Below are 144,179 nucleotides of genomic sequence, written 5' to 3'. Positions count from 1 at the left end.
TTACTTACTAGATGAGTGAAAAACTGCACATATGACAGTGCAGACTAGGTTGGTGAGGAGGTTGAGGCTCCAGGGTTGGCATGACTTTTCAATGCATATTGTTATAAACTTCCCCTTACAGACTTGTGAAATGCCATACAATCATTCCTTTGTTCAGATCTTCTTATTCTCAGATGAACATCTGAGGAATGTTTTGGGCACTATCATATTTCCTCCATTTTTCATATGAGGTGGCAAAATTAAAAACCACATTTGTCTATAATAATCTACTAATTCTGATATAACTGTATTCTTGCTAACAGGATAAGTGAATGGAGACTCCTAATTTTAGAGACATAAAGGGCATTGTGGGCCTATATCATAGCACAGAACTTCTACCCATCAAAAACACAGGTATGTGACGATTGTTGCCCAAACCTTTACTGTCAATATGTTTTGGTTTAGTGGTGTAGGTCAAAATTGACAGTCTTTAGAAATTGTAGTGAACTAGGATTTAAATACTTTTGTGGCAGAAAATTTTGTGCCAATATCACAAAAAAGTGTCCCCAAAACACATCCTCTACTACAGGAATCCTGTATAGCTACAGAAACAAACAAAAGCTCTCCTACTCCAACTATGCTACCTATTCCAAGTTCTCCAAAGACAATAAATCCTAAGAAATTCTCCTTTCATCTCCCATCTCACTTCTGGTTTCCAGCATGAATTCCTTTACCCTCTGTCACAAAGGTAAGCCTTACTAAAACACCCTACAAAAGCCTTCATATCATCAAAATACAAATTGAATTTTTTCCCTAAGAAATAACAAAAATAAATAGAAAATAGTTCAAATATGTGTTCTTTCCTCTTTAACAGATATATCTCAATATAAAGAGGGATTGAAATGTTTCTCTAAAGAGAGCCCTGTAAAGTAGCATGGTTCAAGGCTAGCTCTGCCAAAAACTAAGAGACCTTGCCTCCCGAAATAAGGCAAGTTTGGTGACTATGAGCATAATCCCAGCTATTGGGAGGCATTTGAAAGAGTATTTAGGTATCAGGCTGGCCCAAGCAAGAAGAAAGACCATATGTGAAAAATAATGTCTGAAAGTAAAAAGAGTTGGAGACATACTTCAAGAGATAGAGTACTTGCCTAGGAAGTATCAGGCCTGGAGTACAAACCTCTGCTACCCCCATCCAAATATAATTATCCAAATACACCAAAAATTCAAAATTAATTCAAAACACTATACCTACAGCTTTGAATCTAACCTACATGTATGTATTTATCATATTTTTAGTTGACTATAATCTTGAAAACAAACACAAAATTTGAATAATGACTTATGCCTATGTTGATGAAATTCCTGTCAAGAGCCAAAACACCAACAAATACAAGGTTCCAAGTATTAACACCAATTAAACTTATTAAATTAAAAGTACTAATAATTTCAAATAAGCAAATTCAAGTTTCAAATATAGTATAAAACACAATTTCCTACAAAGGGTAATTTCCCTTAAGAAAAGATCCAAAATAAACTCTACAAAGGTATTTAACTGGCAACCTCCAAAATTTTACAAATGTATAAGGTAGCACAGTAAAATTTAATTGCACCAGAGGGGCACATAAATGAATTGATTATTCCTGCCATGAAATAAGACAATAAAAAATTTCCTTTCATCAGAGGCAGAAGTCTCTGCTTCTGAGATGGCAAAATGTAAGGATTGAAGGTTTCCAAGTGTTCCCTCCATTTGAGCCCCAAAAGTCAACTTTCAATATCTTATTAAAACAAAAACCCCAGGTATTTTTCAATATAATAAAAATATGATAAATTTCATTTAGTTATTGGAGCATATTATTCTGCCTAAACTAAGCTCTTTATTTACCTTTCTAAAAAGAACTGTGCCAAAAGTGTATTTTAAGAAAATCTTAAACATAATTTTTAACTTCCCACAAAAAAATGTTTTAACCAAAATGGCTATCTCCATTATCAAACAAAAATATTTTGACTAGTTTAAAGAGCAGAGTATCTGTAAATATTGGCCATGCTATGTCATTTATTAGACCCAAATAAGGAGCATAACATTCCCAAAAGATCGTATCAAAATAGATTCTTAAGTGTAAAACACGAAAACACCTAACAGAACAGTAACAACTCATCCTATTTTCATTCATTAAAAAACCTTCTCTCATTTCCTGTATGAAAAACAAAATCATAGAAGGTTAAAGCTAAATGGGTATTACAATTATAATTACTAAGTTTTAAAAATTTGTGTTATTGGTGCCATGGAAATCTCTACTTAACTAATCTAAAAATGGCCTATATTCACATGTAATTAATTTTTGGTCATTATATGTAGACCTTAAAATAAAAAATATATAAAATCCATTATTCTCTAACATCTATGTTTTGAAATCCATAAGAATTGAGTTTTTGAAAGCCATCTTAAAGCCTGGCCTAGTGGTGCTAAGCTGGAATCCCAATTACTCAAGAAGTATAGGTAACAGAATCATGAATTTGAGGAAAACCCCTGCAATGTTAGTGAGATTCAATCTCAAAAATAAAAAGAATACTGACATGTCCTCAGTGGTAGAATAGTTCCCTACCATGTACAAGGCCCTGAGTTCAATACCTGGCACAGCAATAAATAAATAAATAAACAAATAAAGACAAAACAATATGAACCATGAAAAGTCCTCCTCTACTATTTATATCACCTACAACTATGGCAAGAAACAAAACTAAACCCCTATCCACCAACTATTCCAACCACCTCCATAACTCTAACATCTCTGACCACTTCTTCAGTCCTGGCAATTAGACCTCTGCCTTCTAAGTTCTATACCATTCTCCTGTCTGACCTCCAGTTTATCAGTCTGAGTTCACTTATCTTTCTTTAATAAAGTTACTCCCGACTAAAATAACCCACACTATAGCTTCATACCATCCCAAATAAAATATGTCTCCTAAAAAAAGCACATATAAATAACAATACATTCCATTCTAAATATTACCATTGTTATTATTACAAGCTAGAAAATACTTAATTGCACACAGTACAGGGACAGTAACAACACCAAAGACAATGACGGGAAGACAGAAAAAACAGGGAAGCCAGTTTCCCCACAGCAAAAAATTAGTACAGGAACCAGAGGGGAATGAAGAAAACAGATACTCAGATCCAGACTCTAACAAAATGAAGATAAAGTATGCCAAAGGACCCAATGAAGCCCACAAGAATAATTTAAAAGAAGACATACTACAGGTACTCAATGAGAATTTTATAGAGATGATACTGGATAGAGTCAACCAAAATGTACAGGAGACACTCAAGAAATTGCAAGACAACAAAAATAGAGAATTTGAAAAAGCAAAAGAAGAAATAAAGGAAACTATAGAAGCACTGAATGAACACCAAAGTGGAACAGAGTACACGATGAATAAACAGATAAATGAGCTCAGGACAAAAATTGACAACATTAAAGAGGAAACCACCCAGGATATGGAAAACCTCAGAAAAAAGAACAAAACAGAACTGCAAAACAAAACGGAAAGCCAATCCAGCAGAATAGAACAGAAGACAGAATCTCAGAACTTGAAGATGAAATGGTAATTAAAGGAAAAACCGAAGAACTATTAGTTAAACAACTCAAGACCTGTGAAAAGAAAATGCAAGAACTCACCAACTCTATCAAAAGACAAAACTTGAGAATCATGGGCATCGAAGAAAGAGAAGAGGTGCAAGCGAAGGGAATGCGTAATATATTCAACAAAATAATAACGGAAAATTTCCCAAATCTAGAGAAAGATATTCCCATACAGATGCAAGAGGCTTCCAGGACAGCAAACAGACCAGATCAAAATAGAACTACCCAACGACATATCATCATTAAAACAACAAGTTCAGAAACTAAGGAGAGAATATTGAAGGCTGTAAGAGAGAAAAAAACAAATAACATAACAAAGGTAAACCCATCAAAACCACAGCAGACTTCTCAACAGAAACATTAAAAGCAAGAAGAGCATGGGGTGAGATCTTCCGGGTACTGAATGAAAATAACTTCAACCCCAGGATACTCTACCCAGCAAAACTATCATTCAAAATAGATGGAGCAATAAAAGTCTTCCGTGATAAGCAGAAACTAAAACAATATGTGACCACAAAGCCACTACTACAAAAGATTCTGCAAGGGTTTCTGCACACAGAAAGTGAAACCCAACTTAACCATGAAAAGACAGGCAGCACCAAACCACAGGAAAAGAAAAAGCAAGACAGTAGAGAGTAACCACAACTTAGGTACACACAATCAAACCTTCAAACAACTAAGACAACTAAATGACAGGAATCACCACATACCTATCAGTACTAATGCTTAATGTTAATGGACTTAATTCACCCATCAAAAGGCACCACTTGACCAAATGAATTAAAAAGAGGATCCAACAATTTGTTGCTTACAGGAGACCCATCTCACAGAAAGAAATAAGCATAAGCTTAGGATGAAAGGCTGGAAGAAGATTTACCAAGACAATGGCCCCCAAAAACAGGCAGGAGTAGCAATACTTATCTCTGACAAAGTAGACTTCAAACCTACATTGATCAAATGAGATAAAGAAGGACATTCCATACTAATAAAAGGGGAAATAGACCAAAAGGAAATAATAATCATCAACCTGTATGCACCCAATGTCAATGCACCCAATTTCATCAAACATACCCTGAAAGACCTAAAAGCATATATAAACACCAACACAGTGGTTGTGGGAGGCTTTAACACCCCATTATCATCAATAGATAGGTCATTCAAACAAAAACTCAATAAAGAAATCCAAGATCTAAAATATGCAATAGATCAAATGGACCTAGTTGATGTCTACAGAAGATTTCATCCAACTTCTACACAATATACATTCTTCTCAGCAACCCATGGAACCTTTTCCAAAATAGATCATATCCTAGGGCACAAAGCAAGTCTCAGAAAATATAAGAAAATAGAAATTATACCGTGCATACTATTTGATAACAATGCAGTAAAAGTAGAACTCAACAACAAAAGTAAAGACAAAAAACATGCAAACAGCTGGAAACTAAATAACTCATTACTAAATGAGTAATGGATCATTGATGAAATAAAAGAGAAAATTAAAAAGTTCCTGGAAGTCAATGAAAATGAAAACACAACATACCGGGACCTATGGGACACAGCTAAGGCAGTCCTGAGAGGAAAGTTTATAGCCATGAGTGCATATATTAAAAAGACTGAAAGATCCCAAATCAATGACCTAATGATACATCTCAAACTCCTAGAAAAACAAGAACAAGCAAATCCCAAAACAAATAGAAGGAGAGAAATAATAAAAATAACATCTGAAATCAATGAAATAGAAACCAAAAAAACCATACAAAGAATTAATGAAACAAAAAGTTGGTTCTTTGAAAAAATAAACAAGATTGATAGACCCCTGGCAAACCTGACTAAAATGAGGAGAGGAAAAACCCAAATTAGTAGAATCAGGAATGCAAAAGAGGAGATAACAACAAACACCATGGAAGTCCAGGAAATCATCAGAGACTACTTTGAGAACCTATATTCAAATAAATTTGAAAATCTTAAAGAAATGGACAAATATCTAGATAAATATGATCATCCAAAACTGAACCAAGAGGAAATTAATCACCTGAATAGACCAATAACACAAAATGAAATTGAAGCAGCAATTAAGAGTCTCCCCAAAAAGAAAAGTCCAGGACCTGATGGATTCTCTGCTGAATTCTGTCAGAACTTTAAAAAAGAACTAATACCAACCCTCCTTAAACTGTTCCACGAAATAGAAAGGGAAGGAAAACTGCCAAACACATTTTATGAAGCCAGTATTACACTTATCCCAAAACCAGGCAAGGACACCTCCAAAAAGGAGAACTATAGGCCAATCTCCTTAATGAACATTGACGCAAAAATCCTCAACAAAATAATGGCAAACCGAATTCAACAACACATCAAAAAGATTATTCACCACGACCCAGTAGGCTTCATCCCAGGGATGCAGGGGTGGTTCAACATATGAAAATCAATAAATGTAATAAACCACATTAACAGAAACAAAAACAAAAACCACTTGATCATCTCAATAGATGCAGAAAAAGCATTTGATAAGATCCAACATCATTTCATGATAAAAGCTCTAAGAAAACTAGAAATAGAAGGAAAGTACCTCAACATTTATAAAAGCTATATATGACAAACCTACAGCCAGCATTAGACTTAAGAGAGAAAAACTGAAACCATTCCCTCTAAAATCAGGAACCAGACAAGGATGCCCACTATCTCCACTCCTATTCAACATAGTACTGGAATTCCTAGCCAGAGCAATTAGGCAAGAAGAAGGAATAAAAGGAATACAAATAGGTAAAGAAATTGTCAAAATATCCCTATTTGCAGACGACATGATCCTTTACCTTAAAGACCCAAAAAACTCTACTCAGAAGCTTCTAGACATCATCAACAGCTATAGCAAGGTAGCAGGATATAAAATCAACATAGAGAAATCATTAGTATTTCTATACACTAACAATGAGTGAACTGAAAAAGAATGTATGAAAACAATTCCATTTACAATAGTCTCAAAAAAAATCAAATACCTAGGTGTAAACCTAACAAAAGATGTGAAAGACCTCTACAAGGAAAACTATACACTTCTGAAGAAAGAGATTGAGGAAGAGTATAGAAAGTGGAGAGTTCTCCCATGCTCATGGATTGGTAGAATCAACATAGTAAAAATGTCGATACTCCCATCAAAATTCCAATGACATTCATTAAAGAGATTGAAAAATCTACTGTTAAATTTATATGGAAACACAAGAGGCCACGAATAGCCAAGGCAATACTCAGTCAAAAGATCAATGCAGGAGGTATCACAATACCTGACTTCAAACTATATTACAAAGCAATAACAATAAAAACAGCATGGTACTGGCACAAAAACAGACATGAAGACCAGTGGAACAGAATAGAGGACCCAGATATGAAGCCACACAACTATAACCAACTTGTCTTTGACAAAGGTGCTGAAAATATATGATGGAGAAATAGCAGCCTCTTCAACAAAAACTGCTGGGAAAACTGGTTAGCACTCTGCAAAAAACTGAAACTAGATCCATGTATATCACCCTATACCAATATTAACTCAAAATGGATCAAGGATCTTAGTATCAGACCCCAAACTCTAAAGTTGATACAGGAAAGAGTAGGAAATACTCTGGAGTTAGTAGGTATAGGTAAGAACTTTCTCAATGAAACCCCAGCAGCACAGCAACTAAGAGATAGCATAGATAAATGGGACCTCATAAAGCTAAAAAGCTTCCGTTCATCAAACGAAATGGTCTCTAAACTGAAGAGAACACCAACAGAGTGGGAGAAAATATTTGCCAGCTCTACATCAGACAAAGGACTGATAACCAGAATATATAGGGAACTTAAAAAACTAAATTCTCCCAAAACTAATGAACCAATAAAGAAAGGGGCAAGTGAACTAAACAGAACTTTCTGAAAAGAAGAAATTCAAATGGCCAAAAAACGCATGAAAAAATGCTCACCATTTCTAGTAATAAAGGAAATGCAAATTAAAACCACACTAAGATTCTACCTCACCCCTGTTAGAATAGCCATCATTAGCAACACCACCAAAAACAGGTGTTGGCGAGGATGTGGAGAAAAAGGAACTCTCTTACACTCTTGGTGGGAATGTAAACTAGTACAACCACTCTGGGAAAAAATTTGGAGGCTACTTAAAATGCTAGACATTGATCTACCATTTGATCCAGCAATACCACTCTTGGGGATATACCCAAAAAAACTGTGAAACAGGTTACTCCAGAGGCACCTGCACACCCATGTTTATTGCAGCACTATTCACATTAGCCAAGTTATGGAAACAGCCAAGATGCCCCACCACTGATGAATGGATTAAGAAAATGTAGTATCTATACACAATGGAATTTTATGCAGCCATGAAGAAGAATGAAATGTTATCATTCTCTGGTAAATGGATGGAATTGGAAAACATCATTCTGAGTGAGGTTAGCCTAGCCAAAAAACCAAAATTCGTATGTTCTCCCTCATATGTGAACATTAGATCAAGGGCAAACACAACAATGGGATTGGATTTTGAGCACATGATAAAAGCGAGAGCACACAAGGGAGGGGTGAGAATAGGTAAGACACCTAAAAAACTAGCTAGCATTTGTTGCCCTTAACGCAGAGAAACTAAAGCAGATACCTTAAAAGCAACTGAGGCCAATAGGAAGAGGGGACCAGGAACTAGAGAAAAGGTGAGATCAAAAAGAATTAACCTAGAAGGTAACACACACGCACAAGAAATTAATGTGAGTCAACTTCCTGTATAGCTATCCTTATCTCAACCAGCAAAATCCCTTGTTCCTTCCTTTTATGGCTTATACTCTCTCTACAACAAAATTAGAAATAAGGTCAAAATAGTTTCTGCTGGGTATTAAGGGGGTGGGGGGTAGAGGGAGGGGGCAGAGTGCGTGGTAAGGGAGGAGTTGGGGGCAGGGGGGAGAAATGACCCAAGCCTTTTATGCACATATGAATAATAAATAAATAAATAATAACAATACAATTGCATACTTTATCTTGTATAGCACAGGTATGACAATATAAACTGGGCCAAATGATTCTCCAAAGACAGTAAAATTATGAATAGCTTAAAAGTTGTTATTACTACTTTTAATCTAACCTAGACAGATTGCAAATCACTTCTTAAGTTGTTTATATGCCTAAGAAACAAACTTTGAACTATGACTCAGGCCAATGTTGATGATATTCAGGCCAAAGAGCCAAACACATGAATAGAGTTATGGATCCAAAGACATTAAAACCATCAATTTAGTAGTACTAATTTTAACTTGAAATGTCACATAATCACCTGCTCAGTTAAAAACATAAAACAATAAATACATAGACTATTACTTACAAAAATATTTTTTTTAATTTGTAAACTAAAATCATAAAAATCTTACCCTGATTCTAAGCCAACTAACAAAGCAGTTTAAAAATATACTGAAGTAACCCTAACTCCACAAAATGACAAACACCTTTAAAAATATCCTTCAATAGTCACTTAGCACTAAATATTGATCACATTTTACAAAGAAGCAATGAGACCTCAAACTCCAGTTGAAAGCTAATAATTTGTCCCATTTGGATTTGAACCACCATAAAATAATTTTTTAAAAGTTTAAAACAGTAAAATTGACACAAAACCCCCAATAATTATAGATAATCTTAATAGAGATAAAAGATGAGATAAAAATATCTTCACATAAATCTGGTTATATACACTCATCATAATAAATTGTAATATATACTTTAAAAACCCCAATTGTTCTACTTCAATTCCTCTAACATCATCCGTGATGAGTAATGTGACCCCAGAAATGAGGTATGCTTGCTGCAGCAATCTTTTTGAGCAAAAATATGCTCATAAATGTTACAAAATATAGCAGCCCTATTATAAGACCATTTGATTAAGATCTCCCTAGACACAATGCCTTCATCCTTGGAAAGTAATGTCAAATTGTTACAACAACAAAATATTTAAAAATTATCAGGTGCCTAACACAAAACCACTCTCCCAAAATAGGTTTAGGCTAAACTTCCTAACCTACATTAGATCATGGAAAGAGCCTTGCTTGAAGAACTACTTGGGTCTGTAACATACTAAACTCACTCCATTGGAGTATGTTTTACTGTTTCCCTGTGCCTCACTGATTTGCATCCTTACCTAATGGAATCATTCCCACATTTTTTGCTCAGAAATACTCTTAAAATTCTTTTATCTAATACATTCAATAACAACAAAACCCATGGGCAAAAGGTTAAGACTTAACCCCTATTGAAAACCTTCTTAACCCCATTCCACTGACAATACTAAGCCCATCTGAGGTTCAATATCCAGGGAAGTGAGTGAGGTGCATAAATTGGTATTGCCAAGTTTTCATGCAAGTATTTTCTCACTGACTTGGCTAGTGTAGATGCCACATTCAGGCATTAGAAATCTTCATAATTTCAGATATATGTAATAAATCATTAAGAGGCACTTATTTTTCCCAACATTTATTATGCATACTTCTCCAACCATAGCAGTTACCTAATATTAGCAAGGATCAAATTTTATTGTTTGTTTGGTGACAGTATGACATTAAAGCTTGCCATGGTAAAGACACATGTAGAGATACATGTAAGTTTCTATTAATTTTACATTGACAATGGAATTTTCAGATGAACATTTGATGAATCCTTTGTACACTATTTGGCATATATGTGGAGAAAACATGAATATTTTCTTCATATATTTGTTTAGAGTTTGATTTTTTCTATGTCCATGCAGACAAATACTGTGTATTTATTCTCACAGCAATAGAGGCATAAACAAACATTCAGGCAATATTTGCTGTGATAGTAACTTGAAATTACTTTGACAGTAACTAGAAATTAATGAGGTATTCTCTCAAGATAGTATGAATTCAGTTACAAGGCTATGTATTTCTCAGACAGATCATGAACCAGAGTGATTCACAGACATGTTCAAGAGTAAAATTTCCCCAATGTGAGTAAGTACTGGAATTAGCCTACATCACAGTGTAGTGCATATTACCTTCATCTACATAGGTAAGTGATGTTGGTGTTCCTAATTTCTCCTTTCAACAAGCTGTTGTTGAAGGTGTTGAGGTGAGTAACATGGAATTGTTAGCATTTCTAATGCATATAAGTTTTCTGTGGCAAGATCATTTATGCTGAACCTGTGTACACTGAGTGATTTGTGGTGTACTAATTCATCATCATTGTTTTTGACCTATAAACACAGGAGGAAGATTACAAATTTTCCATGTGTCTAGTCTATAAAGGATGAATTCTACTGAAATTCTGTTAAGTCTGAAATAATTTATAAGTCAAGGTAGAGTTGTAAGGTCCCATAATAATAGTCCCAGACAATGAAGGAAGTGTGTGCCTTTGTACAGCAAGCTGTATTCTGAAATGCAGTTTGGTATATTTTCTCTTTTCAAATTCACTTCACAAGAACACAAGAATGCTTACAGGATTGTTGACAGACTCTTGATATTTACTTAAGAGGCAAACTACACATATCACAATGCTGACCATCTGATGTTAAATATCCAGGTATGTGAGGGAGTTGTGCTTCCTCAGGTGTTACCATGTTATTATTTTTTTTTGCATTGCTTCTAGTAAGTTCTCATGCAGTGTACAGGATTGAGAGGATGCAACCTTCAATCATTAAGACCTTCTTATTCTCAGCTGTGCATCTGAAGAATGTTTTTGGCACCATGAAAATTCCATCTTTTCCTCATGATATGATTATAAAATGCCTATATTCATGGCAACACTGCTAATGCTGATATTATTGTATCCTTGCTAAGAAGTAGTATGTATGAGACACCTAATTTTAGAGATATAATAACTGGTGTGTGACTAAGTTACAGCACATCACATCTCCCCATCAAAAACACTTCTGGCCCTGATCCATGTTTTGGTTGGAGTGGCTATGGAGAAACTGACAGTGTCCTTAAGAAATGTAGTCTTGAAGGATTTAGACTTTTCATTTTGTGACAAATTTTAGTTGACCCCATCAGTGCTGAGGGAGTTATTATATTATGCTTCCTTGTCATTGTTGTGGTTTTATCAGTACAGAGATACAAGCACAGGATTTTTGAAGGTGTTCATGCAAGAACAACAGCCTCTCCTGCTGATGCCATCAATATCAAATGAATTCAAGTATATAGCTAAAGCTCTAGTGTTTCTGAATCACAATTTTGTGCACTTCATTGTGCAGGTGTCCTTGAAGAGCAATTGTATTTTATGATATATTTGTACTTCTGTTTTTTTCTGGTTTTCTCCAAGAAAAATAGAAATTTAGAACACAGTCTTGACAGAAGCTAGCTAATAAACAGGTGAGTGATAAAACTCAAGGCATATGCCTAACTTGGTGTAGCCATGATTTTTCATGTTGCCTGTCTTGGCTAGTATATAGGTATGAAGTGATGTCACATTCACTCACAAGATACCCCCCTACTCAAATATATACAATAAACCATTAGTTGTCTCTTCCATTCCCCAATTTTTACTGTGCATGCTTTAATACACTAATTGCTCCCTAATATTTTTTAGGAAGCATCACATTTTATTGTATGGTTTCTGAGAGACAATGTGAATTGGATGCTTCTATTCATAGAGACAGAAGACAGGTTCTGTGTGACTTTCTTCATATCTATCACATTGATATTGGCAGTGAAATTTTACAGGTGTCCTCTCAAGAGAGTAAGAGTACTCCTACACAGTAGTGTAAATAAGTCCTGAAATGACATAATGACTTCTACTATTATAAAATGTACAGGTTAAATGTAAAATGTATCATTTTTATTTTGTGTGATGTGTTTCTCAAAGACAGGTGAAGTCCCAGATTGGTTACAAATATCTTCAAGAGTGATATTTCCCCAACATAGGTAAATGCTGATATGATCTTAAATCACAGCATAGGACATCTTACCTTTATGTACAAATTGAGGGATGAGAGTGTTCTAAAACCCTGTTTTCTTTTGTTGCATATGCTGAAATAAGAAATTTTGGTTTTCTTAGCAGTTACAGTGAATATGTCTTTATAGTATTTTTGTGGGAAGAAAATTAATGCTGAGCATGGGAATATTTAGTGATTTATGGTATACTGCTTCATTGTCTTGTTGACTTTCCAATACAGAAGGAAGACTAATAGTTTTCCATGCTTTTAGTCTAGAAAGGATGGATTTTCCTTAAATTATAGTAAGTGTGAAGTACTGTATGAATCTTGGTAGAGTTTACGTGTCAGAGTATAAGAGTTTACTCATCATAGACAACAGAAAGGGAAGTGTCCTGAAACATAGAGAACATATCTTGTAGGAGCCTACACGAAAGGATAGGCTTTCTGGACGATATAACTCACTTTGAATTAATCTAAGTATCTAGGTAAACTTGATGTGTTCCTCATCATGAATGACAGTGGTATATCACCATTTTTGTTGACATTAAGCCTTCTAGTAAACATAGAATATTTGGCAGGCACATAGCCAAGAGTGGATTGGAACTACAGCTACACAGTTCAACTTGAATTAATCCATGCATCCAAATAATGTAGAAAAGTATGTCAATAATGGTGGTATTCATGGTACTAGGCAGATAGCCTGGCAAATCAAATTGTATTATGAAACACACCTATGCATGTTCAGGTATTGTGAAAAAAAAAACAGAGTTGTCCCTAAAAGCTTGTTCAATGAAATTTGCTAATAATCAGATAGATGATAATGTGACCTAAGTGAAGTGCAAGCCATCTGATATTCAATATCCATGAGGTTAAGCCTTGTGGGAATGTCTGGGTATTGGTCTATTTCTTCATGAGGATCTTGTGTCAGTCTTCTCGTTTGTACAGGAATCAGAAGGTTCCACATTCACTAATATGAAACCTCTTCAATTTCAGATATACATTTGATAAATGTTTTGTGCCTTTTTATATTTCCCCAAATTTTGGCCCATATGTGGCAAAAAAATGAATATATGCCTCACATTCCTAATCAAGATTTATATTTTATTGTGTCCCCACAGACAGATACAGTACATAAGTACTCATAGTCATAGAAGCATAAGCAGAGATCTAGGTAATTTTTATAGCATGCAACCCTGCCATCTTAATCAAGGAATATCTGTAGGTATATTCTCTGGAGTGTAATAGGCCTCTTAAAATTATTCAGGTTGTATCACCAAATCCTAAAAAAATACAATGACCTAGGCTATTGCCGTGAACATAGGTAGCATCTAGAATGCACCAAATCAGTCTGCAATGATATCTCCATAAGACAGAGGCCAAAGCATGACAGTGAGTCAATAAAGTCCTCAAGTTGAACACAGCCAGCATTCAGGTACATTTGGCATGAAGCTACATCATAACACAGAACTTATGCCCATCAAAAACAAAGTTAATTAATGATTGTACTATAAGCTTCCTGTCACCAGCTTTTGGGTATAGTGGCTCAGACAAAAGCTGAGAATTTCCTTAGTAATTGTATTTCCAACAGTTGAATCATCTCATGTGGCAGAGGGTTTTATGTTGAACTCACAAATTTTGAGGGAATATTATATTGTGCCTTCCTGTCATTATGGTGGTCCTGTCAGCCCTAAAATAAGCACAGGTTTTCCTCAGGTATCTGGACAAACAATGTTGGCCTCTCCTATTAATACCATCAATGTCAAATTAATCCAAGTATCTACATAGAGCTCCACTGTCCTTAAACTGCACAGGTGTCCTTGAAGAGCAGTTGTATCCTACGACACATTTGTGCATGTATTTTTGCAGGTATACTACAAGAGAAATCAAAACCAAGAGAATATGCACTTTTTTTTTTGCTGTACTGTGGCTTGAACTCAGGGTCTACACTTTGAACCACTCCACCAGTCCTATTTTTTGTGAAGGGTTTTTCTAAATAGGGTTCCATGAGCTATTTGTCTGGGCTAGCTTCAAACTGCAATCCTCTGTTCTATGCCTCCTGAGTAGTTAGGATTACAGGCATGAGCCAGTTGTGCCTGGCAAAAAACCCAGAAAATATTCTTGACAGAAGTTAGCTAATAACCAGGTGAACAATAACCTGATCATAACAGAGTGCACACCACCTCATCTTCAATATGCAGGTAGGTGAGGAGTGTGTGCCTAACATGATATAACCATATTTCTTTGCAGACAGTTATTTCTTTATTAGTGTAAAGTTATGAGGTGATGCCACATTCATTCAATAAACACTTTTGTCTTTTTCACACATATATAATAAATCATTAGGAGACTTTTCTCTTTCCCCACTGTTTTCTCCTTTCATGTGTTTCATGCCCTAAAAGCTCCTGAATATTTCTGGAACTTATCACATGCTATTATGTGTAATATGAAATCAGTGCACTTGTAGATGTATATAAGCCATTCCATGAAATTTTCACTGTGGTTCTCGCAGTAAAATTTTTACAGATTTCTTCTTACTAGGCCATGTCTCTGATCCTCTGAAAGTACCCAGGTTGTGTAAATAGATCCTGAATTGATAAAATGACTTTGGGAACTCTGCAATATACAGGCAAATTGAGATATAGACCATATTGATTTTGCTTGATGTGCTTTCCAAATGCAGATTACATACTCATAGGAACTCACAGAGATCTTCAAGGATAATTTTTCCTATATACTTAAGCATTGTTATGAGCCTAAATTGCAGGACAGGATGTTGTACATTCATCTGCAATATAAAGGATGAGCATGTTGCTAATCCCTGAATGAACATACTTTTGTTGCATGTACTGATATGATATGAAACAGTGAACTCCTTTTGCAATTTTATTCAATACGCCTTTGTGAACCTGGGAACATCAGGGGTTTTATGGTATTCTGGCTCATTGTCATTGTTATTGATCTGCCAACACAGGAGGATGACTAAGAATTTTTCATGTTTCCAGTCTAGAAACCTGAATGGTCCTGCAGTTCTTTTACCTCTGAAGTAATCTGTAAATCTAGGTAGAGTTTAAGTGTCCCTTTACTAAGGCCATGGGCAAAAGAAGGGGGCAGGTGTCCTTGTATTCAAAACACATTTTTTGTATGTTTTTTTCACATTACCTTCCTGAGAGCACAGTGACCTTAAAGGATTATTCTTAAAACCTTGGTAATTACTAGATAAGTGGCAACCTGTATGTATTGAGAGTGCAGATGCTCTGAAGTTAAATATCCAACAAGGTGTGGATGTTGCACTTTATAATATACCGTCATATTCTGTTGTGTTTTGTTTTTGCATGTCTTTTATAAGGTCTCATGTAGTAAACAGTATCCAAAAATGCCACATTCAGTCATTAAGACCTTATTTTCAGATTGACATCTGCATTGTTATGCATTCTCTTATATTTCACATAATGTGATTAAAAAAGCAAATGTCTATAAAAACACAATTAAGCATAACATTATTGCCTCCTTGCTAACATGGAATGCCTGTTGAACCACCTAATCTGACAGGCATAATAATGATCCAGATCATTTTCAGGGAGTCCATCATGAGGACAGTATAGCAGAATATTTGCTAAGATTCTCTCCTGAGTGGACGGCACCTCTTACAAGGACATATTCTCAGGCTTCTGCAAATTTCTAAGTAATATAGCTAGACACTAAAATGAAACAATAGCCCTGGGAACAACATGTACCACATAAGATTACCCAGATATGTTTGCCTGACACAGGGCAGACATCCTGTTGATCCAAATGTGTTTTTAAGTGGAACATTGATGGTGTCCAAGTTAATGGTGTTGTGTGTCAAAATTCTAGCACAGGGATTCTCACTTCCACACATAGCTAAGTGATTATGGTACACTAAATCATACTTCTCAATAAGATTTTGTTACAGGAGCTCAGATAAGAAATGATGGGCCATTTAGCAGTCATAGTGTCCAAGAGCTTACACTTTTATATGATAGCAAAAAGTCATGTTGAACCTCTGCATGTTGGGGCATTGGCTGTGTTCTGGTCCTTTGTAATTTTTGTTCACCTTGACAGACTTATAAGCATAGGGTATTTTGTAAGTGTCTGGTCAAGAATGGATAGCATCTCCAAACAATAGAGTTCACATTGAATTAATCCATGTATCCAGGTAGAGTGGAAACATACTTCAACAATAATAGTGTTCATGATGATAAAAAGGTGTTCTGATGGAGCAAGTTATATCCTGAGAGACATTTGTGCACATTTCCCCATGTTCTGTAAGAGGACAGAATGGTACCTTACTACAATATAATATAATATGATATAATAAATATAATGTAATTACAATATATCTATCAGAATAGATTATTATTATTATTTACCACCCTTAATAGATTGTGAATGAGTATTGCTAAGAACCTGTAGGTGATAAAGTGTGGAGAGTGGAGTATGAGAAGCCTATGAGGATATAAGCACAGTTGTACTAAATATTCTGCAAGATAAGTTTGGCACAGCTCCAGCCACAGAAGAGGGTGAGAAGGCAAGATGCAGCTCAGTTGCTTTTCCTAAGTTGTTTATATTCAGAGATGCAGGAATGTAGGTTCCTCTTGTTGCAATGTCATGCCCCTCCCAGAGAACTGTTGCTCAACCTCCTTGTTTACCACTGGATATAAAAGACTCACTGAAGGAGGATGAAGGGGTTTTCTTGGCTGAAGGGAAATTCATGGAGGGAGGATTGCTGAAGGGTTTTTTTTTGCTAAAGGGAGAATTGCTAAAGGGAGAATTGCTAAAGAGGGTTTTATAAAATTGGTTGGCAGCTTGCAAGGGGACTGCCACTGAATGTTGCAGCCACTGTTGTTTGTCTACAAGTCTAAGGACCAAGACCTTAAGAAAGCTAAAGACAGAACATGGGGCAGTGCAAGTCTAAGGACCAAGACTTTAAGAGTTATGAATATGCAGTTTTTAGCTGCAAGTCTGAGGGCACAGACATTAAGAGAGATTATGCTGAAGAACAGCTAAGAGAAAATATGGGATAGATCAAGTCTAAGGAAAGAGACTTTAAGGAACAGAAAATTTATTAGAGAAAAAAAGCAATGAGGACGTTGTGTACCCAACACACCTGGCCCCAAGTTTCTGTATGTCTGTCTGTCTACCCTTTGTCCTTTCTGCCCACAGCTAGGTTCAGTAGGAACAGGAGAGACAAAAAGCTTGCTCCAATAAAGTTGCCCTGAAGTGCAGACCATCTGATTGTGAATACCCGGTTAGATGAAGATGGTGTACATATGTGGACAATACCATGTTTATTTACACATATCCTATGATGGTCTTGGGTCCTGTACAATACAAGAAAATGCCATATTCATTCAGATGAAATATATTTATTTTCAGGTTTACATTTGATGAACACTGTGCAATATTTTATTTCCCTGTTTTTGATATTAAAAGATGAACATACCCTTTGTATTTCAAAAAAAGTGTTAGATTTTATTGCCCCTCCAGATATCACCTACATTAACATTTGCAATAATGGAGGCTTAAAGAAGAATCTAGTTACTTTTCATAACATCAATCCCAGGCTACTTGACAAAGGAAGTTGTGCAGGTATCTCTCAAAAAAGTAATAGAGATCTTAACCAGTCTTTTTCTATGGATGTTTGCTGTTAATTGGTAGTGTAATTGGATCCTGGCATGGCAAAATGACCTAGGATATTACCACAGTTGGTTCAATAAGAACCAAATTGGTTTGTCATTTTGTATTTTTCAGACAGGCCAAAACATGCCAGTGAGTTAATGAAGTCATTATGTGGACATGACTCATATTCTGGTACATGCTGAGGTGGGTCTAAGCCATATCATAGAACATCTGACCTTCAAAAGCACAGGTAAAGTGATCACTGTGGCCTGAACCCTTCTGTCAACAATTTTTGATGGAGTGGTTCAGCTCAAAACTACCAATGTCCTTAGAAATCATAGTGACCAAGGTTTTAAACACTTTATGAAGTAGAAAATTTTAGGTTAAACTCGTGAATGATGAGGGAAGATTATATCATGGTACCACAGCATTGATATGGTCCTCTCATCAGAGTGATAGGCAGAGCATTTTTTGTAGGTGTGCAGACACAAAAACTTGGCTTTTCTGCTGATGACATTGATTTCTTACTAATTAAAGTATACAGGTAGAACTTCCACATCCCTTAACAACGACTTCGTAGACCACACTTTGCAGGTATTCTTAAAGAGCAGTTTCATCCTTTGTACAAGAGAAATTAAAACCCTTGAAATATTCTTAACAGAAGCTAGCTAAAAATAAGTGACTGATAAACTGATGGTACCATAGTGGAGAACATCCCATCTTTAATATCCAGAAAGGGGAGAAGAGTGTGCCTAACCTGTTGTCATCATGGTTTTTTTTTGCAGTTTCCTATTACCATTTTGGCTTCTGTACAAGTGTAAGGTGATGCCACATTCAGTCATTAGGTATCTTCTTATTAAAAACTTGTTAGAACACAATTATATTTCTTCCAACATATTGACTAGGCATGCTTCTCATACTCTTTATCTCCCTAGCATTTCTAGGAAGCATCACATTTTGTTGTATGCTTGCTGAGAGACTATGTGAATTTGATGCTTATAATCATAGAGGTGTAAGGGGGGTTCCATGTAATTTCACTGTGTCCATCACTTTGATATTGATAAGGAATTTTAACAAATTTCCTCTCAAAAAATAACAGTTCTCTTAAAAGGTTATGTCCGTGGACTTCTGCAAATATGGTGGTGTAGAAAGATCCTAAAAATTCATAAAATGATCTTGGGAATTTCAAACTGTAAAGAATAAATCAGACATGTTTCAAATTGATTTTGCATGATCCATTTTTCAGTGGCAGATCATGTCCCGACAGTGACTTGGAGATCTTTAAGAGTAAAATTTCTCCTATATATATAAATTCTGATATGATCCTAAATCACAGCACAAGACATATTTCATTTAATTACAAATTAAGGAATGAGAGTTTTCCTTACCCCTTTTTTTTCTTTTGTTGCATATGCTGAAGTAAGGAATCATGATGCTTTAGCAGTTTTAATAAATATGCCTTTATACTTTTTCTATGGCAAAAACATTTGTGTTGAACCTGAGAATACTGAAGAATTTATAGCATACTGGATTATGTCATTATTGTTCACCTGTAAATTTTGAAGGAAGATTAAGAATTTTCCAGTTTAGACATGATGGGCACTACTGAAATTCTGTTAACTCTGATGTTCTCCACGAGTCTAGGTAGAGTTTATTGGCCCATAATAATGGTTGTGGGCAATGAAAAAGTGTTAGCTGTCCTGGTAGAGAACGCTATTTCCTGAAATACAGATTCACATGTTTTCTTTTTCACATTCCCTTCACAAGTATGCTATGACCCTTAAAGGATTGTTGTTGCAGTGTTGGTAATTCCAACATAATTACAATCTGCCTGTGACAATGTAGATCACTGATCTTAAATGTCCAGTTAGTTAAGGAGGTTTTGCCTGAAAATGTCTTGCCATTATTTGCTTCCATATTTTTGTAAGGTCTGGGGTAGTGTACAGGTTTGATGGGTAGCATTCAATTGTTAAGATCCCCTTGGCCAGAATAGAGGCTCATGGCTATAATTTCAGCTACTTGGGTGGCAGAGATCTGCAGGTTTCCACTCCCCACTCAGCCTGGGCAAATGTCCTCAAGTTCTGATTTCAACAAACAGATGGGCATGGTGGCATGGACCTGTTACTCAGTGATGGGGAAATGTAAATAGGTTTATTGCTGCCCAGGCTGCCAGGTTATTAATTCCAAACTCAACTTATTCCAAAATAACTAAAGCACAAGGCCTGGGTACATGGCTCCAGTGGCCTAGCAACTACTAGCAAGTGAAGACCCTGAGTTCAACACCCTAATACCTAAAAAAGACCTTCTTATTCTTAGATGAGCACCTAAGGAATGTTTTAGGTCATAACATGTTTATGTTTTACCTGATGTGGTGAAAAAATGTCTAAAATAACATTATTTGGCCTAATATGATTATAGCCTTGCCACCAACTAATGTGTATTTGAAGTCACTAATTTTAGAGCCAAAAGAGTGATGCAGGTACTTATAATGTGGTGCATCATAATAATGTGGCCCATCATACATTTAGGGATGGGGAAAACTTAGAAGATATACTCTCAAGAGAAAAAGAGTTATCTTACAATGCTTATCCTCTGAAAACTGAAAGTCTCCAAGTAGAGTAGCTGGATCCTGTATGACACAATGACCTTGGGAAAATGTGTGCCACACAGCATTTTCCTGATGTCTTTGTTTGAGACAGGTTAAGACATATCAGTGATATGAAAAAGTTGTTAAGTAAGCATTGCTGATATCCAGGTCAGTGCTGGTGTGGGTCAAAATCCCACAATAGGACATCTGACCTCTTATACATAGCTAAGCATGAGAGTGCCTCCAATTCTTCTTGTCAGTAACTTTTTGTTACAGGTGCTCAGGTAAGAAATAATGGATGACAGAAGCTTGTTAATAACCAGGTGGGTGATAAATGATCATAACTGTGCAGAACATCTCATCTTCAATATCCTCAGAGACAGACACTGTGTATTTAATGCTTGCAGCAATAGAGGCAAAAATAGGGATTCAGGTAATGTTCATAGCATCTATCCCTTTCATCTTGGCCAAAATAATTCTGCAGGTATTCTTGCTGAACTGTATTAGGTGTCTTAAGTCTTTGTCCATGGACACTGGGATTATTCATGCAATGCAACTGGAAACTGAAACAATACAATGAGCTGGAATATTACCAAGAACCCAGGTAGCATCACATAGATATCATATCATGGTGCAATTATGGCTTTTTCAGAGCCAGGCCAAAACATGATAGTGAGCTAATAAATTATGTAGAATGTAGGTGATACTCAGGTACATACTGGTGAGGGCCTAAGTTACAGCATAGAACATCCACTCTTCAAACACTCAGATAAGTGATCATGGTGCCACTAACCCTTCCTGTTAACATGTTTTGGTGTAGTAGTTCAGATTAAAGTTGGAAAAATTTTAGTTACCAAGGGTTTAAGCATTTTATGTGGCAGAAAATGTTATGTTGAACCCATGAATGTTGAGGGAAGATTATACTCTCATGCCTTGAATTGTCCTGTCAGCTCAGCAAATAGCACAATATTTTTTCATATGTCCAGAAAAGAAATCATGTCCTCACCCACTGATGCAATCAACATCTAATTAATCCAGTCATCTAAGTAAGTCATCTAAGATGTCTCTTGACAATTATTTTCTGGACTTCATTATGAAGTGTCCTTGAAGAACAACTTTACACTGAGACATCTTTGACATGTGCATTTACATGTTTCCTATAAAAGGAATTAAACCCTGAAAAGTTTATTGTCAGATGCTATCAAGTGACAATGTGAGGATGAAATGAAAATTTCAAAATTCAGACTATCTCCAGATCAGTATGCAGGTATATAGAGATTGTGCCTAATTGGGTGTCACAGTGCATTTTGCAGTTTGTCTGGTACCAGTATATTAGTGTATTGGTATGAGGTTATGCTACATTCAGTCAACAGATATCCTCTTGTTTTCAAGTACGTTTAGTAAATCGTGAGGAGTTACTTCTTCCCCAACATATTTAATTTCATATTTTTACACCATAATAGTTCCCTATTATTTTTGGAAGTGTCATATTTTGTTGTATTCTTGCTGAGAGACAATGTGAATTTAATGCTCATAATTGTAAAAACATGTGAAGGATTCCTCTAAATTTCATTGTGCTTATTGCATTCATATTGACAGTGCAATTTTTCCAATCAAGAGAATAGGCAGAATAGTGTTCTGTATAGTGTATATATCCTATATTGATAAAGTAACTTTGGAAATTTTCTAATGTACAGGCAAAATGTACCATTTTCATTTTGTATGATGTGTTTTTCAGAGGCAGATCAGGGCTCCACAGTGTGCACATAAATATTCAAGATGAAAGTTTCTCCTATGTAGGTAAGTTCTGATGTGATCCTGAATCAGAGCATAGGCCCCCTTACCTTCATCTACAAAATAAGGGATGAGGGGTTTCCGAACCCCTCATTTCTTCTGTTGCACTATTGAGGTAAGAAACCCTGGAATGCTTAGCAATTTTGGTGAATATGCATTTTTAGTTTTTCTATGGCAAGAAAATTTAGGTTCAACTTGAGAATACTCCAGGTTTATGTTATATTTTTTCATTGTCATTGTCACTGACTTGCTAACATAGGGCAGAGATGAAGAATTCTCCACAAATCCAGTCTAGAATGTGTAGACACTCCTGAAATTCTATTAAGTCTAAAGTACTCCATGAATCTAGGTAGACTACAAGGCCCATGAAAATTGCCTTGGGCAAGAGAACAGGGTTATTTGTCCTGGTAGAGCAAGCTATTTCCTAAAAACAGATCTGTACACTGTTTTTCACATTGTCTTTATGAGAAAACAGAAACTAGTATTACTTCTAGTAACTACTAGAAGTGCAATAATATGGACACTCTGATCTTAAATGCCCAGGCATGTGAGGAGGTTGTGTCTCACGTTTTTTGCCATAGTTTATTTTCATGCTTTTTGTATTGTTGCAGACAGTTTGAAAAGATGACACATTCAACTATTAAGACTTTATTGTTCTCAAATGCACATCTGAGGAATGATTAGGCAGTAACACATTTCTTCCTCTATTACATGTGATACAGTGAAAATCACTGCATCCATAACCACACTACTAGGCCTAATTTGATTGTGTCTTTGCTAATAAGTAATGGGTATTTGGGACCCTACTTTCAGAACCATAAACCATGATCCAGGTTCTTTTCACATGGCCCATCCTACAGACTGGGATTGGGGAATGCTAGCAGATAAGAGAACTCTCTGGTTCTTTCATAAGTCATTTCCATTGACTTCTGAAAGTTTCCTAGTAGTGTCTAATGATAAAATGACCTTCTGAAACATGTGTGCCACAAAGCATTTCCCTGTTGTCTTTGTTTGAGACAGGTCAAGATATCCAAGCCAGAGCAAAATGCCATCAAGTGGAAGATTGCTGGTATCCAGGTTAGTGCTGCTGTGGGCCAGGATCCCAGGATAGGATATCATATAAACAGGTATATAGACACATATATATGTTGTTGTTGCTAATCTTTCTTGTCACTAAGCATCTGCTATAGTTACTCAAGTGAGAAATGATGGATCCCTTATTAACTGTAATGAACAAGAATATAGTTGTTATTTGGTGGAGAAAATTCAAATTGCCTCTGTACCTGCTGTTTCATTGTGTACTGGTTTACTGTCATTTTCATTGACCTTGAGGCTTTTGTAAGAATAGGATATTTTACAGGCACCTAGTAAACAATGGATGGAATTTGAAGAAATTAAACTTCAACTCTCAATAATCCATGTATCTTTGTACAGATCAAGGGTTCCTTAACAATTATTTTATGGAAATTAATTGCCAGTTGTAGTTGAAGAATAATTGTATCTAGTGATAAGGTAATGCATGTGTTTTCCATGTTCCCTGAAGTGAATTAAAAAGATCTAGAAAAGATTATTAAGAGAAGTTTTCTGATAGCTAGGTAAGTAATAAAAAGATCATATCACAAAGCAATCATTAGGTGAGGAGGGTTTGCCTAATTGAATTCAATTAGTGGAATTAAGCTAATTGAACTAAATTAATTGAAACATACAGTTAAAGCCACTTACTGGTTCTCTGACATAGCCCATATTATTTATGCATCTTTAAAATTATTAATGTCTGGTGCAGCAATCCTTTTGATCAAAAAAAGTCCATAATATTGCAAAACACTAGCACGCAATTCACAAGACTCTTTTATTGGTCTGATTAAACCAGACCCAATGTCTCCATGTTTGAATAATAAAGATACAGCATTAAAACTTCAACATGGTGAAAAGTTACAAGGTGTGAAGCACAAATAATTCACTTATCTAAAAACAGTTTTAAGCCTAGTTCCCTAACCTAGTTTACCTAATGTATAAGAGATTTGGTGAAAGAACTGATCTCTCTGAACCCTGCACTCCATTATGCCTGGGGTGCCTTTTACTATTCTTATTATTCCCTCCTTTGCCTTACTTGCTTAATGAGCTCATTACTAGTCTTGTACATCTTTTTAAAGGTGTTTTAAAGATCATTTTTATCACAAGATCTTTTCTTTCTGCTGTCCTTTTTATTATATTATTGTACTAGGGGTACATTGTGACATTTACAAAAGTTCTTACAATATATTATAGTTGAATTCACCCCTCCACTTTTTACCCCCTCTTCCTCCCATTCCTAGAGCAGATTGAAAATGTTTCTTTTTTCCATTTTCATATATGAGTACATAATATTTACACTAAATTTAACCTCCAACACACTTTCCTTATATCCTCCCCTTCTCCCAATTGTACCATCCCCAGAAAGGACCTGTTTTATCTTTCTGTCCTTTGTTTTTGCAAAAAAAGGCATTTTTGTTTAGGATAACTAGATAAGGAGTTTATTGTGACAGTTATATGTATATATGTATAATACCTAGAATTTGTTCATCTCCTTCATTTTTCTTCTTTCTACCTTAGTCCTCTTCTTATAGTGATTTCAACAATTTTAAAAATTCTGTATTTATTTGTGTATGGAAAGTACATCAAGCATATACACCTTTTAAACTTCATTCTTTTATGCTCCCACTCCCTTTAGTGACCTCCTCTTAGCATACTTCATCTTAAAATCCTTTTCTTCAACACATTCAAGAACTATGATAACTAATGATAATGAATTGAGTGGTTTCTTGTATCAAAAACTTCCTCAACATATCTCCAGTGACAGAAGTTGTGGTGAGATAGCAAGGAGGTCGCACTGCTCTGTGCCATCAGGGAAGACCACCAGATAGGAGGTAGAGTATTGCCTTGATTATTAACTTGTTTTTTGCTGTTTTCCTTGCCCCCATTTCCTTTCTCTCTATCTTCTACTCTTCTTTATGGGGTCTTTCAAGTATACTCTTGAACTCACCCAATTTTTATTTCCTTTTTGAGAATTTGTCTTTTTAGAATGTGAGAGCGTCACATGAGAGCTCCAAAGATAAATACCCATTAAATACTAAGGAGTTTGTCCCCGGTGAGATGGGAGAAGTCTACACAACTGGAACTTATAAAGCAGCTCATTTAGTTACCACAGCTGCTGGATTTTCCAAACTAAAAGATTTCTTTCTGAGAATGACTAGATGCCCTGCAGCACTTGGGGTAATGCCCGGGAGAATTCAGCCTTCAGGAACAGCATACTTTCTTTTTTTTTTTCATTTTTCTTTTATTATTCATATGTGTATACAAGGCTTGGGTCATTTCTCCCCCCTGCCCCTACCCCCTCCCTTACCACCCACTCCGCCCCCTCCCTCTCCCCCCTCCTCAATAACCAGCAGAAACTATTTTGCCCTTATTTCTAATTTTGTTGTAGAGAGAGTAAAAGCAATAATAGGAAGGAACAAGGGTTTTTGCTGGTTGAGATAAGGATAGCTATACAGGGCATTGACTCACATTGATTTCCTGTGCGTGGGTGTTACCTTCTAGGTTAATTCTTTTTGATCTAACCTTTTCTCTAGTACCTGTTCCCCTTTTCCTATTGGCCTCAGTTGCTTTAAGCTATCTGCTTTAGTTTCTCTGCGTTAAAGGCAACAAATGCTAGCTAGTTTTTTAGGTGTCTTACCTATCCTCACCCCTTCCTTGTGTGCTCTCGCTTTTATCATGTGCTCATAGTCCAATCCCATTGTTGTGTTTGCCCTTGATCTAATGTCCACATATGAGGGAGAACATACGATTTTTGGTCTTTTGGGCCAGGCTAACCTCACTCAGAATGATGTTCTCCAATTCCATCCATTTACCAGCGAATGATAACATTTTGTTTTTCTTCATGGCTGCATAGAATTCCATTGTGTATAGATACCACATTTTCTTAATCCATTCGTCAGTGGTGGGGCATCTTGGCTGTTTCCATAACTTGGCTGTTGTGAATAGTGCCGCAATAAACATGGATGTGCAGGTGCCTCTGGAGTAACAGTCTTTTGGGTATATCCCCAAGAGTGGTATTGCTGGATCAAATGGTAGATCGATGTCCAGTTTTTTAAGTAGCCTCCAAATTTTTTTCCAGAGTGGTTGTACTAGTCTACATTCCCACCAACAGTGTAAGAGGGTTCCTTTTTCCCCGCATCCTCGCCAACACCTGTTGTTGGTGGAGTTGCTGCTGATGGCTATTCTAACAGGGGTGAGGTGGAATCTTAGCGTGGTTTTAATTTGCATTTCCTTTATTGCTAGAGATGGTGAGCATTTCTTCATGTGTTTTCTGGCCATTTGAATTTCTTCTTTTGAGAAAGTTCTGTTTAGTTCACGTGCCCATTTCTTTATTGGTTCATTAGTTTTGGGAGAATTTAGTTTTTTAAGTTCCCTATATATTCTGGTTATCAGTCCTTTGTCTGACGTATAGTTGGCAAATATTTTCTCCCACTCTGTTGGTGTTCTCTTCAGTTTAGAGACCATTTCTTTTGATGAACAGAAGCTTTTTAGCTTTATGAGGTCCCATTTATCTAACAGCATACTTTCAATCTGAACCCCCTTGTAGGCACATGCCTTATTCCCAGGATCAAAAGAAAATTTCAAGCTTATTCAGAGGATGTAAATCAAGGGAGGGTTTCCTCATATTTGATCCACTCATCACCCCATAGCACTGAGGCAATATGATACACATAAAATGGGATATATGAACCATTTCTGGAAAAAGATCCTCAAACAACAGACTTTATAGAACCCAAACATCTGACTCCCATGGCAGAATCTCACCCTTAGTATCTACTATTGTAGCAAGAAGGAAAACATTAACAGCTTCTTTATCTACACTGACCTGCATATATGTGTATATATATATATACATATATAAATATGTATTTTTTCTTTTTGGCAGTACTTAGGCTTGAACTCAGGGTGTCACACTCTTTTTGTGTTGGATAATTTTGAGATAGGCTTCTCAAACTATTTCCTGGCTTGGAATTGTGATCCTCCTGATCTTTGCCTCCTAAGTAGCTAGGATTACAAGCATCAGGTACTGGTGCCCACCACTTATATTCCTATAGTCACTCCTCCTAATGCCAAGCCTCTTGATAATTCAAAATACCTGCCACTAGAGCCTTTATTCTTTTTATGTCATATTTTTGCCTTAGATTTATTCATTTAGGAAAAACATTTAAACACCCACCTTTTGTATCATATAATTACGGGGCTAACATGATAAGACTGTTGGCTTGTGGTATATTGTGTATTCCTTATGCTTTCTTGCTCGTGCTAAGATAATTCTGATGCTGAAGATTATTTTAAGATTTTGTTATCTTAGCCAGCCATAGCTGAAATGTAACATTCTATAGTTCTTAAATGCACATGAACCAGAAACATTATATAAAAAATCCTATGTTCCTTTCCAATGATTTTTTGTTCCTTTACTAACCATAAAAAGCTTTAAATTACCAACACTAAAATGAAATGTCTGATAAAGAAAAATAGGTTTAAGTATAAAATGAAATATTATAGATATGCTTACTTAAATGGTAGAATTGTAACTTCAGAATTTACTACATTAGTATAAAAACATGTAATTTTATTCATGTTTTTCCCATATATAGAGTACATATTGTACATTTTTGAACTGTGCAAAGAGCATTAAAAATAATTTAACTTTCATTCATTCAGTTTTGAGATGGATAAATTCATTATATCATATTATTTATTTATGTTTATAATGCATCCTGCAAAATATTTGGGAAATTACAAGTTTGTAAAATTCTTAAAAAGAGTGATAGATGTGAATTAATTTGGAAAATAATGATCTTTTCAAGGTGATTATGTAGCCATGTCTTCCAGAATGCTCCCAGTTTTTATGATTTGAGCAAGGGATGAGTTCTTTGAGAAGAGCAATCACAGAATATGTCTCACTCCCATCATACTATAATCTACAGCACCTCTATTCTAGTGCCAAACACTCACATACTCCAAAAATCTCACTCCAACAACTGAATGAGTGAATGAAAGAATCTTTAGTGAAGTGAATACAAACTGACTTGGATGGTAAATCTGTAGTCCCCTATCACTAGAAAGGCTGAAGTATGGATCATGAGTTTGAGCACTAGGAAGTCTACGTTATCAGAATTGTGATTTTGAGCCCAACCTCAGTCTGGGCTACAGACTGAGTTTGCAGGCAACTAAGTAACAAAAATTAAAAAAACAAAAAGTGATGAGAAGTTGTGGCATTCTGTCATGAAGGGGGAAGAATAGAACAAAATTTCAGGAGTAAAATGCATTTTATAAAAATAGAGGAAAATGCTTGAAAATACACTTAAGGCTTTAAAAACATTGCATAGCCACAAGCAGCACACCCCAAAGGGTAATGGGTACAGGAGTAATGTGGTAGGCCCTGATTGGCTGGATGTAGCTGCATTCTGGTAGCTGACTGGTTCTACAGATAGCACCAAGTTGGTTGTTACATCAGGTGCCCAGTTTTTCGGATGTAGCCACAGCAGTCTAAGGAGCTGTCTGTCAAGAGTCAAACTTCACCTCATCTTGTTTCCACTTCTGCCACTGCTATCCTTAAGGTGAGACAGAGTGGGTTTGAGAGTCATGACATTATCCCTGCTGACAATGGAGCTAGGGATGACCAACCATCTGAGAGAGGTACAATTACTGCTCCTAAGATGGTAAGTCTCACAATGGGAAAGCAGAAAATTATATCTTGTTGCATAAACCAGCTGCTCACTTCCATTCCTGCTGATAGTGTGTTCAGAATTAGGGAATTTGAACATTCCCACATCTCCATCATGGGGATAATCAGACAGGCAGTGATAGTTCCAAATTAGATTCCTTACAAAATTGACAATATGACCTTGGAACCCACTGATGACCAGCAAACTTTTGAGGAAAAAATACATACTCTGAAGAAACATGAACTATTTGGGGCAGAGACATGTAAGTCTGAGGAGCAGTTCACATAGTCAGAATCAAGGAAACAAAGTCAGGGAGCTTCCTCCAAAGTCTCTATGACAGAATCTTTTCTTGTCTCTTCCAGCTTGTGGCATTCTATGCCTCATGGCAATGTGACTCCAGTCTTTGTCTTCATGATTACATGGACTTCTTTATCTAAAAACTCCTCAAAAATTCCAAACAGCAAAAAAAAGGACATATATAACATGTTTTCACTCATATAGTAGATTTAGACCTAAAAATCAGTATAACATAACCATAAAAGGTGGAATGTTAAGGGTGGAATAGGCATAATGATACCCAAAATCTTTATAGATTGGAGTGGAACAGAATTAAGTAAGAGAAATGTAGACAAGGTGACTTTGATCAAATTGTGTTATATGCATGCATGTAACTATCACAGTGAATCCCCTTTATATAATTAACTGAAACAAATAAAAATAAATAATCAAAAAATAAAGTATTGGGTATCAAGACAATGCAGCTCATCTTCCATTAATCCATATATTCAGGTAGAATTGAAGGGTACATCAACAATGCATGTAGAGAGAGACATCTGATAGAGGAAATTGTATCAGGAAACCTATTTGGTTTCTCACAGGTTCTCTGAAAGAGAAGAGAGCTGGTCATAAAAGATCATTTATCAAAGATGGCTAAGAAAGTGGTAGGTGATAAAGTGATCATAGGGTAGTGCAGAGTAAATTCTATGCAATATCTGGGTAGATGAGGAGGGTGTGTATCTGAGTATTGCCATATAGTTTTGCAAGAGTCATGTGAAGGTCAAATGGTCTCACACTTACTCATTTGAACCTGTTTTTGGATGTACATTTGTTCAAATGCTTAACATATGCCTATATTCCCCCTTTTCCTTAAAAATGGTTAAAACACAACTATATCCATCACATTTCTATCAAGAGTTAGACAGATAATATGTACTTAATACTTACGGTGATAGTCTCATAAACGTGGATCTAGGTAAATTTCATGACATCCATACATGCTATCTTGACCAAGGGATTTCTGTAGGCATCCTTTCAGGAGGCTAAGAGGTCTCTTAAAAGTCTTTGTCTATAGAAATTTGTAATCATCCAGGCAGTGTAACTGGATTCTGAAATAATACAATGACATAGATAATTAATTACTACAAATACTGATATGACTTGTATTAAATTGTTTTGCAGCGATGTGTTTTTCAGTGACAGGAAAAACACTAGAGAGAGCCAAAAAATCTTCATATGGAATTTGGCGTCTTAAGGTATGTGCTTGGGTGGGCCTAAGTGACAGCATAGAACATTGCCCTTCACAAATACAGCAAAATAATGATTGTCTGCCTACCACTAAGTGTCACAATAGTTTGCTTATAATGGATCAGGTTAAAAAATGATTAAGTCCTTAGGATTGTAATGACTAAGAACTTAAACATTTTAAGTGGCAGAAAATTGTATGTTGGTCCCATGAATGTTAAGGTATGATTACATCATGGTTGCTTGTCATTGCTGTGGGTCTATCAGCAAAGTAATAATCCCAGGGCTTTTTGCAGGTGTCCAGTCAAAAAACAATATCCTGTTCTGCTGGTAACATCAATCCCAAAAAACTCCCAGTGTCAAGGTACAACACTGGGATAAGTTATTCTTATTTTGTGGATAAGAATGAGCAGGTTTCCTTGAAGAACAATTGTATTCTGAGAAACATTTCAGCTTACATTTTTTTCAGATTCCCTACAAGAGAATCCAAAATCCACCACAGATTCTTGACAAACAGTTTCTAATAACTGGGGTGTTAAATTGACCATAACACAGTGCAGAACACCTCATATTCAATATCCAGGTAAATGAGATGGGTTTGACTAACATAGTGTTGCCAGGTTTTCAGGCAGACTCCCTATTACCCTCTCGACAGATGTGCAGTTAATGTGTGACAGATGCCACATTCAGTAATTGGATACATTCCTATTTTTAGATATATTCAATAAATTAATAGCATACACTTCTATTTCTTTAATATTTTTGCCATGTAAACCACTCATGTGATAATGACTCCCTAATAATTCTAGGAAACATCAGATATTATTGTAAGCTTTCTGATAGACAATGTGTATTTAATGCCCATAAGAATGTTTTCAGTAATTCTCATTGTGTCCCTCTCTTTGATAATTATTGATAGTGGATTTTTTAAATGTTTTATTATAAAAGAAAAAGCATTTTCTTATAAGGCTGTGTGGGTGGATCTCTCAAAGTATCAATAGTGTTAATAGATGCAGGACCATTCCCCACAATAAGTCAGATCTTCAAGAGTGTAATTTCTGCTACTCATAAGTGCAACTATGAGCCTAAATCACTGCAGAGCATGTCCTGCTTTCATCTACAAATTAATGTACCAGGTATTCCTAACCACTCATTACAACAAGTTTTTGATGCTGGAAATGTGATAAGAAGCCATGCAACTGTTAGCATTTTTACTGTTTATGTATGTATGGTTTTCTTATGGAAGAAAATGTATATTGAACCTGTGAATACTGATGGATTTACTCACTCATTGTCATTGTTTATCTGAAAAGAAGGGGAACAGTCAGAATTTTCATGTTTTCCATCTAGAAATGTTGAATTCTCCCCAGATTCTCTTACCTCTGAAGTAATCCATGAATCTAGGTAGACTTTGTGTCCCTTAATAATGGTCACAGGCAACTGAAAGTTCAGGTATACTGGTAGGGCAAGATGTCTCCTGAAACAGTTTTGTTTGTTATCTTTTTTTCCCATTCCTTTCATGACAAAATAGTGACACTTGAAACATTGTTGAAGGAGCCTTGGTAATAATATCTAAGTCAGAAACTATTCATGTGACAGGCTGCACAAATGATTTTAAATATCTAGTAGGGTGAGGAGGTTGTGCCTCTCAGAATGTTGCCTATGTTTGCCAGCATGTTTCTAGTGACATCTTAGGTAGTGTACAGACTTGAGAGGGTGATGCTTTTTATTATTTATATCTCTTCTCAGGTGTACATGTGAGGAATGTTTTTGGCATGACCATATTTTCCCATCTTTTTCTTCATATTCATGATCCTGTTACCACCACTTCAGGAGTAGTTGGGATTACAGCTATGCATCACAAGGCGAGGCTTTAAAATGGCTTCAAAAACTCACCCATGTACTCCTTCTAGCAAACATCAGTCCCTTACTTGCAATATATAATAAAAAATAACACAAATTCTTTTGCAATTCCTCTGGCCTGTCCAAGAAGATTCCTGTGCCTCAGAAACTGCCTATTTTCTGGCAGGGATAGAGGCATAGGCAGGCATACAGGTAATATTCATTATGTCTAGCACATTGACATCAACTGTAGAAATCTACATGTATACTGTCATAAAAACTTCCTTAAAAGATTGTATACCTGGATGTTGCAAGCGTCCAGATGTTGTACACGAATCCTGAAGTGATACAATGATGTGAGGAAATATTTATGTGCCAGTAGAATGAGTCAAGTAGCAAGTATATTTTCTAAGATGTTTTCCTCCAACACAGGTCCTGACACACAATGACTCACAAAGATCTTCAAGAGTAAAATTTTTCCTACCTTGGTAAGTCCTCATATGCTCCTAAATCCCATCATAGGAAATCTTATCTTCATCTATATAGATAAATGATGATGGTATTCCTAATCCTTCTTTTCTACATGTTTGTTATTATAGATATTGAAGTAAAATAGCACAGTTTTAGCAACTGTAGTGGTAAGTTCAACTTATTTTTCTGTGTTGAACCTGTATGCACTGAGGAATTTATGATATACTGGTTCAATGTTATTGTTTAACCTGCCAACACAGGTGGAAGATTAAAAATTTCAATATGTCTAGTCCAGAAAGGGTGGACCATCCTGCAATTCTGTTAGCTATGAAGTAATTCATAAATTCAGGTAGAATTGAAATGTTTCATAACAATTGTCACAAGCAAAGGAAAGAGCAGGAGTCCTAGTAAAATAAGCTGAAACCTAAAGGATGCTTTTTGTATACTTTCCTTTTTTATCCACATTTCCTTCACAAGAGCACAACACCCATCAAGGAGGGAATGTTGATAGAGAATCACTAATTATTTGATTAGTGCCAAATTGAGGATACTACAGTGCAAACCATCTTATGGTAAGTATCCAGGTAGGTGGGGAAGTTATGCACGTCATGGCGTTACTATGTTATCATTATGTTTTAGTCTGGCAAGGTCTCATATAGGATGTACTCCCTTTAATAATTAAGACCTGCTAATTCCCAGATGCCCATCTGAAGAATGTTCACTTACAGAGATCATAAAGAGTAAAATTTCTCCTAGATAGTTAAGGGATGATATGAGCCTAAATCAACTTCAAAATGCCTGGCCTTCCTCAACAAAGCTAAGGAATGAGGTATTCCTAACACCTCCTTTAAAAGGATTTTCATGTAAGTGCTTTGATAGGAATCCTTGGTGCACCTAGCAATTCTAGTGAACACGTGTTTTCATTTTTTTCTCCAGCCAGCAATTTTATGTTGAACCTTACAATGCTAAGAGAATTACTGATTCCTGGCTCATTGTCAGTCTTATTGACATGCCCAGACAAGAGGAAGCTTAAGGTATTTCTAGGTCTCCAGTCTACAAATGATGGATGTTCCTGATTCTGTCAACCAGCAGTAATCCATGAATACTGGCAAATTTTAAGTGTCACTCATAATATTTGTGTGCAAGGGAAGGAGATGGTTTCCTGGTAGGACAGCCTCCACCCTGAAACACTGTTGTGTTTTATATTTTTTTGCTTTCCAGTAATGAGAACCCAGGAAACTTTAGATAACTGTTGACAAAAGTTTAGTGGCAAACTACACATATGACAGTAGACATTCTGATCTTCAGTATCCTGACAGGTGAATAGGTGGTGCCTCCAGTGGTGTTCCCATGCTTCTTCTGAATCCCAGTGAAGGCCATGTCTCTGCTGGGGTAATGCTTTTGAGAAGTCAGCCTTCATATACTGCACTCTTTTTATGCAAAACGCCCTTTAGGCATATGCCTCATTCCTAAGCTATAAGGAGCATTCTTAACCAGTACAGAGCTGTACATGAAGGTCTGGTCTCCCCACAGCTAGGTCACACAACTCCCCACTAGAGATTATCTCAGACAAATAACACAATAGCAAACATATTTCATTTTTTCACATTCTTAAATTCTTTTTATTAGTGTAATCTTTACAAAAAGTATTTGCTCACAAAACAAAATTAAAACACATTTACCAAATCTGTGAGATGTTAACTAATAACTAATAATAACTAATTTACCTGTTCTTTTAAAAACCCTTTTCCTTAGCTGGAAATTCAGTTTTATTTAGTGGTTATCAATATGGTGTGAGTAAGCTATGAGTTAATGGCAATGAATAAGTTTACATATTAGAAATAGAAATTTGAACTGACACATTAGTCCTATTGAGAAGTCAAAGTTGGGGCAAGGATGTAGTTTAGTGTTAGAGTACTTGCCTAAATTGTGTGAGGCCCTGGGTTCAAAGACCAACACCACAGTAAATTAAAAAGAAATTTCAATGAATAACTGAAGTTCAACTAAGGATGTCAATCCATTTTATTCTGTTTTTTTAATACTTCAATGTAGGTAATTCATAAGGAAATTACCCATAGTTCTAGAGCCTGAGAAGAACACAGATTAAGGTACTAACATGTTCATTGTCTGGTAAGAGCTGCTCTCTGCTTCTGAGATGGACCTTTGTTGTTGCATCCACTGGAAGGAGGGGAGGAACATTGTGTTCCCACTAGCAAAATGTGGAATGCTGTGAAGCCTCTTTTATAAGTCTTTAATCTCATTCTTAAGGGAGTTGCTGCCATGGCCTCTTCACCTCTTTTTCTTTTACTCTTTATTAGTGTAATTTAATGATACATAATTTCATTATGGAATTTTCCTACAAGTATATGAGGCATTTTTGAACATGTTTCTGAATAAAAAATCACCAAACAGCATATTTGCAGTCCCAAGAATGTAACACTCATGACGCAAACTTACCCTGAAGAGCACTTTCATATGTGCCATTATTAATAGCTTCTTTATCTCTACTCTCACTGCTTATATTATTGCCATCACTGCCCCTAACATCAGGCCTCTCAAATTATTAAACCTCAGTCTGCTGATGCCTTTCTTCTTTTCAATACACATGAAGATTTTCAGGTTTTTCTCATTTACTCTTTAGGACTTACACTAAAAAAAATGATAAATTGCCTAGCTATGCTCTCTTCTTAGGGACTTTAGATTTTGTTTTTTCCTTAGATTTACTAAACTTTGGCAAGGCTTTTTTATACTTTATTTTTGTTATTTTGTGCTGGGAATTCATTGTGACATTTACAAAATCTCTTGCAATATATCAAGTTTGAACTCATCCCCTCCAGCATTCTCCTTTATCCTCTTCCCATTCTTGGAATAGTTTCAACTGGTCTCATTTTTCCATTTACATACATGTGTACAGAATATTTCCACCATATTCATCCTCCAAACCCCTTTCCTTATATATTTTCCTCTCTCACTGATACCCAGTCCTCAGACAGGACCTGTTTTGTCACAAGACTTTTGTCTCCTATCCTATAGTTTCAGGGTTAATATATATAGATTGTTGTCTCTCGATATATTCTGTCTCCTTTCTGCTGAGAAAGTTCTGTTGTTCCAGGTCATTTAAAGTTTTTTATCTTAGCCAGTCAGAGATAAAATGTAACATTCTGTAGCTCTTAAACACATATAAAACAAAATATGCATATATATTAATTCTTTGCAAAATACAAACAATATTTACCACAGATTGTCTCATGGGGTGGAATCTCTCTCATTGTCTCTCCTCTTGTGATATGACTAAGATTGCCAACAAAGGAGGGTCATACCTGACAAACTTGCTTTATTCACATATCTCTTTTTAAAATTAAAATCATAAACAAATAACCAAGGGTATTTTCTCTCAAATTTTAATTCACAAATATGAAATATTCTTCAGAAATACCTTACCGATGAAAATTAACTTTTCAAAAGTTATATAATTATAAGTCCTCTCCACCATAACTAAGATAGTTTTCTACCTATTATCCTCCCCAAAGGAATACTTCCTTTCATCAAAAGCAGACACTCCAATGTCCTTTTCTTTGTCTTCAAAAGGAGGTGAGATGCTAACTCTGTATCCAAAGATAGGATCCCTAAATTCATAATAAAATGTTTACCTAATTAAAAAAATATTGCTATAACCCTAAGTAAAGAACCAACACCAACACACCAAACACCAGACCCATCTTAATTCCTAAACAATCTCTGTCTTAATATTCTTTTTTTTTTTTCATTTTTATTTTTTTTTTCATTTTTCTTTTATTATTCATATGTGCATACAAGGCTTGGTTCATTTCTCCCCCCTGCCCCCACCCCCTCCCTTACCACCCACTCCACCCCCTCCCGCTCCCCCCCTCAATACCCAGCAGAAACTATTTTGCCCTTATCTCTAATTTTGTTGTAGAGAGAGTATAAGCAATAATAGGAAGGAACAAGGGGTTTTGCTGGTTGAGATAAGGATAGCTATACAGGGCATTGACTCACATTGATTTCCTGTGCGTGGGTGTTACCTTCTAGGTTAATTCTTTTTTTTTTTTTATTTTTTTTTTCATTTTTCTTTTATTATTCATATGTGCATACAAGGCTTGGTTCATTTCTCCCCCCTGCCCCCACCCCCTCCCTTACCACCCACTCCACCCCCTCCCGCTCCCCCACTCAATACCCAGCAGAAACTATTTTGCCCTTATCTCTAATTTTGTTGTAGAGAGTATAAGCAATAATAGGAAGGAACAAGGGGTTTTGCTGGTTGAGATAAGGATAGCTATACAGGGCATTGACTCACATTGATTTCCTGTGTGTGGGTGTTACCTTCTAGGTTAATTCTTTTTGATCTAACCTTTTCTCTAGTTCCTGGTCCCCTTTTCCTATTGGCCTCAGTTGCTTTAAGGTATCTGCTTTAGTTTCTCTGCATTAAGGGCAACAAATGCTAGCTAGTTTTTTAGGTGTCTTACCTATCCTCACCCCTCCCTTGTGTGCTCTCGCTTTTATCATGTGCTCATAGTCCAATCCCCTTGTTGTGTTTGCCCTTGATCTAATGTCCACATATGAGGGAGAACATACGAGTTTTGGTCTTTTGAGCCAGGCTAACCTCAATCAGAATGATGTTCTCCAATTCCATCCATTTACCAGCGAATGATAACATTTCCTTCTTCTTCATGGCTGCATAAAATTCCATTGTGTATAGATACCACATTTTCTTAATCCATTCGTCAGTGCTGGGGCATCTTGGCTGTTTCCATAACTTGGCTATTGTGAATAGTGCCGCAATAAACATGGATGTGCAGGTGCCTCTGGAGTAACAGTCTTTTGGGTATATCCCCAAGAGTGGTATTGCTGGATCAAATGGTAGATCGATGTCCAGCTTTTTAAGTAGCCTCCAAATTTTTTTCCAGAGTGGTTGTACTAGTCTACATTCCCACCAACAGTGCAAGAGGGTTCCTTTTTCCCCGCATCCTCGCCAACACCTGTTGGTGGTGGTGTTGCTGATGATGGCTATTCTAACAGGGGTGAGGTGGAATCTTAGTGTGGTTTTAATTTGCATTTCCTTTATTGCTAGAGATGGTGAGCATTTTTTCATGTGTTTTCTGGCCATTTGAATTTCTTCTTTTGAGAAAGTTCTGTTTAGTTCACATGCCCATTTCTTTATTGGTTCATTAGTTTTGGGAGAATTTAGTTTTTTAAGTTCCCTGTATATTCTGGTTATCAGTCCTTTGTCTGATGTATAATTGGCAAATATTTTCTCCCACTCTGTGGGTGTTCTCTTCAGTTTAGAGACCATTTCTTTTGATGAACAGAAGCTTTTTAGTTTTATGAGGTCCCATTTATCTATGCTATCTCTTAGTTGCTGTGCTGCTGGGGTTTCATTGAGAAAGTTCTTACCTATACCTACTAACTCCAGAGTATTTCCTACTCTTTCTTGTATCAACTTAAGAGTTTGGGGTCTGATACTAAGATCCTTGATCCATTTTGAGTTAATCTTGGTATAGGGTGATATACATGGATCTAGTTTCAGTTTTTTGCAGACTGCTAACCAGTTTTCCCAGCAGTTTTTGTTGAAGAGGCTGCTATTTCTCCATCGTATATTTTTAGCTCCTTTGTCAAAGATAAGTTGCTCATAGTTGTGTGGCTTCATATCTGGATCCTCTATTCTGTTCCACTGGTCTTCATGTCTGTTTTTGTGCCAGTACCATGCTGTTTTTATTGTTATTGCTTTGTAATATAGTTTGAAGTCAGGTATTGTGATACCTCCTGCATTGTTCTTTTGACTGAGTATTGCCTTGGCTATTCGTGGCCTCTTGTGTTTCCATATAAATTTCACAGTAGATTTTTCAATCTCTTTAATGAATGTCATTGGAATTTTGATGGGAATTGCATTAAACATGTAGATTACTTTGGGGAGTATCGACATTTTTACTATGTTGATTCTACCAATCCATGAGCATGGGAGATCTCTCCACTTTCTATAGTCTTCCTCAATCTCTTTCTTCAGAAGTGTATAGTTTTCCTTGTAGAGGTCTTTCACATCTTTTGTTAGGTTTACACCTAGGTATTTGATTTTTTTTTGAGGCTATTGTAAATGGAATTGTTTTCATACATTCTTTTTCCGTTTACTCATTGTTAGTGCATAGAAATGCTAATGATTTTTCTATGTTGATTTTATATCCTGCTCCTTTGCTATAGCTATTGATGATGTCTAGAAGCTTCTGAGTAGAGTTTTTTGGGTCTTTAAGGTATAGGATCATGTCGTCTGCAAATAGGGATATTTTGACAATTTCTTTACCTATTTGTATTCCTTTTATTCCTTCTTCTTGCCTAATTGCTCTGGCTAGGAATTCCAGTACTATGTTGAATAGGAGTGGAGATAGTGGGCATCCTTGTCTGGTTCCTGATTTTAGAGGGAATGGTTTTAATTTTTCTCCGTTTAGTATAATGCTGGCTGTAGGTTTGTCATATATAGCTTTTATAATGTTGAGGAACTTTCCTTCTATTCCTAGTTTTCTTAGAGCTTTTATCATGAAATGATGTTGGATCTTATCAAAGGCTTTTTCTGCATCTATTGAGATGATCAAGTGGTTTTTGTCTTTGCTTCTGTTAATGTGGTTTATTACGTTTATTGATTTTCGTATGTTGAACCACCCCTGCATCCCTGGGATGAAGCCTACCTGGTCGTGGTGAATAATCTTTTTGATGTGTTGCTGAATTCGATTTGCCATTATTTTCTTGAGGATTTTTGCATCAATGTTCATTAAGGAGATTGGCCTATAGTTCTCCTTTTTGGAGGTGTCTTTGCCTGGTTTTGGGATAAGTGTAATACTGGCTTCATAAAATGTGTTTGGCAGTTTTCCTTCCCTTTCTATTTCATGGAACAGTTTAAGGAGGGTTGGTATCAGTTCTTCTTTAAAGGTCTGATAGAATTCAGCAGAGAATCCATCAGGTCCTGGACTTTTCTTTTTGGGGAGACTCTTGATTGCTGCTTCAATTTCATTTTGTGTTATAGGTCTATTCAGGTGATTAATTTCCTCTTGGTTCAGTTTTGGATGATCATATGTATCTAGAAATCTGTCCATTTCTTTTAGATTTTCAAATTTATTTGAATATAGGTTCTCAAAGTAGTCTCTGATGATTTCCTGGACTTCCATGGTGTTTGTTGTTATCTCCCCTTTTGCATTCCTGATTCTACTAATTTGGGTTTTTTCTCTCCTCATTTTAGTCAGGTTTGCCAGGGGTCTATCGATCTTGTTTATTTTTTCAAAGAACCAATTTTTTGTTTCATTAATTCTTTGTATGGTTTTTTTGGTTTCTATTTCGTTGATTTCAGCTCTTATTTTTATTATTTCTCTCCTTCTATTTGTTTTGGGATTTGCTTGTTCTTGTTTTTCTAGGAGTTTGAGATGTATCATTAGGTCATTGATTTGGGATCTTTCAGTCTTTTTAAAATATGCACTCATGGCTATAAACTTTCCTCTCAAGACTGCCTTAGCTGTGTCCCATAGGTTCCGGTAGGTTGTGTTTTCATTTTCATTGACTTCTAGGAACTTTTTAAATTCCTCTTTTATTGCATCGATGATCCATTCTTCATTAAGTAATGAGTTATTTAGTTTCCAGCTGTTTGCATGTTTTTTGTCTTTACTTTTGTTGTTGAGTTCTACTTTTACTGCATTGTGGTCAGATAGTATGCATGGTATTATTTCTATTTTCTTATATTTGCTGAGGCTTGCTTTGTGCCCTAGGATATGATCTATTTTGGAGAAGGTTCCATGGGCTGCTGAGAAGAATGTATATTGTGTAGACGTTGGATGAAATGTTCTGTAGACATCTACTAGGTCCACTTGATCTATTGCATATTTTAGATCTTGGATTTCTTTATTGAGTTTTTGTTTGGATGACCTATCTATTGATGATAATGGGGTGTTAAAGTCTCCCACAACCACTGTGTTGGCATTTATATATGCTTTTAGGTCTTTCAGGGTATGTTTGATGAAATTGGGTGCGTTGACATTGGGTGCGTACAGATTGATGATTATTATTTCCTTTTGGTCTATTTCCCCTTTTATTAGTATGGAATGTCCTTCTTTATCTCGTTTGATCAATGTAGGTTTGAAGTCTACTTTGTCAGAGATAAGTATTGCTACTCCTGCTTGTTTTCGGGGGCCATTGGCTTGGTAAATCTTCTTCCAGCCTTTCATCCTAAGCATATGCTTATTTCTGTCGCTGAGATGAGTCTCTTGTAAGCAACAAATTGTTGGATCTTCTTTTTTAATCCATTTTGTCAAACGGTGTCTTTTGATGGGTGAATTAAGTCCATTAACATTAAGTGTTAGTACTGTTAGGTATGTGGTGATTCCTGCCATTTAGTTATCTTAGTTGTTTGAAGGTTTGATTGTGTGTACCTAGCTTGATGTTACTCTCTACTGTCTTGCTTTTTCTTATCCTGTGGTTTGGTGCTGCCTGCCTTTTCATGGTTATGTTGGGTGTCACTTTCTGTGTGCAGGATCCCTTGCAGAATCTTTTGTAATGGTGGCTTTGTGGTCACATATTGTTTTAGTTTCTGCTTATCATGGAAGACTTTTATTGGTCCATCTATTTTGAATGATAGCTTTGCTGGGTAGAGTATCCTGGGGTTGAAGTTATTTTCATTCAGTGCCCGGAAGATCTCACCCCACGCTCTTCTTGCTTTTAATGTTTCTGTTGAGAAGTCTGCTGTGATTTTGATGGGTTTACCTTTGTATGTTATTTGTTTTTTCTCTCTTGCAGCCTTCAATATTCTTTCCTTAGTTTCTGAACTTGTTGTTTTAATGATGATATGTCGTGGAGTAGTTCTATTTTGATCTGGTCTGTTTGGTGTCCTGGAGGCCTCTTGCATTTGTATGGGAATATCTTTCTCTAGATTTGGGAAATTTTCCGTTATTATTTTGTTGAATATATTATGCATTCCCTTCGCTTGCACCTCTTCTCCTTCTTCGATGCCCATGATTCTCAAGTTTGGTCTTTTGATGGAGTCAGTGAGTTCTTGCATTTTCTTTTCACAGGTCTTGTGTTGTTTAATTAATAGTTCTTCAGTTTTTCCTTTAATTACCATTTCATCTTCAAGTTCTGAGATTCTGTCTTCTGTTTGTTCTATTCTGCTGGATTGGCCTTCCGTTTTGTTTTGCAGTTCTGTTTCGTTCTTTTTTCTGAGGTTTTCCATATCCTGGCTGTTTTCTTCTTTATTGTTGTCTATTTTTGTCCTGAGTTCACTTATCCATTTATTCATTGTGTTCTCTCTTTCACTTTGGTGTTTATACAGTGCTTCTATGGTTTCCTTTATTTCTTCTTTTGCTTTTTCAAATTCTCTATTTTTATTGTCTTGGAATTTCTTGAGTGTCTCCTGTACATTTTGGTTGACCCTATCCAGTATCATCTCTATAAAATTCTCATTGAGTACTTGTAGTATGTCTTCTTTTAAATTATTCTTGTAGGCTTCATTGGGTCCTTTGGCATAGTTTATCTTCATTTTGTTGGAGTCTGGCTCTGAGTTTCTGTTCTCTTCATTCCCCTCTGGTTCCTGTACTAATTTTTTGCTGTGGGGAAACTGGTTTCCTTGTTTTTTCTGTCTTCCTGTCATTGTCCTTGGTGTTGTTACTGTCCCTGTACTGTGTGTAATTAAGTATTTTCTAGCTTGTAATAATAACAATGGTAATATTGAGAATGGAAGAGTGAGCTGAGATGGAAAGAAGAATTTAAAGAAAAGGGGAAAACAAATATACAGACAAGAGGGAGAAAGCAGAACAAGGTATCAGACAAGAGAGTTTCAAAGGTATATACAGGGAGTGTTAGTGTACTAATCGACAGTAAGCTGAACAGACAATAGAGAGACAGAGAGAGGATTGAAAATCAAAGATAAAAAAAATAAAAAATAAGTATATGAAAGTAATATCTATTTATAAAAATGAATTAAAATAAAATGGAAAATAGAAAATTAAAAAAAAAAAACCAAAAAACTTCCAAGTTTATATGCAATGCAATTTCAGTCTTAATAATTTGGATGTCCGTCTCAATCTCCAGTCCTGGAGTTGGTGCCTCAGATGTTGTTCTGTAGTTGTCTCATCAAAGGGGATGCATAAAGTAGAACAAAACTACACTCACACACACACAAAAGAAAAAAAAAAAAGCCCCACCAAGTGTCCCCAGTTCAAATGCAATACAGTTTCAGTAAGTTTTTCGGCTTGCAGGTGTAATTTGGTTGTTCTCTCATCAAAGGTAGGGAGAAAAAGAAAAAAAAGCGTCTGGAGGCAGTTCTGAGGGTGGTATCTGCAACTGTGGCTTCCCTGCCCGCTGCTCTCAGCCTGTAGCTGGCGGCGTTATTTATGCAGATCTCTGGGGTGAGCTAGCGCTCACCTGGTCCCACAGGCTTTGTTTGCTCAGAGTTCTCCTGTGCGGGGGGGAGGGGGGGGGCCTCTGCTACAGGCTTTCCCCTTTCCAAGCACTGGGAAAGGTGACACTGCCCCGCGTTGTCAGGCCTGCGTGTTTATTTACAGTTCATGTGGGAAGTGGGTCTTCCCTCCTCTCACAAGCTTTCCCGCTCCTGGTTGCTGGGCGCGTGCCCTGCTCCCGCCAGAGCCTCTCGGGCCCGCCCGGCTCGTTTATTTACAGTCCCGGGAAGGATTCCCTTCCCCCAATCTTCAGCGCTCAGGGTGCCCCACCCTCTTTCCAGCGTGTCTTAACTGTTCTTACTGCTTATTACTCAGTTTCTCTTTTTTCCCCGGGTGGAGGTCAGTCTGTCCAGGGGGCTATGCTGCTCTGGCCCAGGCTTGTCTGTGGGGCTACCGCGGTACCGCGAAGCTCACCTGGTCCGTGTCTTCCCAAGCCGTATGGGCGCTGGCCACTGGCGGCCCCGGGGGGCCTCCTCGGTTCTCCATTTAACGTGAAGTGGAGATTCTCTGCGCCGGCTGGAGGTGTGGAGGGGTCAAAGTTATGCCTTTTCTCGGTGATTATGCCTGCAAAGTGTGTCTCCAGCGTCTCTCCAAGATTTCACTATAGGAGGCTTGCTTTCTGCTTCCTCTGTCTAGCCGCCATCTTGGAATTCCCTTTCTGTCTTAATATTCTTAAAAAGCCTTTTATTATAAATTTGAAATTCTGCACCTGTTGACCATTTCAGCCCTCACTGTTTGTCTCATTATTCTTTTTTGCTAGACTCCTGATTTAAAAAGAGTTCCATTTGGCCACAAATATAGGCTAGTATTATCACACTTTTGGGAAGAAGTGACTCTCCATCACCATCTCTGATAAATTTTCTAACTCTAAAATGTTCAAGTCATCCTTTTGTCAGATAACATGGTCTTGGGCTCCTGATTAAAATAAAATTCCAATAAAATCTTCTTCACTTTTCTTCCTTCCTCCTTTACCTCCAAAAACAAACAAGAAAATTAAACCTGATAAATAATACTGACACTCATAATAATTCTCTTTTAAGTTATACATTAAAAATTTTAAATTAAAGGAAAATGTAAAAGAGTTCAGCTTCTACTACAATAAAAATGACTCCAATATAAATAGAATAAAGTAATCTTAAACTGACAGTGGCTACTATGGGAAGGTAACCCAGAAGTAGTGAAGAGGTCTGGTAGAGATGAACCAATTTGGGTTATAATACACAAGTGCATGGGAGCAATGCTAGGAATCTTTCTGTATGGCTATTTTTGTATTAAGCTACCAAAAATGCTATGTCTGTCTTATTATCTCTTATAGTATCTCATCAACAAAATTGAAGAAGAGGACAGATCAGGTTCTGCCTAGAAGTGAAGGGGTTGCAGGGAGAGTTAGGGCATGGAGACAGGGGAGAGAGATGGCCCAAACAGTGTATGCACATATGAATAAGTGAATAAACAATAAAAACAAAAAATCAAACAAAGTATGATTTATAAAATAAGAAAAGGTTAAAACAAGAAAATTACAATAAAAATAAATTGCTATATTTATAAATACATATCCCAACTTTATAAGCACTTAAGAAAATAACTTCCTGTAAAACTAGTTATACACATAGAAGAATGAAACTAGCCACTTAAATCTCACCCTCTAATGAATTAATTCAAAATGGATTAAAGATCTGAATTTCATTCTGAATCTTTAAAATTTTTGATTTTCTGCTTATTTTTATTGTGTTAGATGGGTGTACATTGTGGCATTAACAAAAATTCTTATAATATGTGAAATATATCATACTTTAATTCACCCCCTCTACCATTCAGGGTTCTTTTTTTCTTTTTCTTTTTCTTTGGCAATACTGGTTATAGAACTCAGGTCCTCAGGCTTGGTAGGCAGGTACTGTAACACTTGAGCCATTCCACCATCCCTGAAAGTACAATAGGAGAATAGCTAAAACACTGGAAGATGTATGTAGAGGCAATTATAGTCTGAACATAACTCTAATTGCACAAATAATAAGAACAAGAACATAAAAAGGTGACTGTATGAAATGAAAAAGATTCTGCAAATCAAAGAAAACAATTACCAGAGTCAAGAACTAGCCCACAGAATTTGAGGACATATTTGTGAGTTATTGAAAGGATCAAGGCTTAATATCCAGAATATACAAAGTGCTCAAAACATTAAGCATCAAAAGAACAAACAATCCAGTTAATAAATGGGCAAATAAAGTGAAGAGACAGTTCTCAGAAGAAGTACTAACGGCTAATAATGTATGCAAAAGTTTCAGTATTTCTATACATAAAAGAAGTGTATATCATGACTATACTGACATTCCATCTCATCCATGATGGAATGGCAATCATCAAGAAAACAAACAACAAGAATTCCTTGTGAAAATGTGATGAAAAGGAACTCATATACACTGTGAGAATGTAAATAAGTGCCACTGCTATGAAAATCTGTATGGAAGCTCATCAAAAAACAAACAGCAACAAAAACATTCTAAAAGTAGCCTTAGAAAAGAACTCTGCTATACCACTCTTGAGCACAGATTCAAAGGAGTGTACATCAACATATTAGAATAACGTAACACCTGCACACGCACAAGGATGGCATTACTATAAATAAAATCAGCTATGGGATCAGTCTAGTTGCCCTAGAATCAATGAGTGGAGGAAGAAAATGTGGTATATTCACACAATGGAGTATTATTCTCCCATAAAGAAGAATTCAATTATGTTATTTGCAGGGAAGTGGATGGAATTGAGGCTCATGAAGTTGAGTGAGATAAGCCAAGATCAAAAAGCCAAATATTGCATGTTTTTGCTCACATGTGCAATGTACACTTACCATGAGTATTATGATTGTAATACTGGCACATGAGTATAAAGGGAGATAATCTGGATGACATAAGAGGGAGGGTAGAGGTGGAAAGGAGAGAGTAATGACAAGTGAAGAGCCACAAGGTCCATTACACGCCCATGAAGGCAGCATAATAAGTCCTACAAAATAATATTTGAGAAGAGGGAAGACAAGAGAGAGAGGGAGATATAAAGTTCTATAATAGAGCTGATGAACTTGTTCTAAATATACTTTATGGAACAAAGGAATTGTCAGAATGAAAACCACTTATACTATTAATGTGGGCCATTAAAAAATCATCAAGTTTTAATTTACCTTATTATCAAAATAAAAATCAAAAAACCTCCCTACAGAGGTTAAGCCCCCTCCACAAATGACTCCCATCACCTCCAAAAAAGTTGATTGATACCCTAAAATATTATTAATATAAAAAACTAGGATACTAAAAGTAGTTGTACCAAAGTAATCACATAAACTGAGGGGATACACACTCTCCTATGAAAAAATCAGCCCAAAACTGTCTGTCTGTGGATGTGGTGGTTCATTTACCTCAGAGATGGCAGGTCTTAAAGGCTAAACATATCCAAGGCTTCCCATTCTCAACTCCAAATAGTAATCTTTCAGTATCTCATTAAAATGTCAGGTATTTCTTAATACAACAAAAATCATGATAAACTTCATTTCAGTATTAGGGCCTCATAGTCTGTCTTACTTAAATTCCTAGAGGACATTCTGTAAAAGTTCTGTGTCAATAAAACCTCAAAGGTCAAAAGATTCCTCCTTTCTTAATATGTAGGTACAGAAATTTTAATTTCTCACAAAAAATCACCAAGTCCATTATTAGACTAAAATATTTTGACTACTTTAATGTTCACTGTGCATCTAAGTATTGACCATCCTATCATTCTGAAGGGTTAATGAGCACCCAACATAAGAAAATATAATGTTCCTTAAATAATTTTTTCAAAAATAAAATCCTCAACACTAAAACCAAAAAATAAGTAAATCGAAAAAAAATCCTCCACCCTACAGAACAAAAATAACTCTGTCTATTGTCACTCACTCATAACTCCTATATTTCTCTCTTGAAAACCAATATCCTATTAAGCCCAAAAGTATATCAAAACCACAAGTTTCACTAACTAAGTTTAAGAACTTTACATTATTCATGACTTGTAAATCCCCCTTGTGACTTATCTATTCTTTTAAATAACAAGTACAGACTTACAGAAATTAAAAAAAAACTTTAGTGATTTTTCACCCCATACTCCTAAATTCCTATGATATTTTAGTTTAAATACTTGCATATGATTCTTGGTTTAGTGTTTTTATTTGAAAAAATATATTTTTGACACTCATCTAAATACAAGGTACCAATATTTGCTTACTTTCAATAGAGATACATTAAAAACAACATAGTATACTTACACTATTTTGCTGCAAAATAGTGTAATACAATCATACTCCACATAAACTCATATATGCCATGGATAAACACTAAAAATGCAACTCTTAGCAAAAGGCCAATAAAATAATATTTACCCCATGTAAATCAATATAATTAATTAATAATCAAACATACACAATTAATTAAAATAACATTAAAAGCCTTTACAAAACAGCCAATTAACAACACTATCCAACATCCTAAACTTAAAAAATATTCAGAATCACAACCACCATTACTGAGAGTTCATAACATATAATCTCAAACAGGAAAAATGTTGAATCTCCACAATCACCTAAGATAATGAATAACAAATGTTTAAAAGTATTAGTAAGTTCAAAGGACTATTATATCAATTTAATTCAAAATACAGTCCAACTAATTCAGAAGATTGCTCTATCGTAAATAAAACCACACATAAATAATTTTAAAATCCCACTAATTGTATTAAATCTCAACCACTAATGATAAAACTTTTAATACTCAAAGCTACTAATTCATATGCCACTAACTAAATACACAAAATATTTCAGAGACCTCACTGAAATGCTCCTAACAAATGTGATGTTTATGTGACAACAACCTTGTGCCTGCCTAAGCATTGTTTGGATAGGAAAATTTACTGTAAGAATTGTCTAGATGTAAAAACAATAGACAATACCTTATAAAACCTCTTATCTTATCCAGTATTTCTAATAAGTATATGAGATCTACTTACAACAGGTATGACCAACATGCAAAATACATTACTAACTTTACTCTTTCTATGAAACAGGTCAAGACATGTCTCTCCAAATTCAAAACCAAAAATTTAATGAAACATTTTTCAAAATAAAATGTTCCTTATCCTTCTTATTACTACCCAGGTAGGGACTAATGCCCTCACAGCTTACATGCTGTGCTTAAATTCCAAATATCTCAATTTCTCCCTGATACTGAGACATCTCTAGAACCAGATCAATGTTAGGTCAATTTGTACACCAAGCATTACAGATTTGCTAAACTCATGGTTTGATGGAGACTCCAGGTTAAAAAAATTGTAATATTTTTGATGTTTATAAACATACTCCTCTGCTATTATACCATGTATTGTCTTCTCTAAAACATCACATAACTATTTTTCCAATACAAAACCACACCATAATCCTGTTATCATCTTATCTTTACAGTCAAAGGTCTAAGTTTTCCATATCACCTCTCCATCAAATAGAGTGCAATTATCAGTTATACAATGTTAAGCAAGACTGATGTCCCTTTTTATTTGACAAGAGCCATCAAAGACAGACTCTCAACTCTCCACAACTCTGTAAAATTAAGAGGCCAAAGTGATTTAAGGGTGGAAATAAGGCAGGCTAAAAGAGGGATAGATGACACTGATCTAATGCAAGCCAGAATACAGATTTGGGATTTTATTTTAAAAATTTTTACTATAGAAGCTTTAAAGAAAGCATTGGTTGTATTCTTTCCAACACATTTCCCATTAAGTTACAATATATACAAAACAAAAACAAAACCCAGTTCTTCTAAAATTCCTCTGACCTGTACTATTGAGTAAAGTGCCCTAAGAAAGAATGCCTAGTGAACAAACCTTTTGGAGAAAAATATGACAATAGAGTTATAACAGGTAGGCAACTATGTCACAAGACCATTTGATTTGTAAGATCTCCCCAGATGCAATACCTTCACAGATGGATAATAACATTAAAGTGTCAAAACAATAAAAGAACTAAAGTTTACCAAGTATCTAATACAAAAACACAACCCTCATATTGATTGAAGTTAAACTCCTTAATCTATGTCATGGTGTGTAAATTACCTACATGAAATTACTAATTCTGTACTTTAATGCCCCCAGTCCACTCTACTGCTGCATTTACCAATTTTCCTACATCTCACTGCTTTGCTTCCTTACATAATATAATCACTAGCACACTGTTACATAAAAAATACTCCTAAAATTCTTTTTTCTGATCCAGTCAAGAATAACAACACACATGAGCAACAAGTAAAGGTTTTATCTCTTTGAAAGCCTCCTTAACTCTACTCTGACAATATTACCCTATGGTTTATCTGATACTCAGTATCTAGTAGGTGGATGTGTTTCCTCAACTGATATTGCCAAGTTTTCACTCAACTATTCATATATGTGGTGAAAAAATGAATATCTTCCTTACATTTCTTTTAAGAGTGTGGTTTTCTGTGTGGCCATGCAGATGAATAATATGCGATTACTTCTGGCATGGTTAGCACACATACTGGTAACACTCCTTGTGCCCATCCTTGTGATATTGATGGTGGAATGTTTTCAAATAACTCCTTAAGGATATAAGATTTCCTTTGCAATGCTATGTACATGGACCTCTATAAGTATTCAGGTAGAATAGATGATTCATGAACTGATGTAGGAATTTTCATAAGCACAGATAAGATGAGACAAGTAGCAAATGCATTATTCAGGATGTGTTTCTTAGAGACAGGTCAACATGCAAAATGACTATCAGAGTCCTTCAAGAATGAAATTTCTCCTACATAGTTAAGTGCTCATATGATCCTAAATCGTAGCATAGGGCATCTTTCATTCATCTACAGATTAAGGGATGAAGGTATGTATTCCTAACTTCTCTTTTCTTTTGGTGCATATGCTGTGATAAGAAATCCTGGAGCCCTTAGGAACTAGAGAAAAGGTTAGATCAAAAAGAATTAACCTAGAAGGTAACACCCACGCACAGGAAATCAATGTGAGCCAATGCCCTGTATAGCTATCCTTATCTCAACCAGCAAAAACCCTTGTTCCTTCCTATTATTGTTTATACTCTCTCTACAAAATTAGAAATAAGGGCAAAATAGTTTCTGCTGGGTATTAGGGGGGGAAGAGGGAGGGGGCGGAGTGGGTGGTAAGGGAGGGGGTGGGGCAGGGGGGAGAAATGAACCAAGCCTTGTATGCACATATGAATAATAAAAGAAAAATGAAAAAAAAAAAGAAATCCTGCAGCCCTTAACAATTTTAAAGAATGTGGCTTTGTAGTTTTTCTCCAGTAGGAAAATTTATGTTTAACTTTGGAATTCAGAAGGACTTATCAATATTAGGGTTTATTGTCATTTTTTGACATGACAACACATGAGGAAGATTAAGAATTTTTCATGGTTCCAGCCTAGATTTGATGGGTGATCCTGAACTATTAAATTCTGAAGCAATCCTCTAGGTATACCTTCTATGGCCTATAAAAATGCTTGAAGGCCAGGGATGGAGGGATTGTGCTCTGATAGAGCAGGTGTTTCCTGAAACAAAGATTTATGTTTTCTTTGTCACATTCCTTTCTCAAGGACACTGTGACTCTTAAAGGATTGTTATCAAATCATTGGTACTTGCTAAGAAGTGACAATTTGCTCTCATAACAGTTCAGACACTTGGATCATAAATATCCAAGTAAGTGACGAGGCTGTGCCTCACTTCTTATTACAATATTTTTTCATGATTTAAGTGAGGTATCTGTTAGTATAGAAGCTTTAGAAGATGGCCATTCAATCTTTGAAAACTTTTATTTTCAAATACATATCTGAGGACTGTTTTGGACAATTACATGTTTCTCCTTTATTATACAGTGTGGTTAAAAAAATCTTCATATGTGCATAACAACACTACTGGCCCCATATGGTTGTATCCTTGGTAACAAGCTATACATACTTGACACCATCTACTTTTAGAAGAATAAATAGACATTCAGATCCTTTTAAGAGGAGCAGTCACAGAGATAGAGAAGAAGGGTTGTCTTATAAGTATTGTCCATTCATAACTGAAAGCTTCCATGTAGTGTTGTGGGATCCTGTAATAACATCATGGCAGTCACATGTGTCACAAAATTTTTCCCTAGTATCTTTGTCTGAGACAGGTCAAGATATCTCAGGGAGATGAAAAAGTTGTCAAGTGGAGAATTGCTGGTTCTGGTTATTGGTGCTCTTTGTAAAAATCTTACCATAGGATATCTAACCTTCTAATATATTGTTTAATATGGGGTTGCTCCTGATCCTTCCTGTCAATAACATTTGTTACAGGTGCTCAGGTAAGAAATGACCACTCCCTTACCATTTTAAAGACCATGAGTTTATAGCTTTTTTATGGTGTACAAAATTTGCATTGATCCTATAGGTATTGGGACATGGTTGGACCCTGGATCATTGTCATTTTTATTAAAATTGAGAGTCTGTTTTAGAATCAAATATCCTTCTGGCACCATACTAGAACTGATGTGACATAAAGACCATACCATTCAACTGAAATTAATCCATGCATCCAGCTAGAGTTGACGGTTATGTCAAGGTAATAATACATAGGTGACCTGCTAGAACAACTTGTATTCTGAAACACATCTGTGCATGTTTTCTCACAGTTTCAATGAAAGAGAATAGAGCCTTGACAGTGCATTGATAATAACCAGGTAGGTGATAAAGTGGTGCATGTGTACAACAAATAATATATTCAATATCTTCAAGGTTGAGCAGGGTGTGTATGTCCAGTTATTGTCATGTTTTCTGTAGGAATCCTGTGTAGGTCTTCCCTAATATACAGGTATCAGAAGCCACATTCACTCATGAAAAACCTCTTTATTTTCAGATATATATTTGAAGAATGTTTTTACATAACTACATTTTCCCCTATTTGGGGTATACATATGGTGAAAGCATGAATATATGCCTCACATTATTAATCAAGAGAAAGATTTTCTTGTATCTTTGTAGATGCTAACTGTGTGTTTATGCTCCAAGGGATAGAGGCATAAGCAGACATCTTGACCAGGAATAGGTTTAGGATTTTTTTCTGGAAAGTAATAGGACTCTGACAGTCTCTGTTTATAGTTTTGAAACTATCCAAATGTAACTGAATCCTAACATTAAACTATGTCCTGGGATATTACCAAGAACACAGATCAACAGATGTTTATCAAATCAGTTTGCAGTATCTTACAGAAAGGCCAAGCATGACATGAGCCAATAAAGTCTCCTGGAACATGACTGGTATTCAGGTACATGCTGCTGTTGGCCTACGTGACATCATAAACTTTCTGCTCATCAAAAACACAAGTAAGTGAGGACTGTGGCCCTACACCTCCCTGATATGCATCTTGGTTGTTCTTGCTAGGCTCAAAACAGAGAGTAATTATATATTAAACATTTTAAGTACAATTAAATTTTATTTTGCATCTATGTGGTTTGAAGGAATGATTTTATTGTGCTTCCTTACAATTGCAACGATCCTGTCAGCTCAGAAAGAATCACAGATTTGTGTGTGTGTGTGTTTGTGTGTGTGGGGGGGGGGGGTCTGTGTGTGATTGCTGTTCTGTTTTTCTTTTTTTGCAGATGTCCAGAAAGGATATGATGGTCCCTTGTGCTGATTCATCAATGTAAAATTAATCCAAATATACAGGTAGAGCTCAAGTTTGGCTTAACAATGATTTTGCAGACATAACAATGCAAGAATTTTTCCAGAATCTTACTAATAACCAGGGAAGTGAAAAACTGATGACAGCACAGTGCAGATCATCTGACATTCCATATGCAAATAGGTGAAGTGCCTCTGCCTACTTGGTGTCACATGTTGATGTTTTTTCCTTTTTATTTTTTTTTTAGATTTTGTAATTTCTTTTTTTTATTTGTATGTGCATACATTATTTGCTCCATTTCTCCCTCCTGCCCCCCACTCCTTCCTCTGCCCCTACCCTCACCCCCTTCTTTTTCAGGCAGAATGTGTTCTGCCCTCTTCTCCAATTTTGTTGAAGAGAAGACATAAGCAATAATAAGAAAGACATAGCGTTTTTGCTAGTTTGAGATAAGGATAGCTATACAGACAGATTCCTAGCATTGCTTCCATGCACAAGTATATTACAATTCAAATTGATTCATCTCTACCAGACCTCTTCACTACTTCCCAGTCACCTTCCCATAGTGATGACTGTTGTTTTAAGGTTACTGTATTAGCTCCTCTACAGTGGACACATCAAACACTTTCAAATTTTGTGTTTCCTACCTTTTCCTATTCCTCCTGTAAGTGTCATCCCCTTATGGTGTGATCCACGTCCAATAGTATTACTGCATTTGTTTTAGGTCTAAAATCCACATATGAGGGAGAACATATGATTTTTGGCCTTCTGAGTCTGGCTAACTTCACTTAAGATGATGTTCTACAGTCCCATCCATTTACTTGCAAATGACATTTCATTCTTCTTCATGGCTGCATGAAATTCCATTGTGTATAAATACCACATTTTGTTAATCCATTCATCAGTAGTGGGGCACCTTGGTTGTTTCTGTAACTTGGCTATTGTGAATAGTGCTGCAATAAACATGGGTTTACAGGTGCCTTTGGAATAACCTGACTTGCATTCCTTTGGGTATATCCCTAGGTGTGGTATTGCTGGATCAAATGGCAGATCTATGTTTAGTTTTTTAAGAAGCATCCATACTGTTTTACAGAGTAGTTGTACTAGCTTGCATTTCCACCAGCAGTGTATGAGGGTTCCTTTTTCCCTATATCCTTGCCAACATTTGTTGTTGGCAATGTTTTTGATGATAGCTATTCTAACATGGGTGAGGTGGAATCATAATGTGGTTTTGATTTGCATTTCCTTTATTGCTAAGGATGGTGAGAAATTTTTGGCCATTTGGATTTTTTCTTTTGAAAAAGTTCTGTTTAGTTCAGTTGCCCACTTCTTTATTGGTTCAATGATTTGGGGGGAGTTTAGTTTTTTGAGTTCCCTGTATATTCTGGTTATCATTCCTTTGATCTATAGCTAGCAAATATTTTCTCCCACTCTGTGGGTGGTCTCTTCAGTTTAATGACCATTTCTTTTGTTGTGCAGAAGCTATTTAATTTCACGTACTTCCATTTGTCCATCCTTTCTCTTAGTTTCTGTGCTGCTGGGGTTCTACTGAGGTCCTTGCCAAACCTATTGCTTTTCTTTTTTCTTTTGCCTGCTCCAGTTTTGCCTATTGTACAGGTATGAGGGGAAGCCACATTCAGTCATTAGATACAGTGCTATTTTTAGATACATTTATGAAAACACACTTTTATCATACATATCTCCACTCCTAGTGCCTCCCTAGCATTTATAGGAAACATCACAAATTATTGTATGTTCCTTGAGAGAAAATGTGAATATAATAATCATATAGGTAGAGGCATAAGAAGGTTGCCATTTAATTTTGATTGTCCATCTCTAGCATGTGTTGGGTGAGATTTTAAAGGATTCCTCTCAGGAATTTAAGAGTACTTTTACAAGGGTGTAGGGGTGGACCTCTGTAAGTATTCAATAGGTGTAGATGGAGCATGAATTGATATAACACTTTGGGAATATCTGAATGTGTGTGTCAAGTGACACATATAATAATTTTGTTGGGCATGTTGTCTTTTTCAAAGGCAAATAAAGACTCCAAATTTACTCACAGAAATTATCAAGAATAAAATGTCTCCTAAATCATTAAGTACTAATATGAAGTTAAATCAAAGTGCAGGACATCCGTACTTCACATACAAAGCTCAGGAATGAGGGTGTTCAAAAACCCTCCCTGAGCATGCTTTTGTTGCTTGTGCCTTGTAAGAATCCTTCAATTCCTAGCTTTTCTAATGAATATGCATTTTTAACTTTTCTCTGGCCAGCAAATTTCTGTTGAAACTGTCAATTCTGAGAGGTTAAGATATCTTGGTTCATTGTCATTGTTGACCTACCTATAAAGGAGAAAGCTTAAGAAATTTTCCATGTTTTCACTCTGGAAAAGATGGGCATCTATGAAACTCCTTTTATCTCTGAGGTAACTCATGAGTATAAATTTAACTTAAGTGACAGTCAATTTTGGTCCTGTGCAAGGGAGGAGGAAAATGTCCTACTATATAAAACTGTACCTTGAAACACAGTCTTTCTCTTTTTTTTCCATTACAGTCAAAAGAACAGAACTGTAGAATATCATAGGTAAAACCTTGTTTATAAGTAAGTAGCAAGCTGCACATTTGACAGTGGAGACAATCTGATATTAAATATCTTGATAGGTGAGAAGGTGGTGCTCATGTGTTATTAAGTGTTCCTTCTCATTGCCATTGGGGGCCATGTGTCTCATGTTGTAGTGCCCATGAAAAGTGTGTCTTCATGTCCTTCATGCTTTTCATCCAAAACCACTTTTGGGCATCTGTCTCATTTCTAGATTGCCAGCAACATTCTTAGTGCAGTCCAAACTTGGGACTCTCCAAGGTTGGAGAAAATTTGAGATGAATGGCACAATATCTAACATATTCTGAAAACAAAATTCTCAGAAAAAAAAAATTTATAGGTCCCACAGTCTTAAGAAATGAGAGAAACCAACGGAGCACTATTCCCAGTAGCCAAGTTATAAAAACAGCCAAGATGCCCCTCTACTGACGAATGGATTAAGAAAATGTGGAATTTATAAACAATGGAACTTCATGCAGCCATGAAGAAGAATGAAATCTTATCATTCCCAAGTAAATGGATGGAACTGGAGAACATCACCCTGATCGAGGTTAGCCAGGCCCAGAAGACCAAAAATTGTATGTTCTCCCTCATATGTGGACTTTAGATCAAGGGTAAACACAAGAAGGGGATTGGACTTTGATCACATGATAAGGTGAGAGCACACAAGGGAGGTATGAGAATAGGTAAGAAACCCAAAAAACTAGATAGCATCTGATGTCCTTAATGCAAAGGAACCAATGCAGAAACTTTAAAATGACAGAGGCCAATAGAAGAAGGGGACCAGGTACTATAGAAAAGGTCAGTTTGAGAAGAATCAATTTAGAATGGAACATGTATGCACAGGAAAGCAATGTGAGGGATATCACTGTATAGCTATCCTTATCTCAACTAGAAAAATCCCTTGGTCCTCTTTATTAATGTTTATACTCTCCCTTCAACAAAATTAGAGATAAGGGCTTAACAGTTCTTGCTCAGGAGCAAGGGTGTGGGGGGAAGGAGGGGGCAGAGTGAAGGAGGGGGTAGAAGGGTGGAGAAATGACCCAAACATTGTATCACAAATGAATAAATGGAAAATTAATTAATTAATTTTTTAAAAGAAGCTAAAATATTAATATTATTAATCTTTACTTTCTTTCCTTTCACCCTTGCCATCATTATACCTAACACCAAGCCTGTAGTCTGTCAATCCTTAGGACACAAATGACTTTCATAATTTTAATATACATGATGATTCTCCAGTTTCCTTGATTTACTTTATAGAGCTTACTTTGAAAACAAAATTATAAATTGTCTACCTAGTTACCTTTATAAGGTATTTTTTTCCTTAGAATTGCTTAACTTAGGAAAATCTATAAGCACAAGACTTTTGTGTCATAAACTAGTTACACGGTTAATATATAAAAATTGTGCTCTCTTGGTATATTCTCTCTCACTTTTCCTTTCTTGCTTATACTGAAGTAGTTCCACTGTTCAAGGTAATTTTAAAGTTCTGTTACCTTAGTTAGCCTTAGTTAAAATGTAACATTCTGTTTCTCTTAATTCATATGAAACCAAAACTAATTATATAAAAATCCTTTGTAAAATCCAAGCAATATTTAGAACACAAAGAGCATTTCATGGGGTGGTATTCTCTCCCATGGCTCACCTCTAATGAGCTGACCAATGTAGCCTGCAAAGGAGGGCCATATGTCACAACCATTGCTTTTTTCACAAAGCTGTTTTTCAAATTAAGATAGTAAGAAGATCACCAAGCCGGTACCAGTGGCTGATGCCTATAATCCTAGCTACTTAGGAGGAAGAGATCAGGAGGATCATGGTTCGAAGCCAGCCTGGGCAAATAGTTTGCAAGACCCTATCTTAAAAAACCCTTCCCAAAAGTATGGCTGGTGGAGTGGTTCAAGGTGAAGGCCCTGAGTTTAAGCCCCAGTACTCCCCCCAAAAATGATCACCGAAGCTATGTCTTTAAACTTCACTTAAAAATATTAAATGTTTGGAAAAAATCACACCTTAATGGTTACATTTCTTAAGTTACACATGTATTCAGTCCTTTACACCTTAGCCAAGACAGCTTCCTAATCATTATTTCAACACAAAAGAATATTTATCATCATGAAAAACAGATTCTCCCAAGAGCTTTTCTTAATTGCAAGAGATGAGATCCCAACTCTATACTCAAAGTTTAGGTACCCTAAATTCATTTTAAAAAGGTTTATCTATTTAAAACATACTGCTATAATCCAAAGTAGACTATTACAGATGAAATACCCTACAAATTTAATTCCTAAAAATCTCTGCTTTAAAAAAGTCTTCTTGTTATAAATTTTAAATCTCAAAAATATAAAACAAAATCTCACTCTGTATTGACCACCTCAGCCCTCACTGTTTGACTCATACTGCTTTTTTGTAGACTCATGATTAAAAAGGAGTTCCAAATAGCCTCAAAATTAGGCCTGTATTGTCTCAAATGAGGAACACCTTCTCACCATACTCCAACACATTTACTAACTATTCACTAAAATCTTAAAGTCATCCCTTTGTGAAATGCCATGGTCTTGGACTCCTGATTAAAATAAAATTCTAATTAACAGTCATCTTTTCTTTTCTTTTGTTGTGTTTGGTTCTCATTTCATTTTTTTCTTTTTTTTTTTCTTTTCTTTGCTGTCTTCTTCTTTTTCTTCCAGACACAGACAAGAAAACCAAACAACATGAGTAATGTTGCTGACATTCCTAACAACGTTCCTTTAAAACTATACTAAAGCATTAGAATTAAATAGTGATTTTACAGAGTTAATATTTTACGTGCAATGAAAATTCTCTCACTATAAGTTAAAAAATAAAAGCAACTGGTATTTATAGTAAAGCCTAATATTTATTATTTTTAAAATTATATTTATTTCATCAAAATCTAAAATTAATGCAGTAAGATACATTATGTAGACCTTTCACATAGTATGGAAACTTTTGTTGTTGTTGTATGAAAACTGTATTTTTTTCTTTTAATATAAAACTATTGTCACTGCCACAAAATAGACAAGTTTCTGATTATTTCACATTGGAGGTTGGGAGAAGGGGAGGGAGCAGGAGGTGAGAGGAAGGGCTTGTGATGGAGTAAGTGTCCAGACCACATCATTGAACATCACAGAGCTTTTTTCATTTCATCTATTGCCACCATATTGATAGATTTTGATTCAAGGAGACTTCTGCAGGCCTATGAAGCAGATATACTCAATGAGTATGAAATTGTATGAGAAGGTATGAGAAAAAGCCAGGAAATTACTACCTGAAGATACAAATATTAAACTCAGACAGAAAAAGACACATACAAAAAAGACAGACAGACAGGGACACACGTACACACAAACACAACACACACCCTGGAACACTGCCTGTATTCAAGGCATATCAAAACTTACCTGGAATATCTGAAATCCCAGCGTTAAGCTAATGAGGGGACACTTTCAGCTCTTAAGAAAGGATCAAACTTAGAAAAACATGTAAAGTGACATCAGTTCCACCAAAATTCTTGGAAGGAAGACATACTACCACCTTCACACCAATGAACAACTAAAGCCTAATCTAGAGTCAAGGCCTGAATCCATCATTTGAGTTCAAATCAATTTTGGCAGGCTGATGATGCACGGACATACATGCATCATGATAGTCTCATATACACAGGCCATATTCAATGAACGCTGACTATTTCATCAGACAATTGATTACAGTTGATCTACAGAATAGCAATGTGGAGAACAACCCAAAATTACTGACTTCCATGAAGAATGCCTGACTGGCATTATATAAAACAGAGTAACTAAAGGACACTGATTCAGGAAATATGTTAAACCACACATGTGCCCCCACACATAAATACACCCACAGAGTGGCTGTGATCAATGAATATTAACTATTTTGGGGTAAGTGAATTTCTGGGCTTTCATCCGTGAAAAGCACCTTTAAGCAGAACCCATCATAGGAATCTCTGGAAACACTGGTGAATGAAGTTAATTTCTTCAAACCTTCACTGCCTGTGGTTTAGTGGGCCTTGCAGAAAAGAGAAGAAATGATGTCAGATCAACAGGTATCTGTGCCATGCCTCCATGTAACCTTTTCCTCCCTAGCCAGTCCACTAGAACCACACCCTGAGATCACATGGTCAGGATTAGAAGCAGAAACCAAGGGGGCCTGTGTACCACAGTGAGGTCCAGGCAGCCTATTCTGCTTGGTGAGATACATGCCCAAATGACACAGAAGACTGAGGACTCTAAAAGCTCTGTGCCATGGGAGCTTAGGTTAGCTGTGAAGCATGGAACCACACAATCCTGATGTGCTGAAGTGACCCATGTGCTCCAGCCATCCGTGCCACGATTCCCTAGCATCCAATTAAAAGAGAAGTCTTCCACCCAAGACAGAGCCACCTACATCCAGTTTCTTCCTACTTGGCTGGCCACGCTGCCATAACAAAAGGCAAGGGAGGTGCTGCCTCAGTACTTTCCATGTTCCAGGGGTTTTGATCCCACTGTGACCTCACAGCCAAGTCTTTCATGATTGGTCAGACCATGTAAGCACTGCCTCTATGGCCCCTCCCCCTCCAGTCTCCAGTCACTTCTGTACCAGTTTCTCGGCAAGAGTTTCTGAATTGGGGATTGATTTTCTGCTCCATTTCGCTCCTCAGCTCATTCAAGGTTGAACTGGCATGACATTTCTCTCATGTTGCAAACTACTCCCAATCTGGAACCCACAGTGTGGAGGATAGGAAGGCTTTCACGTGGTGAGTACAAAAACACATCAAGCCTATACACTTAAATCAGCCAGGAAAACTCCCTGCACCTTGGATGGGACAACTTCCTTCTCAGAACTACATCTCCCTTAATGTCGGAGAGGACACCAAATGTCACACAGTGAGACCCAGGGGCTCTTTTCCAGGCTTCTGTTTTCCCAACTTCAACAAAACATGCAAATGCACACACTGACTGCCAGGAGCACCTCAAGGTGACCACATGAATTCACTTCCTCTCTACACAGAAATTCCTTCCCTTTCGTCTGAGGAATACACGGGCACACACACGCTACAGCCAAGGACTGCTTAGGATTCTCTAGACAGTGAAATTGTTTCCACCTCTCGGGAGAATGGCAGGTTTCAGGAACACAAAGACCCATGGTATAGCATGAAACACTCAGGAAGGACATTCAATTCTGAAAAAGGTTCTCTGAGGGACATCACAGCACACCTTTCATTCAAGGAAATGAAGACAACAAGTCAAAGCCACACAAGGCTGTTCCTCAAAAGACTTGGGGAATGAGATTCATATTCTGTTAACACAAGGCACTCGCTCTTTCAGAGTCTCTTAATTCTGCTCTGTCTCCTCTTGTAACGATTTCAACAACTTTATCAGAATCCCACACATACACATATTGAAACACACACTTGTGTACACTAAAAAATATATACATATATACGCACAATACACATAAACTCACATTCACACGCACACCTCACACCCACTAACATACACAGTAACTCACGTTAACTCACACATACACTTACACACATACTGTCACATAATCAGTCACACCACTCAACCACATAAACACACTCATACATATGTACTCACACAGACATATAAACACTCAAACACATAGAAACCCACACACATACACACACAAAACCACATATACACACCCTCCGCCCACACACACACACACACACTTGCACATACACACACCCAAACAAACAGCTTCTCACACAGGGTTTTCTTGGTTGGCCAAGTGTCTTATGCCACCCAGAATATGATCAACTCTGATGACTGTCGTCTTAGCTGATCCTTGTATGGAAACAATTCACTACATAAATATTACATATTAGAGTATGCTGATTTAAATGTGTGATACTCAAATTAATTTTAAAACATCAAATAATTTAGTACGAGGAAATAATATGAAATTAAAGTTTGTCTAACCAATAACTTAAGCATCAACAGTAACTAAAGACATATGGCTACATTTTGAACATAAAAAAATTTGACTATAGATGAAATAACAGTACAAAAGGAGAAAAATCTAAGATCATAACATCTAACAACTTGAAATTTCTTAAGGTTGTTCCTAACATAGCTATATTTGCCTTTCATAAACCTGGAAGGTAGAAGAAATGTGGATAACACTGCTAAGAAACAGGTAAAAGCTAAGAAGCACTCAGGTAGGTAAGAAGTGACATAGAGATGATTGACTAAAACATGGAACTTTCAGAGTAAGATTGGAAATTCAATTCACTAGGGAAAAATAGATGCCAAATATACTTGCTCACTAGAAATCCACGTGGTGAAAAAGCATAACATATTTGCATAGTGACAAAGAAGTGAAGAGTTGATATTTCCTGTATAACATGAAACTCAAACATATAAAAACTTTCAATAAATTATAAAATACCTTTGGGAAAAGAAAGGAAAAAAAGCACCACTGCAAATTACAAAGAGCCAAGAGTGAGGAAGCACTGCAGAGAGTTCACATCTCCCTGGAATTGAAAAAGCATTTGATGCTCCTGAAAGCTTGGAAATCTTTCAATTTTCAAATAAAACAACTGAAGACATAAAGTCAAAGCCATACAAGGCTGTTCCTCAAGAGACTTCTGGAATGACCCTAATTTCTACAAATAAATGATGGCAAATTGCACAACAAATATCCACACACTGAAATTAGTGACATGCTAATTGTTATCTTGTATGTGACTTTCTTCCATTCTCTGGAGCTAATTACAACGGTGAACAAGAGAAGAAGTCACTGAACATCACACAGCTTTCTTCATTCCATCTATTGCCACCATATTAAGGATAGATTTTGATTCAAGGAGACTTCTGCAGGCCTATGCAGCGGATATACTCAATGAGTGTGAAACAGGTGGGAGTATGAGAAGGTATAAGAAAAAGCCAAGAAATTAATACATGAAGATATTACAAATATTAAACGCAGATAGAAAAAGAGACACACACACAAAGACAGGTGGACAAGCACCCACGCAAACACACAGACACACACATCCAGGAACACTGCCTGTATCAAGGCATGTCGAATCTTACCTGCAATAGCTGAAATCCCGGAGTTAAGGTAATGAGGGAACACTTTCAGCTCTTAAGAAAGGATCAAACTTAGAAAAACATGCAAAGTGACACCAGTTCCACCAAAGTTCTTGGAATGAAGATATACTACTACTACTTCATGTCAATGGATAACTAAAGCCTAATATAGAGTTGAGGCCTGAATCCATCATTTGAATTCAAATCAATTTAAAAGGGCCGATGATGCATGGACATACTTGCATCACAATAGCCTCATATACATTGGCCATACTGAATGAACACTGACTATTTCCTCCTCAGACGATTGATTACAGTTGATCTACAGAACACCAGTGTGGAGAACAACCCAAAATTAATGACTTCCATGAAGAATTTCTGACTGGCATTAGTTGGAACAGAGTAACTAATGGACACTGATGCAGGAAATATGTAAAACCCCACATGCGCCCCCACACATAAACACACGGACAGAGTGGCTGTGATAAATGAATATTAACGGTTTTGGGGTAAGTGAATTTCTGAGCTTTCATCCATGAAAAGGACCTTTCAACAGAACCCATCATAGGAATCTCTGGAAACACTTGTGAATGAAGTTAATTTCTTCAAACCTTCACTGCTCATGGTTTACTGGGCCCTGCAGAAAAGAGAAGAAATCATGTCAGTTCAACAGGTGCCTGTGCCATGCCTCTATGTAAACTTTTCCTCCCTAGCCAGTCCACTAGAACCACACCCTGATATCACATAGTCAGGATTAGAAGGAGAAACCAAGGGGGCCTGAGTACCACAGCGAGGTCCAGGCAGCCTGTTCTGTGTGGTGAGTTCCATGCCCAAATGACACAGAGGCCTGTGGACACTAAAAGCTCTGTGCAATGGGAGCTTAGGCTAGCTGTGAAGAATGAAAACACCCAATCTTGATGGGCTCAAGGCAACCATGGGAAACTGTCATCCATGCCCTGGATCCCTAGCATCCAATTAAAAGAGAAGTCTTCCACCCAATACAGGCCACGTGCCTCCAGTTTCTTTTTGCTTGGCTGGCCGGGCTGCCATAGCAACAGGCCAGGCAGGAACTGCCTCACCACTCTCCATGTTCCAGGGGCTATGATCCCACTGTGACCTCACAGCCAAGTCTTTCATGATTGGTCAGACCACTTAAGCACTGCCTCAATGGCACCTCCCTCTCCAATCTCCAGTTAATTGGGTGGCAGTATACTGGCAAGACCTTCTGAATTGGGTATTGCTTTTCTGCTCCATTTTCCCTCCACAGCTCATTCAAGGTTGAACTGCCATGAAATTTCTCTCATGTTCCAAAGTACTCCCAATCAGGAACCCACAGTTTGGAGGATATGAAGGCTTTCATGTGGTGGGTACAAAAACACCTCAATGACTTAAAGTTAAATCAGCCAGGAAAACTCCCCACACCTTGGATGGGACAACTTCCTTCTAAGAACTACATCTCCCTTCAGGTCAGAAGGACGCCAAATGTCACACAGTGAGAACCAGGGCTCTTTTCCAGGCTTCTGTTTTCCCAACTTCAACAAAACATGCAAACACACACACTGACTGCCAGGAGCCTCAAGGTGACCACATGATTTCACTTCCTCTCAACACAGAAATTCCTTTCCTTTCATCTGAGGAATACACGGGCACACACACGATCCAGCCAGGACTGCTTAGGATTCTCTAGACAGTGAAATTGTTACCACCTCTCGGGAGAAGGGCAGGTTTCAGGAACACAACAACCCATGGAATAGCAAGAAACGCTGAGCAAGGACATTCAATTCTGAAAAGGTTCTCTGAGGGACATCACAGTACACCTTTCATTCATGAAATGAAGACATCAAAGCCACACAAGGCTGTTCTTCAAGAGACTTGGGGAATGAGCTTCATATTCTGTTCCCTCCAGGAACTCTCACCTTTCAGATTCTGTTAATTCTGCTCTGTCTCCACCTGTAACTCTTTCAACAACTCTATCAGATTCCCAGTCATACACACATTGAAACAGACACTTGTGTACACTAAAAAATATGTACATATATACGCACAGTACACTCACACTCACATACACTTCCACATCCCACACACAATCACACACTCACATAAACTCACACATACACACACTCACACACATATTGTCACACAACCAGTCACACCCACTCAACCACATAAAGACACTCATACATATGTACTCACATAGACATACAAACACTCAAACACATAGAAACCCACACACATACACACACAAAACCACATATACACCCCCCCGCACCCCCACACACACTCTTGCACACACACACCCCCACACACAGCTTCTCACACAGGGTTTTCTTGGTTGGCCAAGTGTCTTATGCCACCCAGAATATGATCAACTCTGATGACTGCAGTCTTAGCTGATCCTTGTATGGAAACAATTCACTACATAAATATTACATATTAGAGTGTGCTGATTTAAATGTGTGATACTCAAATTAATTTTAAAACATCAAATAATTTAGTAGCTGGAAATAATATGAAATTAAAATTTCTCTAACCAATAACTTAAGCGTCAACAGTAACTAAAGACATATGGCTACATTTGTGAACATAAAAACAATTTGACTATAGATGAAATAACAGTACAAAAGGAGAAAAAAACTAAGATCATAATGTCTAACAACTTGAAATTTCTTAAGGTTGTTCCTAACGTACCTATATTTGCCTTTCATAAACCTGGAAAGATAGAAGAAATGCGGACAACACTGCTAAGAAACAGGTAAAAGCTAAGAAGCACTCAGGTAGGTAAGAAGTGACATAGAGATGACTGACTAAAACATGGAACTTTCAGAGTAAGACTGGAAATTCAGTTCACTCGGGAAAAATAGATGCCAAATATACTTGCTCACTAGAAATCCACGTGGTGAAAAAGCATAACATCTTTGTACAATGACAAAGAAGTGAAGAGATGATATTTCCTGTATAACATGAAACACAAATATATAAAAATTTTCAATAAATTATAAAATACATTTGGGAAAAGAAAGGAAAAAAAGCACCACTGCAAATTACAAAGAGCCAAGAGTGATGAAGCATTGCAGAGAGTTCACATCTCCCAGGAGTTTAAGAAGCATTTGATGCTTCTGAAAGCTTGGAAGCCTCTCACTTTTTCAAGTAAAACAACTGAAGACATAAAGTCAAAGCCACACAAGGCTGTTCCTCAAGAGACTTTGGGAATGAGCCTAATTTCTACAAATCAATGATGGCAAATTGAACAACAAATATCTCACACACTGAATTTAGTGATATACTAATTGTTATCTTGTATGTGAATTTCTTCCATTCTATGCAGCTAATTACAATGATGAAGAAGAGAAGTCATTGAACATCACACAGCTTTCTTCATTCCATCTATTGCCACCGTATTAAGGATAGATTTTGATTCACGGAGATTTCTGCAGCCCTACGGAGTGGATATACTCAATGAGTGTGAAACAGGTGGAAGTATGAGAAGGTATGAGAAAAAGCCAAGAAATTAATACGTGAAGATACTACAAATATTAAACGCAGACAGAAAAAGAGACACATACACACAAAGACAGACAGACAGGCACAAACGCACACACACAGACACACACATCCAGGAACACTGCCTGTATCAAGGCATGTCGAATCTTACCTGCAATAGCTGAAATCCCAGAGGTAAGGAAATGAGGAGACATTTTCAGCTCTTAAGAAAGGACCACAGTTAGAAAAACATGCAAAGCGACACCAGTTCCACCGAAGTTCTTGGAAGGAAGACATACTACCACTTTCATGTCAATGGACAACTAAAGCCTAATCTAGAGTCAAGGCCTGAATCCATCACTTGAATTGAAATCAATTTTAAAGGGCTGATGATGCACGGACATACATGGATCACGATAGCCTCATATACATGGGCCATATTCAATGAACGCTGACTACTTCCACCACAGACGATTGATTACAGTTAATCTACAGAATTGCAACATGAAAAACAACCCAAAATTACTGACTTCCATGAAGATTGCCTGACTGGAATTATTTAGAACAGAGTAACTAAAGGACAATGATTCAGGAAATATGTTAAACCACACATGCGCCCCCACACATAAACACACCCACACAGTGGCTGTGATCAATGAGTATTAACTATTTTGGGGTAAGTGAATTTCTGAGCTTTCATTTGTGAAAAGTACCTTTCAGCAGAACCTGTAATAGGAATCTCTGGAAACACTAGTGAATGAAGTTAATTTCTTCAAACCTTCACTGCCCGTGGTTTAGGGGCCCAGCAGAAAAGAGAAGAAATCATGTCAGTTCAACAGGTGCCTGTACCGTGCCTCTATGTAACCTTTTCCTCCCTAGCCAGTCCACTAGAACCACACCCTGATATCACGTAGTCAGGACTAGAAGGAGAAACCAAGGCTGCCTGTGCACCACAGCGAGGTCCAGGCAGCCTGTTCTATGTAGTGAGTTCCATGCCCAAATGACACAAAGACCTGTGGACACTAAAAGCTCTGTGGCATGGGAGCTTAGACTAGCTGTGAAGAATGAAAGCACCCAATCCTGATGGGCTCAAGTCGAACGTGGGCCCCTGCCATCCATGCCCCGGATCCCTAGGACCCAATTAAAAGACAAGTCTTCCACCTAAGAGTGGCCACCTGCCTCCAGTTTCTTCTTGCTTGGCCGCCGCGCTGGCATAGCAACAGGCCAGGCAGGAACTGCCTCACCACTCTCCATTTTCCAGGGGCTATGATCCCACTGTGACCTCACAGCCAAGTCTTTCATGATTGGTCAGACCACTTAAGCACTGCCTCAATGGCACCTCCTCCTCCAATCTCCAGTTAATTGGGTGGCAGTATACTGGCAAGACCTTCTGAATTGGGTATTGCTTTTCTGCTCCATTTTCCCTCCACAGCTCATTCAAGGTTGAACTGCCACGAAATTTCTCTCATGTTCCAAAGTACTCCCAATCAGGAACCCACAGTTTGGAGGATAGGAAGGCTTTCATGTGGTGGGTACAAAAACACCTCAATGCCTTAAAATTAAATCAGCTAGGAAACCTCCCTACACCTTGGATGAGACAACTTCCTTCTAAGAACTACATCTCCCTTCAGGTCAGAAGGATGCCAAATGTCACACAGTGAGAACCAGGGGCTCTATTCCAGGCTTCTGTTTTCCCAACTTCAACAAAACATGCAAACACACACTGACTGCCAGGAGCCTCAAGGTGACCACATGAATTCACTTCCTCTCGACACACAAATTCCTTCCCTTTTGTCTGAGGAATACACGGGCACAAACACGCTACAGCCAAGGACTGCTTAGGATTCTCTAGACAGTGAAATTGTTACCACCTCTCGGGAGAAGGGCAGGTTTCAGGAACACAACAACCCATGGAATAGCATGAAATGCTGAGCAAGGACATTCAATTCTGAAAAGGTTCTCTGAGGGACATCACAGTACACCTTTCATTCATGGAAATGAAGGCATCAATCAAAGCCACACAAGGCTGTTCTTCAAGAGACTTGGGGAATGAGATTCATATTCTGTTAACACCAGGCACTCTCACCTTTCAGATTCTGTTAATTCTGCTCTGTCCACCTGTAACTGTTTCAACAACTCTATCAGATTCCCAGTCATACACACATTGAAACAGACACTTGTGTACACTAAAAAATATGTACATATATACGCACTATACACTCACACTCACATACACTCGCACACCCCACACACAATCACACACTCACATAAACTAGCACACACTCACAATACATATGTACTCACACAGACATTTAAACACTCACACACACATACACACACAAAACCTGATATACACCCCCCCGCACCCCCACACACACTTCCACACACACACTTCCACACACACAGCTTCTCACACAGGGTTTTCTTGGTTGGCCAAGTGTCTTATGCCACCCAGAATATGATCAACTCTGATGACTGTCGTCTTAGCTGATCCTTGCATGGAAACAATTCACTACATAAATATTACATATTAGAGTGTGCTGATTTAAATGTGTGATACTCAAATTAATTTTAAAACTTCAAATAATTTAGTAGCTGGAAATAATATGAAATAAAAGTTTGTCTAACCAATAACTTAAGGGTCAACAGTAACTAAAGACATATGCCTACATTTGTGAACATAAAAAAAAATTGACTATAGATGAAATAACAATACAAAAGGAGAAAATATCTAAGATCATAACATCTAACAACTTGAAATTTCTTAAGGTTGTTCCTAATATAGCTATATTTGCCTTTTATAAACCTGGAAAGATAGAAGAAATGTGGACAACACTGCTAAGAAACAGGTAAAAGCTAAGAAGCACTCAGGTAGGTAAGAAGTGACAGAGATGATTGACTAAAACATAGAACTTTCAGAGTAAGATTGGAAATTCAATTCACTCGGGAAAAATAGATGCCAAATATACTTGCTCACTAGAAATCCACGTGGTAAAAAGCATAACATCTTTGTACAATGACAAAGAAGTGAAGAGATGATATTTCCTGTATAACATGAAACTCAAAGATATAAAAATTTTTAATAAATTATAAAATACCTTTGGGAAAAGAAAGGAAAAGAAGCACCACTGCAAATTACAAAGAGCCAAGATTGATGAAGCACTGCAGAGAGTTCACATCTCCCAGGACTTTAAAAAGCATTTGATGGTTCTGAAAGCTTGGAAGCCTTTCACTTTTTCAAGTAAAACAACTGAAGACATAAAGTCAAAGCCACACAAGGCTGTTCCTCAAGAGACTTTGGGAATGAGCCTAATTTCTACAAATCAATGATGGCAAATTGAACAACAAATATCCCACACAAACTCACACACACTGAAATTAGTGATATACTAATTGTTATCTTGAATGTGAATTTATTCCATTCTATGGAGCTAATTACAACAATGAAGAAGAGAGAAGTCATTGAACATCACACAGCTTTCTTCATTCCATCTATTGCCACTGTATTAATGATAGATTTTGATTCAAGGAGACTTCTGCAGGCCTACGCAGTGGATATACTCAATGAGTGTGAAACAGGTGGGAGTATGAGAAGGTATGAGGAAAAGCCAAGAAATTAATACATGAAGATACTACAAATATTAAACGCAGACAGAAAAAGAGACACATACACACAAAGACAGACAGACAGGCACACACACACACACACACAGACACACACATCCAGGATCCCTGCCTGTATCAAGGCATGTTGAATCTTACCTGCAATAGATGAAATCCCTGCGTTAAGGTAATGAGGAGACAGTTTCAGCTCTTAAGAAAGGATCAAACTTAGAAAAACATGCAAAGCGACACCAGTTCCACCAAAGTTCTTGGAAGGAATACATACAACCACTTTCATGTCAATGGACAACTAAAGCCTAATCTAGAGTCAAGGCCTGAATCCATCACTTGAATTGAAATCAATTTGGCGGGCTGATGATGCACGGACATACATGGATCACGATAACCTCATATACATGGGCCATATTCAATGAACGCTGACTATTTCCTCCTCACACAATTGATTACAGTTGATCTACGGAACACCAGTGCAAAGAACAACTCAAAATTACTGACTTCCATGAAGAATGCCTGACTGGCATTATTTGGAACACAGTAACTAATGGACACTGATCCAGGAAATATGTTAAACCACACATGCGCCCCCACACATAAACACACGCACAAAATGACTGTGATAAATGAATACTAACAGTTTGGGGGTAAGTGAATTTCTGGGTTTTCATATGTTCAACGTACCTTTCAGCAGAATCCGTACATAGGAATCCCTGGAGACACTGGTGAAGTTAATGTCTTCAAACGTTCACTGCCCGTGGTTTAGTGGACCCTGCAGACAAGAGAAGAAATGATGTCAGATCAACAGGTGCCTGTGCCGTGCCTCCATGTAACCTTTTCCTCCCTAGCCAGTCCACTAGAACCACACTCTGAGATCACGTGGTCAGGATTAGAAGCAGAAACCAAGGCTGCCTGTGCACCACAGCGAGGTCCAGGCAGCCTGTTCTGAATGCTCAGTTCCATGCCAAAATGACACAGAGGCCTGTGGACACTAAAAGCTCTGTGCCATGGGAGCTTAGGCTAGCTGTGAAGGACGTATCGACCCAACCCTGATGTGCTCAGGTCACCCGTGGGCCCCTGCCATACGTGCCCTGCGTCCCTAGGACCCAATTAAAAGACACATCTTCCAACCAAGACAGGGCCACCTCCCTCCAGTTTCTTCCTGCTTGGCTGGCCGCGCTGCCATAGCAACAGGCCAGGCAGGAGCTGCCACAGCACTGTCCATGTTCCAGGGGCTAGGATCCCACTGTGACCTCATAGCCAAGTCTTTCATGATTGGTCAGACCACTTAAGCACTGCCTCTACGGCCTCTCCCCCTCCAGTCTCCAGTCACTTGTGTGGCAGACTCCTGGCTAGAGCTTCTGAATTGGGGATTGCTTTTCTGCTCCATGTTCCCTCCTCAGCTCACTCAAAGTCGAAGTGACATGACATTCCTCTCATGTTCCAAAGGACTCCCAATCTGGAACCCACAATTTGGAGGAGAGGAAGGCTTTCATGTGGTGAGTACAAAAACACCTCAAGCCCTTTACGGTTAAATCAGCCAGGAACACTCCCTACACCTTGGATGGGACAACTTCCTTCTCCGAACTACATCTCCCATCAGGTGGGAGAGGACGCCAAGTGTCACAGCGTGAGAACCAGGGCCTGTTTTCCAGGCTTCTGTGTTCCTAACCTCAACAAAACACGCAAATGCACACACTGACTGCCAGGAGCCTCAAGGGGACCACATGAATTCACTTCCTCTCGACACACAAATTCCTTCACTTTCATCTGAGGAATATACGTGCACACACACTCTACAGCCTAGGACTGCTTAGGATTCTCTAGACAGTGAAATTGATACCACCTCTCGGGAGAAGGGCAGGTTTGAGGAACACAACAAACCATGGAATAGCATGAAACTCTGAGGAAGTCATTCAATTCTGAAAAGGTTCTCTGAGGGACATCACAGTACACCTTTCATTCGTGGAACTGAAGACATAAGGTCAACGCCACACAAGGCTGCTCCTCAAGAGACTTCGGGAATGAGCCCAATTTCTAAAAAGCAGTGAAAGCAAATGGAACAGCAGATATCCCACACACACTCACAAAACGCTGAAATTAGGGATCTACTAATTGTTATCTTGAGTGTGAATTGCTTCCATTCTATCGAGTTAATTACAATGGTGAGCAAGACAAGAAGTCATTGAACATCACATAGCTTTTTTCATTGTATCTATTGCCTCTGTATTAATGATAGATTTTGATTCGAGGAGACTTCTGCTGGCCTACCCAGCAGATATACTCAATGAGTGTGAATAATTTGGGAGTATGAAAAGGTATGAGAAAAAGCCAAGAAATTAATACATGAAGATACAAAAAATATTAAACGCAAAGACAAATGCAGACACACACACACATAGACAGACAGACAGGAACACAAGCACACACACGAATACACGCAAACACACACACACACACACACACACACACACACACACACACACACACACAAGCATAGACAAGCACGCACACAAAAACCCAGGAACCCTGCCTGTATTCAAGGCATGACGAATCTAACCTGCCATAGGTGAAATCCCGGCCTTAAGCTAATGAGGGGACACTTTCAGCTCTCAAGAAAGGATCAAGCTTAGAAAAACATGTGAAGTGACACCAAAGTTCATGGACAGAAGACATACTACCACCTTCAGACCAATGAAAAACTAAAGCCTAATCTAGACTCAAGGTCTCAGTCCATCACTTGAATGGTAATCAATTTTGGAGGGCCGATGATGCACGGGAACACATGCATCACGATAGAATGATATACACAGGCCATATTCAATGAACGCTGACTATTTCCTCCTCAGACAATTGATTACAGTTGATCTAGGAATAGCATTGTGGAGAACAACCCAAAGTTACTGACTTTCATGAAAAATGCCTGACTGGCATTATTTGGAGCAGAGTATCTAAAGGACACTGATCCAAGAAATATGTTAAAACACATGCGCCCCCACACATAAACACACTGATAGAGTGGCTATGATAAATGAATATTAACTATTTTTGGGTAAGTGAATTTCTGGGCTTTCATTTGTGAAAAGTACCTTTCAGCAGAACCCATACTTAGGAATCCCCGGAAACACTGGTAAATGAAGTTAATTTCTTCAAACCTTCACTGCCCGTGGTTTAGTGGGCCCTGCAGACAAGAGAAGAAATTACGTCAGATCAACAGGTACCTGTGCCGAGCCTCCAGGAAACGTTTTCCTCTCTAGCCAGGCCACTGTAACCACACCCTGGCATCACATGGTCAGGATTAGAGGCAGAAACCAAGGCTACCTACCCACCACAGCGAGGTCCAGGCAGCCTGTTCTGAATGCTCAGTTCCATGCCAAAATGACACAGAGGCCTGTTGGATGCTAAAAGCTCTGTGCCATGGGAGCTTAGGCTAGCTGTGAAGGACGGATCCACGCAACCCTGATGTGCTCAGGTCACCCGTGGGCCCCTGCCATACGTGCCCTGCGTCCCTAGGACCCAATTAAAAGACACATCTTCCAACCAAGACAGGGCCACCTCCCTCCAGTTTCTTCCTGCTTGGCTGGCCGCACTGCCATAGCAACAGGCCAGGCAGGAGCTGCCTCAGCACTCTCCACGTTCCAGGAGCTAGGATCCCACTGTGACCTCACAGCCAAGTCTGTCATGATTGGTCAGACCACTTAAGCACTGCCTCTACGGTCCCTTCCTCTAGAATCTCCAGTCACTTGTTGGCAGTATCCTGGCAAGAGTTTCCGAATTGGATATTGCTTTTCTGCTCCATTTTCTCTCTGCAGCTCATTCAAGGTTGAACTGCCATGACATGTCTCTCTTGTTCCAAAGTACTCCCAATCTTGAACCCCCAGTTTGGAGGATAGGAAGGCTTTCATGTGGTGAGTACAAAAACACCTCAAGCCCTTAATAGTTAAATCAGCCAGGAAAACTCCCTGCACGTTGGATGGGACAACTTCCTTCTAAGAACTACATCTCCCTTCATGTTGGAGAGGACGCCAAATGTCACACAGTGAGAACCAGGGGCTCTTTTCCAGGCTTCTGTGTTCCCAACTTCAACAAAACATGCAAACACACACACTGACTGCCAGGAGCCTCAAGGTGACCACATGAATTCACTTCCTCTCGACACACAAATTCCTTCCCTTTCGTCTGAGGAATACACGGGCACACACACACTACAGCCAAGGACTGCTTAGGATTCTCTAGACAGTGAAACTGTTACCACCTCTTGGGAGAAGGGCAGGTTTCAGGAACACAACAACCCATGGAATAGCAAGAAACGCTGAGCAAGGACATTGAATTCTGAAAAGGTTCTCTAAGGCACATCACAGTACACCTTTCATTCGTGGAAATGAAGACATCAATCAAAGCCACACAAGGCTGTTCTTCAAGAGACTTGGGGAATGAGCTTCATATTCTGTTCCCTCCAGGAACTCTCACCTTTCAGATTCTGTTAATTCTGCTCTGTCTCCACCTGTAACTGTTTCAACCACTCTATCAGATTCCCAGTCATACTCACATTGAAACTGACACTTGTGAACACTAAAAAATATATACATATATACACACAATACACTCACACTCACATACACTTTCACACCCCACGCAAAATCATACACTCACTCACATAAACTAGCACATACTCACACATTGTCACACAAGCAGTCACACCCACTCAACCACATAAACACACTCATACATAAGTACTCACACAGACATAAAAACACTCAAACACATAGAAACCCACACATACACACACAAAACCAGATATACACCCCCTCGCCCCCAAAACACACACACTTGCACCTACACCCCCACACACACACAGCTTCTCACACAGGGTTTTCGTGGTTGGCCAAGTGTCTTATGCCACCCAGAATATGATCAACTCTGATGACTGTCATCTTAGCTGATCCTTGTATGGAAACAATTCACTACATAAATATTACATATTAGAGTGTGCTGATTTAAATGTGTGATACTCAAATTAATTTTAAAACTTCAAAGAATTCAGTAGCTGGAAATAATATGAAATTAAAGTTTGTCTAACCAATAACTTAAGCGTCAACAGTAACTAAAGACATATGGCTACATTTGTGAACATAAAAACAATTTGACTATAGATGAAATAACAGTACAAAAGGAGAAACGATGTAAGATAATAACATCTAACAACTTGAAATTTTTTAGGGTTGTTCTTAACATAGCTATATTTCCCTTTCATAAACCTGGAAAGATAGAAGAAATGTGGACAACAGCCTGTTCTGAATGCTGAGTTCCATGCCCAAATGACACAGAGGCCTGTGGACACTAAAAGCTCTGTGGCATGGGAGCTTAGGCTAGTGGAAAAGAATGAAATCACCCAATCCTAATGTGCTCAGGTCACCCGTGGGCCCCTACCATAAATGCCCCGGATCTCTAGGACTCAATTAAAAGAGAAGTCTTCCACCCAAGACAGGGCCACCTACCTCCAGTTTCTTCTTGCTTGGCTGGACGGGCTGCGATACCAACAGGCCAGGCAGGAACTGCCTCACCACTCTCCATGTTCCAGGGGCTATGATCCCACTGTGACCTCACATCCAAGTCTGTCATGATTGGTCAGACCACTTAAGCACTGCCTCAATGGTCCCTCCCCCTCCAATCTCCAGTCACTTGTGTGGCAGTATCCTGGCAAGAGCTTCTGAATAGGGTATTGCTTTTCTGCTCCATGTTCCCTCCTCATCTCATTCAAGGTTGAAGTGGCATGACATTTCTCTCATGTCCCAAAGTACTCCCAATCTGGAACACAAAATTTGGAGGAGAGGAAGGCTTTCACGTGGCGAGTACAAAAACACCTCAAGCCCTTTCCTATTAAATCAGCCAGGAACACTCCCTACACCTTGGATGGGACAACTTCCTTCTCAGAACTACATCTCCCATCAGGTGGGAGAGGACGCCAAATGTCACACAGTGAGTGAGAACCTGGGGCTGTTTTCTGGGCTTCGGTGTTCCTAACCTCAAGAAAACACGCAAAAGCACACACTGACTGCCAGGAGCCTCAAGGGGACCACACGAACTCACTTCCTCTAGACACAGAAATTCCTTCACTTTCATCTGAGGAACATACAGACACATACATGCTACAGCCAAGGACTGCTTAGGATTCGCTAGACAGTGAAATTGTTACCACCTGTTGGGAGAATGGCATGTTTGATGCTCATGAAAGCTTGGAAGCCTTTCAATTTTTCAGGTAAAAGACACTCAGTAGTGTTTTCCCTTTTAATGAATTGCTTATATTGCATATTAGAAACAGTGATAAATCTATGTGTATTTATACAGTAGTTTCTTGGTTTTTGGCTGGGGGAGGGGTTGGCAGTACTGGGCCTTGAATTCTGGGTTTTTGCACTGCTAGGCAGGTGCTGTGTCACTTGAGCCATACCTCCAACACGTTTTTCTTTGGCTATTTTTGAAATAACTTCTTGCTTTTTTTGCCCAGGCAGGCCTTGACACGATCTATTTTTATGCTTCTCATTCTTGCTGGAATGGCAGGCACACACTGCCATGCCAATTTTAACTTTTATTTGGAAAAATAGTTAAATTTCTGAAGATATAACTGCTTGGTATTACTATCAACCAAATTGTTAATAACACATTTCCCCACAAAGATCCATGGCAAAGGTTCCTGAACTACCAGGATGGTATTATGTTAACATTTAATATTAACAAAATAGCTCTCAGAGAATTTACATGTACTTTTTAAAATAAACACCTTCACAAATGATTAAAACTATTATCTGTAGTAAACTTACATCTCTCTGGAGCTTGGTCAACGTCTTCTGGACAAAGACGGACAATGAGGATGAAATCCTGTAATGTGCCAGCTCCTGCAGCACAGGGATAATGGTACAGTCTGGTAACGTTTCTCTTCACAGCATTTGATGGTGGTTCCAAAGTGCTTAGAAAGTGCACATCGCTAGATGGGAATAAAGGAGAGAAGTTTCTTTGTGAAATCTTGAAAAAGAACATTCAAATGTAGGGTTTGGAAGGGTGAGACAAATACCTTAGTAGTAAAACAATTTGAATCTTCAAATAAAGAGCCAGGTAAAACTACTGAAAACCTATAGGACTAACCTCAGTGCTTCCTGTATCACTAACTCAGACTAGCAAGTCAGCATTTCATGTTATTATGCCTACCTTGTCAAAAACATTCAATTGATGAGTTTTTAAAAAACATATCATAATATATCTATTTTTTAAGTTGAAAATTATTTTCAGTTTTAAATCCTATCAAAAGAGATAATAGGAGTATATTATTTGTAAGAATTATAAATATCTTAACAAAGAACAACACAAATTCACAAACATGCACACTCACACAGATTCACACACAAAAAACACACATACTCACATTCACACAGTATACTCACACACTCCACACAATAACACATACACTCACACACAAAAACACTCACACACATACACTTTCACACACACTACTCCACATAACACACTTTCACATATTCACACACACATATACAGAAAAAAGGTCAGATACGGTCTCATACATACACACCAACACCTGACATTTATGGCTCATCACTGTGAGCATACAGTAGGAGATTTCAAGAAGGACATGTCTCACATTAATGGACTAATTTTAATAGCATTTTGTATTGATCAGTTGGCTTGCCTCTATAGGGATACACAAATGCTTGGGCCAATGAATAGGGACCTCCAAACTAACATTATTGCTGGAATGTGGAATAGAGGTGTCCACTCCATTGTGGACCTGGAATGGCAGCACCTCCAGGAACAATGCACCAATTCAGGGGAATAAAACAAACAAAACTAATACACTTTTGTGTTACACTAAGCCAAAGAATTCGGAAAAGTCACCCCAAATCTCTATTTTTTAAAAGAAGTTTCACTCAGAACACAGTGACACCATAATTACAGCTCTATGATCCAGAATGTACACATTCCCAAAGTGAATTTATCATATCATTTTTGTTGGAGCAAGGAGCAGTGGGAGCAGTGGGAGCAGTGGGGTCATCAAATTGGCTCTGAACATGCTTTAAGATCCACTCAGCAAAATTGATTCCAGAGCAACTTAGCGAGGGTTCCAAGCCTGGCAATGTGGGTTAGTGCCCTAGGGAGAGTGCAAGCCTTACCTAAAACTCCTTCTTTATGTTGGCTATTTCCTTGCTGAGCTACAGGATGGTGAGAACAAAGTACTACCTGGACAAGGACAGGTACACAGGGCTTGTCTGTCCCTTGCAGACATTAGTCATCCAGTGGGAGTTGTGCCACTGCTCCTCAGTGCAGTCACTGCACTTGCAGAAATAGTCATGAGGCTGCTGTATCCTGATGCCCTTCAGTAGCAGCATACTTCTGGCAGTGAGCTGCCAGGATGATGGGCCAGAATCAATCAAAGTCTTCCTAATAGGTGTGGAAGTCCTTCTCCTGAAGCTCCTGTACAGGGATTCAAGGTCAGGGACTTGATGGCCATCAAGGCAAGGTGGTTGAGGATGGCCACCATGCCCACACAGGCCTTGCTAATGGCAAACAGTGTGGCATCCTATTGTGTGCCAGGTTCTGTTCTTGAACTGCAGCTCTCTCACCTCCAGGTGCTCATTGCCCACCAACAGCTGCAGTGCTTTCAGTGGGGCAGGAGGATAACAGAGGATAAGGAGGTGAATATGATCAAAATACATTATATGCATGTATGGAAATATCAAAACAAAGCCTTTCTGTACAATTAATATATGCAATAAAGAAGAAAAAATAAAATACCTGGAAGAAATGCCAGGGATGTATTTCAGAACTAAAGCACTTGTCTGGCACATGTGAGTCCCTGTATTAAATTTCCAGAACACAAAAAAATTCAGCATTGAAAATTAAAATGAGCAAAATTAGCCAGGTGCAATGGCTCAAACTTGTAATCCCAGCTACTCGGGAGGTGACTATCATGAGGCTCACAGTTGGAAGTCAGCCCAGGCAAAAAGTAGGTGAGATCCCACTTCAACCAACAAAAGTTGGGAGTGGTGGCACACATTATGAGAATCTTGGTCCAGGCTGACTTGGGCAGAAAAGTGAGACCCTGTTGGAAAAATAATTAAAGCAAAAAGGGCTGGAGGCATGGCTTAAGTGGCAGAGTGCCTGGTAAGTGCAAAGCAATGAGTTCATGCCCCAGTACTACAAAAAAAAAAAAAAAAGAGAGAGGGAGAAGGAGGAGAGGGAGAAAAGGGAGAGAAGGAGGTAGGGGAGAGAGAGAGAGAAGCCAGGGAAAGAAGGAAAGAAGGGAAAGAGGGAGAAAGGGATGAACTCCTCATGACTGATTTACCTGCTGAATGCCTGTGAACTGTGAAGCTGAGTTTATGAATTTCTGACCCAACCCACTCCTATTGTGGTGTACAAGATGGATGTTGTTACCTGCAAGAGTTATGAATAAAAGGGTGAGGTTTGCATAATGAGGATTATTCAGATTTACTGATTACTGAAATCAAGGTAGCTGTTCAACTTTTAATTAGTACAAATGGAAAAGCTAATAACCAGGAGTACATTATTCTCACTAGATAGTGCCAACATAATTTTGTTTTATGGCAATAAAGTGTCAAGGATATGGTTAAATAAATGTGATACTTAATATTTTGTGAGATGTGGGGGAAGAATTCTTAATTTATAAACTTCTGTTAGGTTTCATTAAATGTAATTAAATAGAATGTCCTGTCAAGCAGGCAGAACACACAATTAACACAGATATCAACCTATAACTTCACTTGTTTCTTAAATATATATCATCATGTAAAAAAGCACCTGCTTTGAAAAAAGTCACTCCCTGGGTTTGGGGTAGAGCCCAGTGCTAAAATGCTTGCCTACCTTGCTTGGAGCTGTGGATTTGAGCCCCAGCAGCACATACACAGAAATCCCTCCAAAACACTGATTTAATAAGCTGTTTATAACAATAGCCCAAAAGAGGTTCCATAATAAGGCATTAGTACGATCAGATACAATACATACAGATGCCCACAATTTTTAAATCAGCTCAAATAATTCATTACTACAGTCTGGATGCTGCTTACTTAGGTTGTTGGACTAAAGACCAGAATTTTCACTTAAACTGTTAGATTCAGTGGAATATTTTCTGCATTGTGCTCATCTGCCATCTCTAGTAATCCTTAGGTTTATTATACTAAATTGGCTCATTATCAGCAAGGCAAAAGGTAATACTGGGTTATCCATGTTGTAGATCTGTGTTTAAAATCATACTTACTGGGTAGCATCAGGTGATCTTTTTGTCATATATATAGTGATCTCTTCTCTCTTACTCCATTGAAGGTGTGGTCAAGAGATTAAGAGATATGGATAGGAAGGACTCAAAAGTCCTCAAAAGTCTCAGGATGGAAATTCCTCATTCAAAAGTATGGCTCTGGGGCTGGAGTAGTGGCTAAGGAGGAAGACTCCATGCCTAACACAAAAGGCCATGAGCTCAAACCTATACTGCCAAAAAATAAAAAAAGTGTATGGCTCTGAGTGCTGAGTGTGTATGTCAGTGATACAGCATCTGAATAAAATGTGAACAAGACCCAGGACTGAACCCTGGGTTCAACCCCTAACATTTCAAAAAAAAAAAAAACAAAGCTAAGCAGAAAAATACATCCCAGGGCCAGGGATGTATCTCAGAGCTAAAACACTTGCTTAGCATGTGTGAGGCCCTAGTTCAACCCCAAGAAAACCAATCAACAAACAAAACCTCAAGTAGTTCAATGGCATTTGGGGCAATTTTATAGGAGTTTAGTTTTCGGTGCTGGGGATTGAACCCAGGAAGCATATGTTCTGCCATTGAGTTATAACCCCAGTTCCAAATGGCTTCTTTTTAAACTAATCTAATTGCTATAAATTCATGAGAGATAGGGAAAGGAAGACTGTAGCTGCAATAAAGCCAAAAAGTCATAATACTCAGTCAAAATCCTCCAAAAGCCTTCCTTTAAAAATCTGGATTTGGGTTCATGTAGTAGTGAGCTTGTCTGCCAATTACAAGGCCCTGAATTCAAACCCCAGTCCATGAAAAAACAAACAAACAAAAAACAAAAGGAAGAAAAAAGCATAGTGATTTAGGCTTTTTCGCAATTCCTTATGTGGTGTTTCCTCCTTACTACAATACTTGAACATGGTAGAGATTCAACTCTCCACACTGAGCAGACTGGAGCCACATGACCTCAGGTGGCCCAAACTGATAATAAAGCCATGAAAAGTATGTGGCCTATGGCAGGTTTTTTTTTGTGTGTGTGTGGAACTGCAGTGTGAACTCACAGCCTTGCGCTTTGCATTGGCTAGGCAAGTGCTTGAGCACTTGAGCCACTCCACCAGCACATTTTTATTGCTTATTTTTGAGAACAGGTCTCACTTTATGACAAAGCTGACATAGACCATAATGTTTCTATTTGTGGTTCCCTGCATACCTAGGATGACAGGTACACATCTCCACTCCAAGTTGTTGTTAAGATGGGGTCTTATGGGATTTTTTGACCAGCCTGGCCTAGAACCTTGATCCTCCTGATCAGTAGCCACTCAGGTGGCCTAAGCCTCTGTGCCTGGCTGGGAAATTCTTACTGATTTAGCCATCCCTGGGATGGTCTTCCTTTCTGCAACTATGCAAGTCTCATCATTTTCTTAGGCTTAAGTAAAATAAATAGAGAAGGTTCTTTCATTGACAAAAAGAAAGTGCTAATGATTATCCTCTATTCAAAAATGTTTACCTCCACTGAGATATTTATGTATGTATTTTATTTGTGGTGCTCACTATTGAACCCAGGGCTTCACAATGCTAAGCCTGTTCTCTCCCACTGAGCTGGGCCTCAGCCTCCAATGAGCTTTTTAAAAACTAACAGTCATACACAAATCACTAACAGCTGACATTCGGTATTCCAAACCCTCACACTTATTCAGATATAGATGATGGGCAGATTCATCAAATGCACAGACATTAAAAGAAACAGAAGCCTATGAAGACAGAAGACACCCCTACAAAACCACTGCATCCTATTAGAGTAAGCTGCCCATTTTCACATGGTGCCAACTGATGGAGAAAACAGCTGGCCTCTGGAATTAAAAAAGACACCTGAAGTTAACAGCAGGACCTGGGCCTTGAGCTCACCTGGACCAAAAAATGATGGCTTCACCTTGCTGAGCCTGGTCTCATTGGAAATCAAAAAACTTCCAAGCTTGCCACAGGCTCCAGAGGCTTCCTGAGAGCAGATTCACTTTATGTGAGGCTGTGCTCTGAAATAGTGAGAATTGACTTCAGATGAACTCATTTTATATACATTAGATATTGAGATTACATTACTTTGGTAGTTCAAACCCCAGACACACCAAAACAAAAAACGTGGTATATCCACACGATGGGATATTATTCAGCCAAAAAAAGTATTGACACATGCTACAACATGGATGAAACTTGAAAACATGCTAAATGAAAGAAGTAAGAAACAGAGATCGCATTTTATGTTGTTCCATTTATGTAACATTTCCAAAATGAAATAAACAGAGAAAAAATAGATTAGTGGTTGGTTAGGGCTCTGTGAAAAGAGGAGGAACTACAGGTGACAGTTCTGAGCAGAGGAAAGTGTCTTAACATTTACTGTGGTGGAGGCTGCCAAGCTCTCACAATATGCTGAAAGCAGCTAAATTTACTTTAAAGGATTATTTATCTCAATAGAAAGGTTTCTAAGGTGGAAGGGTGGGGGAAGGAAAGAGGAAGTAAAAGTTCTGGATGTGTATCGTATCTCTAATTTGAGTGTGTGTGAGTCCATGTTAGATCTTGGCTTCTTACCCATTGAAATAGGCAGATCACCCTGTTAACTGGAAGTCTGGGATTTATTGTGGTGTCCTTCCGTCTGCCTGTACTTCGTACATTCTGTTCAGTCCCTGGAAAGCTGACTTCTACATACTGTTTCTCTATTTCAATCCTGCCTGTGGTACTAACAGGTCACTACTCCCCTTATAGCACCCTAACCTCAAAGCCCTTGCATGAGTATCAACTCCACCTTTTCTATCACAGCCCAATTAAATTAAGCCTACAGTTCTCATTCTTCTCCACAACTTGAGAATTCAAGAATAAGATCTTTAAGAAATAGGGTTCTATTACCTTGGCAAAATTTACATACTCTCCATGAAGCACCCTGAATTGAGATTTCAGTGTTTTCACTCAAATGTCAAAATGAGAAGATTATCTTTGGAGTCGGTAATAGACTGCATTCACTTCATTTAAAAAGGCCCTATTTTGGGGTCATGCACAATGACTTATGCCTGTAATCCAAGCTACCTGAGAGGTAGAGATGGGAAGATCATAGTTCTCAGACAACCTGAGCAAAAAGTTATGAAGGCTCCATCTCAAAGAACAACTTGGGCATGATGGTCAACACCTGTAATTGCAACATATAAGAGCCAAGGTAGGAGGATCATGGTCAGCAGCTGTCCAGGGAAAGCATAAGAACCCTATCTGAAAAATAACTAAAGCAACATGGGCTGGGGGCATGGCACAAGTGGTAAAGTGCTTACTTAGGAAGCAAGATGCCCTGAGTTCAAATCCTCAGTACCTGGGACAAAACAGACATGCAGATTAAGTGAATCAGACTAGCATACATAGGTATAAATCAACACAGCAATGCCCACCTGATTTTTGACAAAGGCACACAACCCATATGATGGAGAAGAGACAGGCTCTTCAACAAATGTTGCTTGAGAAACTGGATGTCTGCATGCACAAACTGAAACTAGATTCATGTCTTTCACCCTGTACAAATATCAACTTAAAATGGATTAAGGACCATAATAATACCTGAAACTCTGAATCTAGTGCAAGATATAATGGAACTAATAGGAATAGACAATGACTTTCTAAATAGAATTCAAATGGCTCAGCAACTAAGAGAAAGGATTGACAAAAGGGACTACATGTAACTAAAATGCTTCTGAACAACAAAAGAAATAGTCACAAGAATGAAGAGGCCACCCACAGAATGGAGAAATCTTTGCCAGCTATACATCTGACAGGAATTAATACCGAGAATATACTCAAAAACTAAATACCCATAAAATCAATGACCCAATGAAGAAATACACAAATTAACTGCACAGAGCTTTTTCAAAGGCAGAAGTGCAAGTGACCAACAACTAAATAAAGAAATGCTCACCATCCCTGGCCATAAAGGAAGTGCAAATCAAAACCATGTCACGATTCCACCTCAGTCCCGTTAGAATGGCTATCATCAAGAATAGAAAAAACTAATGTTTTCAAGGTTGTCTAAAAAAAGGAACCCACATATGCAGTTGGTGGGAATGGAAATTAGTACGACCAGTATGTAAAACAGTATGGAGGCTCCTCAAAACTAAAAGTAGAATTGCCGTATGATTCAGCATTATCATTCATAGGGATATACACAAAGGAATGTAAGTCAGGTTACAATAAAGCCTCCTGCATATCCTTGTTTACTGCAGCATTATTCACAACAGCTAAGATATGGAAACAGCCAAGATACCTCACTACTGATACATGCTAGCAAGTAAAAGTTCTTAAATTCGAACCCAAGAACCACCACCAAAAAAATTAAATAAAAAAATTAAACAGAAACAGGGCTTTCAAATGGCTTAAGTGTGAAGACACTGTGGGGATCTATCTACAGCACATACCCAGAATGAACTTGGTCAGCAACACCACAGCCATGGGCTTCTCTAGACATAACTGCCCTGCTCAACCCCCAGTACCCCTAGGTTCACAATGAGCCACATTTCCTGTAGGTAATTGCATGGCTTTACTGCACCCCTCACCACTCCCTCTACATGCTCATGCCACTTGCTGCCCATCATCTGTGCCCCATATGCACACTGATAGGTCGTCTTCTGCCTTCCCATTAGCTGCAGAACAGATCCAGCCAGGGCAAGCAGGAAACTCCTGAGTCTCCACTGCTCTAATGAAGAAGGAAGTCAGATTTGGGGAAGGGACATTTCCAAGTCTGTCTTCCTTGGGAATTCACCCTCAGCCAGCATTTCCTTGTACTTTCTGGTAACACTTTTAATGAAAGGTTAGAACTTCATTACACGAAAATTTCGCTGTTTAACCTACAGTGCAATTTCATTTTCATTAGTGGACCCAAATAATAGGAATGTCCTCAGATCCTATGATCAAGGAAATGTGAATGTGTACTATTAACATTTTTATCCTGTTATTATAAATAAGAGATATGCTTTCAATGTATCAATGGCTGAAAGTAACCTAAAAGCCCACATTCATTTGTGTGTGTATGAGGGGGGTACATGAGTTTGAACTCAGGACTTTAAACTTGCAAAGCAGGCATTCTACACTTAAGCCATACCTCTGGTTGTTTTCTGGTTATTTCTCTGGTTATTTTCATCACAAGGTCACATGAACTATTTGCCCATGCTGGCAACTTCCAGTTCAATGGAATCACTGTGATATCACCTGGTAGAAGAATTCCCTCTTTTGCATCTAAGACTCAAGGCTGGGCATGGTGGCTCACACCTGGAATCCTAACTATTAGTGATGTGGAGATCATGAGGATTGCAGTTCAAGGCGAGCCTGGACATAAGGTTAGCAAGGTCCAATTTCAACCAATGGCATGCATCTGTCTTCTCATGCTACATGGGGAGACACCAATAGGAGGACAGAGTCTCAGGTTGGCCTGGGCAAAAAGGGAGACCCTATCTCAAAAACTAAAGCAGGTCAGAGGCTTGGCTCAAGTGGTAGAGCATCTGCCTAGCAGCTGTCAAAGTCCTCATCAGATTCATCCTTGGTACCATAAAAAAAAATGCAAACAAAAACCTAACCAACGTAAAAATAATTGGCATGTGGCTCAAGTGGTAGAACATCTGCCTAGCCATGCAAGGCCCTGACTACACCTCCAGGACAACAACAAAAAAAAACCCCAAAAAGAAACTAAGACCTGTAGGGCAACTACCAAGGCAGTGGAAATAGACGGATAGCAGTTTGAGGCCAACCTGGGCAAAGGGTATTGAGACCCTGTCTCAAAAACAAGCTGGAAGCCAGGTGCTAGTGACTTACACCTGTAATTCTACCTACTTGAGAGTCTGAGATTAGGAGAATTGTGGTTGCAGGACAGCCAGGGCAAGAAAGTTTGTGAGACCCTATCTTAAGAAAAAAGCTGGGTATGGTAGCTTACATCTGTCATCCCAGTGATACCAGGAACCTTAAAAAAGTAATATCATTGTCCAGGCTGGCCTGGGCAAAAAAACTTATCTCAAAAATAACCACAGCAAATAGCACTGGAGACATGGATCAACTGGTAGACTGCCTGCCTAGCAAGGGTAAAGTTCTGAGTTCAAACCCCTGGTAAGAAAAAACAAAACAAAAAAACAAGCAAAATCAAGCTGGGTGATGTGGCACATGCCTGTGGTCCCGGTTACTCAGGAGGAAGAGGATCAGAGGTGGTCTGAGAAAACGAGACCTTTTCTGAAAACAAACAAAATATAAGGACCATGAGCCTGGCTTTAGTTGCAGAAGCCTTGAGTTCAATCCTTAGTATAGCCAAATAGAAAGACAAAAAACAAAACAACAAAAACCTAAGACCTCTAAACCAGCAGAGCACAAGATCAAGGGAACAAGAAGCAAAAATTTTGACAGCAGATCACAAGGGGTAATAGGGAGAGGTAGAATTTCCATTTCCATCCCTTAAGTCTTGGCTATGGGAGACACTCTACCACGTACTGGATACAGACGGCCTCCTGGAGAACTTTTTCCCGATACAGGAAAGTTCTGTCTCTGATTTTTGTTTTTGGGTTTTTTTGGTAGTACTCATGCTTACTAGGCTGGCACCCTACCACTTGAGCCACTTTGACAGCCCTTTTTTTGTGTTGCCTATTTTTGAGATAGAGTCTGCCAAAGTATTGGCCTGGCAATGCTTTGAACCTCAGTCTTCCTGAGTTCTGCCTGCTGAGTAGCTGGGATTACAGGTATGAGTACTGGCACTCACCTGTTTGAGTTTTCAAAAGGACAATTCCTGTATTCAAGATGGTAAGGAATATGGTAAGATGGCAAATTCCATGAGCACAAGCTGCTGCCACAAGTCATTTGCAGGTAAGGGAGATCCTTGACAAGTAACTATGCTGTGCAGAATACCATGAAGATAGGTAAGTCACTGTGTAATAGTGATAGCTGGTAGCAGAAGTAGTATCTGTAGGGAAGGCAATTTTTTTTCTTTATTCATATATTTATATGTACATACATTGTTTGGGTCATTTCTCCCCCCTGCCCACACCCACCCTCCTCTCACTCCCTTGCTTCCAGGCAGAACCTCTTCTGCCCTTTTCTCCAATTTTGTTGAAGAGAAGACCTAAAATAAGAAAGACAACGCATTTTTGCTAGTTGAGATAAGGAGAGCTATATGGAAAGATTCCTAGCATTGCTTCCATGCACAAGTATATTACAACCCTAATTGATTCATGTCTACCTGACCTCTTAAACTACTTTCCAGTCACCTTCCCATATTGACTTCTGTCACTTTACGGTTACTGTATTAGCTCCTCTGCAGTGGGGACATCAAACACTTTCATGCTCAGGGTGCAAATGCCACCAATGGGATACCTTCTTTCTTGGAGCACGTGGGGAGGACTAGATTTCCCCAGGAATTATCCAGAGAGCACAGTGTGGGTGCTGGGGAAGGAAGAAGGACAGGGCCAGGGGGCTCCCACTACCAAGCCTGGCCTGGTACATGCAGGATTCATTCCCATGGAGCAGCAGGGCTTTGGCCACCACCAGAGTGGGTAGCTTTGGTGTCAGGCATGCCCTAAACCCTGGGGAATGAACACTGGAGGAGGGAGGGCAAGCAGATTGTTAGCTCAAAGGCACATGAGGGAAAAGGGAGCATACATGCACAAGTCAGGAAAATGTGCAGGGCAGAACTGTACTTGTGATGCCTCAATTTAGAAAGATGACCCTGGGGCCCACCATCAGGAAGAAGGCGGTGCACAAAAAATAAAGTCATAGCTCTCTAGCAAAGACAGCTAGAAACTCTAGGAGGGGGAGGAGGGTGCTCCAGGGATCCTGGATATAGGAAAGGGCTGTGGTAGCTCCAGGTACTGCAGGGGTGACAGGTTTACAAGTGATGTCCACTTACAGGTCATCCTGGTGCACCAGGTGGTTCAAACCCCAAACCCACACAATAAAAAATGTTGTATATCCACACTATGGGATATATTCAGCCAAAAAAAGTACTGACACATGCTGCAACATTGATGAACCTTGAAAACATGCTAAATGAAAGAAGTAAGACACAGAGATCACATCTTATATTGTTGAATTTATGTAACATTTCCAAAATGAAATAAACAGAGAAAAAATAGATTAGTGGTTGGTTAGGGTTCTGTGAAAAGAGGAGGAACTGCAGGTGATAGTTTTGAGGAGAGGAAAGTGTCTTAAAACTTACTGTGGTGGTGGCTGCCAAGCTCTTACAATATGCTAAAAGCAACTGAATTTACTTTAAAGAATTATTTATCTCAATAGAGAGGTTTTCAAAGTGGAAGGGTGGGGGAAGGAAAGAGGAAGTACAAGCCCTGGAAGTGTATCTTATATCTAGTTTTAGTTAGTGTGAGTCCATGTTAGATACTGGCTTCTTACCCATTGAGATAGACAGGTCACCCTGCTAACCCGAAGTCTGGGATTTAGTGTGTTGTCCTTCCCTCTGCCTGTAGGTTGTACATTCTGTTCAGTTCCTAGGAAGCTGACTTCTAGATACTGTTTCTCTATCTCAATCCTGGCTATGGTACTAAAGGTCACTACTCCCCTTATAGCATCCTGACCTCAAAGCCCTTGCATGAGTATCAGCTCCTCCTTTTCTATCACAGTCCACTTAAATTAAGCCTACAGTACTCATTCTTCTCCACAACTTAAGAATTCAGGACAAAGATCTTTAAGAAATAGGGTCGCATTTCCATGGCAAAATTTATATACCCTTCATGAAGCACCATGAATTGAGATTTCAGCGTTTTCATTCAAATGTCATAACTAGAAGATTATCTTTGGAGTCTTTATTAGACTCTCTCTTCATTAACAAAGGTCTTATTTTGGGGTCATGCACAATGACTCATGCTCATAATCCCAGCTTCTTGAGAGGTAGAGATGGGAAGATCACAGTTCTAAGTCAGCCCGGGCCAAAAGTTAGGAAGGCCCTATCTCAAAGTTGGGCATGATAGTCAACATTTGTAATTGCAACATGTGAGAGTCAAGGTAGGAGAATCATGATCGGAAACTGTCCAGGGAAAGCATAAGAACCCTATCTGAAAAATAACTAAAGCAGTGGGTTGGGGGCATGGCCCAAGTGGTAAAGTGCTTACTTAAGCAGGAGCCCCTGAATACCAGGCACAAAACAGACATGCAGATTAAAGCTAAGAATCAGAATAGAAGATGTATCTCAATCAACACAGCTATGCCCACCTGATTTATGACAAAAGCACCCAACCCATATGATGGAGAAGAGAAAGCCTCTTCAACAAATGTTGCTTTAGAAACTGGATATCTGCATGCACAAATTGAAATTAGATCCATGTCTTTCACTCTGTACAAGTATCAACTTAAAATGGATTAAGGACCATAATAAGACCTGGAACACTGAATCTAGTGCAAGAAAGATCAGAAACTACAATGGAACTAATAGGCATAGAAAATGACTTTCTAAAAACAATTCTAATGGCTCAGCAACTAGAGAAAGGATTCAAAAATGGGGCTACGTGAAACTAAAATGCTTCTGAACAACAAAAGAAATAGTCACAAGAATGAAGAGGCTACCCACAGAATGGAGAAATCTTTGCCAGCTATACATCTGACAGGAATTAATACCGAGAATATACTCAAAAACTAAATACCCATAAAATCAATGACCCAATGAAGAAATACACAAATTAACTGCACAGAGCTTTTTCAAAGGCAGAAGTCCAAGTGACCAACAACTACATAAAGAAATGCTCTCCATCCCTGGCCATAAAGGAAGTGCAAATCAAAACCATGTCAAGATTCCACCTCAGTCCCGTTAGAATGGCTATCATCAAGAATACACGCAACTAATGTTTTCAAGGATGTCTAAAAAAAGGAACCCTCACATGCAGTTAGTGGGAATGTAAATTAGTACAACCAGTATGGATAACAACCAGTATGGATAACAGTATGGAGGCTCCTCAAAACTAAAAGTAGAAGTGCTGTGTGATCCAGCATTATCATTCATAGGGATATCCCTGAAGGAATGCAAGTCAGGTTACAATACAGACACCTGCACATCCATGTTTACTGCAGCATTATTCACAACAGCTAAGATATGGAAACAGCCAAGATGCCTTACTACTGATACATGGATCAAAAACTGTGGCATTTATACACGATGGAATTTTATTCAGCCTTAATTAAGAATGAAATTTTGTTGTTTGCGGGTAAATGGATGGAACTGGAGAACATCAACTTAAGTGAAATTAGTCAGGTTAAGGAAACCAAATGCCACATGTTTTCTCTCACACATGGACTAGAGACCTGATACACATACAAAAAGTATTATGAAGAACAGGTCTCACTAAGGGGAGCTCATTTATGAGAGAGAGAGAGTAAAAGGAGGAGGTTAAGCAGGTCAATATGGTTGTTGTACTTCTGTAGAAGAATGCCGAATTTTTAAACCTTTTGAAACTACCATAAGAAGTGGAATAAAGTAGAAAAGCAAAAAATAGAGGGAATGACCCAATTTGTGTTATAACACATATATATATACATATGCATATATCCATATCTACATATGAAAATGTCACAATGAAACATCCTGTATAGCTATCTTAATGAAACAAAAATGTGCTGGGCACCAGTGGCTCACACCTACAACCCTTGTGACTCAGGAGGAAGAGATAAGGAAGATCATGGTTCAAAGACAGCTTGGGCAAATAGTTTGCAAGACCCTACCTCGAAAACACCTATCACAAAAAAAGGGCTAGTGGACTGGCTCAAGGCAGAGTCCCTGAGTTCAAGCCCCAGTCCTGCCCCCAATGCCAAAAAAAACAAACACAAAAATGGATTTTTGTTTTTAAAAATGGAGAACAGAAATGGAAAATAGGTCCTGTATAGGGAGTTGATACTTGTGGGAGGGGTGAGGATATAAAGAAAGGGTGTAGGATATGGTATAAATACTATATAGTCATGTATGCAAATGGAAAAATGAGACCTGATGAAAGTATTCCAGGAATGGAGGGAGAGAGGATAAAGGAGAAGGATGGAGGGATGAATTCAACTATGGTATATTATAAGAACTTTTGCAAATGTCACAATGTTCCCCCACTACAATAATTTTTTTTAACACTCAGTAATGTAAAAAAGGTTTTTTAATCATTGTGTTCATTTCACTGAGCTTCAGAGAGAGAAGTTACACAACCACACTTAATCGGCCAGTTTTCCTACAGACTAACACCCATGCAACTTACTATGCATGTTAGTTCTGATGACCTCATACCTCCTCACAAACATTATAGCACTGACATCACCCAACAGCAGATGTGAGGAACAGAGCCCTATGCTCCAAACACCTCTGGCAATAGCTGCACCAGCACAAGTAATCATTCAAACTCTCTGCATAGATTTCCCTATAAAATAAGAAGGTTGGTCTAAATGACATATAAGGTTAGTTTGGGTTCTAACATTCTATTAACATTTTGGGTCACTTTTGCTCAACTGGGCAGTTCTCAAATTCCTGACCCACAGAAAATGAGTGAATTATTTTTTTCTTGTTTACTATGCTAAAAGTTGGGGAAATCTGTTACACAGATATAGGTAACTAACAGATGGAAGATGACAGGCCAATCTGCTAACTACTGGTGGCATCCAAGACTGCTCCACAACCTCAGGGGCTTGCACTGAGACCCCAGGGGCATCTTGATATCTGTCCTGCAATAAAGCATCTATGGCCTCTGCAAAAATCCCACAAGTGCATTTGGTGGGGTGTTGACAAAAAATTCTTAAATGATACGTACATGCTAAGGGAGCCAGGGCTCATGAACTCGTCCTCAAATCAGTCACTGCTAGAGGCTGGGGTATGGGAATTGTTTGTCTCATAGAAGAAAGATCTCTTATCACAACACACTCCTTAACTCACCTGAATTTGTAGAATCTGAAATTCAAGTTGAAAAGTAACCGTGTGGTCATTTCCTGATAATCTGTGTCACTGTACAACTTTCTTTACATCTGTAAATTAGAAAAACAAGAATTTTCAATGGAATTTTATTCAGCCACAAAAAAGAATGAGATTTTATCCTTTGCAGGGAAATGGATGGAAATGGAGATTATCTTAAGTGAAATTAGCCAGGTTCTGAAAGCCAAACACTGCATGTTTTCTCTCAGATATAGAATATAGGCCCAATAAAAACACAAAGAATATTATGAAAAACAACTCAGTCTAAGGGGAAGTCACTAATGGGGGGGAGAACATTTAAAGAATGACGTTAAGAATGTGAATACAGTTGATGTATTTTCTATACAATAATGAATATGAAAGGGTAATAAAGTACAAAGGACAAAAGGAAGGGATGAAACAATTAGGATTATAATACATATGTCCATGGAAATGTCACAGTGAAACTCCCTATAGAGCTATCTTAAACAAAAAGTATCTTTTTTTTTTCAAAAAAAGAGAACAGACGCAGTGCCACCAAAAACAAAGAAATAAACTAATAAGGAACACAACACAAGAAAGTAAAACTGGTCCTGTCTGGGGGTTACTTACATTGGGAGCAGGGAGGATTGTAAGAAAAGGGTTGTGAGAGTGAATATGATGGAAATATTATGTACTCATGTATGGAAATGGAAAAATGAGACCTGTTAAACTAATCCAGGAATAGGAAGAGAGGAAATAAAGGAAAATGATGGAAGAAATGAATTTAACTATGATATATTGTAAAAGACTTTTGTAAATGTAACAAAATATACCCAGTACAACAGTACTCAGTAAAAAATATTTAAAAAAAGAAAAACCATAGCACTCCACCAGACCCTTTGTGCGTTGAGTATTTTCAACATAGGGTTGTGGAAACTATTTGCCAGAGCTGGCTTTGAACTGCGATCCTCCTGTTTCTACCTGCTGAGTAGAGAGAAATGCAGGTATACGTCACAGGAAAACAGCCCAAATTTCGATATATTACTATTGGTTTTTTATCACGTATGTATCTATTCCTAAACAATACAGTGATTGGTTTTAGATGGTTTGGCTCTGTTTATTCTTTTAGGGGCTCACTGTACTTCTGTAACCTAAAGATTTATAGACTTGGATTGGAGGTGTTGTTAAAGGGGTAGAGCAACTGCTTTGCAAGTGAAAAGCCCTGAGTTCCAACCCCAGTACTACCAGTCCCAACAGACCCACCAAAAACAAAAAGTCTATGAAGATCTGTAGTCTTCAGGAAATTTAGAAAAAGAATTTAAGCATTGAGTATATTTTTAACAAAATTAGCAAAAACCACTAATTTTCTTCAAAATAATCAAATATGAAGCCCACACATTCATGCTTCACAATATAATTTTACAGCTCATAAAATGCTTAAGAACAATCCTCACAAGGACAGTGCTGAGAAATCATGAAAAAAATAGTTAAGCACAGAGGCTGGGCAGAGTGATTCATGCTTGTAACAATACCAGCTACTTGGTAGGCAGAAATCAGGAGGATTGCAGTTCTAATCCAGGGAAGGCAAAAAGTTAGTGAGACCTGGGTTGGTGATATGGCTCAAATGGTAGACTGCCTGCCTAGCAATCACAAGGCTCTGAGATCAAATCCCAATACTACAAAATAAAATCCCAAAAGTTAGAAAGACCCCATCTCAACCAGTAAGCTGAGCATGATATTGTGTACCTGTATTCTTATCTGTGTCCCAAGTCCCACCACCCCCAAAATAATCCCATCTGTGTGATGTGGCATAGGGAGGAGGATCAAGGTCTGAGGGCCCACCCTGGGTAAAAACTCAAAAGACCATATCTGAAAAATAACTAAAAGAAAAAAGGGCTAGGGGTGTGGCTCAAGTGGTAGAACACCTACCAAGCATGTAAGAGACCCTGACTTCAAACACCATTATTATCAACAAGTTTTAAAAAGGTAAGAACAAAATCTGAGAATGCATTACTTGCCTAGCAGAGTCAAGGAACTGGGATCAATCCCCAGCACTGGAAAAAAAACAGAAAAATTAAATGAAAAACTATTCTTACATTGTTAATACTTGCAGGCACACTTAATTTTGAATTTCAAACTCATTATTTTGTAAACCAACTCATTAGGAAACAAAACTGAGGATATTCAAAACAATGAGCATGTGCAGTAAAAGAAATTCCAAAAGAATTCTAACAATGTTTGGAGAAATGAAAACATAACTGCCTCAAAGGATACATTCTTCAGATACTACTATCTGATTGACTGGCTTCTAATGTATTCATTAATAATCCAGAGGAACTGTAACAGCACAATTATGTCAATTGAAAGAGATGACTTCAAATTATTGTCTTTCCAACAGCACATGACCCAGTGACTCAGGCAGACATAGTATGAATTTGTTGATTAAGTAAACATGTGATGACCTCAAATCCAGATCAAGCTTTTTGGCTGTCAATTTGCTCAGTATATCAAAAAGCTGTCAAAAAATAGAATTATAAATACCATTTTGAACAATGCTGTATCACTTCGCCTCAGGAACAGTCACTTTTACCTGCCAATCTTTTTTTCTGTTTTGTAGCAAAGCATAACCCAGGTGAATATAATCTTCAGTGTCAGGGCTCTCAGGCATTTTTATGCTGTGAAGCTCATCGGATGTTCTGCTTTTTGTGATATCATCTAAGTATTTTTAAAGTGCAGGCTCTTTTTTTGTGAAAAAAGAAAAGAAAATCTGAAAAACAGTGATACAAAGCACTGTATAATCACATTGTTTATTCACATCTAGATTCCACTTGCATACTTGCATCAGACTGCATTCTTTTACCATTCAAAACTCTTCTCTTCTAGTACCATTCCTCTTGCCAAATTATATCACTAATCACTCCCATAACTATTTTGATTGATGGCTTTAAAATATTACTTCTTGGGTCAGAGATGTAGCTCAGTTGTAGAACACTTGCCCAGTATGTGCAAATGTCCTGGGTTTAATCCTCAGCCCAGAAGGGGAAAAATATATGAGTGTGTATATATATTCTTTATTATAATTTTTATTCTTTTCCAAGTTTGCTAAAATACTTACATATTACTCATAGAAAAGAAAAGTATTTCATCTTTTGAAATATCTTTGTCTGAAATCTCTTTCTAGCTACAGGAGTTTTTTTACATCTGGCTAGCCTGACTCTATTTCTTTTTGTAATGGTAGTGAAATTTGAACTCAAGGCCTCATGCATGGTAGTCAGGCACTCTAACTGCTTGAGCCACTCCACCAGCCTATACTCTCTGTACTTTCAGTACCCATCTCTTCCTTTCAAGTAATTAAGGTCTCTAAATTCCATCACTCCATTTCTAGAAATAATTCAAAATACCCCTGCAGTGAGATGCCTAAGACCCTCTGAGCTGTCTCTCCCTCTCCTAAGAGTTATTTCAGTACAAAAATCAGAAACCACTTTCAAAAATGATTTCTGCTCAAAGATTGTAATTCTTGTCCAACCAAAGTTCCTAATATCTAGTTATCCAGTTGCAAGGTTAAATTAGCTTCCTCTTATCTGTCAGAGCACCATAGACATTTGGCAATAAAGCTTACTCTTTAAGACCAGATATCTTCCTTTTGGAAAAAGCTTCAGTGGCTGAACATTTATTGACTATACGCAATGATAGTGCATTACAGTTAGGCAGCTTTCACGTGAGTGAGCAACAAATTGTAAGATTTATTAATTAAAATCTGGGTTTAATGGCACATACCTATAATGTCAGCAATTGGGCAGCTGAGGTAGGAGACCAGCCTGGGCTACATAGCAAGATCATGTCTCAAAAACCAAAAACAAGCTGGCGGCCTGGTTCAAGTGGTAGAGCACTTGCTTAGCATGCATGAAGCCCTAGATTCAATTCCCAATACTTAAAAGAATAAATAAGGTTGTGTTAAAACACAAAAATCCCGTACCACTTGACTAGGAAAGTTCTTAAGGACACTGTGTTAATATTTACCTCAGGCAACTTTTCAGAGTGTGGAAGCTGGAATGTGGCTTCAGAGTTAGAGAGCCTCCCTAGCAGACACAAAGTCTGAATTTGCACCCTAGTGCCACAAAAAAAGTATTGAGCAAATGTGATGTGCAAAAGATGCCTTCGTTTACAAGTACACCATGACAGTGAACTTGCAGAATCCTAAATCAACATTTGACAACCAAGTTCCTGTGTATAATACAGTGAGCTTCAAAACTTCTTCTGGACTGAAACAATGCTCACCCTTTCTGTCCTCTCAGAGCTTGGTAGTCCTTGTCTTCCTGGAGGAATTTCTCACATTGAAAGCAGTCAGCATACTCAGAAATGACAGTGCTGGTTTTAAATGTCCATGCTGACTTTTCAAGTCTTCAAAAGAATCTATCCCACAGAATATGATCTGCAGATTTTCTGATATGATTCCATAAAAAAGCAAATATTAGAAACATATTCCAACTACTAACAATTATTTCAGATAATACACAATTTTCCTAAAAACATTCTCATTTTGCTCCTCACAAATCTCTTCACATTCAACCTCAAAATTTTCTGAAAACCAATGTGTTCTACTTTCAGCCAAAACCCCCCAAATCATAGTACTGTATTTGTAGCCCTGGGAAACACAGTGACAAACCTGGTCTCTAAACAGCATCTACAGGCGCCCACAGTGGCCCTGGTCGCAGAGCTGCTCTCCAGGACAGCAGTGCAGCAGGAGCCTAGCCAGAGCACAATGAGCCTCAGACCAGCTCTGGGGGCACAGGCAGTGGCTTCAGGGCAGGAGGAGAAGATGTGACTCAATGTCCCCATGTCACCAGCCAAGGGCACCAAGGCGGGCAGGCGGGGGGGGGGGGCGGCAACACACCACACGCCTGTCCAGTCCCCCTTTGCCCACAATTCGATGCACTGCAGGCTGACTCCCAAAACTCCACACACCGCAGGCCTGATCCCTCTGCCCGCATCCCAATGCACCTGCAGCCCGATCACCTCCCGCCTAACCCCCACGGAACAACGCACCTCATGCCTGACCCCCGCCACCCGATGCACCGCTCGCCTGACCCCGCTGCCCACAACCCGACGCACCGCATGCCTGACCCCCACCACACATCCCGACGCACCTCCTGCCTGACCTCGGCTGCCAGATGCACCGCTAGCCTGACTCCCACTGCCTGCATGCTGAAACACCTCCCACCAGAACCCCGCTATGCGCATCCTGAAGAACGTCCCGCCTGACCCACACCGCCTGCAGCTCACCTCCCGCCTCCCGATGCACCGCAAGCCTGACCTAGCAGCTCAAAGTACCTCCAGTCTGAATCCCTCAGGCAGCTACACCTCCCGCTTCAACCATGCCACATGCATCCTGAGGCACCTCCCACATTACCCCCCATTCCGCCCCCCCACCCCCCCGCAGGCATCCAGACCCATCTCTAGCCTGACCCCTGCCGCAGGCATCCCGAAGCACCTCCCACCAGAACCCCGCTGCCCGGATCTTGAAGAACCACCCGCCTGACCCAGGTCACCAGCAGCCCAACTCCCGCCTCACCCCCGCCGCCCAATGCACCGCAAGCCTGACCCGCACTGCCCAATGAACCACTCGCCTAACACCGCTGCCCACAAGTCGATGCACCTCCCGCCTGAACTCCACCCAGGACATATCAAAGCACCTCCCGCACGACTCCCGCTGCGCGCAGCCCAAAGCACCGCCTGCCCTCAGGTGGCCACAGACCTGTGCACCTCCTGCCTGACGACCGCCACCCAACACACCGCACGCCCGACCCCGCCAACCCTAACCCAACACACTGCACGCCTAACTCCGCCGCCAGCCTCCTCATGCACCTCCCGCCTGACCCCCACCGCATGACGCACCTGCAGCCTGACCCCCGCCCGCCTGATGCATTGTTCACCAGACTCCAACTACCTGCATCCTGAAGCACCTCCCGCATGACTCCCGCCAGGCGCATCGTGAAGCACCTCCCACCTAACTCCCTCCACTTATGTCCATAAGCACCTCCCACCAGACCCCCAACGCGCAAATCGCGATGCACATCTAGCCAGACCCCCACCAACCATAACCCGACACACTGCACGCCTGACCCCGCCGCCAGCCTCCTCATGCACCTCCCGCCTGCCCCCCGCCGCCCGCACCCCACCTTCCACCTGCCCCCCGCCACATGTTGCACCTGCAGCCTGATCCCTGCCGCCCTGATGCACTGCTCGCCTGACTCCCACTGCCTGCATCCAGAAGCACCTCCCGCCTGACTCCCGCCACACATGCTGAAGCACCTCCCACCAGACCCAGGCCGCTTGCATACTGAGGCACCCCCCGCCTAACTCCTGCCTCTTGCATCCGGAAGCACCTCCCACCAGACGCCTGCCTTGCAAATCCCGATTCACCTCCCGCCAGACCCCCACCGCCCAACGCACCCCTTGCCTGACCCCGCCCCCACAAGCCGATGCACTTCCCGCCTGACCTCCACCGCGGGCATTCCAAAGCACCTCCCTCCTGACTCCCGCCAATTGCAGCCAGGGCACCACCTGACCCCCGATACCCGCACCCAACGAACCTCCAGCCTGACCCAAGCTGCCTGCAGCCCGACCACCTCGCGCCTGACCCATACCGCATGACCCACCTGCAGCAGGACCCCCGCCGCCCTGATGCACTGCTCGCCTCACTTCTGCTGCCTGCATCCGGAAGCACCTCCCGCATGACTCCCGCCAGGCGCATCCTGAAGCACCTCCCACCTAACTCCCACCACTTGCATCCAGAAGCACCTCCCACCAGATCCCCTCCTCGCAAGTCCGGATGCTCCTCCCGCCAGACCCCCACCGCCCAATGCACCCCTTGCCTGACCCCCCTCCCCCCGCCCACAAGCCGATGCACTTCCCTGGTCACCACCTGACCCCTGATACCCTCACACGATGCACCTCCAGCCTGACCCACTCTGCCTGCAGCCCGACCACCTCCCGCCTGACCCCCACCACATGACGCACCTGCAGCCTGACCACCGCCGCCTGATGCACTGCTCGCCTCACTCCCACTGCCTGCATCCTGAAGCACCTCCCACCAGACCCCCGCCTCGCAAGTCCGGATGCTCCTCCCGCCAGACCCCCACCGCCAAATGCACCCCTTGCCTGACCCCGCTGCCCACAAGCCGATGCACCTCCCACCTGACCTCCACTGTGGGAGATGCCACAGGATGCAAGCGGCCTGGGTCAGGTGGGAGGTGCTTCAGGATGCGCGGCAGGAGTCAGGCGGGAGGTGCATCCTGCTGCGGGGGTCAGGTGGGAGGTGGGCTGCGGGCGGCGGAGGGCAGGCGGGAGGTGCGTGAGGAGGCTGGCGGTAGGGTCAGGCGTGCAGTGTGTCGGGTTATGGTAGGCGGGGTCAGGCGTGCGGTTTGTTGGGTGGCGGTGGTCAGGCAGGAGGTGCACAGGGCTGTGGGCACCTGGGGTCAGGCGGTGCGTTGGGCTGCGTGTGCGGCAGGGGTCAGGCAGGAGGTGATTTGAGATCCCGGCGGTGGAGGTCAGGTGGGAGGTGCATCGGGTTGTGGGCGGCGGGGTCAGGCAAGGGGTGCATTGGGCGGTGGGGGTCTGGCGAGAGGTGAATCGGGATTTGCGAGCAGGGGTCTGGTGGGAGGTGCTTCCGGATGCAAGAGGCTTCCGGATGCAAGAGGCGCCTGACCCCGCCACACGCAGCCCAACGCACCGCCTGACCCCAGGTGCCCACAGCCCTGTGCACCTCCTGCCTGACCCCTGCCACCAGACACACCGCACGCCTGACCCCGCCAACCATAACCCAACACACTGTATGCCTGACCCCCACCGCCAGCCTCCTAATGCACCTCCCGCCTGCCCCCCGCAGCCCACCTCCCACCTGACCCCCGCCGCCTGACGCACCACACGCCTGATCCCCGCCACCCGATGCACCGCGCGCCTGACCCCGGCGCCCACAACCAGACGCACCTCCAGCCTGACCCCTGTTGCCTGATACACCGCAAGCCTGACCTTCGCCGCCCTATGCAGGGCTCGCCTGACCTCGCAGCCCTCGGCCTGACGTAACTCCAGCCTGAATGCCGCAGACAGCTCCTCCTCCCGCTTGAATCATGCGGCAAGCATCCTGAGGCACCTCCCGCCTGACCCCCGCCGCGCGCATCCGGATGCACCTCCCACCTGACCTCCACCGCGGGCATCCGGACGCACCTCCCGTCTGACCCCCACAGCCCAGTGCACCGCTCGTCTAACCCCACTGCCCACAACCCGATGCACCTCAGCCTGACCCCCGCCGCGCCCATCCCAAAGCACCTTCCGCCTGATCTACACCTCACGCAGCCAGACACTCCTCCTGCCTAACCCACACAGCCTGCAGCCCAACGCACCTCCCACCTGACCCAGCCGCCCGCTGACCCTGGCAACCCTACGCACGGCATGCCTGAACCCGCTGTCCACAGCCCGACTCACTGCAAGCCCGATCCCCGCCACCCGCAACACGACGCACCTCCCGCCTGACCCCCGCCGCCCGCAGCCAGACCCACTACCTGACTCCCCCCGCCATGCCCGCAGCCCGACACATCTCCTGCCTGACCCCGCGACCTGACTCAATGTCCTGCCTGACCCCCCCCCCCCCCACACACACACACACACGGCTCCTATCTCCCCCTTCCTGCCCCGTCCTCACCGCCCGGGTCAGGGGGACGCTCCTCTGATAGGAGGAGGGACCTGCCACGGCCAAGCCCTGCTCCAGAGTGCCACCGTCCCACGCTGATCACCTTCCCCACTTTCGAGTCTGCCCTAGCTGGCTTGTGGGGCGAGCGCTGCCTGGCTGTAGGGCCGACACAGCTAGCCAAGGCCTGCCAGTGGGCGTGGAGTCCGTGCAGAGGCCCTGCCCTTCTTGAGTTTCCGGCGTAGGCGCTGCCCCAGCGCGCCCCCTGCCGGCCCCCTGCCAGCAACCATGCTGCAGTTGCTTTGCAGTGGACAAAGTTCAGTGCTTACTTATCCCGTTCTCTAGTGCACTTTATGCCCCTGCCCGAGCAGGGATGCTGGCAGCAGCCTGAGACTCCAGCACTGGGGCCCTGCTTGCCCCCAGCGCCCGGTTCCGCGCATGCAGGAGGCGGAGAGAGTGGACCCTCAGCTGGCCCTAGCCCTGTACCATGGCCACATCCCCAGGAACCCAGGGGCTCATCCCTTGAAGACTCCACCTCACTGGTCTGTCTGCAAGTCCTCCAAAGACGTCATCCTTCTCCAAAGCAACTTGATTTGCTGCTTGTGCAATAAGCCACAGTATTTCTTGCTGTCCCCTCCTGAGTAGCTGTGATTATAGGAATGAAGAACCAGAGTTGGCTCTTCCACTTTTAGTTGTCTCTTTGTGATAAACAAGCCTATTTCTCCTGTTACTAAATATTTAGAAAACGTGTGTGCTGCAAAAATATTATTTAACATTTTTAAATGAAATGGAAGGGTGGAATACTACAAATTCAACTAGCAGAAGAGAACTTTTTGCACAGGTAAGGTTTGACCTGCATGAATTTAATCGCTATTTCTTTATATTGTTAGCCATTTTATATATTCACTTCACTTATTTGAAATTATCAAAGTAATGTGCTATTAGCAAGTACACACATTGCAAGTACAGCTGAATGCCCTCTCAAGTCTGACTCTCTTTAACCCCAGACCTCATAGAAAAAGAATTCAGTGCATTTGCATGTGTGTATTTTAAGCTAGTAAAATGTGTTTATTTTCTCTTTGACACAACCTCCTATGGTCATGTAGACTTTCCCCTCCTTTGTCATGACTGTTGTATGATTTTTGAAAATGGCTGTACCACAGTGCAGTTGGTCCTGTCCCACTGATGAGTGCTTCCAGCTTTTCATGATTGCAGATGATCCTTGAGGATGTCTCTTGTATATGCTCAAGTGTTTCCCCGGGGTTTGTGGCAAAAAGAGGAGTTGCGGGATATTAAAGTTACATACATTTAAATTTTAATAGATGCTTCTGAGTTGCTTATACTTATTTTAACTGTGAATGCCAGTGTCTTTCAAAGACATAAGGGGAAGATATACATATGACAGGCATAAGAATAATTATGCATGAGAATTTAGAAAAAGACAGTATAAGAACCATTACAGCTTTTGTCTTGTTATTTTGTTCTTATTTTGTGGTTGGTACTCAGGGCCATGTGCTAACTAGGCAAGCATGCTACCACTTCACTTGAGCCACACCACTGGTCCTTTTGCTTTTATGTTGTTTTTGAGATGGGATCTTGCACTTATTCTCTCTCTCTCTCTCTGTCTCTCTCCCCCCTCCCCCCATCTTTTGGCCTGGACTGGCCTCAGATGGAGATGATCCCAAGTATTTGGGATTATAGGATTGATCCACCACACCTGACTTATTTTTAGATATAGGGTCTCACTGACTTTTGCTTGGGCTGACCTCAAAACACAAACCTTCCATCTATTCATCCACAGTAGCTGGGATTATAAGCATGTGCCACTACATTAGAGCTTTTAAAATTCTCAAGTTAATTTTTCAAGAAGAAATGATTACTTTGGAAACTTTAAAAATGGGAAACATTTAGGAGTGTGTAGATGAAAGGGTTAGGGATGTAGCTCAGTGGTAGAGTGCTTGCCCAGCATGCATGAGGTCCTGCGTGTGATCCAGCACCACACAAAAATGACTATCCCAGTGAGACTTATGGTCCATCTGCCACGAAAGAGCCCTGAGATGGCTGCTGGAGCAGAGCACTTGTGTGGAAGCAAAAATAAAGAGAAAGGCCTCCTGCTTAATTCTGTGCTACTCATTCACCTACAGTGCAGTGGGTTATTATAAATAAGTTATAGATCTATGGAATGTGTGGTACAGCAGTCAAGTGATGTTCTAAAAGAATGTAATGATGAGCGGGAAAAAGATATCCAATTATACCCATAGGGTTGTCTGAATTGTGGTTTTGTTTTGTCTCTTTACAGGACTGGGGTTTGAACTAAGGACCTTGCACTTGCTAGGCAGGCACTCTGTAACTTGAACCACCCCACCCAGATTGCATTTTAAAATGTATATGTTTATATACAAAATGAAGCAGAAGTACACAAAGTGTTAAAAATAGTGTGTGGAATAAGGAACATGTTTGGATTTTTTTTTTTTTTGCTGTTTGCATTTCTTTGTTTTCTAGTTATTTTCCAATGAAAATGTCTTGTGTGTTCAGAAAATAGGTCATGCTGTTAACAAAGTATTTTTGTTTCTAATATGATAGTGCTGATTTAGGGCCACCTGAAGAGAAATGCACAACTAACTACCCTGGGTGCTTCTACTTCAAAGATTCTCAGGTAACGTAAAATAGCATCCATGCATTTGGCAAATACGTATCCAAAAGGAACTATAGGAATGTAGTGTTTATTTTTTAAATTGTAAATAATACACCATGTATCATGTCCTCCCCTTAACTTGTGTCCTCGTATGTGTTGTCCTGTTCAGCACTAAGGTAAGCCCGAGACTACTGAATAGAGTTGATTTGAATATTTAGTATAAATCTGACTTTGAGAGCCAAGTGTGAGAAATTGTCCTGAAATGAGTCCTAGCTACCAGCAACCTGAGAGATTTTTAATCTATGGAGACTCATGAGGGATTGTGCAGACATTACTGTGGTAGCCTTCTTGGCTAGGCCTCTTGCAGGATACCCTGGCCACCTCAATCCAGTGTTCCACCAGGCTTGATCTGAGTCCTTCATGCTCTGGTCTCCCAGGGAGGTTGTGATGACAGAGGAAACCATGGCGTCAAACTGATTGATGGTGGTGCGGGTGGTGGATGCTAGGTAATTCTTGCGCTTTATGTCCCACTGACCAGATGGAGTCTGGGCAGTAGTAGGGCACCACCTTTTTGAGCAGCACTTCTGCTTGAATTACACGTGGACAGAGACTGGGATAGACCAGTTACAAACATGTGACACATCTTTGTCACATGCATGTAGGTTTGTTACACAAACACGTACAATTAATCCAGCACTCAGTGGATGACCACAGTCACTGCAGGGTTCACTCACTGCTTCCTTTCCTGAAGGTGCTGGTTCCTCAGAGGATTGGTCTCCAAAAGCAGTTTTCACTTAGTGCTTCCCTGTCCCTAGAAGCACAGAAGAGACACAGGGGCCTTGAACACATGAGCCCAATCGCAGCCTCGTCACCAGCTCCTGCCTTTCCTTGGTGCCTAGGATCAAGACATAGATGACCTCATTTGTCACCTGTGCCAGGATTTCAGAATCAAGGGTGAGTCGTGAGATAGCTGCCCACACTCCTTTTATGAGTGGGACAAGGAGAATCCACATCAAGGTATTGTGTAGGCAGGTTAGCAATGGGTGTTGGAATTCCAGGAAAGGAGGCTAAGTGTATGACTAGCAACTGGGTAGCTCTTTGAGAGGGAAAAGAGAAGTTGTGGTCACCTTGGGGAGACCCTGGGATTAGGATGAATGTGTGTGCATGTATTTTTGCCTCAGTGTGTGCATCTATGTGTGGGTATAATCACGCATGTGCACATGAACTTCTGTGACAGCATTCGTACTTATCTGCATCTGTTTGCAAATGTGTAAGCGTCTCTGTGTGCACATGCATTTGTGCTCATATAAGCCATTGTGAGTCTGTGTGCATTTGTCTCTGTGTACACACTTTTGATTTTCTCTAGATAAAGCCAATGAACTCAAGTCTATGTTAACTTGGGGTTCTCTGGTTTTGCTTAGAGTCCGTGTATGGCTATCTAGTCCAGCCTGGATATGAACTTTGATACTCCCAGCCTCATCCTCCCTAGTTTTGAAATTATAGTTGTGCAACACCACATCCAATCTATATTCCATTCTTATTGCTTCCCTTCTTCTAAATTTCCCAACGCTCATTTAGTGCATTACCTACATGAATGAACTGCCTCAAAGTGTCACAGGAAATACAGGTACTAGACATGATGAAAAACTGATAACATCCTGGGAATTAGATGCTAGGATGATCCCCCAGGGAGCAATCAGGAAGACTGGGAAGGTCCTGAGATCCCTAATGCTCTGCTGAGAGTCACATACTTGGTTTAATTAATGAAGGGGCCATCTCTGACCCCAGCTCTGTGTCCTCAATATTGGAACAGTGACGGTACCCAGACCACTGGGGTAGGCTGTGTGAGTCACACTATTGCCAACCTATGACCTAGACTTGGGGGTGGGGGTGCACCATCCTACTAGACCTTGGGGAGGGCTTGTCTGAAGAAGAGTTTCAGTTGTGAGTACACCAGAGAAGCCCTCACTTCCTGGATGATGGACCATAGAATGTTGAACCCTGATGACCAGATGCCCACATTCCAAACACACTAGCCAGATCATTTTTCTAGAGACCATGTAGTTAAAAGAACACTCTCTTGCTGTCTCCCACTGTGTGGAGGTTCAGGCTGCAAGAGAGCCCAGAGTGGAGGCATAGACCATATCAAGTGATACTGGGTCAACCCTCAACCAAGATGCTTCTGGAGAATTTACCAAAGGACCTCAAAGAGGACACAGAGCAGGCCAGGGCAGGCAATGGTAGGTCACCTCAACCACTTTGATCCCCTACAGATAACACCAGCGTGTGTGTGTGTGTTTGTGTGTGTAATACTCGTAGTGTCACAGTGTATTAATTTCTTTGCTCTTTCTAATAAATTCTCATACTACATACTATTTCATATTCATTGAGCATATCCACTCTTTAGGCATGCATAAGACTCCTTGAATCAAAATCTCTCTTTAACACTGTGGGAATGAATGGAATGCACCAGGGTGTCCTGTTGCTCAGTGACTTCTGGTCTTGTTCAACATGGCTATTTAGTAGATAGAAGTTAAGAAATTCACTTACTAGATAACAATTAGGATATCATCACTTTGTGTGTGTGTGTGTGTGTGTGTGTGTGTGTGTTATATCTCTTGTTCAATTTGCCATCACTGATTGCTAGAAGTTAGGTTAGTTCCTGAAGTCACTTTGAGGAACAGCCTTGAGTCGCTCTTGACTTTATGTGTTCAGTTCCATGAATGAAAGGTGTAGTGTTTTGTCCATGAGAGAATCTTTGTAGAAATGAATGTTCTTCCTGAGTGCTTCATGGTATTCCATACTTTCTGGTGTTCCTGAAAGCTGCTGTTCACTGGAGAGATGGTAACAATTTCACTGACTAGGGAATATTAAGCATTCCTTGACTACACCCTGTGTGTGCCGGTGTATTTCTCAGATCAAAGTGAATTAATTTCTTTGTCAACATGAAGTGAATTCTTGTGGTCACTTTGAAGCTCTTGGCAGCCAGTGTGTGCGTTTGTGTGTTTTGATGGAGTTAGGAACACAGAAGCCTGGAAACACAACTCCCTGGTTCCCAGTGTACTATATTTTTCCTCACATAAGGGAATGACCTCCCACATGATGGGAGATGTAGTTCTGGGAGGGAAATTGCCTCATCCAATGTAGAGGGAGCTTTCCTTGCTGATGGAAGTGCAAAGGCCTTGATGTGTTTTTGTACTTACCACCAGAAACACTTCCTGATCTCCAAAATGCAGGTTCCAGATTGGGAGTTCTTTGGAACAGGACAGAAATGTCATCCCACTTGAACCTTGAACAAGCTGATGAGGGAACCTGGAGGAGAAAAGCAATCCTCAGATCAGAAGATCTTGCCAGGAAACTGCCACACAAGTGGCTGGAGCTGGGAGGGGGCAGGGCCTAGAGGGACTGCTTATGCAGTCTGACCAATCAGAAAAGCCTTGGTGGTGATGTCACAGTGGGCTCACAGCCCCTGGAACTTGAAGAGTCCTGAGGAAGCTCCTGCCTGGCCTGTTGCTATGGCAGCCCAGCCAGCCAAGCAGGAAGAAGCTGGAGGAAGGTGCCCCTGTCTTGTGTGGAAGACTTCTCAGTTAAGTGGGGCCTAGGGAAACAGGGCAGGGACAGGAGGAGCACATGGGTGACATTAGCACGACAGGATTGGAGCATGCCTTTCTTCACCTGCTAGCCTAAGCTACCATACCCCACGGTCTGGAGTGTCCACAGGCTTTTGTGACCTTTTTGGGCCTGGAACTCACCGAGCAGAACAGGCTGCCCTGGATCTCACTGTGGTGTACAGGTGGCGTTGATTTTAGGGGCTCACCCTGAACAGCCAGTCTCACAGTGTGCTGCTAGTGGACTGGCAAGGGAGGAAGGAGGTTACTCAGAGGCCCAGCCACGTGTTGCTATGCCATCACTTCTTCTCTGGCCTGCAGGTTACATTACACCATGGCAACGAATGTCTGAAGAAATTACCCTGGTTCACCAGTGATTCCTGGTATTTATGAAGTTTTGGTGCTGCTGAAAGGTACTTTATTTAGATGAAAGCCCAGAAATTCACTTACACCAGAATACTTAATATTCATGGGACATAGCCATGCTGTGGGTGTGTTTGTGTGAGTGTGTGTGCGTGGGTGGTTGTAAAATATTTCCTGTATCAGTGTCTGTTAGGTACTCTGTCCCACATAATGCAACTCAGCAATGCTCCCTGGAAGTCACTAACTACAGGTTTGGCTCAACCTTGCTATTGCGAAGATCAACCCTAACATATTATCTGAGGAGGAAATATTCAGCATTCATTGAATATGCCCAGTATATATCCGGGTATCCTGATACATGTGTCCATGTGCGTCATTGGCTTGCTAAAAATGATTCCAATTCCAGTGATCACTTCAGGCATAGATTCTGGTGGATTAGGGTTTCCTTCCTCATTGGCATAGAGGTGGTAGTATGTCTTCTTTCCAAGAACATTGGTGGAAATGATGTCACTTCACGTGGTTTTCTATGTTTGATGCTTTTTGAAGTCATGAGTTGAGGACGAGTTCATGAGCCCCGGCTGCCTTACCATGTATGTACCATTTCAGAATTTTTTATCAACACTCCACCAAATGCACTGGTAGCATTTTTGCAGAGGCTATAGATGCTTTCTTCCACAGGAGGTATCAAGATGCCCCTAGTCTCCCAGTGCAAGCCCCTAAGGTTTGTGGAACAGTCTTGGATGCCCCCAGTAGTTAGCAGATGGAACTGCCATCTACCATCTATTAGTTACCTATAGCTGTGTAAAAGATTTCTCCAACATTTAGCATAGTAAACAAAAAAATTAATTTACCCATTTTCTGTGGGTCAGGAGTTTGAGAACTGCCCAGTTGAGCGAAAGTGACCTAAAATATTAATAACATATTAGAACCCAAACTGACCTTATATATCATTTAGAACAACCCTCTTATGTTGTAGGGAAATCTATGCAGAGAGTTTGAATATTTACCTGTGCTGGTGCAGATATTGTCAGAGGTGTTTGGAACATAGAGCTCTATTGCTCATATCTGCTGTTGGCTGATGTCAGTGCTATAATGTTTGTGAGGAGGTACGAGGTCATCAGAACTAACATGCACAGTATCCACTTAGCATAATAAGTCAAATAGGTGTGAGTTTGTAGAAAAACTGGCCAAATAAGTGTGGTTGCATAGCTTGTGTCTCTTAAATTCAGTAAAATGAACACAATAATTTAAAAAGATTTTTTACATTACTGAGTTTTAAAAAATTATTTTGGGGGGTACATTGTGAAATTTACAAAAGTTCTTATAATATGCCATAGTTGAATTCATCCCTCCATTATTCTCCTTTATCCTCCCTCCCCCATTTCTGGAATAGTTTCAACAGGTCTCATTTTTCCATTTTCATACATGAGTATATAGTATTTACACCTTATTCACCTGCAACACACTTTCCTTATATCTTCACCCCCACCCACACACACACAAGTTACCAACTCCCTAGACAGGACTTGTTTTCCCTTCCTGTTCTCCATGTTTGAAAACAAGCTATTTTTATTTTTGGTGTGGAGGGCAGAACTGGGGCTTGAGGTCAGGGACTATACCTTGAGCCAGTCCATCAGCCGTTTTTTTTTTTGTGCTAGGTGTTTTTGAAATAGGTTCTTACATACTATTTGCCCAACCACGATCTTCCTTATCTCTTCCTCCTGAGTCACAGGGATTACAGTCATGAGCCAATGGTGCCCAGCACATTTTTGTTTCATTAAAATAGTTATACAGGATGTTTCACTGTGACATTTCCATATATATGTATTCTAACATGAATTGGTTCATTCCCTCTATTTTTTGCCTTTCTACTTTATTCCCCTTCTTATGGTAATTTCAAAAGGTTTAATAATTCTGCATTCTTGTACAAAAATTACAACCACCATATTGACCCCCTTAACATTTTCCTTTTACCCTCGCTCTCTCATAAGTAAGCTCCCCTTAGTGAGACCTGTTCATAATATTGCTTGTATGTGTATCAGGTCTCTAGTCCATGTGTGAGAGAAAACATCTGGCCTTTGGTTTTCTTAACCTAATTTCACTTAAGTTGATGTTCTCAAGTTCCATCCATTTACCGGCAAATAATAAAATTTCATTCTTCTTTAAGGCTAAATAAAATTACATCATGTATAAATGCCACAATTTTTGATCCACTTATCAGTATTGAGGCATCTTGGCTGTTTCCATATCTTAGCTGTTGTGAATAATGCTGCAGTAACAAGGATGTGCAGGAGGCTTTATTGTAACCTGACTTACATTCCTTCGGGTATATCCCTATGAATGATAATGCTGAATCATATGGCAATTCTACTTTTAGTTTTGAGGAGCCTCCATACTGTTTTCCATACTGGTTGTACTGATTTCTATTCCCACCAACTGCATATGAGGGTTCCGTTTTTTAGACATCCTTGAAAACATTAGTTGTTTGTATTCTTGATGATAGCCATTCTAACGGGACTGAGGTGGAATCTTGACATGGTTTTGATTTGCACTTCCTTTATGGCCAGGGATGGTGAGCATTCTTTATGTAGTTGTTGGTCACTTGGACTTCTGCCTTTGAAAAAGCTCTGTTCAGTTCATTTGTGCATTTCTTCCTTGGGTCATTGGTTTTTGGGGAGTTTAGTTTTTGAATATATTCTCGATACTAATTCCCGTCAGATGTATAGCTGGCAGTTTTCCCCCATTCTTTGGGTGGCCTCTTCATTCTTGTGACTATTTCTTTTGTTGTTCAGAAGCATTTTAGTTTCATGTAGTCCCATTTGTCAATCCTTTCTCTTAGTTACTGAGCCATTTGAATTCTATTTAGAAAGTCATTGTCTATTCCTATTAGTTCCATTATATCTTGCACTAGATTCTGAGTTTCAGGTATTATTATGGTCCTTAATCCATTTTAAGTTGATACTTGTACAGGGTGAAAGACATGAAACTAGTTTCAGTTTGTGCATGCAGACATCCAATTTCCCAAGCAACATTTGTTGAAGAGCCTGTCTCTTCTCCATCATATGGCTTAGGTGCCTTTGTCAAAAATCAGGTGGGCATTGCTGTGTTGATTTATACCTATGTATTCTATTCTGATTCACTTAATCTGCATGTCTGTTTTTGTCCCAGGTACTGAGGATTTGAACTCAGGGCATCTTGCTTCCTAAGTAAGCACTTTACCACTTGTGCCATGCCCCCAGCCCATGTTGCTTTAGTTATTTTTCAGATAGTGTTCTTATGCTTTCCCTGGACAGCCGCTGACCATGATCCTCCTACCTTGGCTCTTATATGTTGCAATTACAGGTGTTGACCATCATGCCCAAGTTGTTCTTTGAGATGGAGCCTTCATAACTTTTTGCTCAGGTTGTCTTAGAACTATGATCTTCCCATCTGTACCTCTCAGGTAGCTTGGATTACAGGCATAAGTCATTGTGCATGACCCCAAAATAGGGCCTTTTTTAATGAAGTGAATTCAGTCTATTACTGACTCCAAAGATAATCTTCTCATTATGACATTTGAGTGAAAACACTGAAATCTCAATTCAGGGTGCTTCATGGAGGGTATATAAATTTGGCCAAGGTAATAGGACCTTATTTCCTGAATTCTCAAGTTGTGGAAAAGAATGACAACTGTAGGCTTAATTTAAGTGGGCTGTGATAGAAAAGATGGAGCTGATACTCATGCAAGGGCTTTGAGGTTAGGGTGCTATAAGGGGAGTAGTGACCTGTTAGTACCACAGGCAGGATTGAAATAGAGAAACAGTATGTAGAAGTCAGCTTTCCAGGGACTGAACAGAATGTACAAACTACAGGCAGAGGGAAGGACACCACAATAAATCCCAGACTTCCAGTTAACAGGGTGATCTGCCTATTTCAATGGGTAAGAAGCCAAGATCTAACATGGACTCACACACACTCAAATTAGAGATACGATACACATCCAGAACTTTTACTTCCTCTTTCCTTCCCCCACCCTTCCACCTTAGAAAACTTTCTATTGAGATAAATAATCCTTTAAAGTAAATTTAGTTGCTTTCAGCATATTGTGAGAGCTTGGCAGCCTCCACCACAGTAAATGTTAAGACACTTTCTTCTGCTCAGAACTGTCACCTGTAGTTCCTCCTCTTTTCACAGAGCCGAAACCAACCACTAATCTATTTTTTCTCTGTTTATTTCATTTTGGAAATGTCACATAAATGGAACAACATAAAATGTGATCTCTGTTTCTCACTTCTTTCATTTAGCATGTTTTCAAGTTTCATCCATGTTGTAGCATGTGTCAATACTTTTTTTGGCTGAATAATATCCCATCGTGTGGATATACCACGTTTTTTGTTTTGGTGTGTCTGGGGTTTGAACTACCTGGAGCACCAGGACAGCCTGTATCTGCACATCACTGGTAAACCTGTCACCTGTACCCTGCCTGCAGCCCCAGACACCACACTCCTTTCCTAGATCCAGGCTCCCTAGAGCACCCTCCTCCAACTTCTGGAGTTTCTAGCTGCCTTTGCTATAGAGCTGTAACTTTATCTTTTGTGCACCTTCTTCTTCCTGGTGGTGGGCCCAAGGGTCTCCTTTCTAAATTGCAGACATCACAAGTGCAGTTCTGCCCTGCACATTTTCCTGACTTGTGCACACATGCTCCATTTTCCCTCATGTGCCTCTGAGCCAACAATCTGCTCACACTCCATCCTCCATGGTTCATTCCCCAAGGTGCAAAGCATGCCTGAAACCAAAGCTACCCTCTCTGTGGGTGGCCAAAGCCCCACTGCTCCATGGGATTGAATACCATATGTCCCAGGCCAGGCTTGGAGGTGGGAGTCCCCTGGCCCTGTCCTTCTTCCTTCCCCAGCACACACACTGTGCTCTCTGGATAATTCCTGGGGAATCCATGTCCCCCCCACCCACCCACCCACCTGCTCCATGAAGGAAGGTGTCCCATTGTTTACATTTGCACCATCAGCATGCTGAATGCCCGGAGTTGTCACTTGTGAGAAACGCCAGCCAGACAGCCAGAGCGGGTAGAAAAGCAATCCAAGGTAGTGGATTGATTAGAGCTGGTTGTGCAGTTCTTGAATTCCAATTAATCCAGTTTTGCAGCTGTTGGGTTTGCCATGATTTGTGAGGATGTGTGAATTCTGTGGAATGATGTACATGGAAATGCTTTGTCAACCTGTAGCTACCTGCCATGGAAAAGGAATTTGCAGGTTTCTGTAGACCATGTGGGATCGTGTTTTCTACCTCCAGCCTTTGGTAAACCAGGAAGGCTGGAGTGGAGAGTATGTTAATTTAGGAAGGGGTTGTACAAACACAGAAACTTAGTAAAAAGTATACTCTGGGTTGATGACAATCTGAAAAGTAAGGCCCCTTTTATAGGAAGGTAAAAGTAGAGGGAAGAGAATTGAGGAAGGATGAGGACAAGGGCAGGGTGGCCCTACATTCATATCCCTGGATGGCACATACACAGGGTCCAAGGTACAGGGGTGGCATTGCAGGAGTTGAAGGCAGCTTGCTGAGGTGAGAATCTTGGTCCTTCCATGGATGGGTGGTGATAGGGACTACATATTCCTTCTGCTTTCTGTTACTTCTTTCTTCTTAAAGAGATCTTTGTTTAATGACATTTAAATACACAATGAAATTTTATGTAGCCATGAAGAAGAACAAAATGTTATCATTCGCTGGTAAATGGATGGAATTGGAGAACATCATTCTGAGTGAGGAGAAACCAGCATTGAACCCCTGATGAGACACATTCCCTGGAGTGATTGGGTCTACTACCTTGTGGTAAGTTGATGATGGATGTAGCAGTGTTGTTACTGAAAAAGAAACTTCCTTTGCATAAAAATTTGCCTTCTGGAACCCTCATACACTGCTGGTGGGAATGTAAGCTAGTGCAACCACTCAGGAAAACAATATGGAGGCTTCTTAAAAAACTAAACATAGATCTGCCATACGATCCAGCAATCCCACTCCTAGGGATATACCCAAAGGAATGTGACTCAGGTTACTTGAGAGGCACCTGCACACCTATGTTTATTACAACACTATTCACAATAGCCAAGTTATGGAAACAGCCAAGATGCTGCACTACTGACAAATGGATCAAGAAAATGTAGTATTTATACACAATGGAATTTTACTCAACCATGAAGAAGAAGAAAATCTTATCATTCGCAAGTAATGGATGGAATTCAAGAACATCGTCCTGAGCAAAGTTACCCAGGCTCAGATGACCAAAAATCATATGTTGTCTCTTATATTCAGACTTTAGACCTATGGCAAATACAGCAATGTGGTTGAACTTGGGTCACATGATAAAGGGAGAGCACATGCGGGAGGTATGGGGATAGGTAAGAAACTCAAAACTTGAAAGAATTTGGTGTCCCCACTGCAGAGGAGCTAATACAGTAAACTTAAAGTGACAGAGGTCAATATGGGACGGTGAATGGGAAGTAGTGAAGAGGTCAGGTAGACATGAATCAACTCAGGTTGTAATACACTTATACATGGAATCAATACTAGGAATCTCTCTATATAGCTCTCCTATACGGAGCAAAAATGCTTTGTCTTTCTTATTATTGCTTATGTCTTCTCTTCAACAAAATTGGAGGAAAGGGCAGAGCAGGTTCTTCCTGGAAGCAAAGGGGAGTGGCTGGGAGAGGGAGGGGTTGGTAAGCATGGGGGAGAAATGACCCAAACAATGTATGCACAAATGAATATATCAATAAAGAAAAAAATTTGCCTTTCCTATAGATACTGCTTCTGCCCAAGCTGTATCTGTGGACATAACCCAGTGACTTACCTGTCCTCGTGGTATTCTGTACAGCATGGTTACTGGTCAAGAAACTCCCTTACCTGCAAATTACTTGTGGCAACAGCCCATGCTCATGGAGTTTACCATCTTATCATGTTCCTTACCATCTTGAATATAGTAATGGCCTTTTGATAATTCAGAGACATATCTGTAATCCTAGTTAGTCAGGAGGCAGAGAACAGGAAGACTGAGGTTCAAAGCATTTCCATGCCACTAGTTTAGGAGACTCTATCTCAAAAATAGCCAACACAAAAAAGGGCTGTCAAATCGGCTCAAGTGGTAGGGTGCCTGCCTAGCAAGCATGAGACCTTAATTTCAAACTCGAGTACCACCAAAAAAAAAAAAAAAAACAGAGACAGAACTTTGTTGGATAAGGAAAAATTTCTACAGGAGGCTGTCTCTATCCAATAGGTGGTGGAATGTCTGCCATTGCCAAGACTTAAGGGATGGAAATGGAAATTCTACCTGTCCCTATTACCCCTTGTCAGCTACTGGCAAAATTTTTGCTTCTTGTTCTCTTGACAATGTGCTCTGCTGGTTTAGAGGTCTTAGGTTTTTGTTGTTTTTTTGTTTTTCTGGTTGTACTAGGGATTGAACTCAAACCTTCTACAATTTAACCCAGGCTCTTGGTCCTTATATTTCATTTTTTTTTTCAGAAAAGGTCTCATCATTTCCTCAGGCCAGCTCTGATCCTCTGCCTCCTGAGAAACTGGGACCAAGGGATGTGCTACCACACCCAGCTTTGTTTGCTTGGTATTTCTTTTTCGTCACTGGGATTTGAACTCAGGACTTCACACTTGCTAGGCAGGCACTCTACCAGATGAACGATGTCTCCATTCCTTTTCGTTGTGGTTATTTTTGAGGTAAGTATTTTTGCTCAGGCCAGCCTGGACCATGATATTCTTCTATTAAGGTTCCCGCTATCCCTGGGATGACAGTTGTAAGCCACCATACCCAGCATTTTTCCTTAAGATAGGGTCTCACAAACTTTCTTGCCCTGGATGTCCTGCAGCCACAATTCTCCTAATCTCAACCTCCGTAGAATTACGGAGTAAGTCACCAGCACCTGGCTTCCAGCTTGTTTTTGAGACAGGGTCTCAATATCCTTTGCCCAGATTGGCCTCAAACTGCAATCCTCCTACTTCCACTGCCTTGGTAGTTGCCCTACAGGTCTTAGTTTGTTGGTCCTGGAGGTTGTAGTCAGGGCCTTGCATGGCTAGGCAGATATTCTATCACTTGAGCCACAGCAATTATTTTTACGTTGGTTAGGTTTTTGTTTGCCTTTTTTTTTTTTTGGTGGTACAAATGATGAACATGATCAGGTCTTTGACAGTTGCTAGGCAGATGCTCTACCACTTGAGCTAAGCCTCCGACCTGCTTTAGTTTTTGAGATAGGGTCTCTCTTTTTGCCCATGCCAACCTGAGACTCTGTCCTCCTATTGGTGTCTCCCCATGTAGCATGAGAAGACAGATGCATGCCATTGGTTGAAATAAGACCTTGCTAACCTTTTCCTAGGCTCACCTCGAACTGCAATCCTCATGATCTCCACATCACTAATAGTTAGGATTCCAGGTGTGAGCCACCATGCCCCAGCCTTGAGTCTTAGATCCAAAAGAAGGAATTTTTCTACCAGGTGATATCACAGTGATTCCATTGAACTGGATGTTGCCAGCATGGGCAAATAGTTCATGTGACCTTGTGACGAAAATAACCAGAGAAAAATAGACTGGAGGTATGGCTCAAGTGTAGAATGCCTGCTTTACAAGTTTAAAGTCCTGAGTTAAAACCTATGTAGCCCCCCCCCAATACACACACAAATGAATGTGTGCTTTTAGGTTACTTTCAGCCATTGATACATTGAAGGCATATCTCTTATTTATAATAACAGGATAGAAATGTTAATAGTACACATTCACATTTCCTTGATCATAGGATCTGAGGACATTCCTATTAGTTGGGTCCACTAATGAAAATGAAATTGCACTGTAGGTTAAACAGAGAAATTTTAGTGTATTGAAGTTCTAACCTTTCATTAAAAGTGTTACCAGAAAGTACAATGAAACACTGGCTGAGGGTGAATTCCCAAGGAAGACAGACTTGGAAATGTCCCTTCCCCAAATCTGATTTCCTTCTTCATTAGAGCAGTGGAGACCCAGGAGTTTCCTGCTTGCCCTGGCTGGATCTGGTCTGCAGCCAATGCGACCTATCAGTGTGCATGTGGGGCACAGATGATAGGCAGCAAGTGCCATGAGCATGAAGAGGGAGTGGTGAGGGGTGCAGTAAAGCCATGCAAATACTTACAGGAAATGTGGCTCATTGTGAACCTGGGGGTACTGGGGGTTGAGCAGGGCAGTTATGTCTAGACAAGGCCATGGCTGTGGTGTTGCTGACCAAGTTCATTCTGGGTATGTGCTGTAGATAGATCCCCACAGTATCTTCACACTTAAGCCATTTGAAAGTCCTGTTTCTCTTTGTAATTATTTTATTTTATTTTTTTGGTGGAAGCTCTGGGGTTTGAATTTAGGACCTTTTATTGCTAGGCAGGTTTTTTGCCATTTGAACCACTTTACATGCTACTCCTCAGAGGAGCCTTTTACGTGAAGATATTGAGAAGACTTTGCCCATTGTATAGCCTCTTGCCAGTGGCTCACACCTGTAATCTCAGCCAAGAGGATTAGGAGGCTGAGATCAGAAGGATCTTGGTTCAAATCCAGCCCTGGGCAAATAGTTCCAAAATAACCAGACAAAACAGACTGGTGATGTGCATCAGGCAGTGGAGTGCTTGCTTTGCAAGCTGAAGTCCTGAATTCAGATCTCAATCACCTCCCCACCCCCAGAAACAGGTATTGCAGTGTTTACTTAATATGAAAGTAAGAAAACTGGCTTTTTGAGGAGGTGTTGGGGATCAAACCCCGGACCTCACACATGCCAGGGAAGTGCTCTACCACTGTGTTGGACCTTCAGTTCAATTTCTTAGTTTTAAAGTGTATTTTATTTTTTTCTTCTTGGCAGCACTAGGGTTTGAACTCAGGGTGCTTTTACTGCTTGAGGCACTCCACCAGACAAGTACATTTAATTTTTCGAATTAAAAGAAAATAACATTAAGTTCCCATACTTTCATACCTCAACACCAATGTTATGAATCTTCCATGTCCTTTAATGAAGAAATTCTCCTGAATCATTTGAAACCTAACCCAAAGAGGTTCCTCATGGCTCTTTAAGCAGGAGTTGCCTACCTCCTTGGAGCTCTCTGTGTACTCTTGTTATTACAGTCAATGTTGCTGTGTAGTCTGCATAGTTAGTTGAAGAATTTGAGGACTATTCTTCATATTGTCCACATTCCCTACCCTTAGCACAGTTCCTTGTTTTGAGTACACCTTATTAAATGTTATGTGTACTGTTTATGTTATATCTTAGATAAGAAAGCTTGAGCTCAGCTCAGTGATTCTCATAGAATGTTACTGAGTTCATGACTTTGACACCTACCAGGTTGGTTGCTTCCAAGTCACAGTCCCTCTCTTCCAGAGATTTCAGGACGGTCTACAGGCTTGAGATGAAGGTGAGCATGCCTTAGGAATGCCAAGGAAGGGAAGGGTCTGGGAAGTGAAGTCTTTACTCACTGTGAAAGGAGTTGACTGGTGAAGTGAGGGGCAGGGCGGTTGCTCTGTACAGACTAGCCTGGACAAGTGCACAAAGGCATGGCAAAGTGTGACTCATTTGGAACAGTGCAGGTCCCTGCCTCAGGCTCAAGCCTAGGAGCCAGTAGGTAATTGGTGGGAAACAACGGATAGGATGGGGCTACTTAAACCCAAGAGGTCTGGTCTAATCTGAAGACAGTTGGGGAGTCATCCATATGTGGGAGACAGTCACATATTCTTTGTGAAGGAACAAGGCAGTGGTGTTCATGACAAGGTTGTAGCCATGAGCTAGAAAGAAAGGAGAGGGGCTCAGGAGAGATGGGTCTGGGCTGTTTGTGCGTAGATTTTCATGATCCTTTTGCTGATGTTTTTAAAGAAAGTGACCCAACTGCATTAAAACTGAGCATGAGCTTGCATAAACAGGAACTTATGTGCATCCCACAACCCCCAAGTACAGGAAACTGAAACAGTACAGATGTGAGCCTGACTTTGTTACACTGTGTTATATGCTGTAATAGTCTCCCATGTGCAAGCTGTTCATCATTTAACACTTAAATTTAGAATGTGAGTTTCACACCAGTAGTAACTCAGACATTGCCACAATAAAGACATGAAATCGCAAAGGAAACAGGTGAGTTTGAAACCAAATATATGCTTGTGATTAGGAGGTTGTAGCCAAATCTTTTAAACTCAGTTAAATCTAGTTCATATTTACATAATATATATGAGTAGTCATATACAGCTATATATAATGCGTAGATAAATTTATATATATATATGCATATAATATCTATATATTTACATAGTATATTTTTTATAGTTTAAATTTTATATTGCCAAGCAGAAAATGTTAGTTTCTCATAAAATTTTTCTAAAGATTTCTCCCCATAAAGCTTGAAATTTGGGATCAGTCTCAGAACTATCTTCCTTGAAAATTAGGCACTAAAAATATATTATACAGTTATAATTTAAAATTCATGCTACCCACTTTTGTTTTTTGGCAGTACCTGGATTTGAAGTCAGGGCTTTGTGCTTTGCTAGTCAGGTGCTCTTCCACTTGAGTCACAACACCAGGAGTCTGTGTTAGTTACTTTTCAAATAAGATTTTATTTATGCCCAGGCTCCTTGCACCAACATTCTCCTATTTACACTTCCCATGTAATTTTGGGATTACAGAAACATACCACCATACCTAGCTGTTGGTTGAGATGGGGTCTTGGGACCTTTTTGACTGAGCAGACCTTGAACCAAAGTCCTCCCAATCTCTGCCTCCTGAGTAGCTAGAATTATATATATGGACAATTATTTCCAACTATGGTACCCATTTTATAAAGACAAAGCATAAGAATATATAAATGTAAGGGGGTAATTGGTAAGTACAAATCTAAACACCAGGTTGTTTATCATTAAGAACTCAGTGTAAAAATTAGATTGTGCTTGACAGGAAAGATTATTTGGTTCTAAGCTGTAGCAGCTTCTTTTCATAGATTCTTGAAAGTTCTGCAATGCCAACAACTTACTTAGACATAAGGAGATAATTTGCATTTCTGTACATTTAGGTTAGTTACAGAAACCTGTAAAACATTTAATCTTTTACTCACATCTTTAAGTAAAGGAAACTTGTATTTGTTTTGTGGTAAAGTAGATGTCCTTCAGTATGTAAATATGAAAGAAATAGAAGAGTTGGAGATAAGAAGGGAAATAAAGGGTATTTGGACATACTAGGAATCCAGTAAGGTCATTTGACATTTATGTATATTTGATTTCATACGTAGTTCCTGGCTCATAACTCCCTCCCCAAGGCAGTTCATAGAAAATAAAGCTATACTCTCCCACTGCCTTTTTGTTTTGCTTTGTAGCTTGGCCATAAAGATATTCTCTGACCTTCCATATTTGATAGTATGTCATGAGATCCCCATTTCAAATGTCCTGAAGAAGGCAGGCCACATAGAGAGGCTCAGGCATCTGAGTAGACAGGCCTTGGTGGGTTCCCCACTCATCCATCAAACATGTGATCAGCCTATGTCCAATCACATTTCTACATGTTATCCATGTGTATGCAATGAAGTGTCCATAAAAATCCAAAAGGACAGCATCTGGATAGTCCAGACAGCTGACCACATGGATGTTAATGGAGGATGGCGCACCCAGAAAGGCCATGGAAGCTCTTTACCACTTTCTCCTTTATCTGCCTGATGTGTTTCTTCATCTGTATCCTTTGTAATACTCTTTATAATAAATTATTAAATGTGTTTCCTTGAATTCTGTGAGTCAGTTACATTCATGGAAATCAAAAAGAGGGTTGTGGGATGCCCAATGCATAGCTACACACACCACAGAGTAAACAACCTGGGGCTTGTGACTGACATCTGAATTGAATTGGACATAGGGGTCAGTCTTGGGGACTGAGCCCTCAACCTGTGGAATCTGATGCTGGCACCAGGTAGATAGTGTTAAGTGGGCATTGAATTAGAGGACATACTTGTTCAGAATTGCTTGCTTGCTTGTTTGTGTGTGGACAGAAACTCCCACACATCAGGTGTCAGAAGTGATCTGTGATGTATAGTAGGAGAAAATGAGTTTGAGTCTGGGTTTGTTTTTTTCTACACAGTCATGAAAGTTAAAAGGTAAGCACAAGCCATAAACAAGGCAAGCATAACAGAAAAAAGTAGTTACAAGAATAGCAAGGGAGCCAGGCACTTCATGCTTGTAATGCCAGTACTCAGGAGGCAGAGATCAGAAAGATCAAGGTTCAAATCCAGCCCCAGGCAAATAGTTTGTGAGATCCTAGTTTGAAAATATCCAACACAAAACAGGAGTGGTGGACTGACTGAAGTGGTAGAGTGCCTGCCTAGTAAAAATGAGGCCCTAAGTCCAAGCCCCAGTACCTAATAAAAAGGTGAATAATAAAGAGTGAGGATAAAGGAGCATTCACTGTGAGGACAGAAGTAGAAAGTAGAGGGCAGGTGAGGAAAAACAGTAGCTGCTGTGTTACCTGAACCCCACAGTCTCAGTAGTATAAACCTGGTAGAGGATACTTCTTTTTATTTCCACTTTCAAGAAGGGTATGTCTATTCAAGTGCTGCACCTCCAATTAGCAGTTCTGGGATCCAGACCCCCTTCCACCAGGTGGTTCTGTCATTTCCAACCCAAGCCTTCCAAGAATGTAGAAGGAACGTGGAGAGAGTGAAGTTTCAGAGGTTTTAGGAGCTCAGTGTGGAAGTGATCATTTCACTCATTGGTTAGAATATAGTCACAGGCCACAACTTCTTTGAGAAAGACTGGGAAATACAGTTTATCTGTGGCCCCAGAAGGAGAAGACAGGTTTGTGACTAACATCGAACAGTCTGTGCCACAACCGTTAGTAAGTGAGAGACTCAACAGAGTGCAAAAGGACAGCTAAAATGGAAATGATGCCAATGTGAAATGTCTATAGTCTATTGTCACTTCTTAGTTAAGCAGTTTTTCTCATCTGGGACATGACCTGCCCTGGGAGACCTTTTCTGTTGCCAACACTTGATGAACAGTGCTACTGGAATTTATTGGGCGTAGAAGTTAAGGATGATGCCAAATACCCGACACTGCTCTAGACAAAGGATTAAATGGGCTAAAGCACCCCCCATGAAAGGTCAAGAAGATAATGTTTGAAGGAAGAAAAAAAACGGCAAATAGAAGGTGAGATGCTGTGTTTTAAACTTAGAAATAAAGAAAGTAAGATGTGGCACCACAAAAGCTTTATCTTAATTATCTCTATTTTTTTGAAACAGGGTCTCACGATGTAATCAGGCTGGCCTCAAGCTTGCGATCCTCCTGCAACAGCCTCTTGAGTGCTAGAATTACAGGTGTGTACCACCACAGCTAGCTGAGAATGTTTTATAGAACTACTAATGTAATCTCAATATCTAATGGAGTATAAAGTGATTTCATCTAAAGTCATTTCTCACTGTTTCAGATCACAGCCCTCACGTAAAGTGAATCTGCTCTCAGGAAGCCTCTGACGCCTGTGTCAGGCTTGGAAATTTTTTTGATTTCCAAGGAGACCAGGCTCAGCAAGGTGGAGCCATCATTTTTAGTCCAGGTGAGTTCAAGGCCCAGGTCATGCTGATAAATTCTGGTGCCTTTTACAATTCCAAAGGCCAGGCATTTACTCCATAAGGTGGCACCATGTGAAAATGGGCAGCTTGCCCTTATAGGATGTAGTGCTTTTGTAGGGATGTCTTCTGTCTTCAGAGACGTCTGTGCCTTTTAAGGTCTGTGAATTTGATAAATGTGCCCATCACTCTAAGCCTGAATGAGTGTGGGGGTTTGGGATAGGGTATGTCAGCTGTTAGTGATTTGTGTATGACTATTAGTCTTTAAAAAGCTCAGTGGGAGAACACAGGCTTAGCATTGTGAAGCCCTGGGTTCAATACTCAGCACCAAAAATAAAATACATACCTAAATATCTCAGTGGAGATAAACATTTTTGAATAGAGGAAAATCACCAAGCACTTTCTTTTTGTTGGTGAAAGAATCTTATCTATTTATTTTACTTAAGCCTAACAAAATGATGAGACTTGCATTGTCTCAGAAAGGAAGACCGTCCCAGGGATGGGTAATTCAGTAAGAATTTCCTAGCTAAGCTCAGTGGCTCAGGCCACGTGAGTAGCCAGAGATCAGGAGGATCAAAGTTCTAGGCCAGCATGGGCAAAAAGCCCATGAGACCCCATCTTAACAACAGCTGGGAGTGGAGATGTGTACCTGTCATCCTATCCATGCAGGGAAGCACAAATAGGAATATTATGGTCTATGTCAGCTTTGGCATAAAGTGAGACCCTATCTCAAAAGTAAGCCATAAAATGGGCAGGTGGAGTGGCTCAAGTGGTCGAGCAGTTGCCTGACAAATGCAAAGTGCAAGGCTGTGAGTTCATACTGCAGTACCACCAAAAAAACGAAGAAATGACATAGGCCACATACTTTTCATGACTTTATTCATCAGTTTGGACCACCTGAGGTCATGTGGCTCCAGTCTTCTCATTGTGGAGAGTTGAATCTCTAACTTCTTGGATTATTGCAATAAGGAGGAAACACCACATAAGGCAATGCCAAAAAGCCTAAATCATTATGCTTTTTTCTTCCTTTTGTTTTTTGTTTGCTTGTTTTTTTATGTACTGGGATTTGAACTCAGGGTCTTGTACTTGCCAGACAAGCATCTTACTACTTGAGCCATACCTCCAGTCCCAAATCCAGATTTTTAAAGGAAGTCTTTAGGAAGATTTTGACTGAGTATTATGACTTTGGGACTTTATTGCAGCTACAATCTTCCTTTCCTACCTCTCATGAACTTATAGCATTTAGATTAGTTTAAAAAGAAGCCATTTGGAACTGGGGTTATATCTCAGTGGCAGAACACATGCTTCCTGGTTTCAGTCCCCAGCACCAAATACTGAAGTCCCATAAAATTGCCCCAAATGCCATTGAGCTACTTGAGTTTTTGTTTGTTTGTTGTTGTTCTTGGGGACAAACTTGGGCCTCACACATGCTAAGCAAGTGTTTTAGTGCTGAGCTACACCTCTAAACCTAGCATGTAGTTTTCTGTTTAGTTTTGGTTTTGTTTTTTGCAGCACTAGGGGTTGAACCCAGGGTCTTGTTCACATGTTATTGAGATGCTCTATCACTGACCTACACACTCAGCACTCAGAGCCATATACTTTTTTTTGCAGTACTAGGTTTGTGCACGTGGCCTTTTGTGCTAAGCAGGTGCTCTACCACCTGAGACCCTACTCCAACCCCAGAGTCATATTTTTGAATGAGGAATTTCCATCCTGAGACCAGAAGGGGGTTGTTATTATTGAGTCCTTCTCCATGTCTCTTAATCTCTTGACCACACCTTCAATGGAGTAAGAGAGAAGAGCTCACTATTTGCATTCCAAAAAGATCACATGGTGCTACTGAGTATGTGTGATTTTAAACAAAGATCTACATCATCATGGATAACCCAGTATTACATTTTGCCTTGCTTGATAACGAGCCAATTTCGGATCATAAACATAAGGATTACTAGAGATGGCATATGAGCACAATGCAGAAAATATGCCACTGAATCTAACGGTTAAAGTGAAAATTCTGGTCTTTAGTCCAACAAACTAAGTAAGCAGCATCCAGACTGTAGTTATGAATTATTTGAGCTGATATAAGAATTGTGGACATCTGTGTGTATTGTTACCAATTATATTAATGCCTTATTTTGAAACCTCTTTTAGGCTGTGGTTATAAACCACACTGATTATTAAATCAGTGTTTTGGGGTGATTTCTGTGTATATGGTGCTGGGGATCAAACCCACAGCTCCAGGGAAGATAGGCAAGTGCTTTAGCACTGGACTCTACCCCAAACACTGGGAGTGATTTTTTTCAAAGCAAGTGCTTTGTTACATGATGGTATATATTTAAGAAACAGGTGATTTTATAGCTTGATATCTGTGTTAATCCTGTGTTCTGCCTGCTTGACAGGACATTCTATTTAATTACATTTAACGAAACCTAACGGAAGTTTATAACTTAAGAATGCTTCCCCCACATCTCACAAAATATTAAGCATTACATTTATTTCACCATATCCTTGACGCACTTTATTACCATAACACAAAATTATGCTCCACTAAATAGTGAGAATAATGTACTCCTGGTGATTAGCTTTTCCATTTGTACTACTTAAAAGTTGAACAGCTTCCTTGATTTCAGTAATCAGTAAATCTGAATAATCCTCACTGTGCAAACCTCAGTCTTTTATTCCTAGCTCTTCCAGGTAACAACATCCATCTCCTACACCACAATAGGAGTGGGTTGGGTCACAAATCCATAAACTCAGCTTTACAGCTCACAGGCAAATCAATCATAAAGAGTTCATCCCTTTCTCCCTCCTTCCCTGGCTTCTCTCTTTCTCTCTCTTTCTCTCTCTCTCTCCTCCACCTCCTTCTCTCCCTTTCTTCCCTCTCCTCCTTCTCCCTCTCTCTTTGTTTTTTGTTTTTTGTTTTTCCAGTACTGGTGCATGAACTCATTGCCTTGCACTTACTATGCACTCTGCCATTTAAGCCATGCCCCCAGCCCTTTTTGTTTTAGTTATTTTTCCAATAGAGTCTCACTTTTCTGCCCAAGTCAGCCTGGACCAAGATTCTCATAATGTGTGCCACCACTCCCAACTTTTATTGGTTGAAGTGGGATCTCACCTACTTTTTTGCCTGGGCTGACTTCCAACTGTGAGCCTCATGATAGTCACCTCCCGAGTAGCTGGGATTACAAGTGTGAGCCATTGCACCTGGCTAATTTCGCTCATTTTAATTTTCAATGACAAATTTTTTTGTGGTCTGGAAATTTAATACAGGGACTCACATGTGCCAGACAAGTGCTTTAGTTCTGAGATACATCCCTGGCATTTCTTCCGGGTATTTTATTTTTTATTCTTTATCACATATACTAATTGTACAGAAAGGTTTTGTTGTGATATTTCCATACATGCATATAATGTACTTTGATCATATCCACCCCCTTATCCTCTCTTATCCTCCTCTCCCCCTGAAAGCACTGCAGCTGTTGGTGGGCAATGAGCACTTGGAGGTGAGAGAGCTGCAATTCAACAACAGAACCTGGCACACAACAGGATGCCCTACTGTTTTCCATGAGCAAAGCCTGTGTGGGCATGGTGGCCATGCTCAACCACCTGGGCTTGATGGCCATCAAGTCCCTGACCTTGAACCCCTGTACAGGAGCTGCAGAAGAAGGAATTCTACACCTATGAGGAGAACCTTGATTGATTCTGGCCCATCATCCTGGCAGCTCACTGCCAGAAGTATGCTGCTACTGAAGGGCATCAGGATACAGCAGCCTCATGACTATTTCCGCAAGTGCAGTGACTGCACTGAGGAGTAGAGGCACCACTGGATGACTCCCACTGGATGACTAATGCCTCCAAGGGACTGACAAGCCCTGTGTACCTGTCCTTGTCCAGGTAGGACCTTGTTCTCACCATCCTGTAGCTCAGCAAGGAACTAGCCAACATAAAGAAGGAGTTTTAGGTAAGGCTTGCACTCCCCCTAGAGCACTAACTCACATTGCCAGGCTTGGAACCCTCGCTAAGTTGCTCTGGAATCAGTTTTGCCAAGTGGATTTTAAAGCATGTTCAGAGCCAATCTCATGATCCCACTGCTTCTCTGCTCCAACAAGAATGATGTGTTAAATTCACTTTGGGAATGTACATATTCTGGATCATAGAGCTGTATTTATGGTGTTACTGTGTTCTGAGTAAAATTTCTTTTAAAAAAGAGATCTTTCAAAATTCTTTGGCCTGAGTTGTAGTTATTTTTTCCTTAGTGTAACACAAAAGTGTATTAGTTTTGTTTGTTTTATTCCCATGAATGGGTGCATTGTTCCTGGAGGTGCTGCCATTCCAGGTCCAAACTTGGATTGGACACCCTAATTCCACATCCATGCAATAGTGTTAGTTTGGAAGGCCCTATTCATCAGCCCAAGTGTTTGTATATCCCTTTAGAGTTGAGCCAACTGATCAATATAAAATGCTATTAAAATTAATCCATTAATGTGACAAATGTCTCTTCTTGAAATCTCCAATTGGATGCTCAGAATGATGAGCCACAAATGTCAGGTGTCAGTGGGTGTGTATGTATGAGACAGTATCTGACCTTTTGTGTGTGTATGTGAGTGTGAATATGTGAGTGTGTGATTGTGTATGTGTAGTAGTTTGTGTGAGAGTATATGTATGTATGTGAGAGTGTGTATGTGAGTGTGTGTGAGTGCATGTGTTAGTGTGTGGGGTGTGTGAGTGTATTGTGTGAATGTGACTGAGTGTGTGAGTGTATATGTGTGTGCGAGTGTATGTGTATGAGTTTTTTGTGTGTGAGTGTGCATGTTTGTGAGTTTGTCTTGTCCTTTGTGAACTATTTGTAGGACTTACAAATAATATACTCCTATTATCTCTTACAAATAATATACTCATCTATCTCTTTTGATAGGATCTAAAAACTGTTAAAATAATGTTCAACTTTAAAAAAGCTATATTACCAAATATTTTTTTAAAAAATGTCAAGTGTATGTTTTTGACAAGGTAGGTATAAGGACATGAAATGCTGACTTGCTAGATTGAGTTAGTGATTTATGAAGCACTGAGGTTAGTCTCATAGGTTTTCAGTAGTTTTAACTGTTTCTTTATTTGTAGATTCAAATTGTTTTACTACTAAGATAGTTGTCTCATCCTTCTGACACCTACATTTGAATGTTCTTTTTCAAGGTTTCATAAAGAGACTTCTCTCCTTTATTTCCATCTGGCGATGTACATTTTCTAAACACTTTGGAGCCACTGTCAAATGCTTTGAAGAGAAATGTATCCAGTTGTACCATTATCCCTGTGCTGCTGGAGCTGGCACATTACAGGGTTTGCCTCATTGTCCATTTGTGTAGAAGACATTGACCAAGCTCCTGAGAGATGTTATTTTACTACAGATAATAGTCTTAGTCTTTTGAGAAGGTGTTTACTTTAAAAAGCATGTGTAAATTCTCTTAAAGCTATTTTGTTAATATTAAAAGTTAACGTTATACAATATTGGTAGTTCAGGTACCTTTGCCACGGGTCTTTGTGGGGAAATGTGTTATTAACAATCTCTTTAAAATTATTTACAGTTATTTCCTCAGAAATTTAACTTTTTTTCCAAATAAAAGTTAAAATTGGCATGGCAGTGTGTGCTTCCCATTTCCAGTGACAATGAGAAGCATAAAACAGAATGATTGTGTTGAGGACTGCCGGGGCAAAAAAAGCAAGAAGATATTAAAAAAAAAAAACAGAAAAAAGTGCTAGAGGTATGGCTTAAGTGACAGAACACCTGCCTAGCAAGTGCAAAAAACTGAATTCAAGCCCCAGTACTGCCAACCCCTCCCCCACCAAAACAAAAAGTACTATACAAAGACACAGAGTTATCATTGTTTCTAATATGCACTGTAAAGCAATGCATTTAAAGGGTAAACACTACTGAGTGTCCTTTACCTGAAAAAGTGAAAGACTTCAAGGCTTACAGGAGCATCAGCTGCTTCTTAAATTCCTGGGAGATGTGAATTCTCTGCAGTGCTTCATCTATCTTGGCTGTTTGTAATTTGCAGTGGTGCTTTTTTCCTTTCTTTTCCCAATGGTATTTTATAATTCATTGAAAATTCTTACATGTTTGAGTTTTATCTTCATCTATTTTATCATTAAACAAAGATCTTCTGGTTTTTTACTATATGGATTTCTAGTGAACATGTATATTTTGGGATCAATTTTTCCCTAGTGTATTGAATTTCTAATCTTACTGTGAAATTTCTATGTTTTATTTAATTATCTTCATGTCACTTCTTGCTTACCTAACTGCTTTTTAGCTTTTGCCTGTGTTTTACCAATGTTATGTTTTTTCTGTCTTTTCCAGGTTTATGAAAGGCAAATGTAGCTACTGTAGGAAAAACCTTAAGTAATTTTGAACTGTTAGACTATATGACCTTATTTTATCTTTTTTGTAGTAATATTTCATCTACGCTCCAAATCATTTTATGTTCACAAATGTAGTCATGTCTTTACTATGTGTAGAAACTTAAATTGTAGGTAAGACAAACCAAAATTTCATATTCTATTTAAGCCAATAAATAAATTATTTGACATTTTAAAATTATTTTGACTTTCATGTATTTAAATCAGCATTCTCCAATGTGTATTATTTATATAGTGAATGGTTTCCATACGTTGATCAACTAAGATGACAGTCATCAGAGCTGATCATATTCTAGGTGGCATAATACACTTGGCCAAGCAATAAAATCCTGTGTGTTAGTGTGTGTATGTGTGAGTGTATATGTGTGTGTGTGAATGTGTATGTCTGTGTATGTGTTTGAATGAGAGTGTGTTTGTGAGTACGTATGCATGAGTGTGGGTGTATATGTGTTAGTATCTGCATGAGTGTGTATATGTGAGTGTGTATGTTTGTTAATGTGTGTGAATGACTGCGTGTGTATGTGAGTGTATGAAATTTTGCAGGTGTTTGAAATTGTGTGAGTGTTTGTGTGTATTTCTGAATGTGTGGCTGTATGTGTGTGAATGGATGTGAGTGTGTATATGAATTGATGTGCGTCACTGGATGTGGGTATGTGTATGAATATATGTGTGAGTGTATGTATGATTGTATGTGTGGGTGACTTGTGTGATTGTGTGTGCAAGTGTGTGGGAGAGTGTATGTAAGTGTGTATGTAACTTCAAGTGTGTGACAGTGTGTGTGATAGTGTGCATTTGTGAGTTTGCATGTGTGTATGTGTATGTGTGTATTTGAATTATGTGTCTGTGTATGTGTGAGTGTGTATGAGTGTGTATGTTTGTGAGAGTGTATGTGTGTATGTTTCACTGTGTGTGTATTGTGTGTATATGTGTGTCTGTCTGCATATGTATGCATGTGAGTTTGCATGAGTGTGCATGTTTCAGAGTGTATGCATGTGTGTATGTGTATGTGATTTAGAGTGCATGATTTTGCAAGTGTGTAGTTATGTGAGTGCATGTATGTGTGTGAGTTTATGATTGTGTGAGTATGTGAGAGGATATGTGTGTGAGTGTATGTGTGTGAAGGTGAGAATGTAAGTGTGAGTGTGTATGTGTATGTGAATGTCTGTTGGCATGTGAGATATTCATGGTAGTATTTGCACTCCACCTGTCTCTGTTAAGTGAGTTCAGTTGATTCAGCTAGGCTATTTATGAGCCACACTTTTGGACAGTATTACCAAAAGTAAACCGTGTGTAGTGTGGGACTTTCTATGCCAAACTGTACTCCTTCTACTGTAAATACAAAGATAATGCATTCTGGTGCCTTTACCTGAGGACCTTGGATGAGGATGAAAAAAAAAAAAAGACAGTTAACATGGAATGGCATAAATGCTAAAACAGAAGTACGTACATAACAAACATTTACAACTTTATTGTAGAAACAGAGATTTTATACTATAGGGTCCAGAGCTAGAGGCTCGCCCCACCAGAAAAAATCCCAGTGTGGGTTTAGGAAGACAAGGAAGAGTTTATTTATCCTATTAAGGGAAAACTATAGAAAAGAAAATGGAGAATTTGAAATAATTTATATTAACCTTTCCAGCATTCACTTGCAATAGACAACCCTGTTTGATTGGGACTTGATTCTTTTTACCATTAAGGGACAGAGGCAGGGTGAAATGGAAATTTAAAAAAATAACAAAGATGATTTAATTATTTTGTAAGCTGTTATAAAGAAATTAGTGTAATTGCTACTGAAGTATGTAGGTTTTGTGTGTGCCTTTAGTCACATAGTTGTCCTTTGTTAACTTATTTATAGGTCCCAAAAGAATATATTTCTATTATCCCTCTTGTTAGGATGTAAAAACTGTTAAAATAATTTTCAACTTAAAAAATAGCTATATTACCTAATATTTTTTGAAAGATCTTCAATTGTATATTTTGGAAAAGGTAGGTGTAAGAACACGAAATGCTAACATTCTATTTTGAGTTAGTAATATATGGGCACTGAACTTAGTTCCATGGGGTTTCAGTAGTTTTATCTGGTCCTTTATTTATAGACACAAATTGTTTTACTACTAAGATACAGATACTTGTTTCACCCTTCCAACCTCGACATTTGAATGTTCTTTTTCAAGGTTTCATGAAGAGACTTCTCTCCTTTATTCCCATCTAGTGATGTGCATTTTCTAAGGACCTTGGAGCCACTGTCAAATGCGTAAAGAGAAATGTATCCAGATGAACATTATCTCTGTGCTGCAGGACCTGGCATGTTTCTGGATCTCAGCCACTTCTTTCTTTATCCAGAAGGCATTGACCAAACTCTGAGAGATGTAAGTTTACAACAGATAATAGTTTTAATCTTTTGTCAAGATGTTTACTTAATATAACACATGTAAATTCTCTGAGTGCTATTTGCTTGTCTTAATAGTTAACATTATTCAATCCTGGTAGTTCAGGTACCTTCACCATGGGACTTTGTGGGGAAATGTGTTATTAACAATTTGGTTGAAATTAATTCCAAATTAATTTCATTAAAAATTCAGCTTTTTATCCAAAAAATGTTAAACTTGGCATGGCAGTGTGTCCCTGCCTTTCCCAGTGACAAGAAAAGCATAAAAATAGGAAGATCATGTCCAGGCCTGCCTGAGCAAAATAACCAAGGCCATATTTCAAAAATAACCAGAGAAAAAAGTGCAGAGGTATGGCTCAAGTGACAGACCACCTGCCTAGCAAGTGCAAAAACCCTGAATTCAAGCCCCAATATGGTGAACCTCTCCTCTAACCAAAAAAACTATGGCACAAAGTCACATAGTGTTATCACTATTTCTAATGTGCAGTATAATGCAATTCATTAAAAGAGTAAACACTACTGAGTGTCTTTTACCTGAAAAAATGAAAGACTTCAAAGCTTTCAGGAGCATCAAATGCTTCTTAAATTCCTGGGAGATGTGAAGTCTCTGCAGTGCTTCATCTATCTTGGCTGTTTGTAATTTGCAGTGATGCTTTTTTCCTTTCTATTCACAATGATATTTTATAATTTATTGAAATTTTTCATATGTTTGAGTTTTATGTTATACAAGAAATACCAAATCTTCACTACTTTGTCATTAAACAAGGATCTGCTTTTTCACTACATGGATTTTTAGTGAACATGTGTATTTGGGGGTTTATTTTTCCTAGCGAATCGAATTTCCAATCTTACTGTGAAATTTCTATGTTTTATTCAATCATCTTTATGTCACTTCTTGCTTACCTAATTGCTTTTTAGCTTTTACCTGTGTCTTAGCAATGTTATAAGGGATTTTTCTAACTTTCCTGGCTATGAAAAGCCAATATAGCTACTTTAGGCAAAACCTTAAGTAATTTCATACAGTGAGACTACATTATCTTACATTTTACCTTTTTTTATACTATTATTTCAACTACAGTCAAAATTATTTTATGTTTAAAAATGTAATCATATGTATTTACTCATTATATAAACTTTAGTTACACGTAAGACAAACCGAAATTTCATATTGTATTTAGGAGAATAAATAAGTGATTTGAAGTTTTAGAGTTATTTTGAATTACACATATTTAAATCAGCACACTCTAATGGGTATTACGCATGTAGTGAAATGTTTCCATAAGTGGATCAACTAAGATGACACTCTTCAGAGTTGATCATACTCTGGGTGGCATAATACACTTGGTTTAATTGACACACAATAAAACCCTGTGTGTCAGTGTGTGTGAATGTGTGTATATATTTGTGAGGGTGTGTGTGAATGTGTTAGTGAATATGTGTGTGAGTGCCTTGAGTGTGTGTGTGTGAGTGTGCTTGTTAGCATGTTTGTGTATTTCTGTTGTTAACTTATTTATAGGTCTTAATAATATATTCCTATTATCATTTTGAGAATATTTTAAAGCTTTTAAAATAATGTTCAACTTAAGAAATAACTACATTACCAAGTATTTTTTAATGTTCAACTTTAAAAAATAAGCATATTACTAAATATTTTTAAATAAACCTCTATTTTACGTTTTTGACAAAGTAAGTAAAAGAAAATGAAATGCTAACTTGCCAGTTTGAGTTAGTGATAAACAAAGCACTGACATTAGTCCCATAGGTTTTTCAGTAGTTTTAGCTGTTTCTTTATTTGTAGGTTCAAATTGTTTTACTGCTAAGATACATGTCTCACCCTTCCAAACCACCTTTGAATGTTCCTTTTCAAGGTTTTATGAAGAGACTTTTCTCTTTTCTTCCCATCTAGCGATGTGCATTTTATAAGCACCTTGGAGCCACTGTCAAATTCTGTGAAGAGAAATGGACCCAGATGAACCATTATCCCTGTGCTGCAGGAGCTGGCACTTTTCAGGATTTCAGGCACTTCTTATGCCTTTGTCCAGAATACATTAACCAAGCTCCTGACAGATATAAGTTTACAAAAGATAATAGTTTTAATCATTTTTCAAGGTGTTTATTTAAAATAACACATGTAAATTCTCTGAATGCTGGTTTACTTTTATTAATAGTTCACATTATACAATCCTGGTTATTCAGATAACTTTGCCATGTGTCTTTGTGGGGAAAGGTATTATTAACAATTTTGTTGAAATTAATTCCAAAAAGTTATTTCCTCAGAAATTTAACTCTTTATCCAAAAAAAAAAAAAAGTTAAACTTGGCATGGCAGTGTGTGCCTGCCTTTCCCAGTGACAATGAGAAGCATAAAAATAGGAAGATCGTGTCCAAGCTGACTGGGCAAAACATGCAAGATCATATTTCAAGAATAACCAGAGAGTAAAGTGCTGGAGATATAGCTCAAGTGACCTGCCTAGCAAGTGCAAAAACCATGAATTCAAGCCCCAATATGCTGAACCCCTCCTCTAACCAAAAAAACCTACTGTACAAAGACCCATAGTGTTATCACTATTTCTAATGTGCAGTATAATGCAATTCATTAAAAGGGTTACACTACTGAGTGTTTTTTACCTGAAAAGTGAAAGATTTCAAAGCTTACAGGAGCATCAAATACTTCTTAAAGTCTTGGGAGATGTGAAATATTTGCTGTGCTTCATCTATCTTGGCTGTTTGTAATTTAGTGGTGTTTTTTCCTTTCTTTTCCCAGGGTTATTTTATAATTTAATGAAAAATTTTATACGTTTGAGTTTTGTGTTATACAGGAAATATCAACTCTCCACTAATTTGTCATTAAACAAAGATCTGCTTTTTCACTACTGGGATTTCTAGTGAAAATGTATATTGTGTGATGTCTTTCTCCCTAGTGAACTGAATTTCCAATCTTACTGTGAAATTCCATATTTTCTTCAATCATCTTTATGTCACTTATTGCTTACCCAATTGATTTTAGCTTTTACCTGTGTCTGAGCAATGTTATCTGTGTTTTTTTATATCTTTACCAGTATTATCAAAGTCAAATATAGCTACTTTAGGCAAAACCTTAAGTAATTTTGTACAGTTAGACTTTGTGATGTCACTTTGTGTCTTTTTTGTACTATTATTTTATCTACAGTCAAAATTATTTGATATTCACAAATGTAATCCTATGTCTTTACTTACTGTAGAAACTTAAGTTATTGGTGAGACAACCCAAAATTTCATATTATATTGTAGCTTATAAATTATCTGAAGTCAGCATCTTCAATGTAACCCCTTCTACTGAGTTTCAGTGACCCTTTCTTTATATCCACCAAGCCATCTATCTTCAGAAAATATAGGCTAGGAGCTCATAATGCATATAAAAACTCAATATGTATGTTTCTTTCAGAATTGCTTCTAGAACTTATGTTCTGATGTTCAGCTCCAACACAATCCCATAAGCTCCACCATAATCAGACAGCAGTAACTATAGTGGAAGTCAAAGACTTAAGGAAGACTATAGCCATTGAGAAGGGTATCAGGGAGACAAATGCCTGGTTGCAATGGATCAACTATTCCATCCTCACCCTAAATAAAAAAGATTGTTATGCATGTGCATCAGGGAGACCAGAACCCCATGTTGTCCCCTTTCCCCTGGGATGGACCACACCCTGAGGCATTGGCATATATGGTTTCCCTCTTCCAAGATAGGACATCCATGTAGCAATAGGTCTTGCATAACCTTGTCACCACTGTTGCCCTTGGTTAATGAATCTGAAAGGCTAAAGTCACTTCAGTAAGTCAAACCCCCACTTTGAAACTCTAACTACACCTCCTGCCTTTCTAGGTCGGAGGAGAAAATGGAGTTCTGGGAAATGTATCAGGGTGCAGTGAAGGCTGATCCTTTGAAGAGGTAGCCAGTAAAACATCTCAAGCTTTTGCCAGGGCACACATCAGGTAGTATTGAGATGGACCTTTACTTTAGATTCTTCCAGTCAAATGGAGTGGGGCTTGTACTTTAGTCCAATTGACTTTCCCTTTCACCTTGGCATTTCAAAGCCCCAAACCCTCTCTAAGAGGAAACAGAAATGATGTCTTACTTCCCCTTATGGGTCATTCAACTCTCACAATTATATAGATGCCATTGGGGTCCCACGAGGAGTTCCTGATGAATTCAAAGCAAGAAATCAAATAGCTGCAGGCTTTGAATCAGCATTGTTTTGGTGGTATATGATCAATAAGAATGTGGACTGGATTGATTACATCTGGTATAAACAAGAGAGGTTTGTGAACTACATTTGAGATGCATTAAAAGGAGTGACAGGTCAGTTAGTAAAATGGCATGGGAAAACTGAATGGCTCTGAACATGATTCTAGCATAGAAAGGGGAAGGTGTGTCCTATTGGATGTGAATGTTGTACATACATCCCCAACAATACAGCCACAGATGGAATTATAACCAAGGATCTCCAGGCCGGAGAGCCCTATCAAATGAACCAACCAAAAGATCAGGAATAAATAACCCCTTTACTAGCTGGTTGGATTAGTGTTTGGAAAATGAAAGGGAGTAATGGACTCAATTCTAACATCCCTTATTGTTGTATATGGAGCCCTCACCTTAATTGGGTGCTGTATTATTCTCGATATACAAGGATTGAAAATTTGGGTCATAGAAACTGCTCTAGCTAAACATATTCCTGTGTCACTCCAGCTGTTGTTAAGCACAGCTGAGATAGAAAGTAAATTTATGTTAAAGGAGTTTGAAGAAAAGAATATGAAGTAAAGAAGGGTAAATTTTGAGAAAATGGTCTTTTCTATCAACATGCATGTCACCATTTTAATTGCTTGTATTTGTGGCTTCTTTGTCTGGATATTTGTGTCCTCATGGTTTTGTTTTCTTTCATCTTCTGTGTGCATAATTCCTTGTAGAATCCACTATCCTAGTGGTCATATTTTAGTTTCTGTTTATTGTGGAAGACTTTTATTGCTCCATCAATTTTGAATGATAGTTTTTCTGGGTAGAATATCCAGACTGAAATTATTTTCTTTCAGTGCTGAAATACCTCTCTCCATGCTCTTCTTGCTTTTAAGGTTTCTGTTGAGGTTTTAAGGTTGCTGTTATTTTTATGGGTTTACATTTATAAGGCATTTGTTTTTTCTCTCTTACAGCCTCCAAAATTCTTTCTCTGTTGTCTGCACTAGTTAATTTCATGATTATATACCATGGAGAGGTTCTATATTGGTCAAGTCAGTTTGGTGTCCTGGAGGCTTCCTGTACCTGAATGGGCAAAACTACCTTGAGATTTGGGAAATGTTCTGTTATTATTTTATTGAATATATTACATATCCCTTTGGCTTACACCTCTTCTCCTTTGTCAATGCCCATGATTCTCAGGATTGGTTTTTTGATGGAGTCTCTGAGTTCCTGCATATTCCTTTCACAGCTCTTGAGTTTTTGATTAAGAGTTGTTTTTTCCTTTAATTTCTATTTTGTCTTGAGCTCTGAGATTCTGTCTTCAACTTGTTCTACTCTGCTGGAGTGGCCTTCCACTGTGTTTTTTCTTTGACTAAAGGGACTTTTTATTTACAGGATTTCCATTTGATTCTTTTTTTCTGAGATTTTCCAGATCAACTACTCCTTTATATCTTATGCTGTCTTCTTTAATTCCTATACCTCTTCTTTTATAGTGTCTTTGTTTTACTTTGGTGTTTGTTGAAGTCCTCTCTGAGTTCATTTAGATGTTTCTGTGTGTTCACAAGTTTTTTATTTGTGGTGTCTTGAAATATCTTGAGTGCATCTTGCACTTTCTGGTTAACCATGTCTCATAGCTTCTCCATGTGTTTCTCAGTGATCTCTTCCATGATTTCCTCTTTGAGAAATTTAATGGGCATCAATGGGCTCATTAGTGATATTTATCATTATTTTCTTTGGGTCAGGAACTGGGTATCCATTTTCTTCTTTTCTCACTAATTCCTCCATTGAATTGATTATTTGAGTAGTGTCATTTCCTTCCCTTCTTCTCGCCATCGATCTAATTGGTGCCATGAAACTATGTTCTTGATTGACTACTTGGTGGCTTTAGTTGCCTGTTTTCTTTCCCCTGATTTGGTGTTTGTATTATGACTGGCTTAATTTTTAGACAGGTTGAAGTGCTATTTCTGTCCCTGGCCTGGAGATGTAAATTTGCAATAACAAATTCACAGGTTCAATGCCAGACCAGTTGTTTACATATTATATAGAAATCTCCTTAGTGATAATAATTGTAAAAAGTTGGAGTTTGGGGAAGGGTATTGTTTATTTGACTACAGGTAGAAACTTGGGTAATTAGTAAAGGTGATGCTAAAAGGAGGAACTGAAAGAGCTATGGGGGCTTCTGGGTGTTATGGCCCTTGTGTGTGTTTATGTGTATTTCCACTGTTGTAGTGGGGGGTGTTTATGTCGGTGATTGCAGGGGGCATAGGGGGTGTATAGTTGGTATGGTAGTCTAGACAGTAGGTGGTGAATGTGTAGGAGGGAGAGGAAATGTGGTGACAGATGGGGGAATGACAGGAGGAGAAGGCAACTATAGTGAAAAGAGTGGGTGAGAAGGGACAGAAAGGGCAGTTGGAGAGGAGAACAATGGATTTCAGCACAAGAAAACAAGAGAAAGTGAAAGGGGTATGAATAGGGAGAAGAAAATAATAATGGAAAAGCTAATACTACAAGAATAAAACAGATACAACAACATCAAAATATACAGTCTGCTTGGTAAAGTTTCTGGACTTATTGCTGTGGAATCCAGTCCTGATATTGGTGCTTGGTATTCTGGGCTTTGTGGAGAAGGGTGCTGTCCCTCTGGTCAGACAGCTTGGGAGGAGATGGCTTTTTCTCAGCATTCCTTGGTCTTATGAGCTGTCCATTACAAGCAGAAGCTCTGAATTAGTCTCACCAAATGACTAGCTTGTGAGCAGTATTTGGTTTCTTCTGTTCACAGGGCAGGTTGTAATTGGGACCTGAGGTTACTCACTGCCAGCTTGTCCAAGGTGGTCTTGTCTGTTGTTTTCACAAAGTGGCAGCTGCATTGTCCTACCACTGCAACTCTGTCTGGTCAGTTCCTCCCCCAGCAAGGTGTAGCAATTCAGTTTTGAGTACCACCCTCAGTCCCACCAGACTAGCTCAGCAATCCACCACGGCCCTGATTAGGGAGGTTGGCTTATCACCCCACCTCCAATTGCAGCCTTTGTGCCTCAGCCCACCTCTGCTCAGTGATAGTCCAGCTCTTTGGGAAGTTGGTTTGTCAAACCACCTGGTTCATAGCCCTTGTTCCTTGTCTTAACTTAGTTCACTGAGAGCTCATCTCCTTGTGCCACCGGCATTCACAGAGGCAGGATCAGTGTTCCACTCCACTCCCACTGTCAGTGTTTGACTACAATTTCCTTTTTATGCTTTTCAGTTTTGTTTGGGGGAGGGGGGTTCAATATGCCCAGGGGTTGCTCTGTCTTATGTCCTCAGGGGTGGTTAGGGGAGTCACATGCAGTGCATGTTGCTCACCTGTTGGGTCTGCAGGCTATGCAGGCAGCTTTGAAAGCAGGTGATGGGGAGACCTGGCATGGCTGTTTTCTCAAGGCAGACACTTATTGGGACTGGGTTCCATTCAGCGGGGTGTAGGTAGGCTTTACATGGGTCACAGGTTCAGGATGTTGCAGGGTTTGATTCTGATTGATGCTCTATCTTCTACTCATTAAAAAAGAAAAAGAAAAGGGAGAAACAGCCAGAGGTCTTTTCCCAGGGCAGACACACACCACATTGTCTGTGCCATGCCAGGATTTTCCTGGCTATTAGGTGCAATTCCAAACTGCTTTAAGGGACAGTCCTTGAATTTTTTTGCTCCTAATGTATTGGCAGTTGTTGCTTTGGCTAGAAATAATCATAATTACCAAAGTGTATCTCCCACATCACATAGTGTTTTATGGGGTTGTGGAGTTCAGGAATTTTGACTCCCTACCGTACCTGTCATCTAAGGTCGCCTCCAGATATCACAATACTTTTATAATTGAAACTAAACATACAGACACAGCACTTAGTGATGTACTTTTCAATTGCACAATGTTAGTGAGTAGCAGCCACACATACAGTTGCAACTTTTCAGACATAAAAATGCTATTGAGGAAATATCTGTAACACTTAATGAAATTGAAACAGCAACAAAAATTCTCCCAAAAAAGAAAAGTGCAGGACCTGACATAGTCTCAGCTGAATTCCACCAGCCCTTCAAAGAAGAACTAATACCAACACTCCTTAAACTTTTCCATGAAATAGAAAGGGAAGGGACAATGCCCAACTCATTCTACAAAGCCAATATAATACTCATCCCCAAACCAGAAAAGGATAGATACAAAAAGGAAAACTACAGGTCAAGCTCTTTAATGAACATTGATGCAAAAATCCTCAAAATAATGACAAACTGAATCCAACAACATATCAGAAAGATCATTCACCTTGACCAATTTGGCTTCATCCCAGGGATGCAGGGAGAGTTCAACATATGCAAAGCAGTAGAGGTAATACAGCACATTAATAGAAGCAAAGATAAAAATTATTTGATAATCTCAATAAATGCAAAAGCAGCCTTTGATAACATTCAATACCACTTCATGATAAATACTCTAAGATAACTAGGAATAGAAGGACTATATATGACAAACATGTAGCCAGAATCATACTTAATGGGGACAAACTGAAACCATTCTCCCTAAACTCAGGAATAAGACAATGATGCCTACTCTCCCCACTCACTCTAGATTCATAGCCAGAGCAATAATGCAAGAAAAAGAAATAAAAGGAATACAAATAGGTAAAGAAACACTAAAAATATTCCCATTTGCAGATGACATGATCCTATTCCTCAACGACCCAAAAAACTCACCCTCAAAACTCCTAGACAGCATAAACAGCTTCAGCAAAGTAGCAGGATACAAAATCAACTTACAAAAATCAGTAGACTTTCTACACACCAACAGTGAACAAATTGAGAAAGAATATAAGAAAACAACTCCAGTTACAATAGCCTAAAAAACCCCACATATATGTAGGAGTAAACTTACCAAAGGACATAAATGACCTCTATAAGGAGAACTACAAACCACTGAAAAAGGAGATCAAGGAAGACTACAGAAGATGGAAAGATCTCCCATGCTTATGGATTGGCAGAATCAACATAGAAAAATGACTATGCTATCAAAAGCAATCGACATGTTCAATACAATTCCTATCAAAATTCCAATGACATTCATCACAAAGATTGAAAACCTACCCTAAGGTTAATTTAGAGACACAAAAGAACACTAAGAACCAAGGCAATACTGAGCAAAAAGAGCAATCCTGGAGGTATCACAATACCCAACTTCAAACTATACTACAGAGTCATAGCAATAAAAACAGCATGTTACTGTGGCACAAAAACAGACATGAAGACCAGTGGAACAAAATAGAGGACCCGCATGTGAATCCACACAACTATGAACTTGGTTATCTATTGTTTTAAAAAATTCTATTTCTATACCTAAAATGCAATGAATTACATGAGTGTAAATTGGGGAACGGTTTTGGAGTGGGAACCTGTGAGAGGGAGTTATGACAGGAGATAGTGAAGAGCGGACTGAATGTGATCAAAGTACTTCAGAAGCATGTATGAAAATAGATTGAGGAATTCCATTAAATTTTTTTAAAGTGGGGACACAAGAAGAGTAATACAGATGCTGAGTGTAACTAAAGTACATTATTTCCATGCATGCATGCAAAAATCACAGTGAAACCCCTTTGTACAACAGGTACATGCTAAAAAAGAGAGAGAGAGAATTTATTATTTAATTCTCTTGTAGAAAATTTTCTCATTCTTTATTTCTTTGTACAATGATTCATGTAGATAGATAGATATAGACATATGTCTATATATTAGAGCACAATTAAAAAGCACATTCCTCATTGCTTTTTAAAGTTAAATACACGCTTTTCTATTGAGATAATTTATATTCTTCCTAGTTCCTAAAATAGGCATCAGATTTCTAAACAGAAAATGTCAGCTAGAGAGCCATACATTATGTATTTAGGTAGGTACAAGAAAACTAAGTTAATAAACTGAAAAATTAACTTGAATAAATTAGGAATAAACATTCATAACAGAACTGCAGCTTTTTGTCAGCAACATGTGAACCAAAAATCTATTAAGATTAAGGCAGTTTTCTTCTGAATGTATACAGTACAATGTGTTTCCCTCCAACACATTCATTTACCATTCACCTTTATTTAAAATGCATTGCCAAGCTAGAATACAAGCTTCCTAATTAAAAACAAAACAAACAATAACAGATGTCATAGAAGTTCCTTTTGTTTTAGAGTTTTCCATATACCTAGGAGCAGTATTTTCTTTCTGCCTTCACATCCTCAGTGTAGGAAATTACCTAGACAATCATAAGACTTAGGCTACAAAACAAGCCGACTGTCAGGGTGACTCTTCTGCTGGAGTCAATCTGAGTGTTGGCTGTTTCCAAGGAGGAAGCTGAGGGCTTTGGTGAAAATTGTCATCCATCTCTGCTCCTTTGATAACACAGCAAAATAAATACTTGCTTTGGCAAGTATTTGCCTTAACTTAAAATGGGAATGATGCAATGGATTCATTAAGGGAAGGAGAACAGTACATGATTTTCTCCCTACTACTGATGTTTGCATATTACAAGAAGGTCTTTAAGAGATAATAAGAGCTTTAAGAACTCACAAGTTATGTAGTGTTATGCATAATATAACTCTGGGAATCCTCACTGAGTTAAAATATTGGAATCTGTATTATAAAATGTGAATGCATTGATTTAAAAATGTTTAACTCATACTTGGCTTCTACAAGAGATATTGAAATACATGTTAAATTACAATGTTACAAGGCTTTGAAAATAATCAGCATAAAATTCATCAGCATAAAAATCCTAATATCAGAAGCAACAGGCATTAAATACATGTTTGTTGAATGTTTGTGGAAACTAAGACCTGAAAGGTTTGTAAGTTTTTTTAATAAATAAATCTTGGGAGAAAAAATAAGAGTAGCTGGAATACAAACAGAATCTTAAGAATTTGTAGAGTAAAAGAAAACTAGCACTGAAACCAGAGAGAAATGAAAATAAGGGAAAATTAGGGCAACAATAAAGAGTAAGTCATTGCTAAATTGACAATAATCAGACATAGACTATATGGTTATTCATTATCCTCTCACTAACCAAATAAAAACTTTCATTAAATGTGCTTGCAGGCTAAAATGTGTTTTGGAATACTGAAGAGCATGCACATTATTTCAGGAATTGGCAGTAGGGTAATGAAAAGTCATGTGAAATGAGAATAGATCAGGAGAATTTCCTTAGAATTTGGGAGTGGGATTTCCCATGGGAGATGTAGCAAGACAAGAATGGGTCATAGGAAAAGAATAATGCCTCATTGGACACTCTGTATAGACAACTTTATTTTACTTACTCTGATAATTTGGTTTAATTCTTTTTGGAATTCTTGGTCATTAAACATTCAATGATTTTCCAAAAGGGGCTTAGAAACTTCCCCATATCTTTAAATGTCCCTCTATAATTCACCATTCAGTTTAAAGCCTCAGTAAAATATTGTTTAATTCTTCCAATAATATTTGCAGTGTGTTTCTGTGTCTGAGACCTTGAGCTAGGGGTGTGTGTGTGTGTGTGTGAAGATACAAGAGATATTACCCCTTCTGCCACAGAATATTGAAATGAATAGCAGAGACATTTACTAATCAAATAATCACAGAGATATATGAACTTGTAACTGCAGATTTACTGTGAAGTAAATGTATATCATACACTGAAGTCAAATATTAGGAAAATCCAAACTCATCAAGATGGCTGTTGGAATGCTTTGTTTAGAATGTGACATTTGGTGCTATATTCAGCAGGTAGATGAGTATGAATTAGATTAGAAAATGCAGGTAGAGGACAAAACTCCTGGTAAAGAGAAGTGTATCTGTCTAATGGAAAGACAGAGATAACACAGAATATTGAACAAAAGTTAATATAAGGAATTCTTGACTATAATAAGGATTGGAATAGTGAGTGATTGGTTAGTAAGAAGTAAATAAAACTTAAGCAATTCGTGAATGGAAGTTAAAATTGGCAGACACTACCCTGGTAGCAGAGGTGGGCACCCAAGTAATGTCCCACTTCTCTCCAAGTACAAGAGAGAGGACTTGTCAGAGAAGACAAAGCTTTTGTTGGAGGGCAGAAAGGTAACTGACATGCTCCAGTGGGAACGTGCTAAACTTCTTTTTCCCAGAGCATCAAGGAAAGTTTTCCCTAGAATGTGTTCCTTAGGAAGAATTTCTATACAAAACAAGCATCAGAGCTAATCTGTTGGCCCTGAGCTGCTCATTTCTACAAAATGCAAGAACATTGTACTTCAGAAGCCATGTGTACTGCAGTGCCTGGCACTGGAGAAGACATCCATGCTGCAGAGGCTGGTCCCTGAGAAGTCCTATCTACAGCACCCTGCCAGGAGGAGTGTGTCAGACCACAATGAAAAAGTCTTTCTTTCTGCAAAGTCTTTTTAGTGTCCTCTACTGATAAAACTTACAAGTATGGCAGATGGCTAAGGAAAAATAGTGCCTACCTCCAATCCTGACATGGTCAGTGAAGTATAGATTTGGTTTTGACAAACAATAAATTAATAATTGTCCAAGGAACTGATTGTGCAGAGAAGGAGGTTCTAGGCTGGTAAAACAAAACAGATTTGAGGAAATCACTCAAGAATTCATAGAACTTTTTGAGGGAGATGTGGTTGTGGGTGCAGTGGAGCTTTGTTCTGTTTGCCCCTGCTCCTGACCCACCCCTGTTCACTCCTATCAAGGAACAAGTCGGTCAAGAAGCTAAACTTTAGCCATGGCTTTTAAAGATACTGGAAAAACCCCTGTGGAGCCGGAGGTGGCAATTCACCGAATGCGAATCACCCTCACCAGCGGCAATGTGAAGTCTTTTGAGAAGGTGGGTGCTGACTTGATCAGAGGCGCCAAGGAATAGAACCTGAAAGTGAAAGGACCGGTCTGCATGCCGACCAAGACTTTGAGAATCACTACAAGAAGAACACATTGTGGTGAAGGTTCTAAGATGTGGGATCGGTTCCAGATGACAATCCACAACAACTCACTGACTTGCACCGTCCTTCTGAGATTGCTAAACAGATTACTTCCATCAGTACTGAGCCAGGAGTGGAGGTTGAAGTCACCACTGCAGATGCCTAAGTCAACTATTTTACTAAATTTA

The 144,179-nt window shown here is 39.3% G+C and overlaps 1 protein-coding gene, 1 long non-coding RNA gene and 1 pseudogene across 23 annotated transcripts; 2 read left to right on the top strand and 1 right to left on the bottom strand.

Annotated features, from left to right (window-relative positions):
• Positions 1 to 44,177: 44,177 nt before the first annotated feature.
• LOC141424107 (short transient receptor potential channel 3-like) lies at positions 44,178 to 101,200 on the bottom strand. Of its 19 annotated transcripts, XR_012448963.1 has the most exons (15): positions 100,887 to 101,042; positions 96,464 to 96,628; positions 94,204 to 94,239; positions 92,189 to 92,277; positions 87,047 to 87,247; positions 82,192 to 82,316; positions 79,378 to 79,466; positions 78,273 to 78,506; positions 76,844 to 77,007; positions 75,524 to 75,833; positions 73,115 to 73,206; positions 70,710 to 70,797; positions 63,474 to 63,564; positions 45,364 to 45,493; positions 44,178 to 44,543 (listed from the first exon to the last, which is right to left on the bottom strand). XR_012448963.1 is itself a non-coding variant. In XM_074076547.1 (13 exons), exons 8-10 carry the CDS (start codon positions 78,419 to 78,421, stop codon positions 75,811 to 75,813), a joined length of 336 nt encoding a protein of 111 aa, XP_073932648.1. In that variant the 5' UTR covers positions 78,422 to 78,506; positions 79,378 to 79,466; positions 82,192 to 82,316; positions 87,047 to 87,247; positions 92,189 to 92,277; positions 94,204 to 94,239; positions 96,464 to 96,628; positions 100,887 to 101,042; the 3' UTR covers positions 57,872 to 63,564; positions 70,710 to 70,797; positions 73,115 to 73,206; positions 75,524 to 75,810. The 19 variants fall into 19 exon arrangements, 4 of the variants coding, with proteins under 4 accessions (XP_073932648.1, XP_073932647.1, XP_073932650.1 ...); XR_012448968.1 differs by lacking the exon at positions 63,474 to 63,564; XR_012448966.1 differs by lacking the exons at positions 44,178 to 44,543; positions 45,364 to 45,493 and adding an exon at positions 94,776 to 94,952 and having other exon boundaries at positions 57,872 to 63,564.
• LOC141424108 (uncharacterized) lies at positions 101,055 to 133,049 on the top strand. 4 transcript variants are annotated; one of them, XR_012448972.1, is made up of 12 exons: positions 101,055 to 101,712; positions 103,455 to 103,527; positions 104,258 to 104,460; positions 106,716 to 107,527; positions 113,165 to 113,300; positions 114,987 to 115,193; positions 121,424 to 121,644; positions 121,737 to 121,811; positions 121,922 to 122,047; positions 125,529 to 125,954; positions 130,649 to 130,843; positions 132,770 to 133,049. It is a non-coding gene; the product is annotated as an uncharacterized lncRNA (long non-coding RNA). The 4 variants fall into 4 exon arrangements; XR_012448971.1 differs by lacking the exons at positions 130,649 to 130,843; positions 132,770 to 133,049 and adding an exon at positions 117,821 to 117,890 and having other exon boundaries at positions 125,529 to 126,925; XR_012448974.1 differs by lacking the exons at positions 114,987 to 115,193; positions 130,649 to 130,843; positions 132,770 to 133,049 and adding an exon at positions 117,821 to 117,890 and having other exon boundaries at positions 125,529 to 126,925.
• Positions 133,050 to 143,795: 10,746 nt separating this feature from the next.
• LOC141423877 (small ribosomal subunit protein uS10-like) lies at positions 143,796 to 144,157 on the top strand (annotated as a pseudogene).
• Positions 144,158 to 144,179: the final 22 nt, after the last annotated feature.

This window comes from Castor canadensis, chromosome 6 (genome assembly GCF_047511655.1).
Source record: "Castor canadensis chromosome 6, mCasCan1.hap1v2, whole genome shotgun sequence".
Lineage (NCBI taxonomy): Eukaryota > Metazoa > Chordata > Mammalia > Rodentia > Castoridae > Castor > Castor canadensis.
The sequence above is the reverse complement of the archived record's forward strand: the minus strand, read 5'-3'. Positions and strand labels throughout refer to the sequence as shown.

Coding starts and splice junctions, on each gene's coding strand:
- LOC141424107 (XM_074076546.1), bottom strand. CDS start 78,421: ATGCTGCTACTGAAGGGCATCAGGATACAGCAGCCTCATGACTATTTC. Junction 77,008..78,272: donor GTGTACCTGTCCTTGTCCAG/GTAGTACTTTGT, acceptor ATTCCCATCTAG/CGATGTGCACTTTCTAAGCA. Junction 73,207..76,843: donor TGACCAAGCTCCAGAGAGAT/GTAAGTTTACTA, acceptor TCTTGTCTGCAG/GGCCCACTAAACCACGGGCA.